The sequence below is a fragment of the Sinohyriopsis cumingii genome, chromosome 16, assembly GCF_028554795.1.
Source record: "Sinohyriopsis cumingii isolate HCF-2022 chromosome 16, ASM2855479v2, whole genome shotgun sequence".
NCBI lineage: Eukaryota > Metazoa > Mollusca > Bivalvia > Unionida > Unionidae > Sinohyriopsis > Sinohyriopsis cumingii.
Window position 1 is genome coordinate 84,560,140 of NC_142976.1, and position 144,179 is coordinate 84,704,318.

At 36.0% G+C, this 144,179-nt stretch overlaps 3 protein-coding genes across 7 annotated transcripts; 2 read left to right on the top strand and 1 right to left on the bottom strand.

The window, feature by feature from the left end:
• The first annotated feature begins 8,858 nt into the window (after positions 1–8,858).
• LOC149780930 (cytoplasmic tRNA 2-thiolation protein 2-like) lies at positions 8,859–52,940 on the top strand. Of its 5 annotated transcripts, none has more exons than XM_089938028.1 (15): positions 8,859–9,029; positions 10,244–10,315; positions 13,098–13,236; positions 18,858–18,918; positions 26,899–27,008; positions 27,491–27,834; positions 28,381–28,516; positions 30,049–30,098; positions 33,111–33,192; positions 37,892–37,983; positions 39,828–39,891; positions 44,912–45,078; positions 46,558–46,621; positions 48,627–48,685; positions 48,816–52,940. In XM_089938028.1, exons 1-15 carry the CDS (start codon positions 8,968–8,970, stop codon positions 48,862–48,864), a joined length of 1,551 nt encoding a protein of 516 aa, XP_089794154.1. In that variant the 5' UTR covers positions 8,859–8,967; the 3' UTR covers positions 48,865–52,940. The 5 variants fall into 5 exon arrangements, with proteins under 5 accessions (XP_089794154.1, XP_089794155.1, XP_089794156.1 ...); XM_089938029.1 differs by having other exon boundaries at positions 8,859–9,013; XM_089938030.1 differs by lacking the exon at positions 8,859–9,029 and adding an exon at positions 9,064–9,167.
• A 5,198-nt stretch (positions 52,941–58,138) lies between these two features.
• On the bottom strand, positions 58,139–66,476 carry LOC149780931 (uncharacterized). Its single transcript, XM_089938033.1, has 2 exons — positions 65,345–66,476; positions 58,139–61,000 (listed from the first exon to the last, which is right to left on the bottom strand). Exons 1-2 carry the CDS (start codon positions 66,229–66,231, stop codon positions 60,985–60,987), a joined length of 903 nt encoding a protein of 300 aa, XP_089794159.1. The 5' UTR covers positions 66,232–66,476; the 3' UTR covers positions 58,139–60,984.
• A 49,058-nt stretch (positions 66,477–115,534) lies between these two features.
• On the top strand, positions 115,535–116,573 carry LOC149780932 (uncharacterized). Its single transcript, XM_089938034.1, has one exon. The coding sequence runs from the start codon at positions 116,111–116,113 to the stop codon at positions 116,504–116,506; it is 396 nt and encodes a 131-aa protein (XP_089794160.1). The 5' UTR covers positions 115,535–116,110; the 3' UTR covers positions 116,507–116,573.
• Positions 116,574–144,179: the final 27,606 nt, after the last annotated feature.

Below are 144,179 nucleotides of genomic sequence, written 5' to 3' on the forward strand. Positions count from 1 at the left end.
CCTCCCATCCTGCAGGTTACGCAGGAGTTCAAAAATTGTATCGTGCTGCCAAAACGCGACTGAAAAGTCTCCGTTTACCTCAAGTGCAACGATGGTTACAAGAACAAGCTACCTACACTTTACACAAACCCATTCGACGCAAGTTTGCCAGAAGTCGCACCCGAGTGGAAGGCATCGATCATCAATGGCAAGCCGATTTAGCCGATGTCTCTCATTTGGCCAGCTACAATCGTGGCTACAAATATTTGTTTTGTGTCATCGACGTCTTTTCCAAATTTGCCTGGGTCGTGCCCTTGACTTCCAAATCGAGCAGCGAGTTAGTGCGAGCCCTGCAACGGGTGTTGAAACAAAGCGGTCGTCACCCTCTTCGATGGCAAACGGACAAAGGCACCGAATTTCTGAACCAAGCTTTCCAAAAAGAATTAAAGAAACGTGACATTCATTTTTTTACCACCGAGAATCCCGAAACCAAAACCAGCATCGTGGAACGTTTTCAACGCACTTTGAAAGAACGCATGTGGAAATATTTTACGCATCACCACACTCTGAAGTACATCGACATCTTACCGCACCTGGTGCAAGCGTACAACCAATCTTACCATCGAAGCATCGGACGTGCCCCGCAAGACGTGACTCCCGACAACGAAGTGTTGGTGTTTGAGCGTCTGTTTGGTACGTCCCCGACGAGGGCTGTCCCCGAGAAAAGTGGAATGTTGGCCGTAGGAGATTGGGTGCGCATTGGCAAAACCAAACGCACTTTCGACAAAGGTTACTTACCTAACTGGACGACCGAATTGTTTCGCGTCACTGGACGAGTGCATGGCCGTCATCCTGCCGTCTATAAATTGGAAGACATGAACGGAGAAGTGCTCAAAGGAACGTTTTATTTGCCCGAGTTACAACGTGTGACCAAAAAAGAAGACGACGTGTACGACATCGAAAGCATTCTCGAACGCAGAACCCGTAAAGTGGGCAAACGACGTGTCAAAGAAGTCAAAGTACGTTGGAAAGGATATCCACCCAGTTTCGATTCTTGGATCGACGCTTCGCAAGTCATCGACTATAAAAAGAAGTGACCATCATGCCCTTTCACACAGCAGACGCAGCTACGTCGACCACTCCTCCTTCACCTAGTTCTTCTGTGCAAGATTTACAAAAACAACCCTTGTGGATGTGGTGTGGAGAACGTCTGCCTAAAACGCAAATCGTCTTTTTCTGCCAAATCTTCGTGGTGTATTGTGTCATCGGGGCAGCCATCGCCAATTTGAGTTTGCAACAAGGAGACAAACAATTGTGGACCATTTTATTGAGCAGTTGCATCGGTTACCTGCTTCCTAATCCCTCCCTGAAATTCACCTCGAACGGGAACCCCGGGAACCTTGTGTCCAGTGCCAGTGCCAGTCACCACTTCAACCACAACCAGAACCCCATTTTAGACGGAGACACGCCTCTGACGTCCAGTAATATTCCCTCGGACAGCCACAGAACTCTGGAATTATGAGTCACCAAAACCAATTTTACTTAACCTTACCCAGTGACAGTTCCATGGAAGTGTTTCCCAAGAACACGTTGTGCTGTTACACGGCCAAATTACCTCAAGCCATCCAGTTAGATCACGAAGCCCATTGGGAAGTGGCTTTAGTAGAAATGATTCACCCGACCCAAGTCCTCAATGTCCTTCCCAATCAAAATTTTTTTGATGTGGAAGTTCATGACGAGCAAATGCAACAGTGGATGGATAGCAATGTCAAATATGACAAGAAAACCCGTACACAAAATCAAAAGTACACCACCTATCACTTGTTCATTCCCCCAGGCTATTATTTTAGTGGTCAACATTTGGTCAGCACCATAACCTCCAGGTTTAATGTCGTGTTTCTGAAAGCTTTGGAGCATGTCAACAAAAGTGTCACCATGGAGTACCACAAAACAGCTCGTCGCTTCTTGATGAAATTTGAACGGAGTAAAATCATGTCCATTTTATTTTGTCCTGAATTGTTTGACATGTTGGGCGGAGACATGGACATGAGAAAGACCATGATCAAGAAAAACGAATTACCCATCGTTTACGACAACGAGTCTTTTAGCAAGTTATTTCGTGCCCCGGTAGAACTGAACCAAGGACTGAATTTGATGTTTGTGTACTCCGATGTGGTGGAGTATAACGTGGTGGGACACACCTCCGTACCGTTACTGCGTGTCATTCCTTTCAAAGTAGATTCTGCCACGGGCGCTGACGAGGAAGGTGGAAACACTTGCCACGTCCACCGCGAATTTGTACATCCTCACTATTTGCCTGTCAGTAAGTCGTATTTGGACACGGTCAACATTGCTATAAAAGGAGATCCGGGACAAAATATTCCATTCACCAAAGGAAAAGTCACGGTGAAACTCCATTTTCGAAAACGGTTCTCTCACGACTCGTAAGTAAGTCATGTATCTAGTGTACCGAGGGGTTGCTCGACAGCGAGGACACGGCTTAGGAGATATGTTAAAATCGGCCTTTCGTTCGGTGGCCCCGGTGTTGAAACCCATGGTGACACGCGGATTGCACGCCTTGAAAGATGCGGCACTGACGCAAGGCAAAGAATTTCTCCAAAATGTCATCATCGACAAACAAAACCCTAAAGAAGCCTTCATGAGGGCAGGCAAAAATGTCTTGCTGCAAACGGGCAAAAACATTTTAGGACAACGAGAAACACTTATAAATGCCCTGCACGCTACCGAGTCAGGCATTCAGCAAGGACAAGGCAGAAAGAGACGACGAAGAAAACACCCTTTCACCAGACTTCAAGCGAGAAAGGCCAAGAAAAGAAGAACCGTTCGAGACTTAGACGTTTTCGATTATTGAGAAAAGAGACAAAAAAATGATGCACCGAGAATCTTGCGCTTGTTCCAAGACGGAACTGGACCTGTTTGCCATGCCCCCCACGATGATGACGATGCAAGAATCCCAGTGGGTGGAATTTCACCCCGTCTCCTCACTGACCGATTCCGCTCCCATCGAGTTTGAAATCAAAGGACAGCCCGAAGATTACATCGATCTGAATAGCAGTTACTTGTACCTGAAAGTCAAAATTCTAGATAAGACTGGAGGTGCTATAGACGATGAAGCAGTAGCTCCCGTCAACAATTTCATGCATTCCTTGTTCAGTGGAGTGGATTTGTACTTGAATAACAAACTGGTCAGTAGCAGCATGGATACTTACCCTTATCGTGCCTACCTGGAAAATCTCTTGACGTACGGAATAGATGCCAAGAACACTCATCTCAATGCCTGTGTGGTATGGGAAGCTGACGAACCTACGAAGTTTGAAATATTGGAAACTGATGAAAAGAAAGACAACAATGATGGATTTGTAGAACGAAGAAAGAGAATCACGGGAGCCGACACAAGTTTAGAACTGATGGATCGTTTGCATTTGGACATGTGGTTGTAAGAAAACTATTTGCTGAACGGGGTGGATGTCCGTCTGAGACTGAATCGTAGCAGTGCCGCTTTCCATTTGATGGCTGATAGTGACGGTTACAAAACCAAAATCCTAGAAGCCAGACTCTACGTACGCCGTGTGGAAGTGTTACCTAAAGTGGGAAACGACATCAGTCAGACGTTGAGCAGAACGACCGCCAAGTATCCCATACGACGCGTGGAAGTGAAAACCTTCACCATTCCCAAGGGACAGCGATCCATGATCGAAGATCATCTGTTCCAAGGGCAGTTACCCAAACGTTTGATCGTTGGTATCGTCGAGAATACAGCCTTCAACGGAGCTGCCGAAAAAAATCCTTTCTGCTTTCAACACTTTGGCGTGTCCAAAATCGAAGTCAGTCGCGATGGCAAGACCTTGTGTACCCGACCTTTCGAACCTGACTTTACCAAGAAGAATTACTTGAGATCGTACTTGTCCCTGTACGAAGCCACCGGACAGTTAGGAACCAATACCAGTCACGGTATTACGTACGAGGATTATGCAGGAGGCTACGCTTTGTGGGCTTTCGATTTCACTCCAGACCAAGGCAGCGACGAGGGACATTTCCACCCTATAAAATCCGGCCAGATTCGTGTGGAAATTCAGTTTAAAGACCGAGACCCTGATGAAACGGTGAACGTCATCCTGTATGCAGAATTCGATAATACCATAGAAATCAACAGTTTGAGAGAAGTCATCCTAGATTACTAGAAACCATGGAAGACTGTTATCCCTCTTTACCTAGTGGAGAAACTTTTAGTGTTGCATTGTTGTTAAAAAATGTTAGAGTTGTTGTTGTTTAGTGTTAAGTGATTTTTGAATAAAAAATGTTGTGTTTTGAAAAAATTGTTTGATGTTATATTGTTGGATTATTGTTAAAAATGTTAGAGTTGTTGTTTAGTGTTAAGTGATTTTTGAATAAAAAATGTTGTGTTTTGAAAAAAATGCCTTTGTCTTTTGTTTAGCTATAAGAATGTTGGATTGATGCTCTTTCATTTCTTACTATCCCTCTCATGACACTCACTAAACGTTGCGACTCAAAAACCGTGTGGGGGATGTTTTCCTTCACGTCCGCGCTTTGACTTTAAGAACCAGGTTGTTTCCAGTCTAACCATCCATTGTCGACTCATCCTCCTAAGAAGATGTGCTCCAAACTAGCTAAACTCAACGAAGCCTACGTGAATTTGCATAGGGTCAGACACAGTCTGATACCGAAGCCAGAAGAAATAGAGAATGTGAGAATGTTAAAAATCACTGAAGACCTGATAGAAGAGCTCTTCAGAGAAGAAATGAACAGGGAGAAAGAAGAATGGACAGAGAAGTACAGACTTCAGAGACAGCAGCAACAGCAGCAACAACAGCAGCAGCAGCAGCAACCTGAACCTGACAGAGGCTTTGTCGATTGCCGTATCGACACCAAAGAGTTCTTCTTTTCTTTCCGAAGAAGCAGACCTATCGCCAGAAAGTCTATCCTCAGAGGACATCGCATTCTTAGAAACTAAAAAAAGAATGCCATAGCAAACAAAAAAAAAACCAGCCCTTTTCAGGGCTACCCCAATACTCTAGAAAAGATGTGTGTAGGTAGAGTAGTGTGAAAATAAACACTAACTCTTTTTTAAAAAATGTGAGGGTATGTGTTTGTGTGTTAGTAAGTGCTTAAGTAAGTTGGTATGAATAGTAGATTAAAATCATGTTGTTTTGGTGTTTGAGGTGTATATTTGGAGTTAGATTGGATTGCTTTGCGTATGTGGATAGTCTATTGAAGTGATTTATAAAAAATTTTAAAATAGTGATGGGTAGCATAAAAAAGTGAGTGAGTGTTTCTTTTAGGTCCGCGCGTTGTTGTTTTTGGTCATGATGTAGGTAAGATCAATTTTATGTTTTTTTTAGGGGGATGTTTTCCTTCACGTCCGCGCTTTCACTATAAATTGAAACTCGCTGGGCAGTCTAGCTACCCTTGTTGATTGATCAACACCAAAAATGAACACGAGACTGTCTAAACTGTTGGAACTTCATGTGCATCTGGAATATGCCAGGCGCCTGTTGAATGAACTGGCCGCGGAAGCCATTGTGGAGGAGGGAAGGATAAGAGAGGAGGAGGAAAGAAGAAAAAAAGAAGAGGAGGAGAGAAGATATAAAGAAGAAGAAGAAGAGGAAAGAAGATACAAAGAGGAGGAGAGAAGAAACAAAGAAGAGGAGGAGGTGAAGGAAAAGAAGAGAAGAAGAATAAATTTCAGAATCCCAGAGAGCGAAAATTGGGATTCTGAAGCGACATATCCTGCCTCTGCTCTCTCCCCCAAAAAAGTAAAAAGTAACTGGGGGATAAGATGTGTATGTGGCGCCAGGCCTGGAAGGTGCCACCATTAACCAGGTGTCCATGAAGTTCCAAAAAAACAGCCCTTTTCAGGGCTACCCAATACTCTAGAAAAGAAATAACCATCAATTTGCCAATGTGTAGGTAGAGTAGTGTGAATATAAACACTAACTCTTTTTTAAGATAGTGTGAGGGTATGTGTTTGTGTGTTTGTGTTTGTGTGTTTGTGTTTGTACCCGCTCACGTACGATTGTGTGGATAGTAGATTATGGATTTGTTTATCGTTTCTTAGCGTATGTGTTTGTGTGTTTGTGTTTGTGTGTTTGTGTTTGTACCCGCTCACGTAAGATTGTGTGGATAGTAGATTATGGATTTGTTTATTGTTTCTTAGCGTATGTGTTTGTGTATTTGTGTTTGTGTGTTTGTGTTTGTGTGTTTGTGTTTGTACCCGCTCACGTACAATTGTGTGGATAGTAGATTATGGATTTGTTTATTGTTTCTTAGCGTATGTGTTTGTGTGTTTGTGTTTGTGTGTTTGTGTTTGTACCCGCTCACGTACGATTGTGTGGATAGTAGATTATGGATTTGTTTATTGTTTCTTAGCGTATGTGTTTGTGTATTTGTGTTTGTGTGTTTGTGTTTGTGTGTTTGTGTTTGTACCCGCTCATTGAGTCATCCACCCTTGTGTCTTCCATGATGTTTAGGACGGACATGCTCATGTATGTCAGGTCCAAGTGGACTGTTGTTGATAGGACAGATACTAGTCAATGGATGAGGAGAGTTTACATAGAAAGACAAGGATGTCTCAAGAGGGTACTCTTTGTATGGACCGGTAGTTAGAAGGAGTTTAAGAAGAAGAAGAAGAAGATGTGACAGATGCCATCTATGTTAATATTAATATTAACATAAACCCAAAGGCCCTTTTCAGGGCCAGCCATATTTCTCGAAAAGAGATAGCCTTTCCATTGCCTACCCCTTTTCTAAATTTAAATTTAAATTTAAATTTAAAAAAACTTTTTTAAAAAAAATAAAAAAAATCCCATATTCAATTCCCCTTGTCCCTAGACAAACCCAAACTCTATTCCCATGTTAATTTCCCTTGTCCCTAGACAGACCCAAACTCTATGTTAAATTCCCATTGTCCCTAAAGTGGCCCAGCGTTTTTCTCCATGTTAAATTTCCATTGTCCCTAGAGTTGCCCAGGGGTGTTTTTAATGCTAAGTCCCATTGTCCCTATGGTGGCCCACTTAACTACTTTCACGATACTGTTACAAAACATGCATACATAAATATAATGCAAATCAGGCTTTCTGTTAGTATCGATATTGTAATTTATAAGTTGATTTTGCCTCTGTTTGCTTTGCTCTAAAAAGCCAGTTCTGATGGTCACATATAGGAGAAACTGTCAGATTGCCCTTTGTCAAGGTCAAATGGGCAGAAAATCGTCTGCTACCGACCTTATCGGTAATCGTTTATAACATTAGCAGAATGGTGCCAATAATTTCAGCAGCAGTACAAGTAGCTGCCGCATCGGCAACGGTAGTGGTATCAATATCAGCAGCGATAATAGTGACTGAAGCAACAACATTCGCACTATCAGAAACGGAAGTCGCACTAACAATACCGTAGCAGCAGAAACAATAGCTATATCAGCACTAGCAACAGTGGTAGCAGAGTTAACAGTAGCAAACGCAGCAGTAGCAGCACAACCAAAAACGATAGCACCATTAGCAACAGCAACACAAAATATCGATAGCAACAAAACCAACAGCAGCATCACTATTATAAATAGCAGCACAAACTATAGTTATAGTAGCATTATCAGCACCAATATGAGCATCCGATTAAAAATATTTTCTTATGTGCATATTATCCGGAGTTTACAGTATTAAATGTTTGGAATCATTACAATTATGTTTACACGTAAAGGCCAATAACAGGCTCATAGCGAATAACATTTCAAAACTTCAAATATGACGTTGAACCTAAATGACCTACAAATAGTAACTACGAAAGTTAAGGCAAAGGTGTTCATTCCTACATTTCCTGAATATTGCTCAGAAGGCAACACAAAGATAAAAGCTTGCACCTTGTACCTTTCCCAGTCCCTGAAATAGTTTATAATAATGCCCTCCTAAACAGCGATTTTCTCAGTTCTAATTTATCTCTCAAAACAAGAAGGAAAAAGATAAACGACGAATTCCTTGGTGCTCATTAACATCCCGACCCTCTTTCAAAGGCGGAGTTTATTCATTCTGTATATGCTTGTTTTAAATATCAGGTGATTTGTAAGCATGCTGTAAATAGTTCATGACAATTGGATAAATAATTGAGGGTATTATACTATTGAGATCGTATAAGTTATACATGAAAAATTACCATGTTAAGTGACAGATGCCATCTGCGACCAAAAGCTCTTCGAATGTCTAGTTGCTTACACTGAAATATCTACTTGCTATCTATCTATCGAGAGAATTAAAAATATACACGAAATATAACGGAAAGTGCATATCCTGGATTCTACACGAGTATGCTTGATAATATTAATATAATTTTATCGATATGAATAAATAATATTACTTTACAGGTTAGAGAATTTTAATTCGTGCTTTACGGAGATTTGAATTCGGGTCTAGTAAACGGTACCTTCCGCCTTGCTTGTACGCACCAGTCCCTATACCATCTCTACCATTCACACATCACCAAAAAGTATGCTACAAACTCTGAGGTATAGGCATTCATGGGTAACAAATCTACCTTTTCTGTACCAAAATTTTCATTGTTGCATAGTTCACTGAAAGTCGCAGAAAGCTTGATTGAACATAACGTGAACAGTTGTGAGTAAATAAATAAAGAATATTTTCATAGTTATTTTTTTAGTTTGAAATTTATTAGACATTTCGTTGTTTTCTTTTAGAATTACGATGCATCTCATATCCAAGCAAGCAAAAAGAAACACGGCTGTCAAATAGCAGTGCGCATAATAATTGTGCCCGCCCTTTCGTTTACGCTCCACGCGAAAAGATTGTTAAGACCTACTATTCGGAATAGTTCGATAATTTTCGTCATGACCGCAGAGGATGTATTGCTCAACGTGAAAATCATGTGTTAACGCGTCCATTTTCCTCCACCTTTCATTAATTGTTTGGGAAAGATCGAAAGAAAAAATACAGATACCTGAATATGTGTAGTATTCAAGAAGGCGATAATGACGTTCCTTTTTCAAAAGGTCGGCCGAATGAAAGGTGGTACATTCATGGATTATCAATCGTGCTAACTAAGGCCAGTAAGGGTAGACCAACAAGTTTATTCTCCGCCTTCTTTGGTTTGATCTGATATTATTGGTGACAGAGAATCACTTAAAACGAGGCGGATAACAGTTTGTAGGTCTATGGGTTTTAAATTAGTTGACTATATTTCCATTTTCAGGATAGTTATGCAAAGTATCTCACAATCGCTGACAGGGTATAATATCAATATTAGTCATATCAATCAGTATGGTCGTCTGTCTGTTTTAATTGTTAAGCTGAAGTCCTTAAAACTGATCAAACATGAGTTGGCATATTTGGTTTGCTATTTGAGTGATATGAAATGACAACGAAAGTTTTGAAATCTCAGCATCTTGCGGGATGAGTGATTGATTTGACGGAAAGAAAGCTTAAAAATAAAAAATGCAGATATATGTGATGCCTTCCATCTATAGTTGCATATTGAGAAACAGGAGAGATGTCCTCCTCCTCTCCCTGCTAGCACTATATTATACATGGATTGTCATGTCAACAGTAATATCCCCAGAAAAGTTTGGTGGAAAACTGGTTTTACTGAATATGTTGCATATAATTGGTAGAAAGGTGTTCACATATACCTGGTCCACTAAATGTCAACATCATTTTGTAACCCATCAAAAAGAATACTGATATTCCATTACATTATGCAATGTCAGATCACTGTCTATTATTAGTCCTAACAAAATCCATATACCCAGATCTGCCAGTTCATTTTCTGACACACATGTGGGTCTGTCATGTTTGCAATTTGATTTGACTTAAATACATGTATATATGGTAAATTAAGTGCTCAGAGAAGGCATTTTACTTCACAGAACTGTAATTTCTTACAAAATGAATGTTTTATTAAGTGCTTGTATAATTATTGCTGAACATTAGCAAGGGGTACATGTATTATTATATCCTCCATCTTTGTTTGTTCGTCCATCTATCCACAACCACATCTAAGCTGCTGAGTAAAAATTCACAAAACTGGCATGGCACTGGTTACTATTTGGCGACCATTTGTGAGAGCTGCTTGACCTTTAGGACTCAGTCTAGAGTCCTTGGGACAAGGTCAGAGAAAAATATACCATATAATCTTTCTTATAAATCAAGTCCAATTGCAGACTACATGGACCCAGATCTGCCATTGCATAATCATTAAATACCACTGTTATTGTATATTTCAGTGTTGGCCGCACTTGTATGAAATGTCAAGAGAAGGCCATCCTTATCACACGAGTGAATGATGCTTTCTGCAGGTAAGTAGCAAAAATCTTTTATTGATGAAAGTAAAAATCAATTTAGGATTAATAGAATTTGTCTTTAATTATTTTTTCAATATGCTTTTAATAAGGATAATTAATTTTTAGCATGATATTCTTGAAATAAACAAATCTTGATGTAATTTGATTTCTTTTATGTCCTATATAAACCATTTTTGACATACACTTTCACCTGTATTGAGAGACTGCTCCATCTGCATTAAAAGTGGTTTTTGCAAGACAGGTACTGATATGTGAATACAAAATCTGTTTTTTATGACGTGGTCTTTCAAAACAGTTTTTTAATATTATTCTTTGTGCATTATATTTTTAACTGTTTTGATCTCAGAAGTTAAGTGTGTTTTTAAGGGAACCACCTTGTGTTTTGTTTTATTAGAGTGTTTTAGTCTTGGTGTGCTTTGAGGGAAAAGTTTACTGTATGCTATAGGAATGTTATGCACCAACAATATTTATCACGATAGATTTCTTACAATATCTCATTTATTAGAAATATTTGCATACTGATATCCAGACTGATGGCATTTCCCCATTGTCATTTTAGCTGATAGTAGGGAACAATTATCAAAACCAGAGTTCTCCCCAAATCAACATGATGCATTGACATCAGATGCCTAGGTGCCACAATGTTGTTATACTGCCACTATGCCAGAATCATTTGAGCGTAATGCTTTTAATTGGACAAAGTGATTATTTTTTTTGTATACTGTGAAACCATTGATTTATTAGTTGATTATGCTAAGCTTTACTGCTTAACAAAGCACTGTTAGGATTTTGTATCACCAGATGAAAATGCAACTAGAGCATCAAACTCCCAGCTTTAACTACCATATGCCAGTGTCTAGATATTACATCCTATAAGTGCTTTTATCTCCAGAAATAAAATTTTATTGTCATTGAGTCTCTTTAGAAAATCTAAAATGTTGTTGTTGTTGTAGGGTTTAACACCATTTTTCAGCACACAATAGGCTGTACATGACGGCCAGTATTAATGGTGGAGGAAGAACCTGGGAAAACCCAGGAAAGAACCACTGATCCATGAGAAACTACAGGCAAACTTTCTCACATACCCACATTGGCTGAATCCTAGACTCGAAAACATGCAGACAGAGGTGAGATGGCAGTGGTCCGTAATGGAGAGCGCTTTAGACCACTCGGCCACTTGGGGCCCCCTAATCTAAAATGTACTAATCATTAAAAGTTGGAAGACAATAGTAATGAAATGTATTATTATATCACTTTGTTAATTAATATTCTATACAAAATTCTGGTTCCACTTTTCATGTCCCATGATAATGTTTTGATAGTGGTGTTTAAGGGAAATAGCCAGTGTGTTGATAGTGTTATTTAAGGGAAATAGCCAGTGTGTTGATAGTGTTGTTTATGGGAAATAGCCAGTGTATTGATAGTGGTGTTTAAGGGAAATAGCCAGTTTGTTGATAGTTTTGTTTAAGGGAAATATCCAGTGTGTTTCAAATACACAGCAGAGTACTATAAATTCAAGCTTTATTCACAATAGTTTGAAATTTTGTTCATTTAAGAATCCATCATAATCTTTTTTTTTGACAAATCAATTACTGTAGAGCAGATTCTCTGATTCTTTTAAAAATCATTTTTGTTGGAGAGAATTTTATGCTTGTTTTTAAATTGCATAAGCTTGATTATTTTTTTGGAACTATCTTCACACTGTTATGTGTATTTGATTTAATTATATATGATTTAATATATATTTATTTCAATTTAATTGTTTGTCAGTTTTAATTTTTTATTATATTTCATTACCTGATATTGTAATGTAAATTTATTCACTAGAGATGATAATTTTTTCAGAAAATAGTTTCACCTTATCTGTTCATTTTATAAACACCAGGTGTTGATCTAGATCCTGACCTTGATTCAAAATTTGTAGCAACCACGTAAACAAGTTCTATTTTTTATTTAAAATGATTGGTTGTTGTCGAGGTCATGATGGGACTATTTGTTTAAGATGTAAACCTTTTCTTTTAATTTCTTAGAGTAAAATGATTGTTTTTCGTCAGGGCCACACTGGGTGGATGTTATTTTTAACAAGTACCTAATTTTTAGATTTGATTCTTTAAAACCGCAAGTTCATATTTTTAAAAATATTTACAGAATTTTTCCAGGGAAATAAATTATTGTATTTTTTCAAAGCTTGTTGTTTTCACTCTTTCTTATGTTACTGTTTATTCGAGCTTAAACACGTGACATAAGAACACCTTCAAAAATTTATCGGGAGGACTGTACAAAAGTCCTGATTATTGGAACCTTTTTATCTCCCCCTTTTTTGTGTGAAGATATGAGGTTCTGCAGTACAGTGTGTAGCAGTACATTGTATAACATCATTCTACATGATTAAGAGCTCCTTTACTTTCAGATATAAAATTGTTTGCTTTCATCTTATTCTGTGAAGTTGGCATATAGTATTAGTGACCACTGTCCATCCATCCAACTGCATCCCATTATGTCTCATCACTAAAATACTTTAGTTTATGGTAAACAAATTTTTAAAGGACTTATGGATTGAAACTGAATTTGGTATGAAGATTTCAAGTTAGTAAACCTATCTGTAGTTCATATTTTTACATTTTCTGAAAAAAATTGATTAGGTTATGGCCCCCAATAGACTTCGAATGTTGCCCTTGCATACTAAACAAAGCTTTCTTCAGTTGCCTACATTATTTATGAATACATTTGTAGTAGGTTTTTGTACTGTATAATACTGTGTAATATTCTTTTTCAGATCTTGTTTCATGGTATATATTACTCACAAGTTCCGAGCAACAATTGGTAAAACAAAGTTAGTGCGTGATGGGGAGATGGTATTGGTAGCTCTTTCTGGTGGCCCATCTTCTAGTGCCTTGATTCATCTCATACAAGAGGTATAGGTTTTGTGGATTTCTCTCCCCATGCCATACAGTTTGTGTGTGGCACTTGGTGTTAATCTTTTGATTATATATGTTTCTTTCTCTCCATATTTATATCTCAGCATCTGTTCATTCAATTTCATTTCTTTTAAATAGCTGAATTAGATTTCATGAATTGACGTATGATGTACAGTACATTATAACAGTGTTTATGGGAATGTTATATAATATACTGCCTCCTAGTGATACCAGCTTATAGTGAGACAGCCTTTGAATGAAGTATGTGATACAGTACTCCCCCATTATGCTATGCATTAATGCCATAAAGTATAGAACCATAATGAGAGTGCCTTATGATCAAGTACATGATACAGTATTCCCTCATTATAATTCTGTGGATGGGAGTCATCGAGCATAATACCTTTTAGTGAGACTTGTAGTGAAGTGCATGATACAGTACTCCCTCATTATAGTGCTATTAATGGGTATACTGCCTTATAGTGAGATTACCTTATAATGAAGTACATGAGACACATACTTTTACTACCACTTAATGAAATAAGATCCATGTCATTACATGCCTTATAACAGGAATCATTATTAATTTAGGTAACTGTCTTGTTATCTGTGAAAGGACATTTTAGTACTCTGTGCAGAATTAAAAGGTTATAGTTCTATGCTGTACTGTGATTTAGGTAAGGCAAGTTGATTTGCTGGTACTTCATTTGTTTTAGAAAAGTATACAAATTATAAATATTTCAAGATAATTCCTGTAACTCCTGTTAATATGTGACACAATTTGACCATGTGAGAAAGCTTTTGGGATATGTCTATCCCACATGACTGCATTCAATGACACTATATGGTGTCATTATGATTATATTGTTTTCAGTGTCTGCAGTGTTTCTTTCCATTTTAATATTGCAATATCAAATTTTGCCAGTTTGTAAACAGTGCGGTTGTCAACTTTTTGAACACAGCAACCCAACACCTGCCCTGACCAGCCACCTGTTTCATATAGCCAGAATCCTTTGGCAGTGAGGTTTGTGTTCAGAAGCATCCTTCTAATACAGCCATCCCTCCTAATGCAGCCAGTGCAAAATACTTGAGTAGCTACATAGTGGGGTTTACAGATTGAAATCTCGCACATATTTGTTGATTTCTGAATTCAGCAAATTGACATTTATTAAAACATGCTGATAAAGTAAATAACTTTAATTCATACAGCAATGTAAGTAATCTGATGATACATATTGCAGTGTCCCATTGATGTCAAGACTTGTCACTTTGATAATTACTGGCTATTAATACCACCTGTAATTATCAAGACTGTAAAAGCTAACTGCTAAGAAGCACAGTATTGTTCAGTTCCAGTTAGCATGTCAAGAGTTGCTATAAAGTAAAAATGGTATGTTAGCTGTGGTGTCTCTTCATGGATTATGAAATGTAATCGGAAGGGTACATGACTAAAACCAATCAGTCATGGGACAAACTCACTTTCTTTGTAAACCCTGAGCATTTCATGTAATCTGTACAAATTGCCAGTGAAGGAATACATTTTTTCAAATAGTGCAAAGTATGATCAGACATTCTCAGCTTAAATAGAAGAGTAAAAGTGATTTGAACAAAAAGAGAGAGTTCTTTGATCACTACTGAGAAATTTGATTTCAGAAAGGTTCAAAGAAATGTCTGTTGTAAACTCTATAGCAGTGGAAAAATGGAATGGATTGACAATAAGAGTTACAGCAAGATTTTTGTGCCATGATTTTAGGGGCTGTACTCATCATAGTCAAGAGGGGCTTATGGGATGGACAGTTGTCTTTCCATCCATTAGCAAAAGTTTGCTGTTGCTTATTCTTCTTGTTGTTGTTGTTTGGTTTAACGCCATTTTTCAGCACACGATAGGCTATACATGGCAGCCAGTATTAATGGTGGAGGAAGAACCCGGGAAAACCCAGGAAAGAACCACCGACCTACGAGAAGCTACTGGCAAGCTTTCTCACATACCCACATTGGCTGAATCCAAGACTCGAACCGCCACAGACAGAGGTGAGATGGCAGTGATCCGTAACAAAGAGTGCTTTAGACCACTCGGCCACTTGGGGCCCCTGCTTATTCTTCTAAACTACTTGGAGGATTACCATGAAACTTCACACACATTTTCATCCCATGGTCCAGTTGGTCCTTATCCCATGGTCCGGTTGTTCATCATCCCATGGTCCAGTTGTTAATCATCCCACAGTCCAGATGGTCCTCATCCCACGGTCCAGTTGGTCATCATCCCAGGGTTCAGTTGGTCCTCATCCCATGGTTCAATTGGTCCTCATCCCATGGTTCAGTTGGTCCTCATCCCATGGTCCAGTTGGTCCTAAATGAAAATAGTGCTGCTCAGTCATCCATTATGGCTGCCATAATGGCCATCTTTGAAATTCTTCTTATCATTGCTTCTCCTTGAATTCCATATCAGTTAGGCGTTTTCACTAAAAGACTTCTCATGATGTGTAGCTGGTCCCAAATGACAATTATGCTGATCTGACCTGCAATATGGCAGCCAATCTTGTTATCACTGCTCCTGAATAAAAATCATATTGATATGGGGTTTTTACCTCATGATTTTGTAGGATATATAGTTGGTACTAACTGAATATGGTGCCATTCTGATGACCAAAATGGCCACTACAGTGGCCATCTGAAAAATGGTTTTATCACTATTCCTATTGAATGGATGGTTATATCAGAATAATCCTTTCACTACAAGACTTCATATTATATCTAGATGATACTAAATAACTTTTATACTTCATATTATATCTAGATGATACTAAATAACTTTTATAACACTTTAATTAATATATGACCTTTGTTGTTTAATACAAAACCTGGCCCTTTTGGATGCAAATTTGTTGGCATGAACTTGATTCCAACTGGAAACAACACAGACTCAGATCTACTGGGGCATTATGTGACAGTACTACACACACAAGGGCGCCTGCCAACCTAGATGATGTGAATGCTGAATCTAGGGTTAAGTGGTTTACCAAGTCACATAGTACAATTATTTTTCAATAAGACAGATATTAATGTTATTTAAATGTTTCTTTAATCAGCATTAAACCCCCATATCCATTGTAGATTCATGACGATTGTCCTTTGTAAAAAAATAGCTGATTTGCATGAGCCATATCACTCTCTAAATAGTATGTATGTTTCATGGTTGTAGCAGCCGCTAGCTGTTTAGACAAGCTCATTCATATTAAAGTGCAATAATATTGCCAGACAATAATTGTGAAATGGATTTTGAACTTGTTCATTCAGCATAGAATGTGATATGGAGACTATTTTTGATGGACAGAATGAAGATAGTATGACAGTGAAGAAAAACCAAATGCCTTTGAAATTTCAATTAATGTAATTTAAATGTTTTGTTGGCAGTTTTACATTGTCCAGCCCATAATAATAATAAAAATATCATTTGTAATGGATCTACATGGTAGAGATTCACTAGTGTTATGGAATGAAATAGAAATAAATTTTATATATTACTGGGTGATTCTATTTTGAATGGATGGAAAAATGATGGATAGATGAAAAGCCATTGCTCTAGTTACTAGTGATTTCATAAAATGTATTGGTGGCGTATGTAAATTGCTGATTTCATAAGTGTGTTCTTTTGATAAACTGGAATGTGCCTGTTGTTCTAAAGCTGTTTGTGTGTGACAACATTTCCTATTTTTGTGACACTGTGTAAATTGTGTTCTTAAAATTACTTCATTACAATGTCAATCTTTGTATCTATTTTTAGCTTATTTACATGGCATGCCAAGCATGAACATGTTTTTTTTAGATGTGTTCATTTTGTGATGGTACAGAGTCAGCATATTAAACTATGGCATATTAAAGTACATCAAATCAGTACAATTATTAAACTATGGCATATTAAAGTACATCAGATCAGTACAATTATTAAACTATGGCATATTAAAGCACATCAAAAATAATACAATTATTAAACTATGGCATATTAAAGTACATCAAATCAGTACAATTATTAAACTATGGCATATTAAAGTACATCAGATCAGTACAATTATTAAACTATGGCATATTAAAGTACATCAGATCAGTACAATTATTAAACTATGGCATATTAAATTACATCAAATCAGTACAATTATTAAACTATGGCATATTAAAATACATCAAATCAGGACAATTATTAAACTATGGCATATTAAATTACATCAAATCAGTACAATTATTAAACTATGGCATATTGAAATCAAATCAGTACAATTATTAAACTATGGCATATTGAAATACATCAAATCAGTACAATTATTAAACTATGGCATATTAAAATACATCAAATCAGTACAATTATTAAACTATGGCATATTAAATTACATCAAATCAGTACAATTATTAAACTATGGCATATTGAAATACATCAAATCAGTACAATTATTAAACTATGGCATATTGAAATACATCAAATCAGTACAATTATTAAACTATGGCATATTAAAATACATCAAATCAGTACAATTATCATTAAAAAATATTTCTGCAAATGATTAGTTATATGTATCAGCATTTAAAGTTACTACTGGAGATTAAGAACCTATTCAAAAGTTACAATTGGAACATTGATGCCTCATTATGGAGCAAGAATTGTTATAACAAATATATTGTATGCAAAAATTGCATTTAGAATACAGTGTTTTAAGTAAAATCACAATATAATCAGTTAAAATTAGCAAAGAATAAATATCAACCCTGGTAGTATTGTTTGTTTTACATAACCTTGTAATCTATACTAATATGTTTCTAACTGCCCTGTCTGTATATACTGAGTTTTTACAAAATGACAGACTTTTTTAAAAACCAAATCCATACAGCTACTTCAAAACCAGTATTGATAATCAGATAGAAGTGAAATTGTTTACAGTGATGTATGCACGGTACTAACTTGAAAAATGTTGGTGAAATTGATGTGTTCATGGTTATCATATGAGCCAAATAGAGAAATAATTTTGTTTGGAGAAAGAATATCACATCAAATTTATACTTGTCTGTTAAACCTAATTATCCAAAGTGTGTATGTGCATAGGGAAATTTTTATTTACATATCACTTATATCGTCATTTCAGTATTTATAGGTCTAAACTGGATGATTGAGGTTTTATTTTCTGACATTTTTATATATTTCAACATGTTATAATATTTAGTTGATGCAGTAGTTCTGTTGTTTTCAGTTAAGCACAGATTGTCTAAAAAAATGACTATGAAATTAATTTTAGTTAAATAATAATTAATCAGTACTACTCATGCAGAAAATAATTATTAACCAGTACTGTTCATGCAGAAAATAGTAAAAATTTATTGAATTTACTTTGGTTGCCATGGTATCGAAAAATAAAATAATAGAGCGAAAGATGCTTGCCATGGTGACCAAAATAGTAATACAGTACAAAAGATACAACAGTTAAAAAGATGTGTGCATTACAGAAGATCTATTTTCTGAATCATTTATCCAATTACAAAGAACATTATTCTTCAAGAAACAAAATGTAATCAGCTTCTTAAACTTGTTTCACGACGTGACTGTTTTTGGACCATTTCCTTTTCTTCTGCAGGGGTTAAGTGAGAGAACACACAAGAAGCTCAGGTTCAGACCCGGATTGATTTTCATCGATGGTAATTTTAATCTTAGTGTACAGATATTAATATCACCAATACTGTATAAATATTTCAAATTACAGTTTGTGTAAAAAGTTGACAATAATTGTGATTGATTGTTGTATGTATTGAATATGTAAATAGTCTGTCTTCAAGTTTGTAAAATCACTGAACTGATATATAATATTACTACATGCTTGTCGCATGGTCACTGATTTTGTGGGTTGGCTTGTGTACGGGTCATGCTGTAACAAGATAACCGGGTGGGATTTCCAGATTCACAACAGAACACTTTTGATGATGATTTAAATACAGTGTTTAATAATGAATGACTTATGACTTGAATGAACAATTAATTATGAATAATGTGTGCGTATATATAATCCAAATATTGGATTAATTAACGTAAGAACACACAGACTTAATAATGCAAAATACAAATAAATTACTTTACAAAATACAAAGTCAAGGGGTGGATGATTCACAGTGATTTCACAATGAAGAGATGGATATGGTTTACTCAGCTAGTAAACAATGTAGAGTTTTACTCATGCAGTAAAATTAATTCACTCAGATAGTGAAATTATGCAAATAAAAAGGGACAGATTTACAAATCATCTTTACAGTCCTGAAAGATACAATGGGTTTTACGAACCCCAAAATTAGCCTATGGCTAATAGATTATATTTAAGGAGATACACTCCGTCATCAGTGCACTTTATTTCAGCTCCATGGCTGCTACAGTTCAGCGCCACAGCTGCTACAGTTAAATTCCTGTGGTTGGCTTTACGGCTCATACCACGTAGACCCCAATCACACTGATAACTCTGAATGCTCAGGTCACTCTATACACTCTGGACACTCCAGACACTACACAGCAGTACACACTCTGGACAGCTCTGCACATATTAAAATATATCCAATACCGTGTACTATACATGAAACATAATGACATTATGCATGGTAGATTATACAGATCACATTATCTGCACAATAATTACAAAACAACGGGTTCAGAAGTAAACCTAACCCTGCTTGATAAGCATCCTATTGTACTAACAAATGTAACTTGATATTACTAATATAAATCCCTTGCTAATTTGTAAACAAGAATAGAAATATGTGCATTATACTGCGTAAACCAAAGCTACATAGCAAACATACAAAGATAAACATGGTAGTACAATAGTTATAACTTATACACAAGAAATTAATAAACTTACATACCTCTACAGCTGTAGATGTGCAAGTCCTTATAGTAGACCGCTGACTGAAAGGCTGTTTATAATGTAAGGAGTTTTACCTATGGTGAGGTATTTATACACAGATATAGTCTGTGCACTGAAGGCATTTGGTTCTTCCCATCGAGAGCACTTTGCACGTGCGGCATAGGATGAACCAAACTCATTATTTCGAAATACAACACAATATACATAAATGACCCTCAGGTATCGTTGTACACAAAAAATGAAACCCGAGTACATGTATCTAATAAATAAAAGAATTTATAGAATTCAGTGACACGTGCCTTTTTTAATGTTTATACCTATTCAGTTGTGGGGGGGGTAGGCTTATATGCGAATGAGCTTATATGTGAGTATATACGGTACTCTTTTTTGTTGTATGGTCAGTGAACTAATATATAATATTACTCCATCTTGTTTTATGGTCACTGAACTAACACATAATATCAGACCTGCCAACTCTTATAATTTTGCTGCAAATTACCCTTAAAATGTGAACTTAAGCATACTAGCAAAAACTATGGGAAAATGATGGTTGCCGAAAAATCTGGATAATTGGTTCATCCATGTTTTATTTGGATCAGACTAACTTTACAGCAGCACCCCGGATGCTTTAAACTGCACCTATTTGCTCATGAGAAGCGTCTGCATGATAAAACTGTTGATTATATAATTTTTTTAAAATGGCGTCCAGAAAGCGATGCATATTTAAGATGAAAGAGAAATTAAGCTTCTAGAAAAGTGTTAATAATTAACACAGGAATAAAAAGAATTATTCAGATTCTTGTGAATAAAAGCTGGAAAGGACACAGTTATGTTTATTGGACATCATATGCCAATTTGAGCATGTCTTGTGGTGGGAGATGTGTTTGCCATCGTCGTGTGAAATGGAAAAGAATTTCCAAGAATTATGTAATTTTGAGAGATAGCAACAAGTCATTTAGTTTTATAGGGTTTGGAACTAGAGTTTGTGCAACTGTACAAATGGTAAATAAAGTCTATGTGAACTTTACAAACTTTTCAGTTGAACATAATGTTTATCGTCGATGCGTCAAACTTTTAAGTCCGTTTTCCATCTTTACAATAGCAGTGATTGACATTTTTTTACACCTTACTGAAAACTGGTAAATCTTACAGAAAAAAATCAACTGTCTTACTGAGACTGACTCGTCAGGGTTGGCAGGTCTGTAATATTACTGCATGCTTGTTTTTATGGTCACTGAGCTAATATATAATATTACTATATCTTGTTGTATGGTCAGTGAACTAATATATTTACTGCATGCTTGTTTTGTGGTCACTGAACTAATATATAATATTACAACATGCTTGTTTTATGGTCACTGAACTAATATATAATATTACTACATCTTGTTGTAGTCTCAGATTCAGCCAATGTGGGTATGTGAGAAAGCTTGCCAGTAGCTTCTCGTGGGTCAGTGGTTCTTTCCGGGGTTTTCCGAGTTCTTCCTCCACCATTAATACTGGCCACCATGTATAGCCTATCGTGTGCTGAAAAATGGCGTTAAACCCTACAACAACAACAACAACAACATCTTGTTGTACGGTCATTGAACTAATATATACTACTGCATACTTGTTTTGTGGTCACTCAACTAATATAAAATATTAAAACATGCTTGTTTCATGGTCACTGAACTAATATATAATATTACTACATACTTGTTCTATGGTCACTGAAGTAATATATAATATATCTGCATATTTGTATCCTCGCTGAACTAATATATAATATTACTGCATACTTGTTTTATGGTCACTGAACTAAAATGTAATATTACTACATGCTTGTTATATGGTTAATAAACTAATACATAATATTTCTGCATACTTTTTGTATGGTTACTGAGCTAATATATAATATTACTGCATACTTGTATTTTCACTGAACTAATATATAATATTACTATATGCTTGTTGTATGGTCACTGAATAATATTACTGCATATTTGTAGTATGTTCACTGAACTAATATATAATATTACTGCATACTTTATGGTCACTGAACTAATATATAATATTCCTGCATACTTATTGTATGGTCACTGAACTAATATATAATATTACTTCATACTTGTTGTATGGTCACTGAACTAATATATAATATTTTGGCATACTTGATGAATGTCCTCTAATTTTCTGGAGTTCCTCTCTGGCCTAGGTTAATGCAAACCTACTTTAGGTGATACATGGCAATCCTAAAAACTCTTGATTTCACTCTTTGTCGTTTAATATTTTTCACAGTAATATTAAAGGTAGACAACTTAACATTAATAAAGCTGAATGAACGTGTCCTATTTGCTCATCTTATAAAGAGGATGAATATCATAAATATTGTTGTATGTTATAACAGTAATGATATTAGGAAGAAAGATATTCATGAAAAGTACTACATATCCCTTAAGATGCCTGAAAGTGTTTATACGATATTATGACTTTCAAAATACATTGTCTTGCTACTAACAGACTAAAGAAAAGGCATCTTGTGTTCTTCTTAGGGTTAATGACTAATAGTTTTTTTTTAAATAAGGAAAATGTTTCTTCATATTAACCAGATCAGGGGTCAAATACTTTCAAATATAATTGAAATAATTACAATTAATTTTGAAATTTTTTATTAGTTACATTTACTCACTTTTGGTAGATGATAGGGGACCTTGAAAAGCTTGAAAAGCTTTGAAAAATGAATATGCCCCTCAAGGCCTTGAAAACACGTTGAAATTCAAAATATTGTCTGGATACCTTGAAAAGCCTTGACTTTCTTGAAACTAAAAGGAATTAATAAATAGTTTTTGTTTTACAGATTAAAATAAAAAAGAAAAGGGGGAAAAAAAGCTCTCTCGTTAACTTTGTGCTTAAACGGAAATTTCCACAACTGGTCACTGTGCAGTCATATATTTTGAGCTTCTGATTGTAGGAAGCTCAGATGTAACCATGGTTTAAATTTGAATCATTTGTATGCTTCGAAATGGCTGGCTGCTGATTCCAACATTGGTGGCTAGACAAAGAAAAATTTAAAGTTTGGATTATGAGATCTTTCTCAGATAGCTTTGCAAAATGCAAATTATGCCAGAAGGATGCTGAATTGGGTGCAGTGGGAAGGAGTGCTCTGTGGCCACATGCAGCTGGAAAATAAAACAAGCTCTTGTAATGGCAGCTAATAAGGCAAACAAAAAGCTTTCATCATGAAATAATTTTTGATGAAAGGGGTATGTTTGTGAATAAAGAGATTGAAATTTTTAGAATAGAAACTGTATGTAGTCTTAATTATGAAATTAGTTCGAACCGGTTATATATTTTGGTTGAGTGGAAATAGGACAGACAATAATTGCAATGAACACAATAAATCTAAAGATAAAGACTACAGCAAAGCTGAGATAACTATTTATACATATATATCTAATATGAAATTGTTTGAAATATCCATATGCAGTTTATAAATAAATGATAATATTAATTTTAAAAAAATATCTTTGTTTGCTTTTTTTGTTTTATGGGGTTCAGTGAAGAAGAAAGGCAGGTACTGAAAAAGACATTGAGAGAATGACAACTGCTGACTATGCATTGAAAGTAGAGCCCTTAGGAAAATTTCCTTTATCACGACATCATATAGTTTGAGGAAAAGTGTGAAGGACAAAATCGCTTTGAGCTCTTGCAAAACAACTTGATGACGAGCTACAAGAACTAAAAATTCACTGTAAAATATTGTGGACTTTTTAAATAGTGTAGTCTAGACAGAGTAAAATGAACATTGTTCAGTGACTATACATTATTCTAATGCCTAGATGTAGGATGTTTAGTATTAATGGAAATTATATCAATGATCATACTCTAGACTTCATGTTTTGCGGGTTTAAAAGTAATTTTGCAAGAATTGTTCCTTGTATGAAGTGATAGTAAGTATTAACTTGTGTTTACATACAGTTTCATTTATGTATCCTTTAAAATTAATGTAATAATGCACATCAAATAACAGGATTTTGAACTTGGAAAACCTTGAATTCTTTTTAAAGAAATATGCTACTAACCCATTATATTTTTGAATTTTAATTAATTTTTTTGTATTCCTTTTGATCATATTTTCTTATTAATTTCACAACAAATATTTCTTCTAGCTACTTTAATTGAAATTATTGAATTCTGATTGACTGAACATTTAAAATTTATTGCTTTCTTCAGAGCAGTTTGACTTCTCTAAAACAACATCTTGTACTTGTATGCAGATGGTTTTTGACCACAGTGGGGAAAGTAATAAAACTTTGTTTCACTCACTACAGTGTTTTGTTAGTATTAAACTGTGAAATATAGAAATTCAAAAATCAGAAAAAGACCTCAATTGGATATGCACTTTAAAATTTACCAAGCAACATCACATGACTCTTCTTCTTTGGTAGAAGCACAATGAAATTTGCAGGTCATGCTTTATTTCCATAATTATTCAACAGCTTATATTACTTTAATTCATTTTTGTAACTTCATTTTGCTCATACAAGATGTTGCAGCAAAGAGTTTTTGAGTTTGAATGTTCTGTTAACTCCACTTTAATATTGCATATTTTTGAAAATTAAAATTCAAATATCTCAGAATTTAACTTCATGCCAAATTGAATGTCAGTCACTTTAGAAATAATTTAAAATCAGTTTAGATTATGAGTCTGTGTTCATTAATGAGAAAGTAATGTTTTTTAAAATTGTAATTGTTAAAGTTCCATGTTCCATAAATATTCACTTATAAGATGTGTCATGCAATCAAACATAGACCCTGATCTGCTCTTGTATATTGCACTGACTAGTGGTGGTCTGTGTTGTTTGTTCTATTGATTAGTCACTGCAAACGGCATTGATCCTGATCTTCCTGTGAATTGTTTGAGAGCAGATCTGGGTCTAGGCAGTTTTCAGTTGTATCCAAGTTATAAGTGTGTATATACAGTACTTGTAATCCAAAAACTGACTTCAGTTACTTGTGATTAAGGATACAAATTAGTAATTTCTTATAGAATATTACACTTAATTACAATTATGCTAGGTATATGTGTGTGTGTGTGTATGTGTGTATATATATATATATATATATATATATATATATATATATATGCAGCTTCTTGTACCATTACACAACTGCTCTGATGGCCTAAGTGGTTAGAGTGTTCAACTTGGATGTGGGAGGTCACTGGTTCGAAACCAGGCTGAGTCATACCAAAGACTTGTTAGGCACTCAGCATTAAGAGGTTAGTGCTAGGACTGGACATCCTAGTGTCAGATAATGTGACTGGTGGGACATCATGCTACATGTCTGCAGCATGATGCCCCAGTACTAGACATCACTATAAACTGCCACACTGCAGACATCATAGCGATATGAAAAATTGTTTAAGCTACTTGAAAAATCCAAATTGCACACACATACCATTACACAGGATGTTGTTGTTGTTGTATAAAGGGTTAGTGGCATCAGCTACTGGCTAAAATGTCTGGTGTACTCTGCTCTATTAAGATATCTATCAGGTGCCTGTGATTTTTATTAAAGATTTTGAGTATCAAATCAATTTTGCGTCAAACAGCTGGTTGTTTTACTTAAAGATGTGACTATGTACATAGTTAAAAGAACCCATTGATAATATTTAAGGGTTTGTGAATGAATTTGATTGTCACTATTGTAATAATTTTTTACTCCAAATTTTATTTGAGTGGGAATGAGAGGTCACTTTGTTAACTGGAGATGTTTTGACAATAACCAAGAAATGTTAGATTATATTTTCCTTTTCTTGTACATTCAGCTTTACACTTAGGCTATTAAACACAATTAACAGTGAAGGATATGTTTTACTCAGGCGTATATGGAGAAACCTTGGGGCAATAGAGAAGTATTGAGATGAGGGGATGTCTAGGTTTGGTCTAGTATTATTATTAGTACCCCTACTTCATTGATGGGGTGCCAGTCTGTATGTATTAATGGAGCAGCCGAGTGTAATTCACACATGACATTTTTTTCAGCATACTGTCAAGATGTTTGAAGATGTTCATACCTATTCTGAAAGGAAGAAATAATACTCTTATTAATACCAGAATTGCTGAATTTCATTGTAGAAATAAGTGTTAAATAGCATTTACCTTCTTCATCTGATATTATTTTGGAATGTCTTCAATATTAGTTTGACTGTTAACTAGATCTGTTTTCAGCCTTGTTTTTTGTGTGCCATATAAGGACATTGTGTCCTTTTTTGGAAATGTAAACTGATTGTAGTAAATCTGTTGTATATTATCCAGTTAACTGTAAATATGACATGCATTGAAAAATCTATCATAGTATATGTGTTATGCCAAGCCTTATTTGGAAAATGAAATACTACATGAATCCACTGAATTCAGACCAATATGACCTGTTACAAAATTAATGAATATTTTAAAGTTGTGTGTGTGCATATTTTCGGTGGAATCACTTGTATTGTGGATTCATTGTATATGATGAGGTTCACAGGTGAGTACACGGTGTTGATACTCTATGCCGACGAAGCATGCATTTTACCGTCTGCATTTATTACACCCACCCACCCCCATTCAGCTAACTGACTTGGTTGCATATTTCGGTATATAACGTGGTCGGGTTTTATGGCTCCCAACTACCGTGTTATAGCTGGGTCACACTGTACCATTACATTATTTAAGAGAGTAACTCACCTATTTCTATTTGTCATAACTAATTAGAACTAAGTTTATTTGAAAAATGTTTACAGAGGGTGCTGCAGTTAACTTGCCGTCATCGGATAGGTTGAATAACTGTGAAAAGATGCTGGGTATCATGAAGTCTACAGGGTTCCCCTGCTGTATCAAGGCTCTTGAACAGGTAACAAAGTTTTAAAATGTTTTGCATATACTTGTTTGGAAAAAGAGCTGAGACAATGGCACATTTTCTGTCACATATCATCATCCAAATGACCGTATATATTTTCTTGTATATTACTCTGTAGAAAGATTATGAATTATACAGTCATTATTTTCTGTCACATATCATCCAAATGACCATAGATATTTTCTTCTATATCCCTTTTGAAAGATTATGAATTATACAGTCATTAAATTTTAATCATGTTTCAATTTTGAAGTAAGTAGAGAGAAAAAGCATATAATAATTAAGATTGCTAACTGTGCTGTTTCAGTAGTAATTTTGATAAATTTATTGCCCTTATACATTTGCAATGAAATGGGCACAGAGACATCAAGGCCTTTTAGAAAAGTGTTGGGCCTGAATTCATTTCCGCTGCTTATTGCTACAACATTGATATTGGATTTTGATTATACTCCAATATATCTTGTATATTTCTTCAGGGTCTTGATATTGATAATATCCCAGAGCTTACCAGTCCTCATGACATTCGTTGCCCAGGTTCACAGCTTGAGAAAAAACTTGGCACAATAGACTACGATACTGAGAGCATTTTATCAAATATATCTACAGCAACATCAAGCGTGACTTTGGACATGTCAGAGTGTAGCATTTCTAGTTCAATGGAAGAACCATGTAGCAATTCAAGGGAGGCAATTGCTGTATCCTCAGTGAGCAGAGTGGAGAGTAGCTTCCAGAAGTATGAAGAAGCAGAAGAAAAGCTGAAGTGCTTACTTAAGTCCCTAAGCTCTGTCTCAGCACAAGAAGATCTAATTAGATCCATCAGGTATTTTAGTCCAATACTTTGTTTAATCAAAGTTCAAATGCATGCCCATCTTTTCTCAGATAGTAAATAAATAACATGACCAATAATTTTCTGTTTATAAGTTTGTTGAAAATGGACTCTTTTGATATGCTTATGATAAAGTTACTCAGGATTCTTAAAATATTTTCTTAGGATTACTTCAACCATAAAGCTATTTTTACACACCTAAAAAGTTTGAGATGTGTTTATTACATGCTTAAGTGTGATATAGGAGTATAACATGCTCAAGAGTGAGATATGTATATTGCATACTGAAGTGTGAGATATGTATTACATGCTCAAGTGTGATATAGGTGTATAACATTCTCAAGAGTGAGATATGTATGTTGCATGCTGAAGTGTGAGATATGTTTATTACATGCTCAAGTGTGATATGGGTGTATAACATGCTCAAGTGTGAGGTATGTGTATTACATGCTGAAGAAGATTAATTGACTTAAACGGTGTTAAAATCAGTTTTATGTAGCTTAATAATTTAACTGTGACCTGCCTGAATTTTTGTTTCAGGCATAAGATTTTATCTGAGGTAGCCACTACATGTGGTTACAGCAAGGTGATGCTAGGAAGCTGTGGTACTAGGTTAGCAGTGACCCTTCTTACAGACATGGCAATTGGCAGGGGTGGACAGGCAGCCGTTGACACAGTAAGTATATGTGTGTTACTGTCTCATTTCAGAATTTGATGAATTTCAGAACCAGATGGTAGCTCAGCAGACTGCCTGGAAAAGAATTTTGTAGGAAAATTTAATTTGGCAGCACAAAGAATGCACATGAATATGACACTGTTAGCTTTCTCAGTAACTCTCTACAGCTTATACTCCTATCTGCATTTAATACAATGAAACCACTGTATTGCTAAACTTCGCATAAATAAAATTCAGTTATTTAAAATTTTAGATTTTTGTAACAAACCTTCTGCATCTCCATACAAATGCTATTGTATCCATTTCCAATCCAGAAGAACAGTTTGGCTATTGTATCCATTTCCAATCCAGAAGAACAGTTTGGCTAATGTTAATCCCATGTCATGAATTTTAAACCCAAAATACGTCATAGTGATCTTGACTAGCTTCATCTACTTGCATAATGGGATGCTGTATGAGTATTTATGGAAAAGGATGAGTATGACAATAACAACCCATTTTGCTAAACAGTTAGGGAAGTATTTGAAGCTGTCCTAACAGTGTGAAACGGCTCACTCTTATGCACAAACTGATTAATTTGCTTGAAAATTGAAGTGTGCAAGAGTTCATTGTAAGTAATTAAAGTACAAGTGACCTGGACTGAGATGTGGTGATATTAACATTAGCCAGGTTGTTAACTTGGAATGAAAGTGGATAAAATTATGCTTGCTCAGTGATACACAAGGGTGGTTTAAAAATCCAAGATATTCAAAAGAAATCAATTATTTTCATGTAAACATTCACAGTATAGAACATTTATTTAGTCAAATGTTGATAGGTATACAGTTTTGAAGATCATTAAAATTTTTACTTTATTAATCAAAACAAAGTGTAGGTTGCTGTGTAAATGTTTCCACTTTTTATTAGTACAGTGGATGTAATATGATGCAGGTGGACAGTGTATCTGGCTTGGTTGTAAATTCATCATAATTAAGGATTCATGTGCATTTAGCTTTCTTCTTTCTCTTATACAGAAATGTAATTCCTATCAGATGTTGGTATTTTTATCTTTCACATTCATATTTAGAAGCAAAACACTGTCATTATTACATCAAAGATTACATCCAAGTTATATACTTTATCTCCCAGTTTTAATGAAGCATGTCATTGTACAAATGTGACACTGGATTGGATAAGCCATCTTGAGCTCCATGGTAAACATGAATTGGTCATTAGGAAATATTACTCAAATTTCTTGCATATTTTTTTCCAGCTATAAACTCTGTTGGGGCCAACAAGCATTTCACTGGCATTCTATCCAAGATTTTATTATAGTTGTCTGATACCATGTAAACCCAAATAAGTCTCAGCACCGTGATCCTCTATCAGGCATCTGAAAGGGTTTTAAACCTAGGTATATACAAATATATCAAATGTTCTTTTAATCGCTTTTATGAAACACATAGAAGAAAATGTAGAATGTCATGATTTTGTGAACCTTAGTTCAGCACTGAGTCATTAATAATTACAGGATGTTATTGACTTTATTTCAGGTCTTTGCAGACAAGCGATACAAGAATGTAATGTTTTTGCGACCACTGAGGTATTATTACCAAAATGTCATTTTTATTAGTAATTATATGAAGATAAAGGTTAATAAAAATTAGTAGTAGTTGTAGTCGTGGTGCTGACAGTTTTTTTAAGCATATTTCAGTAACTCAATGGCATATTGCAATGCCCTATAGTAAAAACCATGACAGTCCATCTGTATGGCCATACATCTACATTTATAACTAGCATAACTCAGTAACTCATTGACATAGAGCAATGCCCTATAGTAGAAACCATGACAGTCCATCTGTATGACCATACATCTGCATTTATAATTTGCATAACTCAGTAACTCAATGGCATATTGCAATGCCCTATAGTAAAAACCATGACAGTCCATCTGTATGGCCATACATCTACATTTATAACTAGCATAACTCAGTAACTCATTGACATAGAGCAATGCCCTATAGTAGAAACCATGACAGTCCATCTGTATGACCATACATCTGCATTTATAATTTGCATAACTCAGTAACTCATTGGCATATTGCAATGCCCTTTAGTAAAAGCTATGACAGTTCATCTGTATGGCCATACATCTACATTTATAATTAGCATAACTCAGTAACTCATTGACATAGAGCAATGTCCTATAGTAAAAACCATGACAGTCCATCTGTATGACCATACATCTACATTTATAACTAGCATAACTCAGTAACTCATTGACATAGAGCAATGTCCTATAGTAAAAACCATGACAGTCCATCTGTATGACCATACATCTACATTTATAACTAGCATAACTCAGTAACTCATTGACATAGAGCAATGCCCTATAGTAAAAACCATGACAGTCCATCTGTATGACCATACATCTACATTTATAACTAGCATGACTCAGTAACTCACTGGCATATTGCAATGCCCTTTAGTAAAAACTATGACAGTCCATCTGTATGGCCATACATCTACATTTATAACTAGCATATTTCAGTAACTCATTGGCATATTGCAATGCCCTATAGTAAAAACCATGACAATCCATCTGTATGGCCATACATCTACATTTATAACTAGCATATTTCAGTAACGCATTGGCATATTGCAATGCCCTATAGTAAAAACCATGACAGTCCATCTGTATGGCCATACATCTACATTAACTAGCATATCTCAGTAACCCTTTGACATAATTCATGTCAGTATTTAGGTGATCTACTTTTTACATGAATATATGCCTTTCAAAGTTGTTGTTTTTTCATTAACATTTTCATGATAGTGCAACCATTTTTTATCAGTGTGGATTTGCACAAAAGCAGTTTCTAGTAACAACTTAGCTAAGGACCCACTCAGCAGATCCTGCTGTAACTTGATGTGAACACTGTCAGGCAGATATAAATGTGTCTCATATGGGTTTTATCTCTTCTGCTTCATTACTGACATAGTGATGAGTCTTGGCAATCAATTTTATATTATTACTAATGTAAGTTGTTTGCCTACCACTATAGCTGAGGGAATAATGTAACAGATTCTGTTGTAATTCAGGGTCCCTGTGTGAACCTGTCACCTTTTATATTTTGACTTATGAACCTGCCACCCTTTCTATTTTGACCTATGACCTGTCACCCTTTTTTTGGACCCATGAACCTAAACCTTTTCAATTTTAACTTGGGAACCTGTTACCCTTTCTATTTTGACTTGGGAACTGTATGTAAAGTTGGCCAATATGCACTCTTTCTAGTTTGAATTCTAAACATCATTAAAGGTTGGTAGGTGTACATTCTGTTTAGTTTGGCTTGTGAAATTTATTTATATGGGGTTGGTAGGTGTACATTCTGTCTAGTTTGGCCTGTGAAATTTATTTATCAAGGGTTGCTAGGTGTACATTCTGTCTAGTTTGGCTTGTGAAATTTATTTATTAGGGGTTGGTAGGTGTACACTCTGTCTAGTTTGGCTTATGAAATTTATGAAAGGATGGCATGTACTCTGTCTTGGTTGACTTGTAAACTATATGAAAGGTTTGCAGGAATGCACTTCATAGTTTGCAAGTATTTACATTGTCTGGCATGTCAGTTGTATGACAGGTGGGCAGGTATGCAATTTTTATAGCTTGGCTTGTGAACCATATTAAAGGTTGGCAAGTATATTCTCTATCTATTTTGGCTTGTCAACTGTATAAATGTTTGGTAAGTATGTACACAGTCTTGTTTGGCTTGTCAACTGTATAAATGTTTGGTAAGTATGTACACAGTCTTGTTTGGCTTGTCAACTGTATAAATGTTTGGTAAGTATGTACACAGTCTTGTTTGGCTTGTCAACTGTATAAATGCTTGACAGGAAAGCACTTGATTTAATTGAGACTTGTGAACAGCCTTAATGATTTTCATGTTCCACGATAGGATTACACCACCTCATATTTGTTCCCAGTAGTTATGGCCCCTGATCATAAATCTACAGTTCAGTGTGAATGAATTCTTGCAATCAGAATTTGTCTGCCCCTTTTATGGCCATTGGATATCAACTTTGTACTCAATCTAAATCTACCTTGATTTTAAATCTGTTATTGTTTTAAAACCCACCATAGTTCAACAATTATTTGTCATATTTCACCAAGAAAATTTAAGTCTGCGCTTAAATTTAAGTTTTGAATCTAGAAATCTGATTCACTGAAATTCAAATCTGACTTAAAATTGGTCAATTAAATGTTATAAGTCTGAGTGTAATTTAAGACTTGTTGGTATCTCCAGTTTTTGTTTTTTGTTTATGTGGGGACCTTTGTGACTCTGTCACACTTAAGCTTGATATTTGAATTTTGTTTGCCATTTTCATTATAATGATGTCATGTTGATTAATTACATACAACCTACATGTTGGAAAGTTTGATTTATATATCTTGTGATTTATTCCAAATTTTGCATTGCAGTTCTAAGATCACTTTTGTATGTTATAAATATTTGCCAAAAAAATTAAATTGGGCAAGATGTTTAAATTATTTCTTTCAGTTTTGCTTCAATTCTGTTATGTTTTTCTCCAAAATAATATAATTTTATTCTTTCAGAGAATTTAGTTCAAAGGAGATTGGGATGTATAATGCACTGAATAATGTGGAGTCTGTTTTCATTCCCACATTGACTACAAAGGTAGGTACATACATTGTGACTTCATTTTAGCACTACTGATTATGGACCAGAAGAGCTTATGGGATGGTCTGTTGGCCATCCTTCTGTCCATTAGCACAACTTTGTTATCTCTACTGCAAAACTACTTGAAACTTTATACACACATTCACCCCAGAGTCTACCTGGTCCTAAATGAAAACAGTGCATCTCGAACATCTAATAAGGTGACACAGTGGCCCTCTTGAAAATCATTACTGCTACTTCTCCTGAATGGATGTTCTTATCAATTTGTGGTTTTCACTGAAAGACTCCTTATGATGTCTAGATGGTCTGAAATAAAAATCTGCCAGTCTGACGTACAATATTTCCACCATGGCATCCAACTTCAGAATCTTTTCATTGATACTTTTCCTGAATAGATGCTCATGTCAACAAGGGTTTTTCACCAAAAGACTTATTATAATGTCTAGTTGGTTCTTAAATGAAATTGGTGCAGATCAGATGTCCAATATGGCCACCATGGCAGCCATCTTGAAAATCTTGTTATAGATACTTTTCCTGAATAGTTGATGGTATTAGCATGGGGATTTTGCTACAAGACACTGTATGACATCTATCTGGTCCAATACAGAAATAGTTCTGATCTGACATCCAATATGGCCACCATGGCAGCCATCTTAAAGATCTTGTCATCACAACTCTAATTGAACAGAAATTCATATGGATGTGATATTTTCATCAGAAGACTTTCTGTGATGTCCATTTGGTTATGTCTTAAAATGAAAATGGTCCTGATCTTGTATCCGATATGGCCACCACAGCAGCCATCTTGAAAATCTTGTAATTGCTACTCCTCCTGAATGGAAAGTCATATCTTGAAAATATACTTATCTCTACTCATCTCCAAATGGCTGGCTATATCATCATGGGCTGCTCACCAGTAAACTTCTTATGATACTTATATGGTTCTAAATTTAAATGGTGTCAGTGGTACATCCAGTATGACTGCCCTGACAACTGTATGATCATTATGACAGGCTTTTTACCAAGTGATATCAAAATATCTGCTTTGTTCTGAGTGAAAATGGTGCCAAGCTGACATCAATATATCTACCACAGCAGCTAATGTGAAATTCTTGCTATTGCTGAAGAATATCAGAGATGAAACTTGTCAGGTAAAAGGAAGTTTTAGTTTTTGTTAGTGCCACATCCCTATAGCAAAAATGGTCACCATGACCTATATTTCATTATGTACTGACTCTGGCTGACATTTGGTGTTTAATACAAGACCACACAAGTTGTTCACATACTGTATTCATACTATCAGGCAGAGAATCATGAATGTTGGTTAGATGATGCATCTTGATAAGTACTACACTCATATTGCAAAAAGAGATCTCTGTAACCTATATTTCTTGCTTAAGTGACTTTCTTGAAATTTTGTGTTTAAAGCTCATTTCTTGGGTACATGTTATATTAGAGTCATGAGAGTCGAGAATTTAATTGAATGCTTGTCTGATGGTACTACATTCTTACAGTAAAAGAAGGTTGCTATGACCTACATCTGATGCGTTATTATCATTGCTTATGTATTCATATTTAGCTCATGTGCATTTGGTTGTTTGCATGTTTAATACGTATTAATCTACACAGAAGACTATTCTAACCAATTCATTTAAAAGTGGAAATAAATATCTTTATTCAGTGATAAAAGTTTTATATTAATCACTGTAAATGTTACATTTTTTTAATATGTTATTCTTAACAGTTGTATTGTTGATTGTAAAAGTGAATTTATTGGTATTAGAAGTGTGGACTGTGTGCATTTCATGTGATGCCTCAAACCACATGCTGATGCATCAACTATTTAATAGCTTCTGAAGCAGATTTTATGGTTTTTAAGGAAAGAGAAGAGATTATTCTCAAGTCTTTATATATAACTTGTTATAGTACCTCAACTTTGATATTGTATTGAAGGATTTTTGTTTGTTTGTATCTGTTACATTATTTATGCCCTGTTATAAGGGTCAAGATTTGTTAGGTCATGGTGACCTTAATGTGAATTTTTGTCCAGAGGATAATTAATGTTACCATTAACTGAAGATACTACTGAAACCTCCATGGACAAAAGCTATGTAATCAATGATTTCATACTGGTTTTATAGGTTACTGCATTTGTATGGGAAAATATGAACGAGTTCTTTGGAATGAATAATGCATGACCTTGGGAGTGCAGTATATCCATCTGACAAAACGAGTTCATATTTTCCCATACAAATGCAGTAACCTTTTTATTATATGCGCATTTTTCTTGTTCTACCTAAGGGTTAATTGTATAAACAAAATACACTACAAGAAACAATGTAAATGAATGTATGCCGTATTCTAAACTAAATACGCAAGCGCAGATTTATCATTACACAACAACAGCATTATTAATGTGCACATAACTCCACCCAGACAAATTTGAACTAAGTCACGCGCTCGACATAACTTTCAATAGAAAATGGCATGTCTAGTTAAAATTGAAATTTGCAGTCATATTGTGAATGAATGTGCATTGCAACAACTTTTCCATTTGTTCTGGAATGAATAGATTTTGACACCATTATAAACAAAAAGATAAAGAAAATTATAAAGTTCCTAACATGGAACTATCAACAACAATTAACTCAATGAGAAAAAACTCAAAACATGAATTTAACAAATGGAATTTCAAAACAAACGTGAATTCCTATCACCGATCAACAAAATAAAAGTGATATGCACTCCAATATAAAGAAAGTCTTGAATGTATCATTCAAATAACAATTTAGAAAAGAATGTAATTATGAACATATCGTTCATAAAACGATATTGAAAAGCGGTGTAAATTACGAACCTATCGATTGTTCACATAACGATGTAGCAATAGGAATGAATGAAATTATGAACCTATAGATCGTTCACATAACGATATAGCAATAGGAATGAATGAAATTATGAACCTATCGATCGTTCACATGACGATAAGAATGAATGAAATTATGAACCTATCGATCGTCCACATAATGATATAGCAATAGGAATGAATGAAATTACGAACCTATCGATCGTTCACATAACGATATAACAATAGGAATGAATGAAAGTATGAAATGCAATTGTGGAAATAACGTGGAACATTATAACTGTCGTGGCGCCCATTTGACGACCAAGATGTTAACTTCAGATCCACACGCTCTAGTCAATGGCCAGAGAAGCACCCACGCATGGTCCGCTCCTCTCAGTCTGTTGAAGGATCCCTCGAGAGCCCTCACATCACAGACCCGTTGGTTGCGAAGCCCTGGTCCCTCGCAGCAAGAAAACCAGTCCACTCTTCCAATCCAATGTCACCAAAAACACAGCATATACGTCACACGAAACCCCACAGAGTTGTGTGACTCCACATCAAACAATGTATAAGGCATGGCAGGCATGTATAAAGCAGCTCTACAGCTGGTGACTCCACATCAAACCATATACAAGGCATGGCATAAGGCAGCTCTACAGCTGGAGATTTGTTTCCGTAAAGGGGTAAGCTTCCTGACAAGACTTGACGTAATGTGATTTGGTTATAGAGAATTTGCTCTATATGTACACTAGCTGTGACAGATATGCACAGCTAGGTACTTAGGTTTCCCGCTGTAGGCAATTTGCACGTGCAGGGGTCTGAGTTTTGCTCAGGATTTCGAAATAACTAAGCCGAAAAAATATACCACCCTCGGGTGATGCTGTACGCGGCAATGAAACCCGAGTACATTTTTGACAACATATACATGTTGATATACCTGGTACACAATTTCATGACACTGTTATTGACTGTTTAAAATCATAATGTGGGGAAAATATGAAGTGTTTTGAGGAAATTCTGGATGTAAAACTGTAAGTATATTTTTTTGCCATTCTTATTACCAGCTAAAGGAGACCGTTTATGCATTTATAGCTTGCATGTTATTTGTAGGTACCAAGCAATTTTATGAAATCTGGTGTCTTTCACAAAATCTGAAACAATGTATCAAAAAGTTAACATGGAATGTAGCAAAGCAGTTGGTATGTTGCAGTCCATGAAACATCTGCTTTAGTTCATTCAGAAACAAAAATAATCAACCAAAACGTATTGCGCCTGCTATGCGAATGTACATGATTTGTTTACAAAGTAGTTCCTAATACACTATTGGGCACACGTGTCCTGTGCTTGGGTGCAATATGAAGGTGTGCAATATCGTAAATTATTGAACCATTCTGATAATGTAAAGTTAACGGAGAAAAAAATGAGCATATAATAATATAAATTATTTCATGATTTCATTAAACAGTGACTTGCACATGAATTCATACCTGTGAAAATACCATATATAGTCATTATATAGCAATAAGTCCAGCTGTAAACAGCATGGAAGTATGCCTCAGACTGCATATGCCAATATCTGCCAGTGCATCATGCACTGGCAGATCTGGGTCCATGCAGTTTGTTAGGAGTAATCAGTACAATCAGCAACATAGACCAATATCTACTGACACATTATTTGACAGCATATCAGAGTCTATGTTCTTTGTAGCTGGAATCAACTTATAAGCATGTATACATGGTAATTGAATGAGAAGTAATTTCTTTTTTTTGTGCTAGATTTGTACAACTTGGTGAAATTGATAATTATTTGTTAATACTGATATTATCAGTGTAATGATGTAACTTCAGGGAAGTGATGGAACCAGTATAGAGCATTTGACTGAGGCCTTTGTTACAGGGTTACAAAGGGACTACCCATCCACAGTCAGCAACATCATGAGGTATGAACCATACACAGGGATTGAGTTTGCACTTTGATATAATACTGTAAATTCATTCATTATGTATATGGAAAATTGCCAAGATTTCATATTACCAGATTCTGAGTCTTTCAAGTCCATAAAAATCAAAGGTTGTTGTTATTATTGTTGTTGATGTTGATCATGGAACTGAATTTTTGATGAAGGCATACTAGAAACACAGCTCAAACTCATGACCACTGGTTTCAGATGTAATAATTATAACATGCTTACATGGAGGGGCTGGATTATATAGTATAATATATACAGATTGATGCATGCTTGCATGGAGAGACAGGGCCATATAGTATAATACATACTGATTGATGCATGATTGCATGGAGAGACAGGATAATATAGTATAATATTTACTGGTTGATGCATGCTTGCATGGAGAGATAGGGTCATATTAGCATAATATATACTGGTTGATGCATGCTTGCATGGAGAGACAGAATAATATAGTATAATATATACACATGTATAGCATGCTTGCATGGAGAGACATGGTCCTATAGTATCATACATACTGACTGATGCATGCTTGCATGGAGAGACAAGATGATATAGTATAATATATACTGGTTGATGCATACTTGCATGGAGAGACAGGATAATATAGTATAATATATACTGGTTGATGCATGATTGCATGGAGAGACAGGATCATATAGTATAATATATACTGGTTGATGCATGCTTGCATGGAGGGACAGGGTCATAGTATAATATATACTGGTTGATGCATGCTTGCATAGAGAGACAGGGTCATAGTATAATATATACTGGTTGATGCATGATTGCATGGAGAGACAGGGTCATATTAAAATATATACTGGTTGATGCATGCTTGCATGGAGAGACAGGGCCATATAGTATAATACATACTGATTGATGCATGATTGCATGGAGAGACAGGATAATATAGTATAATATATACTGGTTGATGCATGCTTGCATGGAGAGACAGGGTCACAGTATAATATATATTGGTTGATGCATGCTTGCATGGAGAGACAGGATCATATAGTATAATATTTACTGGTTGATGCATTCTTGCATGGAGAGACAGGATCATATAGTATAATATTTACTGGTTGTTGCATGCTTGCATGGAGAGACATGGTCATATATTTTTAATATCTGCTGGCTGATGCATGTTTGCATGGAGGGGCAGGGTCATATAGTTTACTGGTTTATGTATGTATTACAGGGAAATTTAACTATTGTTATTTGCATCTGTATGTTTGTCTTTAAACATTCAATAACAACAAGAGTTATGAAGTCATACAAGATCAAGGTTAGGCCAGCTTTGTTGTTGGCTGACTCCTTAATGGGCCAGGTATGTAATAGGCCTATTTTGTTTTGGGCTGATTCCATTATTGGATGAGATATCCAGTCACTTGCTGAACAACAAGGTGTTTACAAAAATACCATATGCACTCACTGATAAGTCCAGTCCAACTTCAGACTGGACACACACAGATCTGCTGTGACATAATGCACTGGCAAACTCAGCAGGAGTCTTCACATAAGCAGGAAACTGGGAGACCATGTTATCTTTGGATGACATTTTGTTTGCACCAAACATTATAGGTAATGAGAAAATCATGATTGTGAAACTATTCTTTATTGCAAAATTGTGTTTACTTTTTAAAAAGATTATAATAATAAATATATCATAAAATTAAGTTATGTCCAAAGAATTCAAATACAAGAAATGTGATTTTTTTTAATAGAATAATTGTTTGTGAACAATTAAACAGTATGAAAAATAGAAGACAGTTTAGTATTCATACTTAAATAATTCATACTCTTTTTATCAGGACAGGGGAAAAGTTGAGTACTGGAGCTGAGGAAGAGAACAAAGAATATTGTGCCATGTGTCAGGTACATTTAGTTTTCCTGGCTGAGGTCTTGCACCACTACAATCCACCCTTCTCCTTTATTAGAATTGTCTTTGATTTGCAAGATAATGCGAAGAATGTAGTTGAGGGCATTAGCATTATTATAGTCTAATGAAATGTATAGAACTATGCTGTGAATGATAAAATGGTAGCACTTGTGAAAGAATTAAATTTGAAGAGTATTAGTCATATTCAAGTACTTTATGAAACATTGGGGTCAGTTTATGTTTTGGAGTATTCTTGATGAAGCATATTTATTATTCTAATATTTTGAAGATAAATTTTTTTGATTTGCATTATGTAAAACGATTGTCTCCTTAGTTACAAATCTAATGTTGTATGCATCATATGTTTTCAGTGACTGAAGGAAACCAAATGGTTTCTTCAGTTTGAAGTTATCACTCACATACCTTCACTCAAGTTTGTAGAGTTTGATTTTTGGGACAAAAATTCAAGGTCATTGTGACTTAAAGAGAAAATTACTTTTGCGTCGTAACTTTAGTTCTAGAGCACATACATTGGACAATCTGCACAATATGAGGTTCTATTTCCAAGATAGGGAAACCTCACTGGTATCATGTTGGAGTTGGGGAAAGCTCTGCAAGTGCAATCTCTGGCGATCACAGTCTGTACGGATGCAAACACAGGACTGGTGGTGGTGGTGGGCCAAGTCTCCTATCATTTCAGATTGTCAGTAGAGTATGGTCCCATGAGGATCACTATTCACATATCAACATTCTTGAGATGAAAACTATTCCAAAATCTTTTCATTGCTAGCTGGAGAACCTACTTAGGAATGGAGTTCCCATTTTTTCCGACAACTCCACTGTGTTGACTTATCTCAAACAGCACCAGAGCCAGTTAGCCAGATCCTTGTATTCTTTTTGGGATTTTCTGAAGTGGTTGTCCTCAGTGACAAATTAATGCCTAAGTTTGACATATTCTAGGCTGGCTAGTGTCTTGTCAAACTCCTTGTCCCTCAACAGCCAACTAATACAAAGAGAATGGTCTCTTCATCCCTCATTTTTCACTCATTGGTGCCTGATGGCACTGACGTCTGATGGATCTTTTGGCAACAAGGTGGAATGCCAAAATTCCAACCTTTCCCAATCAGTCCCAGATTCATAGACCTTTGTAATTGAAGCCTTCTCTGTAGAATGGAATGTCCAAAGGTATACACTTCTTCAACACCTCAGGTTCGAAAGTTGATGTAGGAAGCAAAAGAATTAGAGTCTCTCCTCATTGTGATTACTCCACTCAAATGGAAAATCTTGGATCAACTTCATCAATCTCGCAATGGAATCATGAGGAAATTGAGATATTCCCCCATCTTCTTTAAGCAACCACAATGTGTTTCATTCCAGCCTGGAGTTCCTGAACCTTCATGTCAGGATCTTATGAAAATACGCCTTCAGGAATAAACCATTCTCAGAGTCAGTGGTCGAGAATTCCTTGAAGTGAGATGGCAACTCCACCTTAAAGGCATACAAAGGAAATGGAATATATTCTTACAGTGGTGCACACAAGAATGCTTTGTACCACTAAAGGTGTACATCCCTCAATAACTAAATTTCTTTGGTTCTTTGACGAACCACAGTACAAATTGCAATTAAACCTACTATGCCATGATCACTGTTACACTGTGTTATCTTGGAAGACAGGATATTGGACCTATCCAATCTTTTGTCCATTTGGATTCCCATAAATTAGCAAATATAACACACATCCAAGTATAACACACAATCATATATTATTGCAGTTTTTCTGGTGTTTTTGATAAATCTATTAGATTACCCATGGATGTATATAACCCACAGTTTTTCATAAAGAATAATAAACAAACAAAATCAGTGTCAGCTTTTTTCGTATGAACATAGTATAAAATAATATGGTATGGTGAATCATCCTTGCTGTTTATCATTGAACTGCAGCAGAGCCATTTCAACCAAACTGACTCAATTCATAATTAGTTTCCTCATCTTGAGCTGTCTGAAACATTCCATGATGACAAGACTTGCTCTCTTTGTTAATTGCAGGACCAAAGGCTGAACTATCCATTATCAGTAATTCAAAATCAATCAGATAGTCACCTATCCATAAATAATTGCCAGAAATTTAATTGAAATGTAACACATAATTATACAATCAACATTAGACTCATCTACAATTTCAGATTGGTGTGTTGTTTGAAATAGGAAAAGAGTCTTTTAAAATATTACTACAGCATGGTGATAGGAGTAAAAATCAAACTGTATAACACACAGCCACATATACCCAATGTGGGTCCATGGTAGGGAAAATCTTGGATAACCCATATGTTATATTGGCTAGTTTACGGTACATATGTCCAATGACAGTGGATCCTTGCTCATATGGAATCTATATTTGGTACTATCCTGGCTGGACACAACATCATTAGAACTGCTCTCAAGAGCTTCATTGGTTAACCTGCCATACAATCTCAATGTCCTCACTGCATTTGCTAGCAGATTCAGTGAATTCTTGTCCTGTTCGTGGACCCCACTACATGCATGACACCCATGCTTTCATTGCCAAGAACAGACTACCATTCACGGGTAATCAGACTTTGGTAATAATCTTTGTCTTCCCTGGATATTTCATCTCAAGATAATCTACAGGACCCAGCATGAGCTCAGAATTGGTACTTAAGGAAGGCCAAGCTGTTGCATTGAGGTAGATTAACCCATTTTTGCTTTCACAGCGGGAAAGGATGATATATCAACTTATATATGACTGGAACTGTTCTCTGTTATTATCCAGGCCATGGAATGGAGGTCCCATGTACACTTTTCCAGTTTTTATATGAAAGATCTTTCATGGTAAAAGGCTGAACTCAGTATGGTGGGACTTAAATCCATGGCACAAACGGTTACCTTCCCAGTCTTTCATAAGAACGGAGCTTCACGGCTTCTGCTGGATTTGTGGTTGGGAAAATTTTTCCCTTTTGTAGCTGCTCAATGTATGGAGTCTGTTTTCCAATTGGTTTATATAGAAGCTTAGGATAGTGGAGATGGTCTCTTCTGGTTATGGGGATGTATCTCCACCTCTTACATATTCTTCCAAGGTATTATGATTGGGTAACATATATAAAGACAAAACCAATTTTTCAAGTGAAATATGTTTTTTCAATGATACTTACCTGATCATAATACACATATATCCTCCCAGCCTCCCCAAAGTTACATCCATATGGACAGCATGCCTTCTGCTCCAGTAGTAAAGGCCAAGGGAAGATCACTCTAACTGTGACCTAGGTGGGCAGATAACTTTTAGCTTTTAAGCATGATTGTTTTAATGGGGGGGGGTATATTTGTGAGGTAGTCGTAGTTCTCCTAAGGTATCATGATTTGGTATGTATTATCAATGAAACATATATTTTACTAGAAAAAATTAGTTTATTGTTTCAGCATGTTAAGTTAAATTTAGTGTTTTGCTATTCATGCTTGTGTCTATTAACTAGATTATTGTATAAATCTCTCTTAGTACTACACCTGTAGATAAAATGTCATTGTAACTTACATTACATATTTTTCTTGCTTAAATTACATTTTTGCATTTATCTCGTGATAATACCAATGTTTTGCATGCTGTGTATACACTATGCTATATAGAATCATGGAACTTGTTGACTGGATGCATATTGATGAGCACTACTCCTTCTTTTGAGTAGGTCATTATGACCCATATTTTATGTTTGAATCACTTGGATCAATTAATGTCCATTTCATAGACATATCATCCTAGAATTGTGAAACTGATGATTATTTGCATTTCTGTTACTTACTTCCATGCACATACAATAAAACAAGGTCATTGTGATCCATATTCAGTCTTTTTACTTGTTGTGACTACGTTTTTCATTGTACCTCAGGACCACATGTTTTGGCACGCTGTTTACATACTGCTCTATTTTGAATCATGACTTTTGTGTTTAAAGTTCATTTATTGGTTGTGTTTATGTTCCATCTATAAAACATGATAATTAGCTGCATCTCTGTTAGTGCTACACCTTTATAACCAAATAAGGCATCTGTTGTTATGTTATGTATGCATATGATCACATAGATTCTTTCCAATTCTGACCAATGCAGACTGGAAGTAGGAATAAATATGTTTATTTAATGATAAACTTTCCATGTTAAGGTTTATGTTACCTTCATGGTCATATGACATCAGATGAGCACAGCAGCAACTATACACCACAATTAAGTCTAATGAAAGGTTTACCTTGATTGCATTAATTTAATTATAAATAGGCAGAAATAGTTAATCAGCTGCTACTAGAACAAGTAATTTAATGTTGTTTCAGCTTTCAAAACTTGCTCAAAATTTGAGAGATTCCACGCTATTCATATTTATTTTCTTGTTAACCCCTGAACATGTATTCATAAGGTAGAGGTTATTCATCCATATCATCATTGTGGCTTGAACAGATTGACACCTGTTGTGAAGACACCATTTATACTGAAATGTACATTTATACTGAAATGTTTACATCTGGAATGAACTTCAAAATGTAAATGGACCAAAATGAGAAAATTGTAAGAAAAGCAAGTTACAGCCTTTGCATGATGGAATTTTCTGAAGTATACCACATTTACATGCTACAACAAAACAACAGAGACCCTGATCTGATTGCACAACACACTAGCAGATCATAGTCTATGTTGTTTATAATAATGAATACCACTGAAAAGCTGCTGAAACCTAGACCTCTGCAGTTTGCAGTTGGACTCCCTCTTATACGCAAGTGTATTTTGGTAGTTTATATGGTAAAATCTTTTTATTGCTAATAGTTTATCCAGATCAGTCAAATAATATCCAACCACACACACTCACTCTAACTTTCGTGCTGTCACACACTGATTTGCAGATATTATGCAAGTCATTTTTTTGTGCTCTCAAGAGTTAAGATAAAATAAGTTGTTATGTATTCCTACATAAGCTTAAATTGCAAGACATTTTTTAAATCATTTTGCTAGTCATCCCTGGATACTAATGTTATAGCCCCTTCAGCACTGAATGCTGTGGAGTTTTCTCAGAGGATTTCCAATAGGGGAGATGATTCTGAGAGCAAGAGAGACAACTGTAATAAAACAGGAGAGTGCTGTGGAGAGGGTGATGGAAGCTGTAATTCAACCAGAACAAGGTATTCATTTAGACATAGAACAGGCAAAATATAAAACATCACACATGTTAATATGGACTTCATTTTGCTTTGTGTTTTACAATTATTGTGTCCGTATTTTACCTTCAGAATGTTCCATGAACATCAAACCTAACTTGTATACTTCATTCTTTCATGAGAAATTTTGAAGAGGTTACATTTGGATTGTCAGAAACTGACTTCCACAAAAACAGTTATTAAATTAAAATGGACAAACATAAACTTTATACTTAGTGACATAATTTGATTACAAACACTGTCATATCAAAATTGTGTAATCATTTTTGAAATCACATACTTGTAGATAGCCTTGAAAATTCTTGAGAAATAGAACATGTAGTGATATAAGCATGATGCCTTTTTCATGTATACTAAGTGTAGTGATAGAAACTGACATCTTTCATGTATATCAGTCAGTTTTAAAAATTAAAATTAATAGCTTCAAGAAATATTTGGTAACTTGTACATTATTTTGGTTCAGGCAGCATTTTCAGATCTATCTTCTGTAACAGTGGTGGATGCAAAATATACCTGTTGCTGTCAGAATTAATCCCTGTTAGTCTGTGTCTCTAACATTTGCACATATCAATACATTCAAATGTCTGTTTATATGAAATTATATTTGTATTGTGTTATATTGTAGTCCTATTACACCTTTAGAGAGTTCTTTGAACATCAAATCTAAATTGTACACTTCATTGTCTTACACACATTCATGATTTGTCATTCTACCTTGAGAAATTTTGAACAGGTTACATTAGGTTGTCAAAAATTGACCTCCGAAAAAAAGAATTAGATAAAATGGACAAACATAAACTGTATACTCAATCACTGTTATACATTTGATTCCAAATATTGTCATGTCAAAATTGTGTCATCATGTCTGAAATCGTACCAGTTTCTGGTTTATATTTTAGGTTTATCAAGATCTCAAGCTATAGGAAGGAACATATTTTCAGAAGAAAAATATATGTCTAAATACTGAAATAAGTTCATGTACTTTTTCCTTTGACTATTAGGAATACTTTTTCCTTTGACTATTAGGAATACTTTTTCCTTTGACTATTAGGAATACTTTTTTCTTTGACTATTAGGAATACTTTTTCCTTTGACTATTAGGAATACTTTTTTCTTTGACTATTAGGAATACTTTTTTCTTTGAACTTAGATGATATGTTACAGTTAAATAATGCAAAGAAGTTAAAAGAAGCCATAAATCTTCTGGTCTGCTGGATGGGGAGAAATTTGTTCCTTATTGGAAAAATTACAGATGAGATTAATGAGTTTGCCAAAATTTATTTATTTATTCTGTTCATCTGTTTCAGATACACATACTACTAAACTAAAAGGCCTCAACCAGCTTGGATGGTTATTAAATGGCTTTGTATACCCTTGAATGCTATACTTCCAAGGTAGTGATAGTTTGAATTGATTTATCAGCATATTTTTCTCTTTCTGCAGGGTAACAAAGCAGCAGGTGCTTGCATCACTTTGCTATGGTTGTAGGCTTGCCATCAGGAGAATAGTAAGTATTTAAGAAGACTGTGAACATGGTAAAACCTTAAATAATCAAGATTCCATTACCAGAATACACTACAACACTTGCAGGTAGCACTGGGAACATCCTTGTCTTGAAATGGGACTTGCATGTCAATTGACACCTTAAAGTACACCAAGTCAATGTAAATTCTTCACTATATCTTTATGTGTCATTAATCAATGTAGGCATGCTTACCAATTGCCTTTGCATATTATGAGAAAGAGGCTAGAATGTGTGAAACTCTTTGTCAGTAAATGCCTGTGTACATATTTGTCCTTTTGCGATATCAAATTTTGTAACAGGATCAACTTGTGCATAAACGCTTCTCTCCTGGTCCAAATTAAGGCTTACATACCTGATTGCCATACTTATTATTCAACACATCCTATGTATATCTATATTTTTTTGTAACTCCTGATACATGATTTTATCCAGTTTTTGTAATTATTGTCATGGCTTTAAATTGTACTGAATATATTTAGAATTTACTTACGTGACTGTGTTTGTTTTATGGATATTAAATAACTCATAATTGCATAGGATCTATATTCTTACATACATCTTGACAGTTACTACAAATAGAATTATTAGTAAACATGTTTATGAGATTTGACCTTTTTGCCATTGGATAGATTGGTTGGGTGGTATTGTAGAAGAATTTAGTTAATTCTTATCGGATGAGTTAGGTCATATGAATAGGTATTTGAAACATTAGAATGAATAGTATGAAATGGTTTGTGGGGTTAAGTTGTGAAATATAGTCTTAATTGAAGGTGTTTATAAGGAGAGAACTGGGCAACCAAATTTCATTCCTTATTTTGGAGTAATACTTATATATTGTGTTCTTGTTATAACAGAAGTCTCCAGATGTGTTTTATGTTGTACTTAGATATTTGAGAGGAAAAACATTTGTTTGGACTGCTCAGTGGAATTAGAAAGTGCTCAGTTGATTATAATATTATTTTGGAACTGTTGTGAATTATTCATAGGAGTTCTGGACAATGCCATTTTGACAATATCACAATTCTTTGTTGACCAGTACATTTCAGGTTTTGAAATTTATAATGAACTTTTCATTCTTTCATAGAACTTCATTCATGAATGTTTTTGGATTCACTTCATAATACTTTAAGTTCTCATATTTTCATCTTATAATATTGATAATTAAATTGTTTGTAAAGATTTACAAGACTTGTTGGTTTTGCCTCTTTCTGTTACTTAGTTGATGACCATATAGTTGTAACACACAATATAAATATTATTACAAATGTTTATGGTCTGACGACCCCAACCATTTGCAGTATTAAAGGCTCATGTTATCTCTCATTAAGTTGTATATCATCTTAAAATTGTTGGGATATTTACAAGAGGAATATGAGGACCGTCACAAAATGGGCCTTGACATATTTGAGAAGTATATATGTGCACATATTTAGGATTTTAATATATGTTTTGGGAGTGGAGCCAGGTTGTTTTTTTTTTCTTCATATGACAAAGAATGTCTTCAAGGGTTTTAATTCATGATGCTTTTATCCATATTTTTAGTTTCACTTCCAAAGTTAAAGATGATTAATTTGATAATGTCAAACAGGATTTATCCTTTTGCTTAGTTTCATCTTATTTTGATAATTGATTGAACATTTTGTATAGATGTTTGTTTTCATTATGTTTGTTTAGTTATAGGATTTTTTAAGAGAAGGGAAATGAAAAACGTTTTTGACCTATTGATTCTTAAATGTGTATCTTGATACCCTATCTTCCTCTCCCTTCTTATTCATTAATACTTATTAATTTTCATTACATTCTAAACTGCTACTACTACTATTACTACTGCTGCTGCTGCTTCAACTACCAGTTAAATTCATCAGGATTGAATATTATCCTTTAAAATAGATATAGTTTCTCTAAACATTCTAGTCCTCAGATGTGTTTTAACATTATTGCATTCATATGTTTGTCTTATTATATTAATAATAACTTTTTTTTCTAGGATGATGTGGAGAAATTACCCCTTTATGTTCTGAAGGATGTTTTCTGGAGAGTTAGGAGGTACTTATATTAGGTCTATCTATCTATCTATCTATTGGTATAGGTTCTTTTTAATTACTTCTTAGTACATGTACATACATACATACATACATACATACTAATAATAATTAATATTTTTTCCTTTTTGCAGGGAGTTAATGAAATCAGAGATTGAGGAGTTCCTTCTTGACATCAGTTGACCTTTGACCTTTTCCCCTCGTGACATTTTACAACAGAATCTTTTGTAATAGGCATGAAATTACAAGACTTTTATTATCCATATATAACCCTCCTAAATTAAGTTGGAATGAAGTAAAGAGAAGAGCTTACCTTCACAGCATGAGTTATCAATTGCAGGAAAGACAGAAAGAGTAAATGTATCTCCCAAAATTACATTGGAGATACAGTGAATGTAATGTGACATAATTGAAACTGCATTAGTTGGTAAATGTAGTGAAGACTTCCATTAGTCAAAACATAACCATGTTTGTTTCTGCATAAGCAGTACGGAGCACTACTATATACCAACTTCTTTTAATAGTCACATGCAAAGTAACCAATATAAACACTGAACAATCTGCATAAACACTGCCTGCCTTCAAAACCAAATATTTTTTAATTTTTCTGAAAATTTACATCAGATATATTTCATACATAGGATGACACTGATCCATCAATATATGACCAGGGAGGATCATAGAGTTGCCTACAGTTTACTTCTTTGTGTAATCTGACGTGCATTCCGAGGTGGACATTACTTCACATGCTGGGAATATCAAGTATTTTTTAATGATACCCCTAAACTTTAGTGACATGCCAGTAGTACAGCAGGATGACCTCAAAACCAAAATGATTTAAATCTGTAAAGGAGTCAAGATAGACCCCTATGTCAGTGCTGGTAAACTCAAAATTTACCAAGAAATCGGATCTATTAAATAGACCCCTATGTCAGTAAACTCAAAATCTACCAAGAACCAGACTCCTTTGTCAGTGCTGGTAAACTCAAAATCTATGCACTGCAGCTACAACTCTTTATCTGGGCTTTGTTACAAATGAAATTAAATGTTTGGTAAATAGATGGAGGGATTCGTGGTCTTAAGATAAGCAATATATTATTTTGACTCCTAGTCATACAATGTAAGACACTGGCCCTAATAATTATGATGTGGGGGTTGGAGGAAGATCCCATAAATGTTAAGGTCGATGTCTTACGTTGTATGACTATTGGATTCCACCATCACTATACCCATTTACAGATAGTCTTAATGTCAATGTTAGGAGCCATTTGAGGTAGCCTGGTCTGTTAATGAACACAAAGAAGGTTTAAAGAAATGAATTAATTACTCATGTGTCTGTACAGTGATGAAAAGGTTAAATCACGTTGAACCCATCCATGAAAGCATCAGATCTTTGGGTCAAGTTCACAGCTATATAAAATTTTCTTGAAGGTTTTGGTAAAAGAAAACTCAGTTGCTTATATTATCATGAACACGTGACAGATGTTCTTGACACTGCAGTGAATCATACTGAAGTCAATACAGTGTTTGATGTGACAAGTTCACATATAAAAATACATGGTTAAAACTTCCTTCTTTTTCTCATTTGCTTATATTCTACAAACCCATTCATGGAATTGTTGTCATACTTATAGTCTAAATATACCTCCCCATTTGTTTGTATCCCCCAACCGATTTAAAAAATGAAAGACCCAAAATAAGATAAAAGATGCACAGAACTTAGATCATTCATTGATTTATAAGTTCAAACCTAATTATGACCAGTGGGGCTCAGTTATTGTTTGCACATTTCATAAAAACAGAAGTTTTCATTGTGAAAGATGTCTCTGCTCACTAGTTATTTCCAGTTCATGGACTAGTCCATTTTTTCAGTGAATGGGTGGATGCAAAACTAAACATGTATGTACATGGAAGGAAAATACTACGTCGTCTGCTTTCGATTTTTTAAAATGTCAAATCAGGTGAAGGAGATGAATGACAACTGAAATTTGCCTTTCACCTGGATTTAAGAAGCGGTGTAATTTTGTTGTACACGTGTGCAAAGGGATATATCTATAAACTCTCAACCTTATTGTAATTTAAGGAATTATCCTGCAGTTACCAAATAGGACATACTATGTCACTCTGTTGTCTGAAGAAATAGATTTGCCCATAGTGTACACAATATGGTGCCGTGTTAGTATTGAAACTCTGTTAAGCATGAAACACGCTGACTTGCAAGTGAAAGGAACATGATGGTCACAGTCAGGTTGGAAATTATAAACCAGTGAAAGAATCTTATATTTCCTAAACTTCTTGATAATTTGTATTTACACTTGGAACGAATGAGTAGAAGACCAGAACAATCCAGTCATTGATATGTGTCCTCAACCTTTTGCCCTTGGAGTCAAGGTCACATGTTTTAACAGCATTTCTTTGATCGTGGTGTCGTTATGAAGGTCCTGATCATTTTATTTCTATGAAGATCATTTGCGTATAAATTGCAAATCATTAGAAATGCGGGTTGTTCAGAAAACGGAGTTTCCACATTATATTTAGACTGCCTTGGAGGTGTAGAAATCATAACACAAATTTTTTCAAACTTCTGTCAAAATTGTAGGAGCAAAAATCAAAACATCAACTTAGAATAACATGCAGTCGGTGTTATGATGTCTTTCAATGTATTTCTGTGTTGGTTATAACTGAATTTACATTTCCCCACCAGGTTTATAATTGCCAGTCTGTTTCTATTTTCATAAAATGATGTCAGATTACCAAAATTATTACTATCTTGATGATCTAACTTTGATTTCTGAAAAAAAATTATTATGATATGATCTCATTGCAACTCGGTAAATTCGGGGACAAACTAATTTACTTTTCAGACCACAAATGTTTCAGAAATAATGCCTCTGCAAAGACCAGTCAGCAAGATTACCCAAAAAACTACTTGTAGCTACTCCACTACAGTATTCATCAACTTTATGATAGTAGGTCATATTGAAGTGGCATTTATTATTACTGTAAATATGCTTGTATGGTGATATAAGTGGAATATTAATTTAACTCCATAACAGACACGATTTATTATCCATGAAATGAGCCTGAGCATGTCGTCAGGATATGATATAAAAATATAATGACTATAAAACTTAAGTTGATGATACTAGGTCACACTGAAATGGGGAAGTTACCATATTATAAATACAGTTGCATGGTGATACCATAGGAATATTTTTTTATGGTTGGTAGTGCGTAAAAAAAGGCAAGAAAGCCTTTGCATTTGTTAAATAGTTTTGAACACAAAAAAAATTGTATGGATATTATCTAGAAAACCTATAAAACAGAAACAATTCCCATGATTAGTTAGATTTAAATATGGAAATATTTCAGCTGTTTGAAACTGTTGTGTATATTTGATTTGTATTTGTTAGGTTTTTTCTCCAGAATTATATGTTGTGTATAATTGTATTTTGGACATGACCTTGTCTAAAATCAAGTTCATTTGTGCACCAGACTAGGGACACCAATTTTGTTTTGATTTTTGGTAAACAAGTATTACATAGCGAATATTTTCTCAATGAGTATTGGTTAAATATTATGGTCATTATCAATTGAGGTGAACAAATTTATTTGGGTCTGAGGATACTGCTGTTCCCCATGGAATAATCTGTTGTACCTGATGTTTATCACAATCTTTTTTATAATTATAGTAACTGATTTTATAAGTTTACAACTTCGTATTTTCTATTAATGAACTTCAGACCTACATCCTGGTTCTACTTTTGTGTTTTAGTTTACTTATATACTCTTGTTTACTTGACAAATTATTCATTATTGCTTTAACATCTTGTAGAAGAATCAATATTATTATTATGTTCATATTTTTAGTTGGGTGGAATTATTCAATCAAATTATTATTCACTGGAAATATAAAGTGCTCTTAAATAATATTCTTGGACAGAAACATTAATTTGGAATTGTAATGAATTCAGACAAGGTCATATTGGATTATATTATTGTGATTCACTGGAAGACTGTTAGTATATCATCACACTTTAGGCTACTAGTACATTAGTACATTCAGTACTACAGGCACATCAACACCTACAGTGCTGGATCTTATTTTGAACATCCTGGAATTTAATTAGAACTTTATTCATCAGGATTGGTGACGTAACTTTTAGTGGTATTCAAGATTTAAGTCACAATACTGTAATGTCTTTTTAAAGTTTCACTTTGTATTCTAGGGAAATAAATTATTTGTCGAATTTACAAAACTTGTTGGTTTTAGTACTTTTATATTATTTAGTTTAAGACCCTAGGGACTTAATAAAAACAAATCAGCATATAACTGAAATACATATTTCAATTGTTCGAAATGAATCAGCTTAGCTGAAATACATTGGAAGAATCATTGTTATGAGCGTAGTGTTTAAAATGTGTAGTAGCAGTGGCATCACTAGGGGGTGCGGACTGTACCAGGTGACACCATCAGAGATGGTGACACCAAACTGTCTATAAAAAAAAAAAATTATTTTTGTGCAGGAAGGGGGTTCATGGGGGCAACACCATGAGTTACCATATTGGGTGACACCAACCCTAGTGATGCCACTGTATAGTCGTGATGTTTTCTGATAGCTACTACCAATTTAAGACATGCTCTTTCCAAGTTTATGCACCAAAACCTGTGTGGGTCATTATAAAATTATTAGTGCGTGGTGAAGGATCCAACTTGAAAATTGGTTTACTAGTGTGAATAAAGCACCAGTTGATATGTCAAGGATATTGATGCAACGAGAGAAATGTTGACACGAAAGGCTCACAGAAATATTGCAGTCTTTGTCTCGTCGCTCTTAAGATCTTATTTATGGAGGAAATGGTCTTTTCATTTCTAATTTATTTCTGAAATCTAAAACTGACTTCTGTTTATTCGACCTTTTGTTCATATGCGTGATTTATATACATTTAGTAAACACAATGATTTTGCTAATAAACTCTAGTTGCTTGTGCACATGTATATGTGCGTGTGCATGTGTGTTTGAGTGCGTGAGAGAGAGAGAGACAATATCATCATATTGGTGATATTAAAAAGGCATGCACAATAACTGGCCTTATGTGACTTCTTTCTTCAATCTTCTATAAATTCACGTAAGAATTTATATACTGGAAAGATGGTATAAGTGGATTGGAAAAAAGTATGAATTCTGTAGGACAATCAGTAAACCCTCAGCGTGTTAAAATCAAACATTACTTGTATATTTTCTATTAAAGTGCAAGTGATAAAATCAACAAAAAGATAAAAGTAGACACACCCACCCACCTCAATCTAATGTCACTATAAGAAGTATATTGGGATTTTGTTATTAGGACATTTGGTTATAAAATGAATAGCTGGAAAGTCAAACCCTTCTTTAACTCGAATATGGGAGCCGTATGATACACTTCTTATCCAAGGCATTGAACTTAGGTTACATATCAGAGAGAGAGAGACAGAGACAGAGAGAGAGAAATACTATATACCTACATTATATTGATGATATTAAAAGGCAAGCATCCATCACTAGCCATGTGTGGATTTCAACTTCTTAAAATCTTGGTGAGTATTCAAAGACATCTAAGAGTAGTATAAGTACATTGAAAAGAAATGACGAATTCTTCATCGATAGATTGAATGAACAATCAGCAAGCCCAAAATATAATTAGGTTTTAAAGTCAACAGGAGGTACAATAGCAACTCGTGCGTGTGACAGTAAAAACTTTATTTACGTCATGACATACAAGATTTGTGCCATCCAGTATGGTAGCGAAAAGAAAACTACATCACAAAAGCTGTCAGAAACAGGGTCAACACAGAACTCCTCGGCCATTTCAGCTCAGTAGTATTCTCAGTCCAGTCTGTAGAATGATGTATATTGGGCCAAGTCAAAGATGGACTGACAATAAACGTGTCCATTAAGAAAACAATATTGGATTTTGAAGATGCGAACACAAGCGGATATTTGCTTAGAAGAAATGCTCTGATCCAAAAGTGCTGTTTAACACAGTGAAATAGTCTCATTCCTGTAGTTTGCTCAGTCATATTATCATCTAGTGATACAAATGTATTATTGTTATTATTATTATTTTTACGTCTTTCCACTACCTCCCGTTGTAACGCAAATGCATGTATTTCTTTCTTTACTTTTTATTATGTTAAACACACACACACACAAACACACATTGGAAATTATTTTTGGGATGTAAACCTATATGCGAAAAACACTATCACGACAGGTGGCACTGTATGAAACCCCAATCTTAGCAATAATTTGTCTAATTAAATCACGCCAAGTAATTTAGGGCTATCATTCTGCTAGCTTGCACCAAAACTCGTTCCCTTTATTCATACATCATAAGTTCCATTCTAGGCATATGGTTATTTCTTCTGATATTTTCTTTTGTGTTAGACATCATCGTTATTTTTGGATATTTACGTTTCTCCTTGCCTAAATGTATACATTTCTTGTTGTACTCGTGTCACTGTGTTTATGTTTAAAAAAAGAAACACACACATATGCAGACAGACTCGAACTACTGATATCCAAATATTTGCAAATCGTTTTCAGTTAGTTTCTTTGCATATTTCATTTATGTTCCTTGAAACAATTTTTTTCTTCGTAATGTTTCTTTGTCAAATGCGTTTCAGAAAAATAAAGGTCTAAGTCATTGGAAAATGTTAATGTGTATCGTCTAACGCATGAAACTATATAATGCATGTAAAATGTATGTTTCCTTTAAACATTGTTTGAGCTTTATGCTCATTTTTCTCCATGCATTAGATTCAATCTGTAATTTATCAATATGAGTTCTAGAACCCATAAAATAATTATGATGATGATATTAAGACAGTAACAATTTATTTCCAATGCAAAACTTAATTTGAAAACATTATAAAATGACATGTAAAGAGAATTAGTATGATGTGTAAATAGAATTAAAATGATGTGAAAAGAGATTTAAAATGACATGTAAAGAGATTTAAAATGTCAAAACAACAATTAAAAAGACGTATAAAGAGAAATAAAATGATGTGTAAAGAGATTTAAAATGATTTGCAAAGAAAATGACATGTAAAGAGAATTAAAATGATGTGTAAGGAGATATTAAATTGTCATGTAAAGAGATTTAAAATGATGTTGAAACAACAATTAAAATGACGTGTAAAATTGAATTAAAATGATGTGTAAAGAGAAAATGATGTGTAAAGAGATTTAAAATGATGTGTAAAGAGATTTAACATGATGTCAAAACAACAATTAAAATGTGTAAAGAGAATTAAATATGTAAAGAGAACTAAAATGATGTGTAAAGAGATTTAAAATGTCAAAACAACAATTAAAATGATGTGTAAAGAGAATTAAAATGATGTCAAAACAACAATTAAAATGAGGTGTAAAGAAATTAAAATGACGTCAAAACAACAATTAAAATGATGTGTATAGACAATTAAATGACGTGTAAAGAGATTTAAAATGATGTGTACAGATTTTTAAAATGAAGTGTAAAGAAATTTAAAATAATGTGTAAAGAGATTTAAAATGAAGTGTAAAGAGATTTAAAACGATGGATAAAGAGATTTAAAATGACATGTAAATAGAATTAAAATGATGTGTACAGATTTTTAAAATGAAGTGTAAAGAAATTTAAAATGATGTGTAAAGAGATTTAAATTGATGTGTAAAGAGATTTAAAATGAAGCGTAAAGAGAATTAAAATGATGTGTAAAGAGTTTTAAAATAAAGTGCAAAGAGAATTACAATGATGTGTAAGGAGATTTAAAATGAAGTTTAAAGAGATTTAAAATGAAGTGTAAAGAGATTTAAAATGACATGAAAAGACATTTAAAATGTGTAAGGAAATTTAAAATGATGTGTAAAGAGATTTAAAATGATGTGTAGAGATTTAAACTGATGTCAAAACAACAAATTAAATGACGTGTAAAGCGCATTAAATGACGTGTAAAGATATTTAAGATGAAGTGTAAAGAGATTTAAGGTGAAGTGTAAAGAAATTTAAAATGAAGTGTAAAGAGATTTAAAATGAAGTGTCATGAGATTTAAAATGAAGTGTAAAGAAATTTAAAATGAGGTATAAAGAGATTTAAAATAAAGTGTAGAGATTTCAAATGACGTAAAAAAAATTAAATGAAGTGTAATGAGATTTAAAATGAAGTGCAAAGAGATTTAAAATGACGTGTAAAGAAATTTAAAATGAGGTGTAAAGAGATTTAAAATGACGTGTAAAGACAATCAAAATGAAGTTAACGACAATCACAATGAAGTTAACGACAATTAAAATGACGTGTAAAGATAATTAAATATATGTGTAGAGAGAATTAAAATGATGTAAATATAATTCAAATGATGTAAAGAGAATTAAAATGATGAGTAAAGATAACTAAAATGATGTAAAGTAAATAAAATGATGTAATGACAGTTAAAATGATGTAAAGACAATTAAAATGATGAGTAAAGAGATTTAAAATGATGTAAAAAGAATTACAATGATGTAAGGATAACTAAAATGATGTAAAGACAATACAAACGATGTGTAAGAGAATTCTTCAAACTGCCAAACCAATCTTTAATATTCTGATTCCTAAGCTGTTTCCCGATTGAGCTCAAGAGTCATTAAAAGTTATCAAACACTGTAAATTCTATATTTCTGAAAATACGATATTTACCATTATTATTCTGATCCAATTAATCTAGAGAAATATTTTACTGTTTGCGGACTTATAAAGCATGATAAATATTTTAAATAATGTTAGATAATTTGATGTGAACGTCTTGTTAGATCAAATAGTTTTTGAACCATCAGCGCATAAGCATTTATTAATATTATTAATAACTGAATTAAAATACTAAATATACCGATTCCTTGAGAAAGCACTTTTTTTTAATTAAACTATACACTGTTCTTGATGTTGAGTTACTAAATGTTTCAGAAATACAGGAAAAAGAGAGAAAGATATTATCTTTTCAAAATATCGTAATGATTTATATTCAGCTATAAATGAGCCAAGGTGGTTAGTGCTCCTAACTCAAGATCTGAAGAATGTGGGTTCAGATTCTACGAGTGGATCAGTCCAAGTTGGCTACCGTGATTTATGCTTGGGTAAGGAAATATATTCTAATTGCCTCGGCATGATGTAACCTTTTTGTGATGATGTGCCGCAAAATACCAAACAAATAACGTATTATGTTGCTGTTTCATAAACTAGGGTATGGCTGTCAGTGGTGATGCTACCAAGATCGCGTGAGTCCAACTATGACTGACTAAATTTATAAGTGCAGAGGCAAACCAAATTACTTTTCTAAACATAAAGAATGTCCATGTAATCACTACAAACCAGTCAAGGTGATTGTCATCACAACACGCCGTTGCTTGGGGCTTGATTACACAGAATATATGGCGGATAGTCATTAGAAACAAGTAAGAATTACGACCCTTGTATTTGTTAAATAAGTTCACAGTGCATGCGATTATTATTTTTAAAATATATAAAATGGGAAAGAATTCTCGAGATTGATTATATTTCTATAGAAATATGAGATATTTCCCTTTTTTAATTTTGAAACACTGATATACTTGTATTTAGAATAACTGATTAGAATCGAGTCCTTTTTGAACATTTTCTTAGAGTTCGTCGGTAGTAATACTAATAATAATAATGAGGACATTATTACAACATTAGACAACAACTATAAGATAAAAAAACATATAATAATATTGTTATAAAAACAAACACCATGAAATTAGAAAAACATTAAAAAATAAAAAACATGCTGAGAATATTTCAGGTAGGAAACATTATTAGGTCTTTAAGCTTGTTCTTGCAGTCGAAATAAGTGAGTTTTGAGAGCTCTCTTGAATGTGATCACTGTCTTTGTGTCTAAGTTCAGAGTGCAATTCATTCCACGTTGCTGGGCCCTGGTATTCAAAAGAACGCTGTCCATATGACTTTGTTTTCATAGTGGGAATAATGAGTATACGATTGTCAGAAGAGGAGCGTAAGTATCTTGCTGGTGTGTACAATGGGTGAGGTCGGATAGGTATGTTGGACTAGAGTCCGACAGTGAAACGTAGCACAGAGAACAAATTTTGTGTCTGATTCTGGATCGAATGGATAGCCAGTGTAGGGTACAGAGCAGCGGGGAGGTGTGCTCTGATCGTGGTACTCTAAGTATGATCCGAGCAGCTGTGTTTTGAACTTTTTGAAGTTTCTGGAGTAGATATTGAGATGAACCAGACAGAACTGAGTTACAATAGTCCAGTCTTGAAAGTACTAATGAACACCCAAGTGTTTTAGAGGCATCAACTGAAAGATATTTGCGAATTGAGATGATGCGTCTCAGCTCAAGATATGCAGCCTTGCATATGTTCATGACATGTTGGTGCAATGTGAGAGTACTGTACAGAGTAACACCTAGGTTTTGTACTGATTGTGTGAATTTAATGTTGGCGTTGCTGATATTTATTGTTTGAGGTAAAGGATGTGAATGAGAAAGTCATTGTGTTGTGATCAGAATGGCCTAAATTTTATCATCATTCATCTGCAGCTTGTTACAAGTCATCCATGATTTCACATCAGAAATGCACCTCTATACACCTTGGATTGTAGCATCACCTTCAGTTGGGTGGTTAGATTTGTATATTTGGGTGTCATCAGCGTACAGTTGGTGAGACACTGGATGATGATCTATGACACTTGAGAGCGACTGAGTGTTCAGAATTAAGAGAACAGGTCCAAGAACAGACCCCTGTGGAATACCACAACATAGATCAACTGGGTTGGAGTGTATTCCATTTGCAGATATAATTCGTGTCCTGTTGACCAAGTAGGACTTGAACCACAGTAAGGCTGTATCATGAATGCCAAATACATGCTGGAGACGGTGAAGTAATATATCATGGTCTATTGTGTCAAATGCTGCAGACAAATCAAGGAGGGTGAGGACTGTAATATTTCCGCTATCCAACGCAGAGAGAATCTCATTAACTACTTTTAGAAGAGTAGTTTCAGTACTGTGGCAAGGGCGATATGCAGATTGTACATTGCTAAAAAGACGGTTTGAATTTAGATGAGATACAAGCTGGGATTGAACAACCTTTTCTAAGATTTTTTATATGAATGGGAGATTAGAAACTGGGCGGTAGTTCTTTAAATCGTTATGGTCTAGATTTGGTTTCTTCAGCAGAGGCTTTACAATGGCAGTTTTGAAAAATGATGGGAATTCCCCGGATGAGAAAGAGGTATTAATAACATCAGTTAGTGAAGGCAATACTGGATCTAAGCACTTAAGCAGCAGTGATGTTGGAATTGGATCAAGTTCACATGACTTTGGTGCACTCTTCATCAGAAGTATAGTGTATTAAGCCAAAGGGGTCTCTTTACTGAACGAATTCAATCCTGGCGTGAATCCAGCTAGAATTCACTTGTTTTTCCATGGTCTCCAAAGACTTCTCGACAATTAATCGTTGTCTGCTGAACATATCAACGCGTCCAGACTATAAATAATCAATGTATGACCACAAATATCACAACTACGCATTTACATCACAATTTCTCAAATGCATGCTAAGCTCAGAACTGCATGGTTTCTCCTTATTACATTTCCGTAACGTAGCGCCCGTATTTCACGCCGTGGAATTATTCAACTCAAGCACCATATACAGGTAACTATTTATCCTATTCTACACCTGGTCAGTCAAATCATGATTTTAAGCATCATTTCACCGGTAACTCTACACCATATTTACCACCATAAGAACAATAAAAGGCGTCTCCAGATAACAGAACGGGCCCTTTTCAATTATCCCATTGGACAATTTACCAGTTCCCATCATAAATACTGCACATGAGTCACGCAATCAATCACACATGGACACTTATGCGTTTCTGGCCTGAACTCAGCAATTAAACCATGCTGTCGTGAAATCTCATCAACACTGCACTCTGTGCCGTTTGCCACCAGCAATTGGCTAATTATTCGAGCTATATCCCCAACACCGACTTCCTATAATCAAACAATTAATCACAAAATTCTAATAAATCTGTAAACTAGAGAGTTATATACAAATGGCGCATACTCCACATTTATTACAATATATTGTTATTACCAGCATTAAGTAAAATTTCAAAATAGAACAAAAATAGATTTAAGCTACCTTGGAAACTCCAATAAAACAAACATGAGTCGTTATGTACAATATTTGGACTTGGGGGTGGGTGCTGGACTTCAAAGCAATATAAACCTTGGGCACGTCGTAGAACCTCCATCAAAAGTTTCGCTCCCTGAAATGTATATTGAAATCATCTTCATTTTAAGGATAAATTAAGAAGGTACTGGGCTGTGTATCAGACCTTAAAATGGGTATCAAACTTGTAAGGCTTATACGGTCATGCATCGGACTTCTATGATTATGGCGCTAGCATTGGATATCAGAGGTGTAAAGATAATAAAATAAGGCCTTCTCTCTTAATCTTTTTAACTTGCCATAATCAAAATTTCACTCATAATCAATCCGGTCTTGTTCTTTGGTTAGCTGGTACTTATACTCTACTGGCTTGCGCCTAAATCCTCAAAGAATCAAACATTGAACCCTTTACAAAAGGAACAGCGAAACTCTAATTTAACTCATCATCATCATTTGTATTTCCTTCCGTAGAAGATTACATGATATAAGAATAAAATCATCTGAATACAATAAATAAATAAGTAAAATAAAAATTTAAAAATATAAATAAACAAAATAAATAAATAAATAATAATAATAATAATAATAAATTTACCAGTAAGGAAATCCCAGAAAGAGTTTCTGAAATTCGACATATAAGGACAAGTAAGGACAGAACACTGACCCCCCTTTTTTCCAAAGCTGGTTGGGCCATTACACCGGTATGCGAATCCACTGCCTTTTTACCTGGGATAGAGTCATCAGCCTCAACCGACACGTGAGACACACATTTGGATTTTTGTTCTGAGATTCACTTGATAGGTAGTAGTGTGTATCTTAATTTTAAGGATAAATTAAGAAGGTACTGGGCTGTGCACTGGATCTTAAAATGGGGTATGAAACTTGTAAGGCTTATATGGTCATGCATCAGACTTCTATGATTAAGGCGCTAGCATTGGATATCAGAGGTATACAGATGAGAAAAATAAGGCCTTCTCTCTTATTCTTTTTAACTTGCCATAATCAGCATTTCACTTATCAAATGTTAATGACGGGTACAGAACTTACTAAAACAAATCTATACATATACGACAGGCGTCATATAGTCGTGAAAAACACATTTAACAGGGTTTGTCCAATCCTCATAATCAATCCGGTCTTGCTCTTTGATTAGCTGGTACTTTTACTCAACTGGCTTGCGCCTAAATCCTCAAAAAATCAAACATTGAACCCTTTACAAAAGTAACGGCGAAACTCTAATTTAACTGGGTATCGTACACTTTCTAGTAACTGACCCACCCTGCGATGTATTCAGAAGAGTTTATGATGTATCAATAATTGTTCTATGCTTGGAACACTATTAATATTCAAGCAATCAGAAACGTTTTATTTGCCTCTTTCCAAGATGAAATCAAATCGGTTTTCATCACTTGACGCTTTTGTCTTCTCGTGGCGGATTAAATCCTTATGCTTGTCCAAATTTGGTTTTCGTACTATTAATCGCAAAACATATATTATGATTCATTCAAAATATTTCCTAGTATTAATTTTAAAAAGTTCATGAAAAAAGAATTGGATAATGTTAAAGCAAACGAAAGGACTCGTAATTAAATGTTTTAGCCCATAGGTTAAACTTAATGAATTTTACTTGAACAAACGAATCACTACCAACAAGCCGTATGTCTTCGGTGGGAGCACAAGAGTACTGTCAAAACTGTCAGAGCGTGCTAAAGGATCAAAATGACACTCATTTTGATTATCGATCATCACCACTATTGATCTGTAAAGGATATTAGACTAATATAGAAGTTTGGACTCGTTGCGTGATAGTCAACTTACGACCTTCTGAGGTCTTTGATTTTATGACTGAGTGGGACTGATTTTCTTTGTGTGAACTGAAGGTCGATTTGAAATTTAATACTGCCTTTACCCGATAATGCTCTATATTTAACTTGCTGGTCAACAGCAGTCCATTCATTATGGTATAACGCATATTCGTTATTTTGCACCTCAACGAATTTATTCAAGCATTCCATAATACAAGAATCGTGAGCTCATGACCAAAAACGAACTAGATATTATTGTACTGTTCACATTCTATGATTTAGTATTGCGAATATGTGAACGTGGCATAATATTAGGAAAAGTACAAAATAGGGCATCATTTTTGAAAGTGTCAGTTATAAAACCACTCGTTGTACAAGTTTCTTTGCTTTTAATATCACAAGCGGAACATAGGTGAAATGTAAAAAATGCACAGTTTGTTTGAAGTATGTCCCTCGTCATTGCATTTGAGTTATTCTTCGTGAAAACACCCACGCACACACACACACACGCGCGCGCGCGCGCGCGCGAATGCACAAATACACCAAGATGTAATATAGGATTGTGTTACAATAATAATATTGAACAAGCAATTATTAGTCTATGTGTGAATCCTTACATCCTACAATCGCCGCAAGTTATTAAAAAAATAACAATCGTTGATTTGAAGAAGTGTAATTTTAACAGCACATAAAAGTAAAATAATGATATATTGTTTGATTTTTTTAAAACCATATGTATAATAATAATAATAATAATAATATCAGTTTCAACAACCCGCTTTGGACTTCATTTAATCAATTTTGCGAAGGAGTTTTAAAAACTTAAATTAACACACACAACTACATATATATATATATATATATATATATATATATATATATATATATATATATATATATATATATACATACATACATACATATTGCTAGGAATATGGAGAGAAATTATTTGAAGATAGTCTAACTTATTTTGTTCACTCAAAATGTTGGACACATATTTGGTACAAAGATAAGTTAGGATACAATGATATGACTCGTAATATGACGTGATATGGTGTTCATGCACTATAAAGACACTCAAAATACCACTGCCCTTCAGATAACACGGGCCTAATCATGGGTCCATAATATTGGTTACGTTCTTGTTTCATCACTGCTACTTCATTTATTTCACTTTCCTTTAGCTATTGGTTGATGAGAACCAACTTTTATATGATTTCTCATCACTAGGTACTCCATTTTGTGTTTTAATGGAATAAATAGGCACAGCATGTTTGGAACATCTCGTGGTGTAAGGATTAATCATATATAACGCGGGGTTACTTTTATAGCTGTAATGAACAGTGTTATAAAGAAGTAGCAACAGTTTTTGTATAGGGCTCAGATTTGTACGTATTGTGATTTGTAATTACACTGACACCTTATCCAATTAATTATTGACTCCTCGTTGATAAAGTATAGAAAGTTTAAAGTGAATATGGCTTCCAATATCAGCAAGAATGCTAACTTGAACATGAGGAATAAGCATCTTCGTTGTGTTTAATTTATTCTCAAAGTGTTTAAAGGCTCAAAAAGCGTGGACATGATAAATTGTAGAGATAACGTTTAGAAAGGTTAATTTGTCTTATATATAAATCACACTTTTTGAAGTGGTTAAGTTTTGCAACGTCTTCGCGATTCTTCAAACAATACTTCGACAGAGGAGTTTTATAGGATTTGCAGGGTAGGTCATCTACTGCAGGTGTAATGCGACAAATGAAAATAGCTACAATATCCTTAGAATACTTTTGAGCTTACTGATATCACGATCAGAGTAAGGTAAACACTTGTACACATCTATGAGACATGTAAGTGCAGTGCTACGATACACACGCAGCTAGTTTGGTATTGAATGAAATACAAAACATTCAAATGACGCAGACATATATTTAACAAGCGTGAAGTTTTCAACAAAACGTCAAAAAAGAAAAACAAATCATTGTCGTTTCTTATATCCCACGAGAGCACATTTACCTGTCTGAAGTATATTTAACTTATCCCTTCATCTACTGAATCATGTCAACTTGTAAGACACTTAAAAGTTCGAGTTGGAAATGAATTTGGACTACTGTTCTATTGAGACCACTAAATGCCAGAAAATAATGTATCTTTGTCAACATGTAAAACTGATTTTTGAAACAGCTTCGTATAATACAAAAGTAAAACATTACATGAATTTAATAACTTTTATATCCGTAAACGACGGAGGCATGTCACGTGATACATCTACATAATGCATGACACGAAATGCAGGTTATACAAAGCTGTGCTAGTATATAAAAGAATTTCGGCCATACAAAGCAAGGTCCCAGAAGGTTTTCCTTTGAAAAACTGCTTACAGTATTAGATATCGGTTCATAATAATTGAACAATTTTGACCAGCACGAAATGTCATAGCAATAATATATATTTCCACCAAAATAGGATATATAGCCGGTCCTAAGACTTTAAACAATTTGTTGAGGATGAGGGTACCATTTCATATTTAAATTCAGTGCATTAAAATTTATTTTTACCTAAATTGCAGCTCATTTAGTTGATTCATGGAACCTTTTGTAATTTACAAATTACCATCAATAACAATAAAGACATCTTACATAGTTTGTGTCCGTGGTCTAATACCGTAACAGCTGCACTCTTTGTTTCCGTAGGTTTCTGGGTGCTTTTGTCCCTTTTTGCCATTTTCCATTTTGGAATGCTTCGACGTTTCCCACAAGTTGAAAAATGAATGAATTTCACTCCCGACTAATCCCTTTCTGGCATCATGGGGCTTTCGTACAGACTGATGCTCTTGTCTGTCATGTTTTGATTCAGACCCTGTGGCCAATAGTCCAGAGTGGCTAATATTCTGTAGAATGCAAGGTAGTGACAGGCGACGTCTTCTTTCTGTTGGTGAAGGGGTTACAATGAATTCTTGAATCTCTTCTTCAACAGGCGAAATAGATGGAAAGAAAAAATCTTTCCTTGCCTGGAATATGCAAGGAAGTGATGTACGCCTGGTTTGTTTCGGCTGCACATGTTTTTCTTCGTCTTTACGGTCTCCCACAGAGCAATATCTTTCACATTTTTGAGGCCATCTTTCCTCTCTGTCCACCGTGTTGTTTACTGTTAGATATGGTACAGTACCTCTTCGGAGTCCTCGCACCATCTTTTTGCGAAGATCACACTTTTCTAGGGATGCTAATATAGCTCTCTTTCTCTCCAAATTTATTTCCGCAACGGTCTTCTCTTTATGGAAGTGAAGCTCCCGTTCAATATTGTCATCAAAACTAGTCTTCATACCGACGTTTTCGCCGTCTTTTTCCATGCCTTCATATTTTCCATGATCTTCGTCATAGCTCTCTACTCTAATCAAAGGAATTCGTTCTTTCATGGGACATTTTTCAAGACAGGCTTGACTTTTTTTGCTTTCTGCAAAGTCATCGAAGTTTACAGCAGACGACACATCATTTCTGTTATACAAAGAGCCCGGATGAAACTCCATTGTTTGGTTTACATCTGTCAGGAATGATGAGGTTTCACTAGAGTTTTTCTTCGCATGAGCAGAAGATACAGCCAATAATGTTAGTCCCACTAAACCGAAGTGAGTGTATACTAGACATGTTTATGGGTCTAAAATATATAAAGAAACATTGTCCTTGTTTATTCGAATCCGACCTTGACTATCCGATCATATGCCAGGCAGTGTCTATGCATACAAGCTGATACAGGTAAATACAGCAGATCCAGCTAAGGACAATATGCCTGACTATACTCAAAGCAATATCTCCCGAATCACGGGATTGAGCTGTTTAAAAAAAAAACAACCATCACAGAATAGTAAACATCTATTATATGCATTCATGACTGGGAGTGATTAATCATATGAAGTTCTGCTGCCTTCCAGAGTTATGGCTGTACAGAGAGCTGGTATTAATACAGTACTGTTTTCATCAAAGTCTACTTCTTCATAGATGAGTTAATTCAGGGAAATGATTAGGTGACATGAATATTAACTTCATGCTTTATTACCAATAAATATTAGATGCTTAGCTTAATAATCGCGCTGCTTTAATCTGCATTCAATCTTTATAATTATACATCAAACAGCAACATAATCTACCTGCTTTTTCGCATAGTATTATATTGATCGGTAAATGTAGGGTCATTTCTTAAGAACCGTAATATGAAGTTCGTGCCTAAGTTTATTTAAAATTGCAGCTTCCTGAATGGTAACTTCATGATAAATTTTCAGTCGGGTTTATTTTTTCCCCGTTGTAATCCTTTAAGGAATCAAAATCCTGGTTTTAAGTTTATCTTCATGACCTACGATCGAAATTAATTAGACCTGTTTTAGTATGTTTTAATTTTTTCTGTGCGTAAACAACATTATGGTTACACCACTCAATTGATAATTGTTAGGTCTTGGGTTCGATTTTTGTTGCCATACAGTGCAAATGTGAGTTGTCATCCATCAACGATCGATGCTTTTCACCGAACGATATAGGAATCATATAGAGATGGCTGGTGTCAGTCGTTTCAGTATGCACGTTTGTTATTTAGCAACAATGCAGAGACATTGAAGAGAAAAATGAGAAGAACAAATCAATCAACACAATGATTTTCTTTTGAGAGGTATCATAATTCAGAAGGTAACATTTAAATAAAAGTGTGTATCTGTTCAATTTGTCTTTCTTCTTTTCTTTACAGTATGCAATAAGACAACATGGCAAAAAGTTAATTGTTATATCATGATTTGGTACACTGGCTAAGTGTTGCCAATATTGTCTTTCAAAGCTCATGATTGCATAAAAGACTGATATTTGTGAAATACCTCTTGTAAAGTAAAATGTTTGAAATGTATTAAAATAACCAACAAAGGATAAGGAATATGAACATATCTTCAGCACAAATTGATTAAATTGACTCTCGCAAACACTTTACTGTATAATCGTTCAGGTACTGATTAACTGCTACTCCAAAAACAGTGATAATTAGCATATTTAGTTCCTTTTGTAATGATGTGTCATGATGTGCTGACCGACACACATACATTAAATTGAATTGGAGTCTATTAGAGTTGTTACACTATAAAATGATATCGAAATGTTTTCCAGATTACATGTCTCGAGCCACTGTTATCTTTACCGTCAATCTGAAATTTTCGCTGGCAGCGTAGTATAAAACCCAAATTTCACAACATATGTGATGTTTCTTATTTATAGAGATTATTTATCATTTATTTCAAACAGCGAAAGATTTGTTTGTTCATTAAAATACAAATATATTATGAAACGAAAATAAACATCGTAATTGCCTTGCAAACCTTTAGCAAGCAAAGAAGACTGCAGTAAACTCAAAATACAATGATCGTAGGGACTCGAACGATGGACTCATGATATCCAGTAATTGTAGAAATATTGCAAGTATGAGGAATTACATGATTTCCAGATTTACTGATAGATAAACCTACAAAAATTATTAATCATTGCGCCATATTGATCGATTTATACCTGTGACTGATACGCCAAATTGTGATTAAAAAAAAGTGGTCTCACACACTTGTCTGTAGCGACCACAGCTCGCTTATTGCTCCACGTCTTTCGATAGATGAACATGACTGCGAGATATCTAGCAATATCTTAGTGGCAAGCCATTTAGCTACTATTATTCTGAATTTTGTATTGTGTACCTGACTTTTATCATGTCCGTAACTGAGGGTTGGAGCTTTGTCTACCTGATTTTTATCATGTTGGTAAAGAAATTTACATGATGTTTGATCGAATCTGAGTTCAAGGCATAACCTTATTCATTAATTAGTAGAATTTTCCATTGGGTTTTCAAAAAAGAATTCTATTGCGTCTTATGTCAGGCGGGGATATGTTATAGAAATTTGTTTGAATAAATCATATTTATTTCCTGTTTTAAGTTCAATCTCTAGAGTCATTTACTGTTGTGTTTAAATATAATTTAATCGTAATTATTTATTGAAATTATCCATTGGAATTACAAATTGCTCATAGAGTTGTTAGACTAAAATACTATTTTCGGATTATTGAAAACTTATTTAATACATAGAGAGATCTTCCCTTTATGCACAATACTATTTTAAAATTAATTTAGCAATGGAAAAGAATCCACTATTTGGCTAATCGAATGAATCTTTATTTACATTGGTCCAACCTCATATATACATTATTTAACCAACTTATGAGCGCTAGAAGAAGCACGAAACTTCGGTATATTAAACAACTAGTTAATAAATCTCAGAATGCCAACACTGGCATAGAAGGTTGATGAAAAGCAACGAACACATTTCTGAAGGAAAATAGAAAATCAGAATATCCACTTCTTGTACATGATATTTCCACTCCTGTTTTGAAATAGCAAATATACTTAATAATTAATTTTAATTTGCTGACCATTCCTTTGTAGATGTTACTTTCACTACTTGATATTGGCCTTAGTAATGTTCACGTCAGCTTACTGAAGGTGTCCTTTAAAATCTCAACATTAGCAAAGCAGAGGGTCCTGATGAGATCCATCCTAGGAAGTGGGTCCTAATGACATTCATTCATTTAAGGGGGTCCTGATGAAATCTATTAAATGCTAGGCGATCCTGATGATATCCATCAAATGCATGGGGTGGGTGGGTCCTGATCAGATCCATCCGCGGCAGGGGAGACCTTGTGAGATATATCCAAGGCAGGAGGCCTGATAATATATATCATCGGGGAGGGGTGCTGATGAGATCCATCCAAGGTAGGGGGTACTAATGAGATCCATCCAAAAGAGCAGAACCTGATGAGATCCATCCAGTGCAGGGCGGCCTCGTGAGATCTATCCAAAACAGCGGGGCCTGATGAGATCCATTCAGTTCAGGGTGGCCTGATGAGATCTTTCCAAAACAGCGGGGCTTGATGAGATCCATCCAGAGCAGGACGGCCTCATGAGATCTATCCCTAACAGCGGGGCTTGACGATATCTATTCAGTGCAGGACGGCCTCATGTGATCTATCCAAAACAGCGGGGCTTGATGAGATCCATCCAGTGCAGGACGGCTTCATGAGATCTATCCCTAACAGCGGGGCTTGACGAGATCTATTCAGTGCAGGACGGCCTGATGAGATCTATCCAAAACAGCGGGGGTTGATGAGATCCATCCAGTGCAGGACGGCCTGATGAGATCTATCCCTAACAGCGGGGCTTGACGAGATCTATTAAGTGCAGGACGGCCTGATGAGATCTATCCATAACAGCTGGGCTGGATGAGATCCATCCAGTGCAGGACGGTCTCACGAGATCTATCTAAAACAGCAGAGCCTGATGACATCCATCCAGTGCAGGGTGGCCTCATGATATACATCCCAGACTACTTAAAGAAGGCACTCACATAGTATCGTGATATTTATCAAAACCTTTGAACAATTTCCTCCAGATTTTACTTTGTCCACTAGCGTAGAAACTGGCCGAAGTTACTATTATTTATAAAATGGGAAAATAATTTCAAATATCTCTCCTAAGCTGTGGGAGGAAATATTTAAAAATTGCGTATTCAAACATTTTAATAAATATCTTAAAACCAAGAACTTTATGTCGGGTTTAACCCAAAAAGATTCGGCTGCTCTACACATATGCGCAATACATTTTTTGCAGGGCTGTCGACAAAGACAAATAAATCAGAGCGTTACTTTATGATATTAGTAAGGACTTCTTGAAAGTCTGGCAAAACGTTTTAATTTATAAGCTAAATAATATTGAAATTAGCCATGGACTTTGGAGTGGTTTGAAAATTATTTTGCAAACAGGGCGCAAAAGTTGTTATGTAAGTTTGTAGTTGAGATCAACGACAAGTCAGAGCCCGTGGCCCTCATGTATCTGTAATTGGATCACTGTTAATTTTAATTTTAATTAATTATTGTCACTGATATTCAGTCCAGTATAAGATTGTCTGTTGATGATACCATGGTGTCAATTATTGTCGAGGACCCAAAACTGGCTAATGATGCTTTAAACGAAGACCTGCTGATTAAAATCAATTTATGGGCAGATAAATGGCCAAATTATTTTAATCCATACAAATCACAATCAATGACTATATCCAGAAGATCTCAGAACGAACATCAGCCACAACCTTTAATTGAATGAAAGAGTTATTAGGAATGTCATTCTCATGAAGACTTGGGTCTACCACTGGACGAGGCGTTATCGAGGCATGCACATGTACAGGAAATAACTATACAAGGATGGTAAATGGTGTTAGACTCAAACTTTATATAAAACCATTAGAGCAACAGAGCTTCTTTATTTCGTCCATATAAAATCTTTTGTGGACTACGGGAATATTACATGTGATAACTACATTCCGTGTAAAATAGAGGAAGTAACAAATAAAAGCTGAAGCAAGCAGAATCGTGTATTGAGCAACAAAATCTACACTATTTGTTGCACTTTCTTGGAGTTGACTAATTGGAGAAGACTAAATGAAAAATATTTTCAAGGCCCTAGAAACACAGAATTATTACATTTTTCAAAATGCACCATGACATGGCTAATGGACACATGGGGGCTTTTGTTCCGTTACATTTAATGGATCACTTCGTGTTAGGACCAACCATGCAGAGAACCATCGCCAGGAAAAATCTATACCAAACTTCATTTCTACCAACGTCTGATGTGAAATCTATTTTTTACCCTTGAAAATTCAAAACATCTCTTCACTAATTTATTTAAATCTGACTTTAATATAAATCTTAAAACGGTCATACTTTAATACCTTCAAGGTGAATGATTAGCACAAATTATGTAAACAAAACTTATACTTAAAATCTTTTTTATAATGTTGTATTACAATGTTCGTTTAACATATAATTAGCTTCTTTCAGTATCTGCAATCCTATGCCTTCACTGTGTGCAGTCCTATGCCTTCAGTGGTGCAATCATATGCCTTCAGTGTGTGCAATCTTATGCCTTCAGTGTGTGCAGTCCTATGCTTCAGTGTGTGCAATCATATGCCTTCAGTGTATGCAATCCTATTTCTTTAGTGGGTGCAGTCCTATGCCTTCATTGTGTGCAAGCCTATGCCTTCAGTGTGTGCAAGCCTATGCCTTCAGTGTGTGCAATCCTATGCCTTCCTTGTGTGCAAGCCTATGCCTTCAGTGTGTGCAATCCTATGCCTTCAGTGTGGGCAATCATATGCCTTCATTGTGTGCAATCCTATGCCTTCAGTGTGAGCAATCATATGCCTTCAGTGTGTGCAATCCTATGCCTTCAGTGTGGGCAATCATATGCCTTCAGTGTGTGCAATCCTATGCCTTCAGTGCTCGCATAAGCCACATTATAAAAGTTAATACGGTTCTTAACGAGATCACGAAATAAACTTATACGTGTTGCTCAGTCCTCTATATCTCTTGTTGTATTTGTTTTATACTTTCCATGATGAATTCAGCAAATAAACACTATCTAGATCAACTTCTATGATGTACAACAGCTTATTGTAGACACCTAGACTGATGATACTTGTGAATATTTCTAAGTACAAAAAGAAAAAAAAAATACAATGGTTGACCAGAACTGTGTTGCTTTTCGATGTACACTAACATACTATATTATGCTACAATGAAGGATTTCCATGGATACTTGAGCACTAAACAAAACCATTCTTTGTTTAAAAAATATTGTCAAACGAAATTAAAATGTTTGATCACGATACGAACAAAGTTAAACCGACATTGTCTTGAAAAATTCAGGCTCTTTGTAGGAGTCTGCTTATTGACTAAGATTATTACTTTGCGGATGTTATCCCAATATTTATGTTCACTTGCCCAAGCGGCCTAATCTTTGTAATGCCACTCTAAATTTGCATGTACCCTTTGGTTTCAAACAAATCTACTTTATGAAGATTCATTTCTACGTTAGGTCACTCAAAAAGCTGACGAAATTGTCCACCCTCTCGTGTAGCAACTATTGCAATAAGAACTAGCCCATAACCAGTACGACAATAACCGCATTAACCCACTATCATCATTATACACAAGTTTTTTGTTTAAAAAAAATGAAATAAAACTCATGAGCGTTTCCTAGCATAAGAAGGAAATTTCATGTAAATCGGACTCGGCTTTTAGAGTTATTCAGTTCGTATTGTGCTAATTTTAAGAAACCTATACATGTGTCCGATCTGTGTGGATGTAATGGACAATTCAACTAAGAGAATAAGGTTTGTTTTTCCGTCTGATAACTTCAGGTCTGTTGGACATGCCATCTCTCGACGTAGTAAGTAAGTGTTGCTACAAGATACCATGAATTCGTTTCGTCCGGATTCAACGTTCAAGATTACCGTGACCAACGAAAGCAAACTAATTTTGTCCAGTAACAGGAGTTCTGCTTCATATATCTTCTGTAAACATTACAGGCGAGTTGCTAAGTAGGAGACAAGAAATAATTTTTTTGCTTTCAAAATGTGGAAATTCAAAGTCACTGTTACCGTGTAAGCTGCAATCGTTTCCATGCTATGACATTAGTTTTGCTTTAAATTAGTTTACAAAACCTTGCAGGTAGGTTGCTCTGAGTTTGACACAGAATCCTGTTTTTATGAGTCACAGGGTTATAGGTCAAGGTCAATTGTTTCCATGCAATAACGTTAGCTTTACATATCTTCATGCAACCTTGCAGATATTTGATAAATACAATATCAATTTCTAAACTGGTGCTAACGTTTCTTTAAATATTGGTGGGTTGTTTATCTTCTGATCATGGGAAATGTTCAGAAGCTAGGTTTTTAATGCAAAATTTCCTTTGAATTCCTTCTTTGACTTATATGCATATTAATCATCAACCAAATGGACGCAAAAAAAAATAAAGAAATGCACAGCTGGCAATTTTGCTTTGTCTAATATTGTTAAATAAATGAACTTCGATGTCAAAGTGAATTGCTGAACATCAAACTAACAACAAAACGTAAAGTCTTGACAGTCAATACAGAAATACTCAAGACAAATAATATGTTGAACCACAAGTCCCAAGTTCAAGGTAACAGGGGCAAACTAGTTAAGTGCCCCTTTCTCCTATAAACAATACAACTTGTACATTTTGAACACAAGGATCATACTCTTCCCTCAAGCTCCATTAAACGTTTGGACACACTGGTCCTTATATTGTTTACTAGCGCATACGTGAAATAATTACACTTACGTATGGTGTTAACTGCCGTTATGTTCTTCGCACATGAAAAAACAAAGGGTTGGACAATCATTTATTTGTTTAACATTACAGATCCAATGACTTTTTTAGGGATCTGATTTTGGTTTTAATGTAAAGTGTGGATACCAACGATATTAATATTAAAATATTAATAACAAAACCTATTCAACAGGGAATCAATTCTCCTATCTCTTCTGAATTATGTATCCCCCTCCAACTCCCGTGAGGTAATGTCGCATGTACCTTCTTTGACTTTTAGGAAAAAAGCAGAATTTTCTCTTCTGATTTACTCATGTAGGTTGAGTACCACTGCATAGCTCTAACTGGATCCTGTAGATACCCCTCTGATGAAGGGTAAAAGGAAGAAAACAGTTTTTTTGAAAACTGTAGAATTAATTGCCTATGCGGTGAAACATGTTCTTGGTCACGAAAGCACGTTAGTTATAAAAGAAATTTAACCATGTTGATGAACCATCCTGATAATCCACACATCCAGGTTCTACAAAAATTTGTGTTTGGGAAGGAGGTCATCCAGTTTCCTCTGGATTTGCAGAAGCATTCTTCTACACGTTTCTTCCAACTTGATATAAATTAAAAGATTACTTTGGATAAGATAATAACAATTACCGAAATGCTTTGGAGATCACATATTCGTGGACTAGATGATTATAGATTTTACCGAAATGCTTTGGAGATCACATATTCGTGGACTAGATGATTATAGATTTTACCGAAATGCTTTGGAGATCACATATTCGTGGACTAGATGATTATAGATTTTACCGAAATGCTTTGGAGATCACATATTCGTGGACTAGATGATTATAGATTTTACCGAAATGCTTTGGAGATCACATATTCGTGGACTAGATGATTATAGATTTTACCGAAATGCTTTGGAGATCACATATTCGTGGACTAGATGATTATAGATTTTACCGAATAAACACTTAGGATTACTACAATATTTTTATGAAGAAGAATTCTACTTAAAAGAGATAAGAAGAAGAATTTACATTTTTTGTTTCAGTAAATGTTCAATTAGATTTGCTTTCAAAAATCAACAATACGTACAACTCAGGCTCCGCTGTTTTGGATAGATCTGATGAAACATAAACATTAATATCAGAAACAGAAAAGAAATATAAAAAGGAAAAGCTGACTAATTTTTTGAACTTCCAATAGTGTTATGTACCCTATATCAGAATTCTGTATTTAGTTTTATTGGTAGCTAGAGTAATAATATACTTATATATATATATATATATATATATATATATATATATATATATATATATATATATATATATATATATATATATATATATATATATATATATATATTTCAATTTCCCATGGACTGCTATCCCCTACCCCTTCCAAAAATATGAGAATTAGGTAAGTCATGCTTTGTTATCTCACATGTTATTTTGTTTAAAGTTTCAATGGGAAACTATACTATTTGCTCCGAAATTGTTATCTGTAATATATATTGATATGGATAACAATACGTATATAACAAAAGGACAACTGTTTTTTTATATTGTCATTCATGGAACGGTGATTATGTTGAATTTAAATGCTGAGTTTTGTATAGTATTGTAGCATTTCGAGTGTTGATAACCTTTAAGTAGATAGAAAGAAGAGATTTAAGAATAAAAATGTCACAAAAACAATCATGAGACTGAGAATGTCTGTGGACTGTAACGCAAAATATTACTTACTATATGTGGATGCAAAATTTGTGTATGCAAACGAAGTGAAGAGAATGAAAGATCAATCTATAAATAGTTACAAATGGAGCTCAGGAAACTCAACAACAATAACGTTTATCATATAGCTGACAAACTTGTAGGTTATTGTATAAATTAATGCAGTGAAAGTCTCTAATTACTTCGAAAACATATAATTTGGGAAAGACAGGAAGGCAGACAGTCAGAATGACAAACAGTGAAAATGAATGCAAGCAATACAAGGTCTAATATTATTAGGATTAAAATCCTTCAAAAGCTGTTATTAACGTCGCCACACATTTGGATATTGCAAGAAAATACCCATATTTAGCTGATTTAGGATCACATTAAGGGAGGAAACTAGAAGATCGGTGTTTGGTCAGTATGCTCGGGTTTACATCCCCTGCTATGGAGACTCTCGTTATCATTATTAAATGAGAATTTATGGTAAGAACATTTAATATTGACAAGACCTGGAACTGGAACTAACTTTTAATTACGTGCGTCAACGGGATGGCAAAGCAACTGACAAAATGTATAGACTCGTGGCATTCATCGTTTAACGGTCGATTATACCACAAGCGGAATGAATACAAAACATCTTTTCATACCTTGGAAACCAAGCGACCGAAAACCGAACCAACCAAATGCATTTGGATTTTGTACTTTATACTGATAATGCATACGAAAACAGCAGAACATATTTAAAAGATATTAAACTGGTCAAACTTTCAAAACCAATAACACTCATTTAGGTTGCGCTGGATATAAATTACGTACTTCTGACAGAGTAACACGTGTATGGTGAAGCTGTTTTCATTTGAAATGTACACGATGGAGATAATGTTGGTATACCTCTATGCTACGTTCATAATGTGGCTGAAATTTCTTTAAAGATTGTAGCTGTAGAAATCGTGCATGATCTAATCACACGGTTGATCAAAATGACTACTCACATGTGCTAAAAAAATCATACCAACTATCGCAATAAATAAAACTGGGACAACGAATTTTTCCATAATAGACAGTACCACCTTCTGAAAGTGCAAAGAACGAGCTACAAATTATATAAAAAGTAAAAGAAATTTATGGGCTCTTTAAAAAAAAATACAATTTACCTTTGAATGCCAGAAAGGCCAAACCATATACTTCATAACCCAAATTGCGCCCATCTGTCATGCACCAAAATAACGGAAATTAAAAGTTAAAAAATTCAAAATACATATAACGTATTTTTATATTGCCCGAGAAGATAACCTGGGAAATATTTTTTCTTTTCAAATCAAAACGTATGCAAAGTAGGAAGCTGTAGAGCGACACCTTATACATTATGGCACTGCGGACTACATGCAAGAACTACTTACCTCAAAAACTGAAGAACTTGAAAACGTGCACCACGCACCTCTGAACGTGGATAGTGTGAAAACGGAAGTGCTCTAATGAGCATGGCCAATTTTATGCTTTTCGCAATTACAGGTTAACACATTTTTATGAAGAATTTTACTTAATTTAAAGTACAATTAAATAAAATAACTAAGGTTATTCTATTTTAGAATAACCTTAACAAGTCATCACAACAAAGTAAAATGCTTGACACTATTTTGTTAGATGCTTAACATACATACGTGTCCATCGAGGGATATTATGGAAATTGTGTAGTGAATCGCAAAACATTATCTTCGCTAGCCAAGAGGTCTTGATCCAGTTTGTTTCACGTCGGCTTATGGCATGTGTTTTCGGCTCAAGCATTATAATTCCACTCACCCCCACCCGCGCTGTCTGATTGGACGATGCTGAAAGAAACTGGTCCAGTCAGATTGTTCGTTACACCTACGTAGGTTGATAATGGGAAGTAAAATTTAGGCTTCTGTAAATAAGAAACATTTATCATGTCAGTTTATCAAATTTAAATAATTTACAGGCAATTATTTGTCTTTCGAGTTAACGTATATGGACACCATGAAAATCTCGGTAGAGAATACCTAGCACGTGTAACAAACTCTTTCATTGGCCTGTTGATTTCCCTTGGTATGCGGAGTACAACTGTATCATCCTCTAGACGAAACGATTTCGAAAACACTGTGTTCGTCAGTTTCATATGTCAAGGGTAGATGCGGAATGAAGTGGATCGACGACCTTTGCTTAGCGTAGATGTGCTATGTAGAGTAGAGACGCTTATTTAGCTGCGATTGCACAGAATGTAAATCAGCAAAAAACCAAGAAATGAAGGCAAACGTTAAGAGCTGGACAAAACAATCAAGCAAGTCAAATACAATACCGAACTGCATGTATACATAATCGATAAAAAACAATAGCAAACAAATATTTACAGCTCAACCAACGGTGAGTAACAACACCATACTACAGAACTTTATACAGACGGGAACATGTAAACTTACATGTACTGCGGGGACAAATAAGCTAATCTGTACTCCAAGTCAATTGACCCTCATCGATATCTGCTAGCATGCAGCTGCCACCTTTGCACATAATGAAAAACCTTACGTACAGACTTTGTATTCGTATTAAGTCCATCAACTCCAGCCAAAAGACCCACAACAAAAACTGAAAACTCAAGGGATCCGTCAACATAAGGAATTAAAAGAGGAGTAAGCATCACCCTGATGCACTGAATGCACAACAGATACTCCAGAAACACTGACACCATATCAATTCTTCTAAACAACAGAGATAGTCTTGATTCAAGTTTATGTGTTTGAAACATGTACTTTCAATTCCGCTGCAAAGCTAATTTCAGTGAGAAGTGTTCAAATTCAAGTCTGTAAAAGGAATGAACTTCTCTTAATAAAACATCACTCTTTTTCTACAGGAATTCAACCTTTTAACTCTATTACGTGTCAACTAGTTTATTTCAGCTTGTTGCTGATACTGGAAAATATTTGTATTGACCTAGAAATTGATGAGCCATAATGACATCTGTTAATGTATGTACATTTTTGTAAGCTCATATTATAACCCGGATATTTCATTGTTATAGTAGTCAAAGGATATTAGACACATTTAGAGAATTATTTAAAAGCAAATGTGTTGGCTGCAAAAATATAATTTTATTTGTGCTAGTTGACAACTACTAGAGTTAAAAGGCTGAATTCCTGTGAAAACAGCCATGTAAAGGTTCGCAAACATAATCGTTTTTCTGTTTTATTTGTTTGTCTTGTCTATGTCTATGTTTAGTATTTGCCTTTGAAAAAGACTAATTAAAGAGTCTAAAGCGCTCACGCTATCCAGACTATCTGGCACCCTAGGCAAGGTTAGATAGATTCTCCACCCCCCCCCCCACCGAAAATATCAATTTCAAAATATTTATAAACATAATGTACATTTGTCTGTTCATACCCAACAAACATATAAGACTAAATCTACCCGATTATTTGTTCCTGTATGAAATAAACCAGGATAAAAAACGACCATCAATAAAACTGAAATTTATTTATTTATTTTTCAAAACCGTTATTGATTTGGAGAAATTGGAGAAATGCGCCCCCCGAAATCAGCGCCCTAGGCGGCTGCATAGTTTGCCTATATGGTAGCCGGCCCTATATATATATATATATATATATATATATATATATATATATATATATATATATATATATAACCTCAAAACAATGTATTAATTCCTGTTTCAAGATCATTCTATTTATTGATTTATTTATTTAAATCATTTACTGGAATTGCTATATTCTCATTGAATTTGGACTAACATACTCTTTTTGAATTATTGTGAACCCATTCAAAGACATTCTGGATTGCATCATTGTAGTATATAGGACATTCAAGACTATTGGTGCATCAGGTGGATCAGGATATTCAAGGCTATTGGTATATCATGACATTCATAATATTATTACATCAGGACATTCAAGGCTATTTGTATATCATGACATTCATAATATTATTACATCAGGACATTCAAGGCTATTTGTATATCATGACATTCATAATATTATTACATCATGACATTCCAGGCTATTGGTATATCATTACATTCATAATATTATTACATCAGGACATTCCAGGCTATTGGTATATCATGACATTCATAATATTATTACATCAGGACATTCCAGGCTATTGGTATATCATGACATTCATAATATTATTACATCAGGACATTCCAGGCTATTGGTATATCATTACATTCATAATATTATTACATCAGGACATTCCAGGCTATTGGTAAATCATTACATTCATAATATTATTACATCAGGACATTCCAGGCCATTGGTATATCATGCCATTCATAATAATATTACATCAGGACATTCAAGGTTATTGGTATATCATGACATTCATACTAGCATTACATCAGGACATTCAAGGCTATTGGTATATCAGGGTATCAGGGCATCGGGACTTTTGTTACATCAGGACGTTGAATACTATTGAAATTCAATTGGAACATTACTTTTGGACATCTGATTTGATATTTAGGATTATGTGTAAGTGTCCTTAATTTTTCAATTTGTCACTTACTGAAATAAATTTGTTTATTGATTTTACTAAACTTGTCTGTTTCGCTTCTTTATGTCACATAATGTAAGACCTGGAGTCGTAACAGAATTAGAATGATTTATCAGAGTTGATAAATCACAGAAACAATACTAAAAGTATTTTTTTAAAAAAAATATTTAAATTATTTTCACAATAAGTTACTATTAAATTAGCATAAGGGATTGCATACCCAGGTAAAATAGTAAATTGGCTTATATCTGAAAAAGACCTTGTTGTAAAATTTACAAACTATAAATAAAATTTTTCTTTTGTAATTTATTGTAATTATGAAATGTTTATGAAACCAATTTAAGATTGTAAAGAGAGTAGCTTTATTTCGTGGACGATAAAATCAACCCTATGTATTCTACAGTGAATCTGCATCCCTACTAAGGTAGTATACAAAGACTATAAACTTAATATTAAGGAGGAAAACTTTGAGTGTTTATAAGCAATAGCATAAATAGTTAACGAAGAAACGAAAGCATCATGCTAAAATACATTTTTGTAACAGAAAGTTAAACTCACTTTAATTCTACAAAATGTCATGTTTGCGAAAAGAAAATTACAGTAATAAATCATGATCTATGACATAAAAGCGATAGTGGTCCATTAATTATTGAATGCTATTTGTAGAGGTCCGCGTTATTACCGGTATACACGCATTACTTGGTTTATGATGGTACGTACCATCGTAGTGTTTTACTGTACCGAAACTTCTGGTAGTTTTCGTCAGTAGGAAATGTACGGAAATTCTCGAGTGAACTTGTTACGAATTTAATGATATGAAAAACATGTTTTCATTTTCAATGGCAAATTAATTGCATGGTTTATATAAAAGATGTATTTGTCATAAAGTTACTTCGAATAGTACAAATGTAACTATATGTATGACCTTTATTTATGTGCTTGAGAAGCCAAAAACTGGAGCAAGTAAAAATTTGTGATATTCGAAAAATCCAGCGTTTGGAAATAGTTCGAAATAAAAAGAAACTATATATCATTGTTTTGAGTTATTTACTAGCGTATGTCTAGGGATCAGGGGCGTATTAACCATTAGGCAGACTAAGCACTTGCTTAGGGCACCAGGGCCAAAGGGGGCACCACAAAGTTGAGAACAGGGTGAAAAGAAAAAAAAAACGAATGAAGATTTGTAAAATTAATTGATAAAACTAGTGCAAATTGATCATAATGTTCTGTTTCTTGATCATGGTGCACCCTAGGGTTATCTTCCCAGGTGTACCACAAGGAGCACTGCTGGCGCAATGCACTCTGACCTCTGTCGGTCAGCGTGGAAAGGAGGGGGACACCAAGATTTGTCAGTGCTTAGGGTACCAGTGAGCCTTAATCGGCCCATGCAGCAAGTGTACCACTTAAAATATACTGGGAACCTAATTTTTTTTCACATAATTATTTCAGGTGATATTTTGGATGGCTAGGTACGGAGGTTCAGTTGGCGTATTACCCAGATTAGACCCAATGCTGAATTAAGGATGGTAGCAAGAGGTTCCCTGTTTGCCGTGGATAAAACTGCTTCTTTTTAAACAAACTATATATAGATCATACCTAATCCTTACCCTAATACTGTTATTAGACTTATACATTTATAATGTATAGTGTAAGGACTGCTTTCTGGATGTATTTGTAGATTTATAAGCCCCACCCACCCCATCTTAAGTTCCCATCGTGCTCCAAAGCAGGGGCGTATTAACCATTAAGCAGACTAAGCACGTGCTTAGGGCACCAGGGCCAAAGGGGGCACCACAAAGTTGAGAAAAGGGTGAAAAGAAAAACAACGAATGAAGATTTGTAAAAAAAATTGATAAAACTAGTGCAAATTGATCATAATGTTCTGTTTCTTGATCATGGTGCACCCTAGGGTTATCTTCCCAGGTGTACCACAAGGAGTACTGCTGGCACAGTGCACTCTGACCTCTGTCGGTCAGCGTGGAAAGGAGGGGGCAACCAAGATTTGTCAGTGCTTAGGGCACCAGTGAGCCTTAATCCGCCCATGCTAGGGGTTAGGTAGATGTGTTTCTTTGCAATATCCCGGACCATCAAAATGTTTTCAGGAGAGCAATTGTTCTCTTTGAATTGTACGTAATTTCTCAAGTACATCAAGTATTTTCTCGGTTCAGGTGCCATTGTATTTTATGTTACTGGACCTCTCAGATAATTATCTAACCCGGATAATTACCATCCCACTCAATGTTTTCCTGATGATTATATCGTAGCATATAAACTATAGGCTATGTCAGCATTCCCCGTTTTTTTTAAAAAAAGCTCCCTATTGTTAGCACAATGTCTTTTACAGGGTGTAAGTTATAGTGTTAGCTTTAAAAACCCGTCTTTAGTTACTGTTTTCAGATCCAAACTTATGTAACAATTAACATACATATAGTAATTTTATCGACTATAAGGGAGTGGGGATTTGCATTTTTCTTTCGAGCCGAGATATTTTTGTCTTTTCATTTCCAGGTAATTAATGTGTTTCAAATAGTGTAAAGAACATGCTACGCTGTTAATTTACGATGAATCAGATCAAGATATTTTCACCAGCGATTCGAAAGCAGTAAATTTAAAAATAAACCACAGGCCCCTGTTCCAGTAAATTGTTGGTCTCTAACATAATTACGGCATGCCGTGGTATGTATCGCGGTACTTTCAGAAATACGGTGGTACCAAGCTCTAAATGGTTGAATGTCGCATTGACATGGTGTTTTAGATAGAACTGATCAGACTTTGATTCGTGTCAAATTATGCAAGCAATGAAAACAATAACCTGTATAAAAAAGAACAAATAATGTCAATGAAGAAATCTCTATTCGGCTGAGTATAGATTGTAAAGTTGAGATTTTTTAAAAAATGAAGAAAAATTTGTTGTAGAAAAACAATTACATGTTTGAATAGTTATAGGTTTGCGTGTGACGGTCTAAATACTTAAGTAATGATACATTCTTATTTGAGGCAAAAAAAGCGAAATAGATTACTTTTAATTAAGGATATATACACAAATGAACATATCGATTGCCTCAATAGGTTCATATACACTAATTTAGCACAAATAGAAAGAATGTATTAGCCTCCAAGGTGAAGTGTATTATAGGACGGTTACTAATGTATATGTTAGTCCGTCGAAACGAAGGGGACCACTTAGTCATCCAGTGTTGGAGAGGGTTGTATAAGTACGTGGGTGCGTAGATGGCTGAAGACGCCGATATTCGCCATGAAAGTTTTATAGCAGTGTATAGAGTAAATGGCAGCAACGCAGAGCGTGGGGGCGTTTTCTGTGGCTGTCCTGTTGGCCTCTCAATCTTCAACGCCGTTGGCTTATGCTAAAAACCTACAGAGGCGTCTTAAAGGCGTTTTTGTAATTGTATCTTTGGCCTCCTTGGGATCGTTTACCTTGCTTTAGATCACCCATCAAATAGTCCTTTCGGAAGTCGGTGGTCTGGCATGCGAACCACGTGGCCCATCGCAACTGGGACTGCATCAGGATGGTGTAGATGCTTGGCAGGCCATCTTGGTCAAGGACCCCAGTATCCGAGATTCTGTCATACTACTTAATATTGAGAAGACGTCTTAAGCAAGCTGTGTGGAAGTGCTTCAGCATCTTTGCATGGCGCTGGTGCACTGTCCAGGTTTTGCAGGTGTAGGGAAAATAATCGCCCTGTATACTTTAAGATTTGTATGTAGACTAATGCCTCTTCCATTACAGACATTGACGTACAGTGTGCAGGAGGCTGTGCTGGCCTTTGTAATCATGGTAATTACTTCGTCATCGATGACGGCGTTTTAGGACCGAATGCTAACAAGATAGTTGAACGTGCTCACTGCGCTCAACTTATGGTTGTTGATTTTGCTGTTCGGTTAATCAAAGTACGATTTCCATGGTGCTGGATGATACATTAATTCAATCTTCTTTATGATGATAGCAAGGCCAAAATTTGTACAAGCACCAGAGTACCTGTCAATGCTGAGTTGTATGGCAGCTTCAGTTCAGCGTTCAGGGCGTATTAATCAGCAAGCACCAAATCTCCGATGGTGTCGATGGTGTATGTCATGACCTTAGTGTTTGCTTGAAGCCTCCTGAGTTTGAACAGTTTGCTATCAGTTCGGTATCTGATGCTGATTCCCACGTCACCATTTCCGAAGGCATCAGTGAGCAAGGTGGAGAACATGAGACTGAAAAGTGTTGCCGTTAGTATACAGGCTTGTGTCACACAGACAAGGGTTCAGACGTCTCATTATTATCGTAGACTCTAGCTACCATACCGTCGTGGAACTGCTGCACCATGATCTTCCACAGGCTCTCTCTGCTAAGAGTGTCGAAGGGCTTGGTCAAGTCCAGGGCAATATAGGTAGTAAAAAGTGCCGCATTTTGCTCCTGGCACTACTCATGCAACTGCACTTGCACTTCTCTCGTACTCTGTCAGGAATCCGCAATGGCTCTCTGGTAGGATCAAGGTGTGATGTGCGTCGGTTGAGGAGAATCCTAGTGAGTATTTTCCGTGCGATGGAAAGTAATGATATACCTCAGTAGGTTGCAACAGGCCTGATGATTCCCGTTGTGCTCATACTGGTGTATGATAGAAGGTCCTTGAATTCCTGTGGGACAGTCTCTTTATGCCATATGAGCTGAAACAACTGATGACACTTTTCAGTCAGAACCGCATGGCCTTCCTTGTAAATATCTGCTGAGATTGAGTCTGAGCCAGGAGGTTTGCCGCAGGATTGGTGGGTCATCCAGATATTCATTGACCGGCACATGGGGAAGACGATCAATGGCTTCATCACTGATGGATGTTGGGCGGTTCAGGACTCAGATGAAGTGTTCCGCCAAAATTTCGAGAATCTTCTCTTTATCAGTGATCAGTGCATTCCCATCCGCACAGAGGAGAGGGGATGATCCTGATGATGAAGAACCATAAACTTATTTCAGCGCGTAAAAAAACATCATAGTATGTTTCTCAGCGTAGCTTCGGATTTCATTAGCTTTGCTATTCAGCCAAGAGTCCTGAATTTGCCATAAATTCTGTTGATGTTTTTGACTGATGTTTTTGAAGGCGTCTTTCGTCGATGAGGACAACAGATCATTTAGATACGCTTTTTGGATGCGTTGGTTCTCATCCAATAACTGCTTGATGTCGTACCGATTCTTATCAAACCAGTCATTGTGCCTTCTGAAGGATGGCCCTAGCATCTCTGTAGCGGTGTTGTAAACCAGCTCTCTAAGGGTCTCGCCCAATCTGACTCCACATTCTGGATGTTCAGAGGGGTGGATTGAAGACGGTTTTCCAAAGTGCTGACAAAGGACTATTAGGATTTGAAGTTCTTCAGCCTGGCATTGTTAAGCCATTTTTGGAATTTTCTTGCCATGCGGGCGTCTCTTTTGCTTGATACAGATGTTTAGCTTGGAGACTACTATGCGGTTGTCAGTCTAGCATTCTGCTCCAAACATGGACTTGGTCACTCGTACATCTTGCCTGTCAGTCTTCTTTACTATCACGTAGTAGATGAGATGGCAGTGTTTAGATCGGGGATGCATCCATAACGTCCTCTTGCGGGTAGGGAGACGGAAGACAGCATTAATGATGAGCAGTTCATGCTTTGCACAAGTCTGAAGCAACAGAAGACCATTGCTGTTACAAGAAAAAAAAACATATTACGTCGTCGACCTCTCTCTCTCTCTCGTCCAAGACATTCTGTATCTAGTGGCAAGACAAGGTCATGACTGCTACAGATGAAAGCGGATGCAGTGGGATGCCCAGGATTTCCTGCATGCCTCGTCTTGCTCTATGGGCTTCACAACGCGTTGCTGTAAATCTCCTTCTTGCCCATGGAACTAGTTTTTGGTTTCGTCCGCGCAGGCCACTGCATCCAGACTTCTCATGCTTAGATAGGCAGGCCATAACTCACCGAGGGTTGAGACCGCCTGTCGAAAGAGTTCACCAGGGTGTGGGCGCTGAGTATTCAACAGCTTCTTGGAGCCAGAGGCGATGGCTGTGTGCATGAAGAGACCATAGGTGGATGAACTACCCCAAAGAGGCACCACTGTTCCCCCACCAGAGGTGCTATCCTTCTAATACACTCCCATAAACCAGATTACTGATATATAAAATATATTATTGAATATTTCAAAATATATTGGTAATCTTCAGTACTTTTACATAAAAATACTTTATGCTGTGCGATAATTGTAAAGAACACAGTGATAATTGGATGTAAAATTCTACTGTAGAAACAGCCAGGGTAGAGGACAGGGTAGGACAACTAGGAAAAAATGCAGGGGGACCACAGCGGTCAGGGGGACTACCGCCGTCATCATTTTGTAACTTTTTTTGCCTACTATAGGCTTTTTCCTTGGGCACACAAATCCTGTCAGCGGCCATGGAAACAGCTCAGAAATATAGTGGAACAAGATTGGCTCAGGATGTTTTATTACGGTTAACAAAAGTAAAATTAGAGTTAATGACTGCCTATATCATGTTTTAAATGACTATATATGGTATACGAGATGGTATTAGTATGATGCTAAATGTACTTGTTAAATACAATCTTGACGATGATGGTAAGGTTGTTAAGGATGGAGAATCGGTTCAGTCGAAGGTCAAGTTATTAGAAAATGTAAAAAACAGACAAATTTAAAATCTTGTATGTAGGCATATTGTTAGTTATACAAAGTTTTAATTATCAGGAAACGACTGTACTAGTTTCGACCTTAAAACCCCAATGGTGCAGTTTTTGTTATAAATTTCACCATCCTTCCAATCTAACTAAAGTTTGGAAGGATGGAAATGATTTGTTAAAAAAGCTATCTGACGTAAACCGTTCCTTCAAATAATAAGTTTAAAAGACTTTCAAATATTCAGTTTAGAATTAAGAGGTGCCACCACTTAAGTCATTCATTCTGTTCTTTATCGCGAGTGCTCCAAAAGAAGTGATCTGACACCTTAGTGGTTAATCTAATAACAATTCATTAATTTATTTTGAAAAAGTAATTGATTATATTTCAGGGAAATTTATTCATAATGTTCTTACTTTTTTAATTTGGCCCAAGTATAAGGCACTGGGCTAAAACATTTTATTGCAATATCTCATCGGCAGTTTCACAAAATGGCTTTCTTTCGAATTTTTCAAATTTTCAAGAGGTCGTCGGCAGGGTGTGGATCATCATATATCCTCTCATTATGTGCATAAATATTATCTATAATATTAGAGAATAAAAAACAAACTAAAGGTATCAGGTTAAGGGAAACAGAATATTTACTGTCACAGTTTGCAGATGACACTACTTGAATTCTTGAATGCTCTTTGAATCCTTGGAATCCTCTGTTTAAGTTTTGACCTTCTTAGCAAGGCTTTAAGGACTTAAACTGAACATTGCCAAAATGAAAGCAGTTTGGACAGGAAGCAAGAAGTACAGTGCAGAAACATTTCATCACAGGTTAAAGTTACAGTGGGTGACTGAATTTCCATCACTGGGCATATAGTGTTCCGTGGATTTTAGATAAAATGGTAAAATTTAATTTTGAAAATAAAACAGAAATTATTAAAACTTGTTTAAAACATTGGGAAAACCTTAATTATTCCAAAACGTAATCATTTGTTCATCTCATTACCAAATGCTCCGCAAAAGTTTATCAGAGAATTAAATGAATTATTTTTCACCTTTATATGGAAATCAAAAGTGAACAAAGTTAAAAGAGAAGTTATGATTCAAACTTTTTTAAAACGTGTCTTGGCGATGACAAATATTGATAACTTTATATTGCTTTGAAAATAACATGTATTCGTTGAATTCATCTACGTTACAGAAAATTGGTCAATTTATTTGAATATGAAATATGCGAGATTAGAAACCTGTTCCTACTAGGAGATGCAAAGATGATTACTTTATCCAAGAAGACAACAAATCCTTTTTGGCTTGATGTTTTACTGGCATGGAAGCTGTTATTAGAGAAAAATATACCCTGGACAGGAGAAGATGTTATGAAAACATGTTTACGGATGAACTCCCTTATAAACGTGAACAAGGTATCCATTTTCTACAGGACATAGTTTGAACATAATGTAATCCATATTGATGATATGATTACAGATCAGGGAACTATGATCGACTTTGAAAGCTTTAAAGCTAGATATGGTCTCAATAAGAATGTCCTTGTCTTTCAAGGGATAATTCAGTGTGTAAAGTCCTTGTGTAAAAAGTTACAGTTAGGTTCAATTCCACACTGGTCAGACCATTTATCCCTTTCCATTTGGATATTGTATTTCAAAATAATAAAGGATGTAGAGACCATTACAATTTACTTTTTTTAAAGGGTGTTAAACTAATTAGTGAAAATAAATGGAATGAAATTTTCAATCTGATTATGGATATATGACCTGACATATATAGTAAAGTTTTTAAAATAACAAAATTACAATGGTTTCATTTTCGTATAACTCAGTATTTTACCAACGAATTTTTTTCCTGTATAAAATAAAATTGTCCAGCACTGATAAAATGTACTTTGTGTAAAAATGCCCCAGAAACAATACTGCATTTGTCTTGGGAAAGTAATGTGATAATCAAGCAGTGGAATGAAGTGATCCTTTGGAATCAAAATAAAGTAAACAAAGATGCTATACCAAGTGCAAGCCACCCATGCATATATAATGTAATGACATAACGTAATGTCTACAGCTCAATGCTGACTTTGTTAGACTAGTTACCTTCTTCTTCCAATGTCTATGAGAAAGAACGTATAAGTATCCTGGTAAAGACTGATATGAAATGAAAACCATTCATCTAATTTATCACTTGAATCTATCACATTGACATTTTCAAAACGGCATAAAACATTCGTGTTTTAAGGCGTGTTTGATAAATATGTTCTCCAGAACATACTTTGTTTTCAACAGTTTTGTAACACAACGCACAATCATGTTTTCTTCTTCTTCTAAATGTTCTTAATAAATCACGATTTGAATGTTTGATAAAGTTCTGTGATTGCATTGTAAACATTATTTTGTTTTTCCAGCTTTTGAAATAGAAGTTTGATTTATAGGTTTCAGAATATTAATTGTAACATCTATGCAATGTATAAATTCCTCTTACATTAATCGGTTGCAGATTAATTTATGGTGTTTTGTTTCAATGGTAAACGGCTTTACAGATGTAATTACATCATATATTAAAAATATCTTGTCTTAAAATAAGGGTTGGTTTATGTTGTGATCACCTCGACTGATATTAAGAGAACAAGCAAACAGCTCTAAAAAGCAAGCGTATGGAAAATAAATTCAACAATAGCTTTTACTACATCTTGAAAGTTATAGATACCTACAAGATATGTTTGAACCCAAATATTGGAGATAACATAAGTCACCGATGGACATGCTGAAAGGACAGCAAGCCTGGAGAGATAGGTACCCTTTAAAGAGGAGAAAGTCACGGATATGCGGACAAGGAAATACTGAAAACTTTTCAACTTACTCAGACAAAATACTTTGTAGTCAAAAGGGTTTTATGGGAACAGTAAAGACTCACAAAAGGCGAAGTCAGAAAATGGTCTAGCGTTTTACCCAATATAATTCATGGTAATAAAGCTCACTGCACATCCAAATAGCCTCATACAAATCCATTAAGGAAGAAAATGCATCTAAAATAGCGATTCAGCTTTTTAATAACTGGTATTTTTAAATTCAAAATTAGTGAAACAGAATTTCATAATAAAACAATATTTGCAAAAGGATAATTACCAAACTTTAAAGAGGAAATAGTTAGAATCAGACAACTAGCACTAGGCTTTCGTCTTGTTTACGACCTGGAAGACTTAAGACAGAAGATACAGATATCATGTTTTACGTGCAAGAGCTATAGCCATATCAAACCAATTATAAGTGTTCATAGTTTAAAAAGATTTTGCTGATTTTGAGAATGAAAAGCAAAAGGTAAATAAATTTGTCATATGGAATGCATATAATGAATCGTTTAATAGTTTGGAGCAAGCGAATGGTGGAATCACAATAAATAAATAGAAGTATGAGGGACCACTAAAACGTTGGCTTATTCAAAGATAACAAATATCGGGAATTTGACGGACATGGTGAAATATATGGTAAAAAAAAAAGTAAACTTAAAGTAACAGTGCATTAAGAACAAGGGAGTTAAAGTGGAGTCATCCATATTTGCAGTGTCGATAACAACATCAGGATGAGATACTTCTTTAATACATCTGATAGACAAAAACGTAACAGTGTTAGTGGGTAAGCACATTTTACGTTTATATCCAGATGCCAAAACGAATGTATATGTATGTATGTAAAAACAACTTTACCTGATGACGATGCATTCAAATTCAATAATTACAAGGTACATTGGAATGAATTTAATTAAACCTGCAACAACGTTAGAATTCCACCACTGCAGGGCCTGAGATTCATTAAGAGAGAAAAGTAAATGCTACACTGATAATGGAGCAGAAGAACACAAAACACATGCTGATGTGTTATCTGCTTACAAACGTAAATATAATTAAGGAGCTGGAACTGTTGAATACTGGAGAACATTGTCAGTTAATGCTGTGAATTTTGTGCTGGAATTGGAAGACTCAATAGGCTTAGTGGGCCTCTTTTTTCAAGAAAGTAATGGTGTGACGGATGTAAGGATACATCAGATCGTATGTAATCTACATCTAAGGTGCCCAAGCTCATAATAGGTCATATGTAATATAACTATAAAGTGCCCAAGCTCATAATACGTCATATGTAATATAACTATAAAGTGCCCAAGCTCATAACAGGTCATATGTAATATAACTATAAAGTACCCAAGCTCATAATAGGTCATATGTAATATAAAGTGCACAATCTCATAACAGATCATATGTAGTTGTGAAGAGAGCCCACTTGTTATGTGGCGCTTTGGTTTGGTTATCGTTGTCTAGGAGATGATCAACCAAGGTGTTATTGTACGGGTATTGTAAGTAATAATTATAGGTTACTGCATTTGTATGGGAAAATATGAACGAGTTTTTTCAGATGTAAGTACTGCACGACCTTTGGAGTGCAGTATATTCATCCGACAAAGCGAGTTCATATTTTCCCATACAAATGCAGTAACCTTTTTATTATATGCTAAATAATTTTTTTAAAATTCTACCTAATGCTTAATTATATTAACAAAATACACAGCAAGAAACAAAATAACTGAATGTATGCCTTATTCCAAACTAAATGCACAAGCGCAGATTTATCATTACACAATAACAACCTTATTAATGCGCACATAACTCCGCCCAGATAAATCTGAACTTTCGAAAGAAAATGGCGTGTCTAGTTAAAATTGAAATTGGAAGTCATATTGTGAATGAATGCGCATTGCAACAACTTTTCCATTTGATCTGGTATGAATATATTTTGGTATTTTTTTTCGATTCTACGGTTATCAAATGTTCCATATGTGCAAATGCTCCGTAACGTGTGTTGATTGCCCGATCGTAATGCTGGTTATGTAGATTATCTATTTTGAGTCTTTGATATTTCTTACAATGTGGGAAACACTCAGTATCATCTGCAGTTTCTGCAAGTAATATTGAACCAATAGTTTGACATAATTGTTTGGCTGCTAGTTTAGACTGCTTAAATGTTTTACTTTTCTCTGTGTATCTACAGACCCATCCTTGCAGTTGTGATCTCCAGTGGTCTGTTTACCTATCTTGTTTACCACTGTTGCCATCTGTTTGTAAATATACAGTGCGTTGTATTCAGTTCTGAAAACATTTACTAACAACTGAAACAGAGTTTAATCTATTTTGAAACCACGCATTATCTATACATTTTAGTACCCAGGGACGTACAAATTCACTTAACAGACTCACGGTGCAAGCTCGTATTCGGTTCGAGCAAGTTCAAATTTGCAAGGCATGAGCCTGCGGGCGAGTCAAAAATATTGATTGAGGGATACAATATACAAGAATGTTTATTGAACGTCGATGGTCCGGGTAAAACACAGCAAGCTTATCTACCGATAACAGGTCGTGTTCTATTCCTACAGCTTTGTGTTCTCCAAGTTTCATATATTGCGATCTCGCCGCAGTACACATATCAGCACCTTTATTTAGCTCTTATAAGTAGCCCATTCATCTGCATATCCCTCTACAGTCTCTCATGTAACGTATGTGTCATTTCCATCTCGAAGTCAATGGCAACGTCAGTCTCGCATTTATTCTCCCGCAACCATGATAATGTGAATATTCACTGTTTAAAGCAAGTTTAGACAAACAAATATTTATATTTGAACATGTCAGTTACATTGTAATCGTAATATTTGTTCTTATCAGGGATTTGCAGATTCTCCGGTTCTAAGCCAGCCTAGAACAGTTTATCAGACTGCTGACTGTAAAACAATCGGATTTCACTATTAGTTTTGTTCCTGGGTAGTAAGTGTTATTTCGTAATTGCTTATGCCTAAAAAGTATAGAAAATAGCTATTATTCCCCATAAACGTTTATTTTGTGATCAGGACAGTGATATTTTGAACTTTACCTACTTCCAATGAGAAAACGGGCGAATTTGTGTCTTTTCGTTCACATTAAGTCGGAAAAACAACAACATATGAATACAAATTAACATGTATTTATACTAAAATAATACAAAAATTACCACAAAAGATTTAGAAGTGAGTAGTTTTTCGAGATTTACGATTATACTGTAAATCTTTTTCACGAATCAGCTCCCAAATGTAGTCTACCATCATGTTCTCGTTATAGTGTCATTGGTAGGGGCGTTCAAAGTCCAGTATATCCTGGTGGAATCGCTCGCCTTGCTCCTCCGAGTACGCCCCCATGTTCTCCTTGAATTTATTAGGATGAGTATCAACGATACGGACTTTGAGGGACATCGTACGGCCCACTGTGCCTATTGTGCCGTAGTTCTTCACCAGAGTCTCAACTAGCTCCACATAGATTTCGGCCTTGTGATTGCCCAGGAAACCCCGAACTACTGCGACAAAGATGTCACAAGTTGCATTCTCCTTAGTAGTGAGCTTTCTGGGGAATTCATTGCACTCCAGGATCTTCTTTATCTGTGATCGACGAAGACACCGGCTTTGACCTTTGCCTCAGACAGCTTAGGGAAGATGTCTTGAAGACCAATCAGAAATGCCACCATTTTGAAGTCTCCGATGACCTTCCAGCCGTACTCATCATACTTCAAGCAAGGTCTCGATGCTGTTGTAATCCTCTTTGAGTGAGGCAGGGGAAGAGACGGATACTTAGTCCCATTATGGAGCAGCACGGCTTTGAGGCTCCTGGATGAGCTACCAATGAAGAGGCGCCACTCATTCACTCATTCTGGTTACAGGCGATTACGATTGCCTCGAACAGATTGGGCACATTGTGGCAGAAGCAGAGCCCATCTTGACGGGTGAAAAAGCAGGAAAACGCTTGGTGACGCTTCCTCTGATATGGGACTTGCGCATTTTCAGCCAACAAGTTCCACTGCTTGAGATTAGCTCGGCAAAAGCTCGGCACTGGACTTGGTGAGACCAAGATATCTGATCAAATCGTTGAGGTCTTTTTGGTTGGGGTAGTATGGGTTTCTCTCCTCAGCTCCACCTCTGAAATTGCCATCTGGATCTACAACGTCTTCCTCGCTCTCTGACTTGCTGCTCTCGTCTAAAGACGACTGTCTCTCTTCAGAGGAGTGGGTAAGGGGAGTTCAGTGTTGCACCGGGGCGATGGATGAAGGAAGGTTCGGATACATGATAGCAGGTCATTCTTGCCAGTCCGACGTTTGGAAGGGTCCACCATGCAGAATTAGCAGTTACTTGAGTGGTCATTGGGTTTCCGCCGCATTCTTGGGATAGCGAACTTCATCGTAGTAGCGCACCATCCTACAAAAATACATTTATTTCACCCATGACTTATGTGCAAAAAATTCTCTCAACATTTTTAATATATAATATATTTTTTCAATAACACTGAAAATTGTAAAACATTTTAAAATTACAAATAAAATTCTGAGCAACAATTGTCCATCTCACCTTCTAGATTATTTTTTTTTGCAGTGCTCGCAAGTGAAATGAGGTATCCAGGGTTTGTTTTGATCTCCGATAGGCATGCCGAAATATGCCTTGTAGGCAAAACTCATCTTAGCAGATGCTTCCACGGAGTACTTTTTCGCTCTTGTTTTGATAAATTGGCCGCAGACGTAGCAAAATGCGTCTGCCGAATACTTGCAGCCTCCTGATGCCATCTCAGAAAAATGCAGTTATGTATCCACTTAGGCCCCTGTATTTATACTACTATTTATATTACTGGAAAGTTCTTCACATCATTAACATATTAATAATCAACCTCTAATATGGATCAACCACTCAGACTTAAATAACACTTTTATTTAGATGATATGGATTTTTTTTTTAAAAAAAACGTTTGTACGGTTAGATGTCTTTCCACAAAAATAAAGCGTATTCGTCCTCTGAGAGTCTTCTCCGTTTCAGTCACATCATACCAAAATGTGTGGCACTTCGTCTGAATTTAAAGCCGCCCATTCTCGAGATTGTCCCGTAAATCGTAAAGTATCAAAAGTATAACTGCTCTTTTGACTATTCTTTTCTTGCTATGATTAGTTAATATACATGTTACGAAGTGAATGCTTAAATAAATATATTTTTCGTCATTATTTGATATAAGTTGACGCCTCATGAGTGTAGAAAATGTCAGATGCGCACTCCTGCCTTTCGTGTGAGGCGACTAAAAGGATTAGGCCAGTTTGCCGTGATTTGCTTCTTCTTCTGTCATTGGAGGAGAGGATCTCGGTACCTGAGTTGAGGAGTGGCTATTGTAGGGTTACAGACATATACAGAGACATAGTCATAGAGACGTGGTTTGAGACAGGGTTAGAAACATAGAGACATTGACATAGAGATGAGGTTAGAGAGAGGTTTAGAGGCATGAACAGAGACATAGACATAGAGACGTGAAAAGAGACGGTGTGTGTGTGTGTGTGTGTGTGTGTGCGTGTGTGTGTGTGTGTGTGATTTGGACTTTTTAATGTAGTTTTAACAATTTTCAGTCATATTGTCTGTGCACGGTGAATCAATGCGACAGAGTTAAAACATGACGGAAACTACGAAGACGATCGATTGGGGTACACCGACCGTGAAGACGAGGAGTGATGGCATAGCAGTGACTACTAAAACAACCACAGTTATCCTTCCAGAAGAGAGCAGAAAAAAGAATTTGATACTTTGTTGCAACAGCAGGAAGAAGCAGAACAAACCGTTCTCATTCAGCAGCAACAGCGAGAAGAAGAAGAAACAAGATCTAGGAGATAAGGAAGCCAGTGAAAGTCAAACGGTCACGGTACTCTTAGACATTTTGGCATAGTTAAAGAGTCTGAAAGAAATGTATCAGACTTCTTTAATACGAACCAAAAGAAAAAGACCTTCCCTGGCCAAACAATCCAATCCCGTTCACACTTCCACTACGCCTGGTATACCAACGCTAATGATTCCTACCAAATCATCGACAGTAGCGGGTCCGGAAGTAGGCCTTGGCTGTGGCAAAGGGTTAAAGCAGTTAAAGCTCATTACCACCCGTTCATGATTTGTTCTTTTAAATAAAAACACTCAAAGGTCCTTTTCAAGGAAACCCAGCTCACCCGAAAAGAGACTACTTTAAGAATGCCAAAATTAAGTAAAACTCAAAATACCTGTTTTCCCCATCATAAACGTGTGTCGGTGCATGAGTGTAGGTTCTTATTATAAAAATCAAAACCGAGAGACACGTACAATTTTCTTTCACGTCTATTCTTTGGTACAAATTACAATCCAAGTCTGAGGGAATACACTTACCATTTATATAGGGAAGACATTACATTGATAAAAAGGGATCATAACGTTTAAAATGTAGTAATTTGACCCATTTCAATCAAGATGATACGATCGCAGTATTTCTTGAAGAAAGGAGAAGAAAGTAAGAGGCAAAAACGTGACCTATCGCCTCACACAGTAGCTGAAGTCTTGACTCAGATCCATGCCAGTGATTTCGAAGATGACATGAGTGAGTCAGAATCCAAACCCGGAGAGTCTACGTCAAACGAAGCTCAACCACCAATAACCCCTGAAAACTACTAACACATTCAAGAGAAGAACAAACGCTCCTCTAGAAAATTTAGAACCATGGCGTTTGATTGAGCTTAGCAGGCTATCAGAATTGACACCATCCAGTCATTGAAAAGATTCTACACGTTCAGCAGTCCTACGACAAGTTTCATATCACCGATGGAAAAGCGATACTGTACATAGCCCACGTTTCTCTTCCCAAAGGGACCGGACAACGCAAACAAGTGTCATGGTGGACAACTTTCGCAGCACCAAAAAGAGCCTCGTCCAAATTAACTACCCACAAGACAAGACGTGCTTAGCCAGAGCGATCGTGGTGGGACGAACGTTTGCCGACAAAAAGACACGATAGAATGGAAACGAGCCTGGGAGAACATTCGACAATCGGACCGAGACAAACAACGAAGTGAAGCAGAACTTATGTTACAGCAATCTGGCCTATCTAGAGACACACCCTGTAGCATTCCTAAAATTAAAAAATGCAAGACATCTTGGCTCCACGCTACACCTTTAAAGTACACCCTCAAGAAATGCGCGGACCTTTGTTGTTTCGAGGCAAAAATGTCAAAGATGGAAAATACATTTACGTCTTTTATCACGATGAACATTTCGATGCCATTACCAGTATCACCGAATTCCTGGGAGACAGTTATTATTGTGAGAACTATGACTATGGGTATAACAATCGAGAGCAGCACAAGCATTGTGGATCGAAATGTGAGGGATGTTTTTCCTCTAAACCCGATCTTGACGAAGGACAAGAACGAGTGCATTGCCCTGCTTTTCAGCACACGTTTGTCACCCCTACATGTTACCAACAACATCTGAAGACGCAAGGTTCACAGCGGAAAAGTGGTTGTCAACTCCTGAAATTGTGCCCTACATGTGGACAAGTGAAACGTAGCGATTATGCCAAGGCACACATATGTCCAGGAAAGTAACGATGTCCACTTTTTCACCAAATCGTGGAGTTAGAACACGAATGTAACATTCAAAAATATTAACTCCAACAGGATGTGGAGAAAGATAACCACAGGAAGAAAGGGAATTTCATCTTTTGCGATTTCGAATGCATTCAAGAGACAAGTATCCACAATCCTAATTTCTGCCTGGCTCATCGAGTATGGGAGCAACGTATCTAACATCTGATTGTTAGTCATTGCCCTCGCTGTAGCAAGATTCCTTGAGGACGTGAACAATCTTTTGGGGACCTAACACGCTGGCAGATTTCGCCCGATGGATCAAAGACCCCATCGACGAACCGTGGAGCCAAGAGGACATCCAACATTACGGAGAATGTAATCTCAATGCCTTGGTGATGCCTCACAATTTCTCCGGATGCGATGGACAATTTCTTCTACAATAATATTTGGAACAAAGCACTGAACGTCCTAAAGTGACTTTGAACGCAGCAAAACCTATTTCCATGCAAATGGGACAAGTGCAGTTTAAAGATTCGATGAGTCACTTGGCCCTGCAGTTGAGTCGAATGCCTAAAACCTTTGGAATATCAGAAATGGCCAAAGGCTATTTAACGCACTTTTTCAATACCGAAACCAATCAGCACGTCGTTCTACCCCATTTGCCTGATGCTCACTACTACGACCCTGAAAACGTGCGCACCGAACAACAGAAAGTTTTCTACACTTGGTACTAAGCTCACGCCTCGGACCCCTTCGACTTTCAGGAAGAAATATTAAAGTATTGTCAATCGGACTCCACATTTTACGGCGTTGTTGTGTAACATTTCGAGAAATATTCAATCTTTTGAAAGAAGCCTGAACCATTGCCAAATCGTGCTCCTTCGTGTACTGCAAACGATTTAAGCCCGAGAAGACCTTGTATGTCATCCACCCTCAAACAACTTTGTCAAACGTCAATACCCGGTCAAAGTACTAAGTTGGCTACATGGATCTTGTCTGATCACAGTCAAGCAAATATGGTCATCTTCGACGACATGTTAGGAGAAGACGAAGAAGAAATAAGGCTGTGGTTTACGCGCAAAGGGCATGCTCGTAATGTCAGTGTCATTTACGTCAAACAAAATTTGTTTCAACAAAGTAGAGACCATCGCACCATCAGTCTCAATGCTTATTACGTACTCTTGTTTAAAAGATCTAGATATAAATCGCAAGTGCAAGTGTTAACCAAACAGGAACTCCTTGGCTTCTCGTGCGTACGACGATGCCACTCAAGCAACACACGCCTATTTACTTGTGGATTTAAAACCCACTACTCCCGATTATTTGCGATTTCGTGCGCATCTGTTTCACCACTAGTGCCAAGACGGAGGGCCTTTCAAGTACATGTCCCTATCGACTGAAAAAAATATATAAAAATTTCGGTCACTTTTGGTCTGTTTCACGCATCGTCAAAATGACGTCTCTTAAATCTCATCTTCCCGTCAAATTGATTCGTGCCTTGTACTGTATCCGTCGCGAGAACAAAAATCCACAAATACGTTCTCGTGTCTTAGAGGCCAGTCTCAGAAAAGTCTTACGATGGTTTACGGTGACAGGACATCAATTACTGCAAGGTATCATTCACATTCCTTATCAAACCTGAGGGTAGCGATTCCCTAGGGGGTGTCATCATGCGCATCTTCTTAAAATGAGATCCGAATGCTCCCAAAGTCATCCCCAAGAAAAAATCCACTCCTCGACCCCAAACGCACCCACGTGAAAAAAGCAGTGGTGTCAAGACCAGATCACAGCCCCAGAAAAACAAATGTCCCCAGAAAAGACCCCGGAAATCAGCTTCTACCCGCAAGAGAGGCACTTCGGCCCGGACGCAACCTTACATTCCCAAACCACGAACTGCGGAGACGGTGACCGCGTCTCCCGTAGCCTCAGGTTCTTCTACTTCACCGTTGTTGGTGATGCAAGCCAAACCCAATTATACACGCGTCTTTCCTAATTTGATGAAAAAATGGAAACCCATGTCTCCAGGAACTTCTCCTCCAGCGATGACACCCTCCTCTTATTTAGCTGTAGTGGAAGCTACCAGCAAAGTACCTGCACTCAAAATCAAAGTCCAAGAGAGATCGGGCTTGTTACAGAGTTTACTGGATTTATCCAAGCAAGAACTGTCCCGATTTAGTCCTTAACCCCTCAACGTCGAGTGAATCCGAAGGCAGGGCGAAAACTTATTTTAGTGCCTTACAAACGATGGATGGAATTCCATCGTTGTCAAGAACAACGGACCCCACAAAAGTGTCCGTTTGCCTCAAGTGCAACGATGGTTACAAAAGCAAGCCACGTATACCTTACACAAACCCATGCGACGAAACTTTTCCAGAAATCGCACCAGAGTGGAGGGCATAGATCATCAATGTATCAATGTCAAGCCGATTTAGCCGATGTTTCTAATTTGGCCACCAACAATCGTGGCTACAATATTGTTTTGTGTAATCGACGTCTTTTCCAAATTTGCCTGGGTCGTGCCATTGACTTCCAAATTGAGCACTGAGTTAGTGTTAACATTAAAACTGGTCTTGAAAAGTCACCGTGTACGATGGCAAACCGACAAAGGCACCAAATTTCTAAACCAAACTTTCCAAAAAGAATTAAAGAAACGAGATATCCATTTTTCGCCACTGAGAATCCCGAAACCAAAGCCAGCATCGTGGAACGTTTTCAACGCACCTTGAACAAACGCATGTGGAAACGTTTTACCCATCAACACACTCTCAAGTACATCGACGTGTTACCGCACCTGGTCAAAGCGGACAACCAATCTTACCATCAGAGCATCGGATGTGTTCCCCCCAAGAAATGACTCCCGCTAACGAAGTGACCGTCTTTGAGCGTCTGTTTGGTACGTTCCCAACTGTGGCTGTCCCCATGAAAGGTGAAGTGTTGACGACTGGAGATTTAGTGCGCACTGACAAACCAAACGCATGTTCGACAAAGATTACATACCTAACTGGACCGCCAACTTGTTTCGTGTCACTAGACGAGTACGTGGCCGTCATCCTGCCATTTATAAATTGGAAAACATGAACGGGGAAGTGTTAAAAGGAACGTTTTCCTTGCCTAAGTTACAACGCGTGACCAGAAAAGAAGACGAAGTGTACGACATAGAAAGCATTCTCGATCAAAGAACCCATAAATTGGTAAAACGTCGGGTCAAAGAAGTCAAAGTACATTGGAAAGGATATCCGCCGAGTTTTGACTCTTGGATCGACGCTTCACAAGTCATTGACTATAAAAAGAAGTGACCATCATTTCCTTGAACACAGCCTCAACCACCACGGTGACCACCCTTTCTCCCAGTTCTTCTCTGCAAGATCTACAAAAGCAACCCTTGTGGGTGTGGTGTGGAGAACGCGTGCCTAAAACGCAAATCGTCTTTTTCTGCAAATCTTTGTGGTGTATTGTGCCATTGGTGCTGCCATTGCCAGTTTGGAGTTTGCAACAAGGAGACAAACAATTGTTGGACCATTTTACTGAGCATTTTCATCGGTTACCTTCTTCCCAATCCTTCCCTGAAATACGCTAAAGGTAACAACGGTAGCCTTGCGTCCAGCGTCAGTCACCTTTCCAACAGTCACCGCCAATACAACAACAACAATCCTCGTTTGGACACTCCTCTGACTTAGAGTGACCCATCGGACAGCGGAACTCTGGAATTATGAATAACCAATTTTACTTAACGTCACTTACTTAACTTTGTGCTGTTTCACTGCCGAATTACCTCAGGCCATCTAATTGGATCACGAAGCCCATTGGGAAGTGGCTTTGGTCGAAATTAATCATCCTACACAAACGAAAAACATCAATAAAAATCAAAATACTTTTGAGGTTGAATTTCTGAATGACGAAGTGCACCAATACTTGAATAAAAACGAAAATGAAGATACCTCTGTGAATCGACAAGTGTCTCCCGATACTCCACATTTATCTGTTGAAAATTCATGCAGGCTATTATTTTAAATGGTCAACATCTGTTGGACACGATTGCTGCTTCAATCCGCTGTTTGGTAAAGCCTTTGACAAAACCACACGAAGTGTCACCCCCAAGTACTATAAAGTGGCTCTTCGCCTGCTGATGAAATTTTCGGATGGAAAAACGTTGGCTTTTACATTTTGTCCTGAATTTGACACTTTGCGTGGAGACCTCAAAATGATCAAGGGTAACAAAATGCCACGAATCGCAAACAACTTGACTTTTGCGAGTTTTTTTTCAAACCCCTTTTGAACTGAACCAAGGATTAAATGTGATCTATGTGAACTCCGATGTGGTGGAGTACAATGTGATTGGACACACATCCGTACCATTACTGCGAGTCATTCGTTTCAAAGTGGATTCTGCCGGGAATAATGATGGGAAAGATGGAAACACCTATCAGGTTCACTGCAAATTTGTACATTCTCATTATGTACCATCAATAAGTCGTATTTCATCAGTGTCAACATTGCTATAAAAGGACATCTGGAACAAAATATTGCATTCACCAAAGGGAAAGTCACAGTCCATTTTCAAAAACTATTCTCTAACGACTTGTAAGCCATGTATCCTGTGTACCGAGAAGTCGCTCGACAGCGAGGACATGGTTTAGGAGATATGCTGAAATCGGCGTTTCTTTCGGTGGCCCCCGTTTTGAAACCGACGGTTTCGCGAGGGTTGCACACCTTGAAAGATGCCGTTTTGAAGCACGGCCAAGAATTTCTCCAAAATGTCATCATCAACAATCAGAATGACAAAGAAGCCTTCTTGAGAGCAGGCAAAACAGTCTTGCTTCAAACTGGAAAAGAGATTTGGGGCCGACGAGAAACTCCTATAAATTCGCCGGACGTTGCTGAGACTGGCATTTCGGCTTCCCTGAAGCCACAGCAAGGAAAAGGCAGAAAGAGACGACAAAGACACCCCTCTAGAGGACTTCACACACATAGAGCTAGAAAGATCAAGAAAAGAAGAACTGTCCGAGAATTAGACGTTTTTGATTATTAAAACACAGAGAGAAAAAAATGATTCACCGAGAGTCATGCGAATGTTTCGAGTATCAACTGGATCTGTTTGCTATGCCACCCACTATGATGACGATTCAAGAATCCCAATGGGTAGAAATTAATCCCGTCTCCTATTTGACGACCTCAACCCCCATCGAATTTTAAATCAAGGGACAGCCCAACGATTACATCCATCTGAATAACAGTTACTTGTACCTGAAAGTCAAAGTGATCAAAACGTAAAGTTCCCGTCAACAATTTCATGCATTCCTTGTTCAGCGAAGTTGATTTGTACTTGAATAACAAATTAGTCAGCAGCAGCATGGATACTTAACCTTACCGAGGGTATCTGGAAAATCTCTTGATGTCCGGAAAAAGATGCCAAGAATACTCATATGGATGCTTGCGTGGTATGGAAAGCTGACAGAGCGGGCGAGGACAAGTTTAAGGACGCAGTCCTGGCAGCAGCTGACAATCCTCACAATGTAGGCTTTAACGACCGTCGAAAGAAAATCCTGCAAGGACGCAGTTTATAATTGATGGGTTGTTTGCATGTGGACATCTGGTTGCGAGAAAAGTATCTGCAGAACGGAGTTCATATCCCCCTGAGACTGAATCGCAGTAGTACCGTTTTCCATTTAATGGCTCATGAAAACGAGTCTAAAATCATCACCCAAGAAGCCAGACTCTACATGTGACGTGCGGAAATGTTACCAAAGTGGGAAACGACATCAACCACACTTTGAGCAGAACGATCGCCAAGTATCCGATACGACGCGTAGAAGTGAAAACCTTCACTATTGCCGCTGTACTCCGATCCAAGATCGAAGATCTTCTGTTCCAATGAAAGTTATCCAAACGTTTAATCGTTGGTATCGTCAAGAACGAAGCCCTCAACAGAGCCGTCACTGCCAATCTTTCGAGTTTAAGCACTACTGAGTGTCCAAGATCGAAGTCAGTCGCGATGGTAAAACCTTGTGTACCAGAACTTATGTATTTGTCCTTGTACGAAGCCACGGACAGTTCGGTAGCAACACAAGCCACTGCATTTCGTTCGACGATTATGCAGGAGGCTACGCTTTATGGGCCTTTGATATCACTCCTGACAAAGGCAGGGACGAGAAACATTTCCACCCTATAAAATCTGGCCGACTGCGTGTGGAGCTTCGGCTTGAAGAAGCTCTAACCGAGACAGTGAACGTCATCTTGTATACCGACAACACTCTAGAAGTCGACAGTTTTAGAGAAGTCATTCTTGACTATTAGATGTTATGGAAGATGAAAGACTTGACTGTGACTCTTCTAGAAATGATGACAAAGTAGATCGATGGTTTTGTGACCATTATGGATATCTTTTGTCTTTAGCTAGGAAACGTAGTGTACATCAAGGGACCAATGACCTCAGTCAGTGGAAGTCTAATTTGACATTACAACGTTGTCAACCTTGTCAAAAAACTTTGTTCGAAATTGTATGAATTGTTATTTTATGTGTTGGCTAATTGTTGGATGAATAAAACTGTTATGAAAAATAACTGTTGGTGGATTGTTTTAAACATGAACCCTGTGAATATATGCTCTTTGACTTCTCTCTTTATCCCTCACCATGAGATAAGCTATAGCATTCCAGCCCTAAACACCGTACGGATGTTTTATATCGCGTCCGCGATTGAGCATATAAATCGATGCGGTCTCCAATCTGGCCATCCATTGTTGACTCGTCAGCCTATGAAGATGTTTTTAAGACTAGCTAAACTGAATGAAGCCCACGTGAATTTACTTAGTGTCAGGCAAAGACTAATGTCCACACCTAAAGAGATTGAGAATGTCAGAATGTTAAATGTATCCCAAAACCTGATAGAAGAGATCTTAAAAGATGGAATCGAGAGGAAGCAAGAAGAATGGATCGAGAGGTACAGACTTCTGAAAGAGCAGAGAGAGCAGTAGCAGCAACAGCAGGAGACAGACAGAGGTTTTGTAGACTGCCGTGTGGACACGAAAGAGTTTTCCTTCTCCTTCCAAAGTAGCAGACCGTATCCTGTCGGAAAGCTTGACGATAAGAGATTGCCACAAACCCCAACAAAAGAGCCCTTTTCAGGGCTACCCTAACAATCTAGAATAGATATAGTAGTCAAATTGCCAAAATATTTGTCTGCATTTGTGTTTGTCTATAGGTAAAAAATAGAAGTGTGCATATAAACACTTCGTTTCTCTGGCTTTGTAAAATAGTGTGTGTATGTGTGTGTGTGCGTGCGTGCGTGCGTGCGCGCGCGCGAGCGTGTGTGTGTGTGTGTGTGTAGTAAAAAATAAAAGTGTGCCTATAAGCACTTCGTTTCCCTAGCTTGTAAGATAAGTTGTGCTTGTTTTCTTTCTTTCTTTGTTTTGTTTGGATGAATCCACTCGTTCCATGGTTTGATGGTGGTTTGGGTTTTGTTCGTTTTTGTGTACGGGGTGTTTTCCTTCAGGTGCGCGCTTCAGGGATATAACGCGGAGCGTTCGTCAGACTGGCTACCCCAGCGTTCACTTGTTAACTTCAAGATATTGAATAGATCGCAAAAAAATAATGGAACTCCAGATGCACCTGGAAAATGCTCGCCGCCTCCTAGACGATCTAGCTAAGGAGGCTATGACTGAAGAAGAAGAAGTTGCCTTAGAGGAGGAAAAGGAGAAAGAAAATGGCATAATCCTTCTGATGCGGCCCATTTACCATATGAAACCTGTGGTGAGGACACCCTTATAGAAGCCACCGCAAGCGTTCGTAGTACCTCAAATAGATGATTGGGACTTGGAGCTACAAGTAGAGCGGGAACCCCAGCAACTACAGCAACATCCCCATGCAGGTCGCAGAGTCGTGAGGGAGAGAGAGAGAGAGTTCAGAATCCCTGGAACTGAGGATTGGGAGAGTGAAGCAAATCAACCTTCTTCATCACTCCCCTTTTTGACCATTTCGCGGGACAATGACTGGAGCTGCCGTTGCGTGTGTGTTGCCCGGCCTAGGAGGTTTCAGCGTTAACCAGTTGCAAATGGAGTTGAAGAAGAAGAAAAAAAAAAAAAAAAAAAAAAAAAAGAAATAAAAAAAAAAAAAAAAAAAACCCTTTTCAGGGCTAACCAGATCTCTAGAAAACAAACTGATCAATCGCCAATTTGTGTTAATGTGGAGTAGTATGACTATAAACCCTCACTCCTTTAATGATGTGTGTGTATGTGTGCACGCGTACGTTTGTGTGGATGTATGTGTGCGTATGTGTGCGAGCGTATGTCTGTGTGTATGTATGTATGTGTATGTGTATGAAGGAAATAGAAAAAGAAGAAGCCAAAGGCCCTTTTCAGGGTCACTCTGTTGCCTCGAAAATATATTTATTATCTCTTTGTCATATTGATGTATTTGTTTGTTTGTATATATCTCTGTTTATGTCTCTAACCATGTCTCTAATCTAGGGACATACAAATAGGGACATAGAAAAGGGACATTATAGAGACAGATTTAGGGACATTGTAGGAAAACTATACAGACAAAAAATAGTTTTGGTGTGTGTAAGTTTGCACGCACACGCGCGCGCGCGTGTGTGTGTGTTTGTATGTGTATGTGTGCACGAGTACGTTTATGTATGTATGTTTGCACACGTATGTTTGTATGTATGTGTTTGTATGTGTATGTGTGTGTATGTGTTTGTTTTTCTATGTCTGTCTATGTCTCTAACCCTGTCTCTAACCACGCCTCTATGTCTATGTATCTATGTCTACATCTATATTGCCCCTTGAGTAACGCGTAGTCAGGTTAGCCCATTGTTACAATGTTCCAAACGACGGAGGTCAGCCATTTGCAACAGTTTTATCAGTGTCCAGTACCGTGACTTCACCCCTCTCCAATTCCTATTGACCCTAGATAGGGTCAATCCATTGTCAATATACATTCCCTATGTTCAATTCCAATTGACCATATAGTAGCCCACCCATGTTAAAGTCCCATAGACCCTATTTCCTCCCCTTCACTACTATTGTTGTATTCTCGTACGGGTGCTCGTGTTATTATATTATATATCTCAGCTGTTATTGCATCCATTAATTTCGTATTTTATGTTATTAATAACTCGATCTAGGCAATAACAGCTTGGTCGATCATCTCCTAGATAATGATAACCAAAAACTTTAAGGAGTGAAGGGAGATCTCACACATCTATTCACCAGCCCATCACAAAAGCACTTGTTGTTGTGTGATTGATGTGTTTTCAAGATCTGCTTGAGTTATACTACTCAACAAAGCACTGAAATACTTTGAAGTGTTACCACGTCTTGCAAAAGTGTACAATCAGTCGTATCATCACAACCGGTGATCACCCAATACAAAGTCGAAGTGTTTGGGAGACTATTTGAAATCCATAAGTAGAACGAAAGTGATCGCTGCCACAGTCATCGTCGTGATTGTTATACCTTGGTGTTAGTGATTGTTATACCATGGTGTTAGTGATTGTTATACCTTGGTGTTAGTGATTGTTATACCTTGGTGTTATATACATTAATTTGGGTTCACATCATACGAATGCAACAAAGGATAATTACCTAATTGAATGCTGAGACAATTTAGGCGTCTCACAAAATATATAAAGTTTTGTTATAGTAATTTTAATATGACAGAGAGAGAGGGAGAGAGATTCCGCTTTAAAACAAAGAAAGAAAAAAGTAATCACACACACACACACACACACACAGAGACATATGTATAATGTTCATGCGACACATGTTCTCAGGAACTAGACACGTGTTTGCTTTAAGTATTTTCCTACTGTTTTTACACAGGCTTTACAAGCCACGTGATACCGCATTCTATAACCAGCAGTTTAATAAATATACTTAGAAATGCTGGTTGGGTCATCAGATGAGTGTACATGTAATATTACAAAATAGGCGGGTGAAAGTGATGAAAAATTGAAATCTCTTAAATATTTTCATTTGGAGATAAATAAACATGTTTATATTATTTTCATTTAATGCAGATGAAAATGTGAAATGTTACATTCTTTCAGTCTATATGACAATTACTGCCGTAGTTTTTCTAGTGCATGCATGTGCATATCACCATCTTTTGCAATTCAAACAAAATGCCTACTATTATGAAAATGTAGTTGTGAAATGGGTATGTAAAGTAGATCGATACGATTGTATTGAAGGTACGACAAATATCCTCCGGTTTTGTACGTTATTCAACCTTAATATAATTCTAAAGTTTCCTTGCTCATACCTCTTTTTACCCTTGTTCAACTTGAAGGCTGAATCTATATCTATTAATAACGCCTTGCAAATCTTCCGAAATAGTTAAACCACATGTTTGCCAAGGCTATAAATCTACCTCTAATTGTAATGATTGTTATTAATGTAGCTTCACAGTTTTCACGGCTATAAACAGGTAAGACTTGTAAAAATTAATTTACTCCATACTGGAAGTGGAATAGATTTTGACTTCAAAGATTGTAAATCCATATTATTTCCTGTTTATCTTGGCCCGTTCCTGGTAAATCTAAGGTCGTCGCGAATGTTATTGCAGTAATGCTTACTCACTCAATTTTCCATCCATTACATTTCTGAAGCATTCAGTTCGTACATATCAATTATGGTCAAATCGGACAAGAGACAAATAGAAAAAAAGAAAAGCACAACACTAACAGGTTAATAACACATTTTGCAATTCAGCAGAAACGCCTACTATTATGCAAATTTAGTTATGGATTGGGTATCTGCAGCAGAAGCGAATAACCTACAATTTTGTACATCGGTTTGTTTATCTCAGCTAAATTTCCTTTTCTCCTTCGTACTTCTTGCCACCTGCATCCCTGTACCACCCGCATCCATGTACTCCGTTGTTTAACTTGTACCATACTGGCATACGCTGAACACTTCATATCTATTAATAATTCCCTGTAACTCACCCGTAATGGCAATGCCACGTGTTTGCCAAGGCTATAAAACCTATCGCTAACTGCTTTTATTGCTGTTAAAATATAGCTTCTTCTTTATCGCGGCTTTAAACACATCACCCTGCTAGAACTTTTTTCAACTACGTTTACTTGTAACTGGAGATTGGTTCGCTTTTGGTTTCAAAGACTGTATATCTCTAACATTTCCTGTTTATCTCGAACAAGTTCATGTGTATTATATATACTGTCATTGTATTCACTTTTATTACTGAGTAATGATCATTCGTCTTCGAATCTATTAGCATTGTGGAACTTAACTTCGTGCATGTTAATAATGACCATATTCGACAACAGATAAAAAGAAAATAAGAAAAGGACGCGAAAATATCACACTGTGTCTCAGTCCATAATTTCAAAATTCGTTTTGAAACAATCAACATAAACATTTACATTCAGACGTTAACGTATCTCTTGAAACATCTATGCTAAAAATACCATCTAGTCACTACACCGTCCTGACTGGCATTTGTTAACAAGCGTAGCCGCATACTTCAAAGTAAAAATGTCGCTCTTCGTCTGGTGCTCGAAAATAGATTCATGAAAAAAGTGGGAAGACAGTTACTTTTTCATAGAAATCACTTCGTTTATTGCATGAACAGCCACTAACAGAGAGCAGAATTCAAGACTGTGTAGACGAATTTGGCGCATTAAATTTTTTTTATCACTCTCTCAAACAATCAACTATATTCTTAGCCGACTGATAAAGGTATTTGTATACTGTGATGTTTATGTGTTCATCAGTGTCATTGGACATTTTTTCTTCTAAATATATGATAAACGGATGGTCTATACTTGAAAAAATAAATAATAATTATATTTAGTTTTTCAAAAAAAAAAAAAAAAACGCTGGAGACAAGTTTACGCAATAATATGAGAACTAGATATCAAAATACATTTCTCAGTCCAAATTTGTTTTTATGGATTTTCTTTTTACAAACTAACATCTGTCTAGTTGTAAGGTGTGCAGTTTTGTGATATTTCTTTAAATAGTTAATGTAACTCGACACTAAACAGCAGCTTGCACATGTGCAAACTGTCTTGACTCACTGATGTTGACTGGATGCATGAAACGACAGTAACAGGCTCAGCAGCTGATTTCAGAGTAAGACGTTCCTTTAGCCAGTGCCTGGTGATGCATGTCAATTGAATGCAAAAGTGATGAAACTGTATTTATTTTATGCTAAGCAGTGAACTACTTGATTTTCTAATTAAAAAAACATATTAATATCTCACTGTAGTAAAAAAAATAATATTTTTTCACTACAGGAACTACTTTGTGGGGTCAGAACATACGTACCTCCCTTTGATTTTCTGTCAGTGAACTACTTTTTCCTTATGTACATGTCATTGTCATCTCTGTCGTCTGCAACCAAAATTAAAATGGAAAAACTGAAAACATCAGTTAATTTTTATCAATCTGATGTGGAACTAATTTTGTGCGCAGGTACACATAGCATAGCAGAACTTGTACGGTAAACAGCTGACATTACCGTAAGAAATCTGCTAATTCACTGTGTCACAAACTTTAGGTAGCCAACGTATGTGAGCATAAAATAAAAAGAATATTTGCTTGAAACGAGTGAATAACGGATACATTTCATCTCGTGGGTGAAAGCCTCTAGTATTTTCAGCCACTCGATGAAATACATCCGTTATTCATTCGTTTCAAGCAAATATCCTCTATGTATCCATAGCTAAGACACTAATAAATTTAACACGAAATGGCACCACGTTCGAGTTTGTACAGGTAAAGGCATCATATTCACATATTTACTCTGTTTTGGGTTTCTATCTTCTGTTTTGTGTGTTGACTCGCGGGGAGAATACAATAAAATCAGCTTGGAGCGCCATTAAACCCACCACAGCTGCAATAAATTCCGTTACGAAGTTCCAATAGATTGATTGGATTTAGACTTCAAGAGGTGAAGTCCACCAGACTGAGAGGACTTCCATAACTCACTGTGGGCACTTAAACCCCATGCCTCTACGTCACATTCACCGGATTGGATGCGTTATCCGTAAAACAGGATGTGTGTTGTGTACCTTAAAAAAAGTCCTCCCCCCACCTAGTTTAGAATTTGGTTTGCAGACTTACAGGTATTCGATTATATATTTAAAAAAATCAATGAAAACGGCGTTATGCCTCATATCACCACCTGTCATCACTAAAGTAGTCAGATAATAAGATCAGCAGCAACATTAATAACAGTTGTGGTGTGGACAACATGTTTCATTTTTTTTTTCTTTATTCTATCAGCTGTGGTGTACTAAGTGATGATCTGAGCTGCTACCATATACCTAAGTGTGTAAGAACAGGTTACACAGTTGTGGAAGAGTTTAATTCACAATTCTATTCACTATTTACTTCCCATCGTGGAAGAGTTTAATTCACAATTCTATTCACTATTTACTTCCCATCGTTGAAATACACCAAAGGTATCAATGTATTTCCCAGCAACACAATGGGTTGTTTCACGCTTAAATTACCTCAGTCAATACAACTGGATTTGGAAACTCTTTGGGAGGAGCTTTTTGTACAAATCATTGATCTTACGTAAGTGTAGAATCACCAGGTACCAAATGCATTTCGTCGTAGAAACGCTGTACAATCTTGCAGAGGCAGCATTCTGAGTACGCGGGGCCTAGGGCCGACCATGACCGAGCGGGGCCAGAGTATCAGTGTATCGACTGGTATGCTACTGCAAACACTGATTATGCCTAGACTAGATCAACTTTCTCGACTTGCCGCACGAATTTATTTTTTTTATTATTCATAAAAAAATTCGTGTTTAAGGACGACCTTAGACCTGAAGCGCAGGGCCCCCTCAAGAGCTGGGCCTGGGGCGGTCGCCTTATTTGCCACCCCCAAACGCCGTTCATGCAATCTTGGATATTGCAAAATATCGGCAACCAATGCTCAGCTAAATGTGCTTGAGATGAGGGTTCCTGAGATATTATTTTCATGTTCGACATCTAGTCGATACGATTTCAGCTTTTTAAACGATCAGTTCGGGATGCACGAGCCAAAATAATAAAGGGTGATTATCGACTACCATGCACCATAACACTGTCGACACATGGATTTGCTCGAAAGCAAAACTTTTTCAATGAAATTTTATCCGCTTTTGTTTGCTATTCTGAAAGGAAGTTAGCACATAGCTCCTTTTTACTCCAGAGACATCAACAGGCTATACATGGCGGCCAGTATAAATGATGGAGGAAGAACCCGGGAAAACCCCGGAAAGAACCACCGACCCACGAGAAGCTACTGGCAAGCTTTCTCACATACCCACATTTACCGAACCCGAGACTCGAACCCACGCAGACAGAGGTGAGATGGCAATGATCCGTGACGGCGAGCGCTTTAGACCATTCGGCCACTTGGGGCCCCGCTTACTCTGAGGTAGTAGAATAGAAGTGGTGGAAAACACATACGATCCATCGCTAAGATTAATTTTGTGAAAGCTGCTTTCGATGAAGGATATTACAGGTATCACGTTCATCGTGAATGTCATCCACACCGACTTCCATCCAGTAAAACCTATTTTCACAGTGTGCATATTGGTATAAAAGGAAATCTCGAAAGCCACAGTGAAGAACTACTGATCAAAACCTTTTCCACTTCCATCAATGTCTTCAAGACTAAAGTCATGCGAGATGGCCAGACGTTGTGTACTAAACCATTTGAACCCAAAGAGGTCCGAACAAAATAAAAATCTTTTGTGAGATGCTTGTTATCGATGCTAACTCGATCATCCTAGCCAAATACAAAACAGCAAATGTTTAATGATGATTGAAAAAGAAAATTCTGAAGATTACCTATAGGAAACCTGGACTCTCTTCTAAGAACAAGAAAATCGTGCATGAGTGGCTAAGTTAAAAATCCAAACACACACACACACACACACACACACTGCTCTGGTGGCATAGGTGGTTAAAGCTTCTGCCTTAGATGCAGGAAGTCATGGGTTCGCACCTCGGCCGAGTCATACCAAAGACTTATAAAAATTGTACTAACAGGTGCCTCGCAAGGTACTCAGCATTAAAAGGTTTATACTAAGGACTGGTCAGCCTGGTGTCAGGATACTGTGACTGTGTCATGCGGTCATGATGCCACCTGCCTGCTTCATGATGCCCCAGTGCTAGATATCACTATAAATTGCCACACTGCAAACATTGTAGCGATATGACTGAAATCTTTTACAATCTATGTTCAAAACCAAATTACACACATGTAAATGATTTACAGTCTTTGGTTATGAAACAGTACATATAACTGCCAGAGTAAGATGGAAGGATCTAATTTTCATGGATGCATGAGTCAAGAGGAAAATTATTTCCCCAGTATGCATACAGTTTAGTAATAAAGACTAAATTAACAAGGTTTATGGTAGTGATCTCTGGAATATATTAATGACCTTATATGGACCAAGATAACTTTAGACTGTAGGATGTATTTATTTCCTAGCTTCTGTCATCAGTTTGCATGATGATGGTCATGACAGTTGTTGGAAAGCAAGTTAAGTCGAATTTTGCTAGTATAAATAACCAAGGGACCACAACAATAATAGTACAAGAGATCAATAGTGCGAATGAAAGAGATTTAATGTATTGATTAACTTTCTGTTGGTTGTTGAAAGGACTATATTGAATAAGGGCCATTTTCTGCCCCCGTTTTTATGGGGAAAAAAAATTCTTGTAAATATCACAACTCTGTGCCTTATTGTATTATTCGATGTACAAATCACCCTATTCTGCATTAAATATGTACATAAATTTCTTTTTCATACCAAAATACGACCTTTGAACATGGTCTGGTATGGGAAATTTAAGAGAAAATGCTACATTTGAGCAACTTGAAACTAGAAATAAGATATAAGCGCAGGCTTGATCAGACAAGGTATTTACACTGATTAATTTTTATTAAAATTTTTAGGTTCTCGTGATAACTCATGTGTTCACGTTTGCGATAATCACTAAAAATTAAAAAATTCTTGAATTTTGCTGCTATGTGTCAATGTCGTTGTTTTCCCTGTTGCACCATACCTGCCGAAGTATCGCTACGCGTGAGCAATTAGACCCGGATTTCTGGAGTGCGCTATATTATTTCCTTCATTATTATGTTAGAAAAATTCCGGGAATAATAACGATTCATATATTTTAAAAATAATGTTATCCATTCTTTATCTCTTTCTTCATTCTATCTAAATTGCATTGGGAACAAGATTTTTCGAAGAGGCGCTGAAGGGGCATTTGGAACTATATATAAACAAAGACTAAGTGGATTAATCATTAAATGAAATTGTATTTTTACGTTGCCAATTTTTGGCAAAAGGATGCTTTAAATAATAGGGTAAGTACATATATATTATTTATTTTATACATTAATAACAAGGGTTTTTCTTCAGTTCCATCACGATACCGTTTGCTATGTTTAATTCACTATTACAGCACAATTCCGTACATGTCATCTGAATGAATCTGTCAATTTTCTGCTGGAAATAACGTTTACAACCTGCGTACTTTTTCATTAAATTTTGTTAACTGTGCCTTTCTTCATATAGTAACAATAGCAATTCTTTAAAATTCTATTACTAAATGTACAAACAGAAATAGTCTGCAGTTCTATAAAGCAGCTTGGAAAAAATGTCATATGCATGATATACATCTCTGTCTACGAATGTATTAATAGCTGAAACGGTTGAGTAGTTATTCTGAAAACCTATCGCACCAAGTTCAAATCCCGCACGCTGCAAATATTGTTTGTTTTTTTTTTCTTTTTTTCTTCTTTTCTTTTTAAGAATTAATATTCATAATATCAATAGCTGTGAATTTATTTTGAAATAAACACAACAGCTCAGCAAAACCAACAAAAAATAATGCACAATTGAAAAATCAATTTAATTTTTGTTTCAAGCAAGGTAACATTTTTATCAATATGTTATTCATCTAAAATCGAACATTACAAGGGTGGCCGATCATGTCAGCTTCAGAAAAAAATGGTAGTGGAACCTGTGTTGTGAAGCGGTTATTCTTCCATATTTAGATAGTATAACTTTCATACAAGTATATTTATATTCAATTTTTTCATACTGAATTTTTATCATATTTTCCGATACTCTCGTCCATAACAAGAATAATTGTTTAAAGAATGACATAAAAATTTTTAACTTGCTTACTACACTAATGATGTTTCTAACAATTGCAAAAAAGTTAACAATTGCTAAAATTATAAACTGTCCAAACAGTGGGAACAATGTCCATAGTCCCGATGGAAGCCAATTAATTATGATTTTGTAACTGAAAATAATATTTGCATTACTTCTATGCCAAAATACCTATTAGTTCAATATACTTATCTAATTACTGCATATTTATTGTAATGACATTATGTCTTTATTTCATTAAAAGAGCACCTCAAAACTTTCTAAACTTACTAATTCAGGTATAATAAAACAAAAAACTAAAATGCCATAAAATTTACAGGTGAAAATCTTTTATTCAAAGTATAACTTGCTTGAATAAAAGTAATATCACTAATACTACTACTAGTAATAATAAATAATAACAGCAGTAGTAAATTAATAAAAAATGTAGCCCACATACCTTTTTTTGTACGGGAAATAAACAATGGGAGGGGGGTGTACTTACTAACCATAAAACATATATAGCATAAAATATATTCAGACCAAAGTGATTTAGAAGTACAAAATGTTGGCCTCTGTTATACGACATAACTGATTACACAATAAAACTATGATATAAAACATGAATTATGACAATTAATACATACTAAGCTGAGTTGTTTATTTTTATATACTCTACATACAACATGAATTATGACAATTAATACATACTAAGCCGAGTTGTTTATTTTTATATACTCTACATACAATCTGTTTCAAGCTACATCACTACAAGAACTGTGTGGGTGGAAGTTGTAGGCTTTGAGTACCAATATATAATAAATATGATTGCCTAAGTGAATAGTTGCAAAATAATGAAAAGTAACCATAAATGAGTGTTATATAAGACTTTATGTCATATGTGATGGTTTATTAAATGGTCTAAAATTAAAATGTTCAATTAATTTCTACAAAACTCCGAAATGCCTAAAGCATATCAATGTTCTTGGTGCTACAAAAGGGTAAAACCATCAGCTAGAACAAAAGTACTTACAGGCATTCTAGAAAAGCATACAGAGGAATTATTGCAAAGGCCTGTAACGCAAGATGATGTTGTTTGCTCTAGTTGCCAATGTAAATATTACAGAAATCTGTCAGTCACCATGATCCAGATTTTCAGCTACCAACTACTTCAAGTGCTGCCTTAAAAAGCATACAAACAATTCAACTACAAATTCCATCAACACCAAGAACACACAGACGTTGTGTTGTATGTAAAATACCACATGGGCATCGAAATCATCTTGTTAATGTCCCCATCTGTGCCATTACCCAGTCTTTTGTAGAGTGTGGTATATTTATAAATTCATACAGTAGATGTTGCAAATTTCATTTGGAAAACTCATACTTTAGTAATGAAGCCTTACAATCTATCAGTGCAACAAAAGAGTTTGAAGACTTTTCAAGAACAGACATTACCTCACTTTTACAAAATATGCGTGAGTTAATTAAAACAAAGTCATATTTGAACTTTGATGTTCCTTCTTCCCTGTCTGATGATGAGTAATTCCATCTTACTGGCTTGAAAAGAGATCAATTCCTGGAAGTGTCTTCTTTCTTGAATATACTGCGTAATACACATGGTAGATGCACGAGTAAAACAGTGGAAGTTTTTTGACAAAGTAGTGCCAAATACACTTGTTCCTCATATAGGTGATTTCCTTAGAATTATCTATGCGTTAATGAATAAATTTTGACCACCCCTGGCCAACATGGATCCATCAACTGCTGAGACCGCAAGAAGGATGGTTGAAAAAGCAAAGGAACCGAACAGTGTTCAAATCCTAGTTCAAGAGAACAACTTGCTGAATAAGCGCAATATCTACTTTAAGATGGATGCATCCACTGATGAACTGACTGATTTCCCCAGGCTCTCAGTTGATTACCTGCGTTACACCACTTTGGGCATTTATCAAGTCAAACAGGCTCCAAGCTATACAAATGAACATCTCACAGATGAGGGGCTTTATGATGTTATGGTATGCATGGATTTTCCAGGTCTGTTACATGCAAAAATCCAGTCTCGCCACTCCAGAAAGAAAACACATTCACTGTGGATCCAATACAAGCCTAACGATTACACGGATTTCATCAAAGGATGGTACTGACCCTGCAAGGTTGGTGCTCGGGTTGTAGGGTGTTGTGCACACATGTCAAGTGTCATATGGTTTCTGGGCTGCAAAAGATGGGAAAATGATGAGTTGACAAAGAGAAAATCACTAACTTGTCATCTTAAGGATGCATCATTTATTCCAGAATGTGAAAATAACAATGGTAAATCAACTGAGGAGTGATTGCTACACCGCGACCAATACCCTCATCAATAATAATCTGGTACCTTTAATATATATATATATATATATATATATATATATACATATATATATATATATATATATATATATATATATATATATATATATATATATATATATATATATATATGTGTGTGTGTGTGTGCGTGTGTGTAAAAATATATTTTTATAATCTGAATTGTCATCCATATCAAGATGTTTATATTATTATGGCATGTCATCTGGGTAATAATGAGAAAGCGAGAATGATAATACATTCCACATTTAAATGAATACAAGATATTTTTAAGACATGCTCTTCAATTATTATGACTTTTTATGTTTATGTTTTACTGACTAGTTTGTTTTTCAATACTTTTTACCTTTGATAACTGTGCAGTCATGGCACTGGTTCGGTCTATAGAAAATAGCAAAGGTGTAGCTGACTACATCCAAGTTTCCTGTGATGTGTTGCCTGTATAATAAGCACTGGAAATAGTGTTACTGTATAATTTGTGGCCACCTCCCTTGGTGTCTCTATGAGGGGTCAAAGGTTAAATGGCAAGTACAGAAACAGTTTATCTTCTCACCCTTGTGATAGCAGGTGTATATCACTCTTATTATGTAATGTTACGGTTGGATTGATATGGATAATACAAGCATCAGGATTTGCGAATAATTGTGTTTAACTACTAACGTTAGGTACAAATTATTTATTCAGTGCATTTCATTTGAAATCTACTATTGTGCTTCACTGACATATCAATAAAGTGTGTTCTCGCCATTACAGATGTCACAGCTAAAACATAACAATAAGATGCATTTTGGGGGTGGGTTGGGGGTGGCCCATTTACCCATTACCATTCATGTTTTACAAAAGTATGCAAAAATTACAAAAGTGTTAGTGTAAGGGATATTACATATTGCTTGGCATTCACATTAAAATGCGAACATATTGGTCCCTGTTAATGCCTAAATATATTAATAGCATTCAATAATATTAAACAATAATTCAAATAAATCAATAACATGAAACATCGTTCCATAATGTTAATCAATATTTCATGTTGGAACATTTTTTGTTATTTTATGGTTAAGTAACTTTTTTGTCAATGTAATTTAGGTGTAGTATATAGTGGACATATACGTTATAATATATGGAATAGTTTTAGAAATAAAATTTTATTTGCAGAGTTTTATAACCCAAAAATAATAAAAATGCATATTGCAAAATTTAAAACTGAGTCAACAGTTCTTGACAAAGCAGTATCTATGAGAAGTTAATGGAAAAGATGACTACTTTTCATGTCTTTTTTTAAAGTGTTTTGACAACCTGTAACCATGGCAACGGATTTTATTAGTTTTGGTTAACTGCTACCGTTAGGTAATGTGTGTTTAGTGAGTGCATTTCTTTTATCAGATGTTTCGTCGTCTCTTGCTTGCATAGATTTCTTTTTAACACGTCCCTGAACCTCCAGTTATATAGAAAACCTTACGGCGAGATATTCGCAATATTTTTGCGTAGCAATACGGAGAACACGTCTGCCTACATGTATTATAGTACTTACAATATTTAGGCACAAAAATTGCCTTTGAAACCATTGTAAACTTATAAAAGTCAATGAGATAATGTGACTAGCTTTCCTTTAATAGTATATATGAACACATATTCATATAACGTTATTTTATTCGTTAAAATGTTTCTATACGTTTTTTAATTTCTTTATTGCCCCCACCGAGGGCCCCAGTTTTGAGTCTACAAAGAATTGAATCTAGGCATACATGTGCATAGGAGGAGGAGAGAGAGAGAGAGAGAGAGAGAGAGATTATAGTCGTATATAGTTATTTTAAGCGATGAAAATGTAGAAAAATACTTACTTTGACTCGTTTTTCATCGAAGTTTATGTGCAAACTTGTCCCAAAAAATTCTTTAAAGCTGCATTCATTCTATGAATCCCCGAATCTTGCACGATGTAAATCACCATCTTTGCCGACTCTAAGTGCTGGTAAATAGCATTTGCAAAACGAATAATAAAATGATTGTGTTTCCATTAGTTCGTTATAGGTATATGTTCTTTATAAACGTGTACATCCTCTCATTTCACAAACAACAGCATGCAGTTAGTGTAATGCAGCATTCCCGCGCTGGTTTAAAAATAGACGCAAAAGGTCTGGAGAGTACAAAACCTATAGTTTGTTTCTTTCTTGTGCTCTATAATACCATTACTTCTAAAACATATTTCACAGTTTTCAGAAGTTCATTAAAAGTGCTGAACCAATAGTTTATTTTTTTGTCTTATTAATGTCCATATTATATCTTTACGGATGAATATATAGTTTATAACTAGATTACAGTTTGACTATAGATACCTCAAGGGGTGTGGGAGACAATTTATTGATTTTTTCTTCTAAAAATAGAAACACAGTAGTGTATGTGTTATATAGCATGAAAATATAATGATAAAAGTACATAAATACATAAAGAACACTTGTCATTGCCATTTAAGGTAAGAAACCCATGTATTCGGTGAAGAAGTGAACATATAGGCCCCTGTTAACGCCTCCTTTACCGTCATATTCAATAATATCAAACAATCATTTAAATAATTCAATAATATTAAACATCATTCAATAATATTAAACAATATTTTATTGAGGAACAGTTTACTGAGGAACAGTTTTTGTATTGTATGATTAAGTACCTTTTTGTCAACGTATTTTAGAAAGTTTTCAGTTGACGTATAAGTTCGATATTCTATTTTTGTATACAATGGACCATTTTGGAATAGTTTTAGAAACTAAACTTTATATATATACAGCTTTATAACCTCTAAATTAATAAAAATGCATATTGCAAATTTGAAACTTAGTGAATAGCTCATGGAAAAGCAGTATCGATGAGAAGTAAATGGAAAAGATGACTGCTTTTCATGTATTTTCAGATAGTGTTTTGACACCCTGTAACCATGGCAACGGACATATGAACACAAAACTGATGTCAGAAATAACTGTTAACCACTTCATATGTACATTATACATAATATAAGGACATTTGGAGAGGGGGCAGAAAATGGCCCTTATTCAGTATAGTCCCTTGTTCTTCCATTCTCACCACCATTACCTAGCACTGAAACTAATCGCATCGAAGTCATCATGCATTTGAGTCATAATCCTTTCTTTGCTTCTAAAAAGTCAAGTTTTGAAATCGTTGCCTGTCATTACATATGAACCTTGTCCGTGGTCAAAGAATGAATACATTGCAGCTTCATTACACACTAGCACACAGATGATGCATATCCTCATAGGCTTGTGTGGTCTGTACCAAACATGAAGTCGCCCATCGTAAACATAACGGCGTTCTAGTCTATACACAAACACTGGCGACAGTCATGGACTAGGAACACAGTCGCTGTGAATTATCCGAACGACGATACGAAAGAAGATGTTTTACTCCATCCCACTCCGTGAATACGATATCATAGATTTCGTGAAAATAAATGCTGTTTCGACTGTCAATAGTGATGTGAGATTACAGGGAACAGATTCAATCGTGGACTAACGATATTGTGTGCATTTTCTTCATCAACTAAGTTTGTGATTCTCTCTCGCCCTTTAATGTGTTGATTTAAATGACATTTACCTAGAAATGGTGACAAATTATTATGGTGGTTTGATGATCGTTCGTTTTATCTCTTTTCTTTTGCTCGAAAATGTAATTTGAGTCGATGACAAGACGAAACTACCATGGACCAATGAACCCAGGTCTCATTTACCAGTACTCAGTCTTCATTATTGTTGAGTTAGTGAACCATCAGAAAGGGCGTTATTAAATTGTTTATTTTGAAACTGTTTAACCTTGCTCTCTCTCTCTCTCTCTCTCTCGTCAATAACGTCAATATGTTTTATTCATAGGTACAGTCTATCTCCTCCATTTATCAATTTCGAGTATGCCTTCTATCACGTTAGAGTCTTCAGCACATAAAACAGCAGGTTCAGCAGTAGACCAACAAGCAGGTCTCCGGTGTCTTTCTGACATTACTGATGGCGGACACCAACGCTGTCGGGCCGTATTCCATACTGAAGTTTACGCTCGTTCAGCCTTACATGACTAGTAATTAATAAATTTATTTCGACTGACCATGGCATGCGGATGGTAAGTAATAGACCTGAATGAACCCAAAAGATACTCTAGTGCAGTTCCATGTAGACATTTATATACAAGAATTGCCTTGTGAAAGTATATCCTTTCAAATATTGTGAACCATTTTAGTTCTGCAACCAATGCTTTTGATGGATGATCAATATCTGCATCTAAAATAATGCGCGTTGCCCGTTTCTGAAAAGTTTATAAATCCCGTCAAGCTGAGATATGGCACAGTTTCTCCATACGGTTGAACAGTAATCCATTGTTGGAAAAATATATGACTTGTAGTATAGATTGCGAGTTTCCATAGGTAAATATTTCTTGATTCTGCTGAGAAGGGCAATTTTGGATGACGGTGTTTTACAAAGCTTATCAGTATGGTCATCCCATTGTACATTATTCTCTACAGACACACCTACAAGCATTTCATGTTTGACATTTGATTATTTAATATAAGAGATAGTTCTGGGTTCCCTGACTTGTGTAGCTTTTTGATGCCCCTAAAATCATACATTTTGTCTTACCTTCATTAATTACCATCCTATTTTGAACGCTAATAAGGTCTGTTTTAATCTATTTTGGATAACTTCATTATGAGAACAAGATGTATACAAGGTTGCATCATCTGCAAACAAATCTGTATTTGTAAATTCATTATGTAATAGTTGATCATTTACATAGATAAAAAAGAGCCTTGAGGGACCCCTGAATTAATAGAGCTAGTTTGTAAGCTAATATTGCCAACCCTTACTTGTTGAGACCTTTGGTTTAGGTATGATCTAGACCACTTTAAAGAAGGATTGTCAAACCTGTAACAGTTCAGCTTTTGTAGCAGAATTTCATGATCAGCAAGATCATCGGCGTACTTGCAGTCTAGGAAAACAATCACAGTCATAGAACCATTATCCTTTTCTTGTTAAGTTCTGTTTGGCATGAGTTGTACTTTCTAATCCTGATCGTGCCTTATGAAACAGAGAGTAAGTTTTTAAACAATCATAGACTTGCATAACTACTTGCTTTATAAATAATTTTGATAATATTGGTAGAGTGGATATTGGTCTGTAATTCCCAGGGTCCTCCGTTTCTCCTTTCTTAAATATAGGTGTCTTTGCACATTTCAAGGTATGTGGAAAATTACCACTCATTATCCTTAAGTTTATGACATGCGTTTATGACTGTTTTTACTGGTGCACCAGTTTTAAGAATTCATGGACTAATACCATCCAAACCAGAGAATTTATCAATACTCAGAGAGAAAGTGTTCACAGAGACCTAGAATATTGACTAATCTAGCTTGCTGTAGCATTAATTCAGTTTAGAGTGGATGTGGTTGATGTTGACTATTTGCAGACTCCTTTTGAGGAGGCCAAACATAGGAAAGTTTGATCAAAGGACTGATTTTCAGACATGGCACTAAGCAGTGTGTTGTTTTTAGACTTGACATAATTCCTTTCATCACCATTATTATTTACATAAACACATGGAATACATAACATACAAGACTCATATGTAGTGCCATGAGCACACGTAATAAAGTTGGATGCATAAGACTGCTAAATATCAGATTCCTTACCAATGAGGATACATAATTCAACTTCCCTTGCTTCTTTTAAAATATCATTAAAGAAATTCCTTCTAGACCAGCTGGAATGACATATTAAAAACTCTGAATAGAAAACTTTATAATCATATCCATAATTGATATATATTTGTATGTTTCCCAGTATAGGCACACATAGTCATTCATGTCAAATATGTACGAATGAGTGTGCGACGATACATGGTTATGTGCATGGTCTTCTACTTTTTTTTAATTATTTTTTTTAAATTTTTTTTTTTAATTACAAAAATTGAGGACCACATTGCAAATGGGTCAGCCATGACCAAATGTGTTATCCTCGTTAAAGATAGTTTATTATTATTATTATTATTATTTACATAAGTACAAGAAGACATTGACATATTAGACAATTGAGAAGCATCAGAGATTTAACTTTAACAGTATCACATAATTGTTTACTTGTTAATAAGTTGCTGTTTTTTGACAAATCAGTATTTCATCAGAATATGCACAGTTGGATATGTGTTCAACAAACATAGAACCTGTACCGTTACAATTTGTGTTTACTTTATAGTGTGAATTTTTACAATTAAATTAGTGGATCGGTGTTTTGTATTTGCACTTAATTTCACTGCATTATGTGCATATTTCTAATAAAACATTAAACTTGCTATTGATTCAATTATTTTGTTAGTGAGATTGTAAAAAGTAACTTCACGTCATATGGTACAATTGGCAGTCTATTCATCAACATATCCCTAAGATAGTTATTAATACATACATACATACATACATACATATGCACGCACGAACGTACGAGCACACACATATACATACATACAGCAGCGGAGAGGACGAACAACCCCTAATTGACTCACTCGTTATTCGCAAAAATAAGTCTTCCTGGAAATCGCAAAAAAAAGTTCGCAATGATTGAAGCGAAGGATTTTACCAATTCGAGTGCCAAGTATGTGACTTAGCTCTCGTTGCTGCTATTAATTAAAACATTTTTATATATCATAATATGGTTGGTGACGCATTAACCACTCGGTTAGCTCGAGAGCGATTAGAAGCAATTAAGAAATTTCTACCAATCCGTTATTCTGTCAGACGGAAATTACAAGAACGTCAGGAAACTCAAGTTGAATTTGCAGAAAGTTCTCAACAATTATTCAAACCTGTTCCTGAAACAACTAAACCTCTTCTTCCTCAACTTGAAAAGATAGCTGAAAAAACCGAAGAAACATGAAGACTTTTACAAGATCATCCTGGTCGAATGCCTCAACCAGCAAAACCTGTTGCTAAAGAGAAAAAAACTGATGAAGAAATAATCGAAGAATTACGTGATAAATTTACTGAAGATACTTTAAAAGCAATCGATAAAACTGGTCTAAAAGATTTTCCGGCTCTTGTTGTTGCGACTTATGAAAATAGAAGAAGAAAAATGCTGAAACCAATATATGGAAAATTTATTTCCAGCATACAGCACTGGGTTGGTGTGTTTTATAAAATTAAAACTAACAAAAGTCGAATCGACACAAACAAACGCATCGTATATAGAATCCAACAATACGGTAGGTGATGTGTATGATCAATATGAAGAACAAAAATAGCAAAAAATAGAAGAACGAAAACAACGAAAGAAGGAACACAAACAGCACAAAAAACAAGACAGAAAAATTCTTCCATCTGTTACAAAATTAATTGATAAATTTGAACCTGGAACTTATGAAAAAATTAAAGGTATGGATGAGGATCAATTAGCTGAATATACTGCAGGTGATTCGAATTATTTTTCTGATATGTTACAAAGATATCTTGGACTTAGTGATGATGAGTATCGCAAGATGGTCTTTAGAATTCGTCATAATAAGGGTAGTATTGGTAAGGTTGATCCAAATTTTGATAAATTTAACAAAAAGGTGGACGAAGAGAAAGAAAAACAGACAGGGGGTTATAAGAAAGAAGAATTTCATGATACATCTGAAACTGAAGTTACTGGAAGTGGTATTCCAAGCACTACTCGGGGGAATGGTCTTGTTGCCTGCCCTAATAATATACATTCCGACATATCGCGATTAGAAATTCTCATAGGAGGAAAACGAGCTGGAAATAACTCACAAGAAATAATAAATGAAGATGCTGATATTTGTCAGCGATTATTTCAAGGTGGTATCATGGATATCAGCGTATATCGAGAACTTATTGATTAACTTGTTGATGACTGATTAGACATAACGATAAATAATAAAATGATCATACATCAACGACACCGTGGACCTGTAATGGTCAGAGTGACAAATTCACGATTTCCAATCTATCGAGCAACTTACGGTGATGGTATAGGCGATGTTGTTAAAGGATTATTTACAAGAATGGCTCCCAAAATAGCTCCAATTGCAAAACAATTATCAATGAAAGCTATTAGTGCTATTGGTGAAAAAGCTCCTGGTGCTATTGGTAATGTTGCTGGTAAGGCCTTCACTACTATCAAAGATAGACTAGCATGATTAATACGACGAAAACCATCACCAGTAAAATTACCCAGTACGGAAATCATGCCTGCGGTTGTCAGTAAAGTAATAAATGAAGCCGCAAATAAAAAACTAGCAGGCTTGACGGATCAGCGATCCGATGAAACACAAAGAAATATTACTGCAAATTTAATAGCAGGAAATGGTCTTCGTACTCGCTTGACAAAGTCAGCGCGACGTTGATTTAAATCGAAAGTATATAATAAAATGTTTAAACGCGTATCCGACCCAGCATTTGACATGGATGCACCAGTTCTCAAAGAGGAATCAATACGTGATTATCAACTTTATTCTTATGACGCAAGACAACCAAATCAACGTGGACGTATCTTACTACAAGTTCAGGATACAAGTAGATATTTTCTACCTTCTGAAGCTTTTATTGAAGCAGAAGGTTAACTTGTAACGAATGTTGCAGCTGATACACCGATTGGTAATAATTTGCGAGTTGCTTTTGTTAACAACGGGATTATGGCATTATTTAACAGCGCTACATACATGACTGATGGAAGAAATATTGAATCAATTCAAAATAATGTTGATGTTGCTACAATAATAATTGGTCTAGCGAGATATTCTGACGATTATACAAAATCAGCAGGTCTATCAGTGATGCTTGCTAAAGATATTACCGACCATGCTGATCATATTCAATATACTAAAATACGGACACCACAAAATACTGCAGCTGATCCACAAACAGATGATTTTGAGCATACACCTAGACCAGTTGCTGCTTTTGATATTATAGGAAGTGTTAATGCAAATTTCAACTTAGGATTTGCAACACGTGTATCAATGTTGTCAGGAAAACGTAGATTTGCATGTGTAATTCCACTGTCTCACATCTTCCGATTTTGTAGAAATGTGAGAAAGGTCATCTTTGGAGCTAAACACATAGTTGTACTCGTAAGAAAAGGTGATGATAACGAGGCAATCTGGCGAGGTGCTGGTGTTGCTAATGATGGTAAAGTAAATAGAACAAAACTCTCACTGTGGATGCCTGTAATGACTCCATCAATTGCAGAGCATAAATTACTGTATTTATAGAACAGGGTGGAAATCAATATTGTTATGGTTAACAGTAACCACAGATTCTATTCAAAGTAATGTTCGAGGTGTGTTTACTTGGCATATAACATCACAACAAGGTGTTTCTGCGCCACGACATATTTGTATTGCTCTGCAGAATATGAACGGATTAGGCTCGCAAGAACGCTCCCATATGATATTTGATAAACTCAGTTACCGAGGTCTCGCTGAGAATAAACGGCCAACAGGAACCAACTGAGGATATATTGTTACATTATACCACAAATCATGTGGCACGCGCATATCACCGTTTGATGATATTATGGGACGTGATCAAAACATAGATACTGGTTTACAAATATCACAGCTGGAATTTACAACATTGTATCACATTTATTACTTTTCGCTGGAGCATCTTGACTTAACCAGACAGAGTGTTGTTGACATACACTTCAGAGCTCGCGTATGTGAAGTACCAGCTGACGGGTACAGAGCAATCGATGTTATACTTAGCGACAAAGCAAGGCTATTTGAAGGTGTTGGTGGACAAATGAGAGTCAGTGATGCCCCAGTGGAAAATCTTTAATCCACGTTATTTAGAAACATGAGTAATTTATAAACATGTCTTATCATCACGTCAGTGTCAGTCTGACGCCTGGTCAGATCAAGAAGCTACAATCTGCATCAGCCAAATAATGTGGGACTACAATAACGCTAAAGCACGATCAAATCACAGGCGGTGAAAATAAACTGTCGTTGACAGCGCGTCAACTTAAACATCTCAATGACGCTAAACAATCCAAGACTGGATTACGATTTAAACTTTCTGCTGGTGCTATCAACAACAATGGTTAAAACGGGAGGAATATTCCCACTTCTCGCAGCAATACCAGCGCTGATAGCTGAAATACCAGCGCTGATAGCTGCTGCGGCTCCTTCTGTTGAAAAAGCTGCTGCGTTAGGTGCTGTTTTTAACCGCTGCTGAAATGGCATTAAAAAAAGCAACGGGAAAGGGATCAAGACTTCCGGGAACTTATCTAGGAAAAGGTCTGAGACTTCCGGGAACTTTTCTATGACGATCCGTTCAAGACAAAGGTCTGAGACTTCCAGGAACTTATCTAGGACGATCCGTTCAAGCAAAAGGTCTGAGACTTCCGGGAACTTATCTATGTTGAACCCACAATGGGGTTTTACACCGATGTCAAATTTTGATTTAATCGATGCGGCTAAACAACTCAAAATAAAAAACTTCAGAGCTTTTTTTATGCGAGATCAATTATCACAACAACCAAATAATAATGAAACCGGTATTATTAATGTCGATTCACGTGTTGGACCTGGAACTCACTGGGTATCATACGCGATTGACCCTCATAGGATTGTTTATTTTGACTCGTTAGCCCCACCGGAGGAATTTATCAGATATGTCACGCCGTACAAAGTGCCAATTTGGTACTCAACGCTACCAACACAAAACTTAACTGATCCGCCAATATGCGGCCGTGAAGCAATTGAAGTGCTCGAGTCTATATCAAAATCATCAAGAATAATGGTTGATATTTACGGAAGAGCTTGTAGTGATATTAGTATAAAAAGAATCTGACATAGATTTATCAAAGTACGTGACTACAGACGATCTTAATGATCTCATGAACCTGGCTGGAGTTGACCGGGATGAGGTTGTTGTTTTTCAGGACCGATATGGCAAGCTAAAAACCAGCAACATCAAATGGAATGATATAGTTCGATGAGTACTCGGTGCGGTCACGGATAACATCCCTGTGTTTACTGACGGCGGTAGAATCAGAGACTCAAGTATATCGTTTACAACCATCAGAGATGAAATCGCTAATCGTTTAAAGAATACTGGTGACACAATGACAGGTGAACTCAGCATGAGCAGAAATAAAATAGTAACGCTTGGAGACCCAACATCCTACGAAGACGCGGTAACAAAAAATATGTGGACGTTAACTACAGCACCGTAGATAATAAATTATCCACGTTGCGGGCCGACTACATTCATGTGAGTATGTTCACGAATCTTCGTAGAAAATTTAGAAAAATTGATGAAATTGCAGATGATTTCTTTGGTACTCCGTTGACCGCTGACATGAAACTCTCTGATTTCAAGACGAACATTGATACGATTAAGAAAACACTCAAAGAAAGTGCAATTCCTGATATCTTTCGCAAAATTAATCTGATTAAAATTCCTCATAACAGATCATCAATAACGTATACACAGTGTCATCGGGATTCGCAACATGGTCTCAGCAAAATGAAACTCTCAAACATACCTCAACAGTTACTGGTGTGTATAGACTGTCTGTGTTCAGTGCTGCAAAATTTGAGATATTTACAACGTATCCCTGGCGGCATTCAACCAATAAGTTTTCCGGGGTTGTGTCTGTTGTGTTAAATAGCGAAACTGAAGAAATATTAATTCTGGAAGCAGCTGATAAAAAATTAACCGCAACATCTTACTGGTGGCGTCTGGAATTTGTTACTGAGACGCCTCAATTGGTTGCTGCGTAAAATAATAACGGCGTTCACAGAATAAAGTGTTCAAAAATATAGATATGATCAAGTACGTTAATGGTCATCAGCATTAAAAACCATCATTGAAAGGTATATCGTGAAAGTAAAAAAAATACAAGCGGCGTGCTGTTGCCATTGATGTTGTAGTTTATTCAGTGTCCACGTTAGTTGCATCCACCGGGGTAGTGTTATCAGCGCTGACTCCGATAACAGTAGCAATAGCAACAATATTTGTTTCATCATCAGCAGCAATTGCAGGTGTTTTTAATTTTACGCGATAAAGATATCCACGTGCACGAGTACAAAATTGCACGATTATGTTACGCGGTTACACACCGCAACAGAAGCGTACTCGAAATTATCGTCGCTGATATCATCCAGCCTCGACGACACAACAGTATCAGATTTCGAATTTACCAACATGGTGAAGATATACAATGAAGTAATTGATTTGGAAAACCGCCATTTGAAAAATGAAAATTTAAATAATGACCGAACTACTTCAGCAGATAGCCGCGAACACAGCGCCGATAAAAACAGCAATGGTATCGACAAGCTCAACAACCCCTGAATTCAGTATTAATTCTCCAACTGCGATTTCAGTAAAAGAAATCGCTCTTGCACAGTTGCGAGTATACCACAGCTGGCCAAATATCAGATCAAAATCAGTCGGTAGATTACAACTCGACTGGGACGTTGTTGGGATACCGACCGGAAGTTATCAAATCGAACAGATCAATGATGAATTTGCACGCAGAATAAAAAATATCACACGCCAGGAATCCAAGATAAAAATAAAAGTTCACGAACCAACACTATCATCTGCAATCGAGATAACCTCTCCCGATTACGCGGTGGGTATCTATCATTCATCGATCGGATCAGTGCTAGGATGGCCTGATGCTACACCGGGGGTACCACCGCTACCTGAACCAACCTGGGATGATTTTAACACGGACAAGCAATCATACTCGGAACAAAACAAATTTATTAGAACCTATGATGGTTGGCTTGGACCATATGTGACGAGTTTTATAGCGGCTAAATGTCTAAGTGTTACTTTTAGTTCTTCAAGCGATGAGCTGATTTGGATCAGTCACCCACAACGTGTAGAATTTGCTGAGGGGAGACTCATAAGTTTCATCAGTGAAATTATTAAAGTAAATTACAAAATTTTACTAACGACTTTAAGTCAATGGCTTACATAATACCTCACTGATATAAGATCAGACCACAAAGGTATCATTGAACATATTGAGACATCAAATCAAATTATGGCCGATCTTAAATATTTAAATCAAACTTATATACAAACGGTAATTAACTCAGAAGATAAACTTAAGCAACAATTTCTTAACAAATACAAAATAATAAAAGCTGATCTTCCGACATTTAAATTTCCCTGGTATAACCCAACCGAGTTGCAAAAATCACTCAACGATATCATTGATGAGTTTTTCCCTAAAATACACGCCGAATGGAGAAAGATAATACCACCCCAGGATAACATTCTCCGACACAACAATGACCCAGCTGGGACAGACAGCCTTGTATTTCCGGAAATTTTAAATATATCCTTGGTGATCGCGATCAATCTTGTATGTGATGTAATTGAATGGAAGCTATCACATAAACACAGACATATCCACACAGGCACATCAAGGATACATCTTATATACTTTTACCCCACAAATCCCACCTGGGTCTTTTATTGTGCAAGAGGCAGTCAATCCCGTCTATTTGCGATGTCATAATCCACTGTTATCAAGAATAAATTTCAGACTAACTGACCAGTCCGGGAACTTGATTGAGCTTCGTTGAAAATCTGAATCTGAATTTAATTGTGAAATCTTAATGTACGACTTCTTATCAAGGAAACAGCACCAAAAAAATTAATTCTCCTCCTTGTCAGTCAAGATGGACTGACAGAGACTAATACTGGATCAGACCCAAACTGTGGTTCAGATTTCACAAAAATATTGTTTTCTTTGAAAATCTGTCGGTGCTGTTAATTCTGACAAGGTAACAGGTAGTCAAAATCGTGTAAAACTGACAGATTTCACAATAATTTTTTTATATACTAAAAATTGATCAGTGGTAACAGGACAAAAAAATAATTCTCCTCCTTGACAGTCAGATGGACTGACAAATGGACCAATTTCCACGAATGAGTCTAACTTTCATTTTCATTACTTGACATAATCTTTCTTAGTTGCCTCACACGAGTATTAATTGTATTCTTTGCTTCATATTCACGAGACAATTCTGATCTAATTTTTTCGATTGCTAGTTATTGACACATTGGTGTCTGAATCTTCTTTACGAATCTGTACTCGGATGGTAAAGTATACCTTCCTTCTTCCGTTTTTTAATGCAGTGTCTCAAAATCAGAAATATTTTTTTCAGGATTTAGTTCATCAGTAATTTTTATGCCGTCGCTTTCTAATTTTTTAATAGCAGAAATAACACCATTTATATTTTCGTAATTCATTATACAGTACATATATATTTAAAAGAAAAATATTTTACACTCATATGAACTCCTAGGGTGTCCATATAAGATCCTAGCAAGTCCAGACGGGTGGTATTTTTTACACTGAAGACAACACAACCCCATATGAGCCTCTGGGTGTCTATATGACATTCTACCAGGCTAAGGGGCACACGAAACACATCCCCCTATGTGAGCCCCCATCCTGTCAAACAACAGTCTAGCAGAATCAAGAGGGAGTGTTTTCGAGAACGTCACAACACATAAATCTTAATTTCTTGGATTTTCTAAGGGAGGACGAGATAACCCCCATTTGAGCCTCTAACCTGTCAAACAACAGTCTAGCATACTCAAGATGGCGTGTTTCCAAGGACAGCACAACAAATAAATCTTAATTAACTTAATTCTAAGGAGGACGGCACAATTTCCATGTGAACTCCTAGGGTGCCACCACATCTTAGCGAGTCCAGGAGGTACAGTAAACCTTAATTAAGGACGGCACAGCACATAATTCTTAATTAATTTAATTCTAAGGAGGACGGCACATTACATTTACAGTATTTACGGTAAGGTATTTATAGTAAGGACGCCACAATACATATAGGACGGTACAATAAATATAGGACAGTACAGATAGACAAGGGGTCATTTTCTACGCTCAACAGATTTTGCACACACCCCCTCAAAAAATCAACCGCTGGAGGATACAAAAAGCGCCCGCCACGTGTTGACATGGCGGGAAGATGTGTTCATCTGTTGAGTTTCGCGAAAACCCCAATAAATAAAACGTATATAAGCTGGACTGATACTTGGAAATTCAAAGATAGGCGTGACTTATATTCTTAATTTTTCTTAATTATATTAGCAGAAAATATGTAGATGAACCAGAAAACCGGACGGATTCAGTAAAACATATATATTGTCTGTGAAAAAAATATTATTTATCCCAATAATCAATTACACCTGCCCGTGTTGACAGTCATTCATAAAAATATACGGGGAGTAATCGGAGATAACTATTAGGGTTTGAAATAGAATTTATACCAGACAGACTGTAGTTATTTTAATTCCGTCTTAACCGTTACCACAAAAAATATTTCTTACAGGTATTCTGAAAGAACAGAGAGGAAAGAATGATAATTTTTCTTTGAGTCTATTGTACATTGAGAAACTGTAATAGCCCAATTGATTTGGTGTAATGTGTATACAACGCGATAATGAAACTAGGATGCGGTTTAATCAGTACAGGAAACGGATAACACTGTCAACCGCGTTACATATCCTTGGTAGAGTTGTCTCCGTTCATTACCCGAACACAACGAAATGAGATCAAATTTTAGTACTTGTTTGAAAAAGCTGATTTGGTCACTTTATCTGCGACTGTTTTGTACGGAAGGCATAAAAATGTCAAAATACTTGGCAGCTGCGTTAATTGACTTAAATATTATTTCGTTACCGGTCTCTTTATTGAAAGATTTAACTGCCTTAGGCTTTCTGTTCCCCTCCTTCCGTCCACGTGTATTATTCTCGCTCTGTGTGATGACCTGAAAATTTTGTAAAGAATTATCGAGTTTGTCGCTGTTGATATGATCGATCACAAGACCGTCTTTGATCTCCCCGTAAAAATTCTCGAATATAAATCTGTGATTGTGATACCTCTTTTTCCCAACAGTAAATCAATGATAATCATCATTATCAACTACACTGACTGTTTTTTTTCCGCTGACAGTGTCTTACTACATCATCACGAGATGCTTTATAACTTTTAATGATGGGATGTTGAAAAAATTCTTTTTGATCCATTTATACATAATATCATTTGTCTAAATTAAAATTTATCTTCAAATCTGGCTATATAGTTTTCAGGGGATCGTATAACCTTATCAATGACAGGTTTGTTATTTCTTTTATCATACGTTTAAGCTCTTAATATCGTTTATCGCCACAACACGCACACATTTGTGTTTTTCTTCTAACTCCAACACCACATCTTAAATAAGGCTGTGGACCAAGACTCCCCCTCCTCACACTTTGCAAATGTTGATCGCAGAATTCCTTAGAGAAGGATTTATTACAAGGAGTTGAAGACCCTATCATCAACCACTTGCATTGATTTTTTATTTGAGTCATCGTATATATCATATTTTGTATTTAAATACTTGTCTGAAATATAATATTGAAGAGTTTGTGAGATTATCTACAATCGAGCCTTGGATAACTTCCAGATTCGATCTTGACAGAAGAACCCCTGACTTGCGGAGGCGAACTCTAACTGATCCGACGATTAATCTGATTAATATTATCAGGGATGCTTAAAAAAAGTTCGTGATGATAGGGAATCTCGCGTATGGTCAACATTCAAAATTGCACGCGACACTATAGAAATAATCGACAAAGGTGTCGACGAAGTTATTGATGCTACAATGAACGATACGCGAGCGGAAAAGATAATCGAGTATCTCAGGGATCAGAAATATTTGTTTCAGAATAAAGTTTATTGTGCTAGCAGAAACAGATTCCGCTGAGTGGATTATCCGTGATAAACTATGCCCTGTCCTTGCTAATGGAAAAACCGCTCTGTTAAGTAAAAATTCCAAACCAGGAATGTTGACTGTATTGATAAACCATATTACTTTCGAGCGTATCCGGTAACAGCGATTGTTTATGCAATTTAGCAGCTAATTGATAGACCCAACATTAATGATCTTGCACCATTGAGATTTTCATCGTTGACAGAGTTAATGCTGAATTGTGTAGTTGAACGAGTAATCCAACATTTTACAAATGCGATGCGTGGAAATGGGTTAACTGATTTTGGACGTAAAAAAATAAATGAGTGGAAAGAATCGGTTAAGGATACCGAAGCTACAATAGATGATGTTGCAGAGTTATCAAGTAAATTAAAATTTCCAATAACAGTAAAAACGTAAACCAGAGAGATTTTATATGAATCAAAGAATAAGGGGAAAATGACACCAATTGAAATTATTGATCATAATGCTCATGCATGGACCAACGCAGTCATAGTATTTACACGAGATCGAACTGTAAGATTTTACCCAAACTCGGGAAACATGTTTGATTTTATTCACGAAATAAGTGGAAACGATCCTGTGTCAGTATGGTTATTTTCAAGTTCAGATGATAAAACATATGATCAATTTGTACGACCTAACGGCGAAATATATAATAAAGAATCTCTTCATGAAGAAATGAAAAATGTTGCGCAGAAATTTCCAACAGAGAATACTGAGCAATTATTTAAAAAAATGTACAGTTCCGTCAGTTGCTTCCCACACTGCCAGAAAGAGAAATTCATGGAAGCCAATGCGATTTGAATTTCTTAAAGATGTTAAGCTAAGTTGTTGTGAATATGGCCATGGCGGTTTGTGGAATACCAAGTACAACCGCAATGATGCTATTTCATTTGACATGGCCGCGTATTATCCTAAAAGTTTTCTTGGAATGGATGAGTGTGCTGAGTATTTTAAAAGATTTGGACACTTCACGCATGAGATGACCAGAATGGCAGTTAATGGACTACTACCTGATTTTGATCTCACAGGGTTTGTTTGTGTTGTATCATTCGAAATAGCTAAAGGTCTTCATCCGATCTGTTATGTTTGGTTTGGCAGACATTTTTCAGAAAAACGTTGGGTACCAATAGTGTTATTATGATAAATGCTTGATAGTGCAATAATGATATCGTTGACGGTCAGTGAAGCGATTATATCATATCGGAAACAAATAGATGTTTGGTTACCATCACCAAAACCACTCCCTTATCCTACTGACCTTGACGACTTCGACGCGCGATTAGACATTTTCGCGAAAAATACCACCGAAGAAAGCATCGCAAAGAATCTCGGTAGAAAAATAATCGGTAAATTCACTCAAGGTGGTGCATTTGATCATAAACGACATTATGCACGATTAATTCTAGATGATACTGAATATGGTTTTATAATCGATGATGCAACATCGAAAAATACATATTCTAATCGAGAAGATTCTTATCTGTCCAACTGAAAAAGGTTAGGCACAATCGTTAGCTACATTGATGGAGAATCACCACAATATACACATCTAAGATCCTCAATGCTCGCTTATGTTTCCATAAATTTATTATCAATAATAAATAGATTTCCTGACACCGCAGTTAGAGTTGCAATGGATTCATTTTACATCGATAAAAAATATGAATCATTGGTAACTCGCTTTACAGATATTAATGAGCCATGGGGGTCATGGAGAATAAAAGATGGCAAGTTGTGTTGTTATGATGAATTTTACGTTTGTTACAATCGAAGATAATTATTATAAAAATAATCAAATGTCAGAATTATCGTCTGCATCATCTGTGTATGATCCAGTATCCAGACACAAGACTGTTTATCTAAATGGACCGTGATGTTCTGGTAAGACAAATCGGGTGATCGAATTATTTCGACATAATTCAAATGACATGATTGTGCTAACACAAACACACAGACTCGCAAGAGAAATGAAACAACGAGGAATGCAATCATGTACCTATCATAGCTTTTTCAGATACAACGGAGATACATGGACTCCTGACCGAATGGGAGAGAAATATATTCCAAACATTATTTGCGATGAAGTGTGCACATTATCTAAAGATATATTAAAAATGTTTCTCGATTGGTTGTTATTGAAAAATACAGCTGTGATAATGTGCGGTGATCACGGCCAACCACCACCGTTTGTTGGACGATCTCCACACGATTGTTTAAAGAATTTTGCAGATTATTACTCGGAGATAACTGATGATCACAGATCTCTTGATGCAGAATTAAACGAGTTCAAAAAATTAATCAGAATACAACCGATAAAAATTCAATGTGAAGTAAGGCGTAAAATAATTTCAGAAACTACAATGAACGACTTTCTGCAAACGTGGAGACCAAATGATTTGATAGTGGAGAGTAGAAATATAGTTCGTGATACACTTCAACGGAGGTTATTTATGTTACATAAAGAAAAGTTTCCAGAATTAACAGTCCCGCTGTGTTATCGACCAGCTGATACATGACGACAGAATATCGACGTTGATATACCAGGGCAGTCAAGGAAACAGAATCTCGTATTAAATGATGTTGTCGCAGCTGATATTAGTGTTGTTGAGGATGCGCTGAGTATGGATAAAGCCCCGTGGAAATTAGGATACGCAATGACAATTCACTCATCACAGGGGCTAACCATCTTTGATACTCGAGTTTGGATTGTAGATGATCGTGTCGAATGGTCAAATTTAGTTTATCTCGCAGTGTCTCGAGTCAGAAGAATATCTCAGCTGCGAAGAATTGCCATGGGCGCTACAAAAAGACGCTACAAAAAATATTGATGATGTTATTGGCAGCAATATGGTAAGAAAAAATTAGCCGGTTATAAACAAAGTGACAAAAAAGGCGACTTTGATGTAGATGTTGATTTTGTCTTTGCGCTGAAGTAGCAGCAGAATAATCACTGTGCGAGCTGTAATTGTGTAATGTTATGGCAGTACTCGAGTAATAATCCAAGACAATTTACAGTGGATAGAGAAGATAGTAGTCGCGGTCATACACGAGAAAATACGATGTTGACCTGTCTCGAGTGTAATCGACGTAACGGCGCTAGTTAAGTGATCGTGGTGGTAATTGCGTGTCTTCGGGAATTACTTGTAATTGTTCACGTGTAAATCCACGTTGAGGAGCAGTTGAATCTAGTCTGTAGATTGCAGGTCTACCCGTGGATCTTACCACGCTGGAAATTTTGTGCGTTGTAACGCTCCAGATAGGATCAGTTGTTCTTTTTTTACCACCTTCAAATTCACCAGGTTCATATAAATATCTTACAGTAACATTATCTAATACTGGCTGCGTTGAAAATTCATGTCGTTGTACTGGTATATGTTTTTTTGTAATTGCGTTAATAGGTTTCATGTTGGTTGTTCGAGTAATTTCATTATTTAGCGCAGCTATCACACTTGGTAATCTTTCAACCCATTCCCGAGATCTTGTATCTTGAATGATTTCCTTCGCCTATTGATATCCAAATAACCGCTCAGCAAGCGTTCGATTAAATCGTTCAACAGTTGCCTGATGGCGGTGAATTGCAGTGTATGTCCTTGTCGCATTTTGACATTATGTTGCTTCACCAGCGATGATACTGTACCCTGAAATTCTTTGCCAGGATCAACCTGTAGCAGCTGTGGCCATCGCAGACCACCTCGTTAATAAATTCGTTTAAACGCAAAAGATACTTCAGCAGCTGTCTTTGTTGGTAACGGCTCTGCTTCCTTGTATCTACTTGCAACATCAACGACAGTACGTATTTGTACGTTACTCGACGTCTAGAATCGTGTGGTAAAAATAGAATATCAGCCTGATGAACTTCATTAGGGCCGCTGACACCAAATGCACGTACTGTATTGTTTTAGGCGGTGGTAGTTAAATTTGCCATATTGCCTGTCGGGCTAACCATTCTTCAGCAGTAGAACGTTCGACACCTGCTGGTTCAGCGAGTTTACTAATCGCTGCTCTACCCCTCCAGTATCCTCTTGGGGAATAATAAATCAATTCCATTATCGTAATAATCGGTTGATTAATTACCGTTTCCCAATACAAGCTTACCCTTCATTGCAGATCTCACCAACCAATTAGCTAATGATTCTTTGAAAGATTTATTCTTTTTATGGAATTTAGCGCGTGAATGAATTTCACATCTGCGATATGCCGCTGCTGAAGACCTTTACTTTCATAAGCTACATCATGAGCGTGACACGCTTTATCAATAGCATTTATTGGATACTTACCTGGTTTTGGTTGGTCTTGGTTGTCAAGTCTGATATCAAGTCGAGTTCCAGGGCCACAGTAATTATATCCTGGAAGATGTTTTTCTCCTGGGTACTTAGCCCACGGAGTTCCTGGTAGTTTGGCTAACTGGGTGGCAATATCACCTCCTCGCTTTTTTTTTTAAAACCGACTTGTGAGCGGGAATAAACTTATATTTCTTTGTACCACATTGTTCACACTTACCTGTAACTGCTGACCTGTTATTTTTGTTGTAATAGTTGTTAGATAACTTGTGGGATACGCGTCCTGCAATTCACACAACATAAATCCATGTTATAATTATATGGATGTAACTGATTTTTCAGCGAGAAGAAAATAAGAACCGATCAAGCATCGTGCTGCATTACCAAATTCTGTGCGAATGAACATCATAGGTCCATCTGGGTCTGGTAAAACGCAACTATTAATTTGATAATGAGGTGGCTCAAATGGGATAAGTTGTACCTAGTTGCACCGTCAGTTGATGATCAGAGATGTTATGATGTATTGAAAGACTTTAATAAAAACGCAGCGCTGCTGGATGAAAACGGTGATGGTGTTATCGAGTTTATTACTGATATCGATGAAGCGCCATCTGTAGATTACCTTGACGGGTTTATTAATAATTTAGTTGTGTACGATGATGTGATGTTAGATAAACAGGCAAACCCTGCTCGTATATTTTCTCATTTTCTCGAGGAAGGAATAAAAACACAGACGTGATTTATGTAACCCAGCGGTATACACAAATACCTAAAGTGATCAGGGATAATTGTAATATTCTTGCGGTGTTCAACGGAGTTGATACTCACACGTTGCAAAATATTCATCGGACCTGGTGTAACGGAGATATGGATTATAATCGTTTTAAAAATGTATTTAGTCATGCTTGGGCAACCCCGCATGGATTTATAACGATAGATTTACATGATCCGCGAACGCGTTATCGAATTGGTCTTGATACAATTTTTAATTAATAGCAGCGAGGGCGAAGTCTCATACTTGGCATTCGAATTGGTAAAATCCTTCGCTTCAATCATTGCGAACCTTTTTTTACGATTTCGAGGAAGGCTTATTTTTGCGAATAACGAGTGAGTCAATTAGAGGTTGTTCGCCCTCTCTGCTGCTCATACATGCATGCATGCATACATACATACATACATACGCATCTAAGTACATCACATCATAAACAGACATATGAATTTGCTATGATTTTCTTCCTTCTGTTCAATTTTTGGGATAATGTTTTTATGTGGGATATGTAAATGTCTGTGTTCCTTATGATAGTTTCCGCTTTGAAATGCTGAAAAACAGGATGGTATCTCCCTGGGATTTCTCTTAAGAGATCATCGTTGGACAAAAAATATTTTAAGACCGTGACTGAGTTCAACCTTTCCAGGTAGAAAATGTAAATTTTCAAGGAAAAGAAACATCGAAACATTTCTCAGATTACTGAAGGATGATGAGCACTTACGAGAAATCCCAGGGAAGTACCATTCGGATTTCATCAGTTCAGAGTTGAAGCTATAATAAGAAACACGACATTTAGTTTTGCCACATAAAAAATTATCCAAAACATTGACAAAAGGAAGAAAATTATAGCAAATTCATGTCAATTTATGATGTGATGCACAAAAAGGTCTTTTTATGTATGTATGTATGTATGTATGTATGTATGTATGTATGTATGTATGTATGTATGTATGTATGCATGTATGTATCTATGTATGTATGTATGTATGTATGTATGTATGTATGTATGTCTGTATGTGTGTGTGTGTGTGTGTGTGTGTGTGCGTGCGTGCGTGCGTGCGTATGTATGTATGTATGTATGTATGTATGACTGACTGACTGACTGACTGACTTTATTTCCTCTTGAAAAGAGATTACATCAGATTAAACAAGTTCATGATAATACAAGATCATAAAATAGAACAGAAAATTGACAAAAATACAATAGTAATACTGTGTTAGCTACCGTATTGACAAAACGAAATATCTCAATACCTGCAATTATGCAAATCTGCAATCATTTGGCGGAGCATGGCACTGATCTTTTAACAGTTGCTTGATGATGATAATATTTCGAAAAGTTAATACGTCTATAGTGTTATGTGCTTAACATTAAGTTCGAGATAGCAACGAAAATGAAATGAAAAACTTATAACCGTGTAATTCTATATGTAGTTTTTTTTTCTTCATATGACGCATGTATTTATGCACATATATACTTGTTTGCGCGTATGCGTGCGTGCATGCATTCATCTATGACTGACTGTCTAAATGACTTAGTTACCTCTTCTACAAAGAGTATATCAGGTTGCTAAGATACATATTATACATATCATAGGATTATGAGACACATCATAGACGAGATTGCAAGCATGATATATACATCGTCAACTAATGCATTTACAAAATCGTTTATTTTTAATGTTAATTTACTACTTACTTTTTATATCATGTTAGAGCATGTTAGTTGATAGTAGGGCACACATTTATTGTAGAATGAAGCTATGCTGTTTGCGGTCACCAACATGAGCCTATCTGATACATCATCGTCAATAGACGATATGCAGTCAACCCTGCTTCCAAGAAGTGTCTCCAACAATATATCTTCTTCTTGATTGAATAAGTTAACCCCGTCTCTCACTTCTAAAGAGTCAATCACTCTCTCAAAGAAAACGTTTCGTTCCTCAAGCAGCATTTCGCAGCCTAAAATAAGATATTTCGCTCTGTCGTCAGTCTCTTTTCCACAGAGTTTGCATACCATAACTTTACCAACAGGCATGATATATAGTTTCATTATTTCAGAGAGAGGCCATAACATGGATGAAAATTTACGCCCAAGAAACCATATACTCCTTGGTTTTAAGTCCAAATGAATGTTTCTGAAGTGAATTAAATCACCCCTTAGCTCCATATTTGCTCTCCAGGTAGTTTCTTCATGGTTGCTGCATAGTCTAAAAGAACACTTCCCATTCCATATTTCTTAGTTATTCTGTCAATATCAGGTATAAATCCCGTCTGTTTTAGCGGGTTGTTCAGATACTGACATAGGCGCATAATGAAAATCTTTTTCCAGATAAAAGCCCAATCGTCCTTACACAATCGGTTGAAAAAGAGCAATTTCATCCTATCTATGTATGCTTCCATTGACCAGAGTCCTAAGGTACTACTCGTTGCCTCCGTAGGCGAATATTTATCGAAAGCTTGCATACGTCGCGCTGCATATCTCTGGCATAATTCAAGTTCTTCTATATTCGAGTTTGTGATACCTGACCATAGTTCACATCCATATAGGACCGAGGGTAGAATAATTCTTTTCCAAATCTTCAGACTTGTTAGAGGGTTCATTCCTCCATCTCTGATACCAATAAAATATAAAGAGTTTAACAAGTGTTTGCCTTTATCACATGCTTCTTTTATCGCGTCGTTTGCTTTTAAGTTGTATTTTAGAGGTATGCCGGCATACTTCTTACTTTTGACTGTCGGAATTGGAGATTTGTCGAGCATAAAAGAAGGTATACCAGTCGTTCTTTTGTTAGTAAACAAGATGGTGCAACTTTTATCTGCATTATATCTTAATCTCCACCTTTTCGCATAGTCGGAAATTGTATCAAGCAGCTGTTGCATTGAATGATGCGAGTTAGACATTACAGTTGTGTCGTCTGCTAATAAGATACAAGGCAGGTGGAGATCGACAAGATTTAGACCTTGCAAAGTGTGATCTAATTCCGTGATCAAATCATCTATCATTGCAAGAAAGAACCAGGCAGACAAGATACGGCCCTGTCCTACACCCTGCCTAATATCGAAGCGTTTGGACAGCTTGCCCGCATATAAAACAGAGCTTGCTACTCTCTCAAACGAATCTTTCGTGATGCGCCAGGTCTTCCCTTTGATGCCAAGTCTGTACAACTTGTAGAATAACCCGTTGTGCCAAACTGTGTTGAAGGCTTTAGCATTATCAAGAAATGTAGTATAGACAGGAGTATTTTTATCCGAATAGTAACATATAGATTCTTTAATACAGAACGCTGCAGTGATACTACCGCAATTATTTCTAAAACCCTGTTGCAATGGATTTGGAAAAGAAATCTGCTTAGAAAATATAAGTAGTCTACTATATATAATTTGTTCTAGAACTTTCTGAAGCACTGGAATTATAGTTATATCGCGGTAATTATATCTAATTTGTTCTTTCCTCCTCCTTTGAATATTGGTATTACCAAACCTTGTTTAAAGTGGCACGGGTACTTCTCGGCCTCGTACACTTTTGTGAATATAATTTCAGGTAATTGTACACTGCTTGGAGGGTCCGTTATAATAAGAAATACGACATTTATTTTTGCCACATAAAAAATTATCCAAAACATTGACAAAAGGAAGAAAATTATAGCAAATTCATGTCAATTTATGATGTGATGCACTAAAAGGTCTTTTTATGTATGTATGTATGTATGTATGTATGTATGTGTGTGTGTGTGTGTGTGTGTGTGTGTGTGTGTGTGTGCATGCGTGCGTGCGTATGGATGTATGTAAGTATGTATGTATGTATGTATGTATGTATGTGTGTGTGTGTGTGTATGTAGGTAAGAATGTATGTATGTATGTATGTGTGTGTGTGTGTGTGTGTGTGTGTGTGTGTATATGTATGTATGTATGTATGTATGTATGTATCAACCGATGCGTTCTAGTGAACTTAGAAAGGGTGCCTCTGACCGCAAGGGTGGAAGACTGGAAAAAAATGTGTGTGTGATTTGAATTTTTAACGTAGCTTTAACAATTGTTCAGTCATACCGTTACGATGTCTGCAATGTGGCTGTTTATAGTGATGCCTAGCACTGGGGCATCATGTAACATGATGTCCCACCCAGTCATATTATCCTGACACCAGGCCGACCAGTCTTAACATTAACCTCTTAACACTGAGCGCCAAGCCAGGCAGCTGTTAGTACCATGTTTAAGTCTTTGATATGACTCGGCCGGGGATCGAATCCAAGACCTTCCGCATCAGAGGCGGAAGCTCTAACCACTGGACCACCGGAGCGGTGGGAAAAAGAGAGGATAATCACTCTCAATTTAATTTTTCCTTGGTAGACCAGTGGCATTCTAAACGAAGGAGTAGCAGATGAGTTACTTGTTGCACACAGCATGGAAGGTGCCAAAGCCAATGTAGATATGGCTGTTACAATCAGCCCTTTTGAGAACTATTCCAACTAGCTTTTTAGGTCGATACCACTTATCTAAGAAAGGATACCATCCATTGGTAGGTATATTATACATAGCTGCATTTGTCTCTGAGTTTGTGCGATGGTATATTTGTATGAAAAAAATGTGTATTCGAAATACAAAATAAAAGACCCTATTCTACTTTCTTTGCGCATGTGTGATGGTTTGCTGGGTAACAAGTCTAAATATGCAAGCTACTCTTATTTTTCTATATGTGGTACAATGTTCGATGGTAAATATGTGTGTTAGTTACAATTGTTACAACTCTATTTTCCCATTCCCTCATACGTTTCAATTGTAGGTGTGGGAGCTTGTCTTTAAGAACATGATTTTGTCTGTCATCAGCTAGATGTTAGTCTTCTACCTCATATTTTATTGTGTAGGTGTGTGTGAAGGTTGGTCAATAATGATATATGTTGGTTAGTAAAGATGTGTTTTGACTAGCAAAACTATGTTATTCACGATAACCTCTATTCATTATCTTCCTCTCAGCCGTTTTGCTTGTAGGTATTGGTGCTTTTCTTTAGGAACGTATTCTCTTCCCGTTGTACCCACAATGAGATTCCATTGCTAAAGAGTTACATCAGAACCATACAGGCCCCTATGTTCTATTCACAAAAGGTTCCGAGATACCTCCTAATATTAAAATCCCATAAAGCCTATGATCCCTGTTGGGTACTTGTGGTGGATGATATGTCATATATTCTATCCTCCCCCAACCTGTTATGGTACTTTGGTTAACGTTATCTAGGAGTTTATCGACCACGGTGTCATTGCCCGGATCGAGTAATTAACGACATAAATTATGAATGTAATCAATGGAATAACAATGTATTGAGCAAAGATATAGAATAGAAGAACACGAGACCCCGTATATAAAATATAGCAATTTCACCAGTTACATAAACACAATGAAACTAAATATGACATTTGAATAACACATTTTCTCTTAGGAATAAAATTACAAATTTATGCAGAATGCAATCAGTCGTTCTGTTATACCGATAAAACAAATGTCATCACAGTGTCGAGTGAGTGATCGAACTCAAATTGCCGGCCTGTCAGCATACCCTGATCGCTTCCGTCTTATCGTAATTCAAAGGAACCAAGGTATTG

Coding starts and splice junctions, on each gene's coding strand:
- LOC149780931 (XM_089938033.1), bottom strand. CDS start 66,231: ATGGAGTTTCATCCGGGCTCTTTGTATAACAGAAATGATGTGTCGTCT.
- LOC149780930 (XM_089938028.1), top strand. CDS start 8,968: ATGTGTAGTATTCAAGAAGGCGATAATGACGTTCCTTTTTCAAAAGGT. Junction 10,316..13,097: donor GTGAATGATGCTTTCTGCAG/GTAAGTAGCAAA, acceptor ATTCTTTTTCAG/ATCTTGTTTCATGGTATATA. Junction 48,686..48,815: donor GTTTTCTGGAGAGTTAGGAG/GTACTTATATTA, acceptor TCCTTTTTGCAG/GGAGTTAATGAAATCAGAGA.
- LOC149780932 (XM_089938034.1), top strand. CDS start 116,111: ATGGATCCATCAACTGCTGAGACCGCAAGAAGGATGGTTGAAAAAGCA.